The 137,771-nt window shown below is 47.4% G+C and overlaps 8 protein-coding genes across 15 annotated transcripts; 3 read left to right on the forward strand and 5 right to left on the reverse strand.

The window, feature by feature from the left end:
* Positions 1-3,826: 3,826 nt before the first annotated feature.
* Positions 3,827-8,544, reverse strand: TAS1R3 (taste 1 receptor member 3). Its single transcript, XM_065737971.1, has 6 exons — positions 8,015-8,544; positions 7,557-7,857; positions 6,420-7,199; positions 5,894-6,097; positions 5,498-5,618; positions 3,827-4,934 (listed from the first exon to the last, which is right to left on the reverse strand). Exons 1-6 carry the CDS (start codon positions 8,218-8,220, stop codon positions 4,009-4,011), a joined length of 2,538 nt encoding a protein of 845 aa, XP_065594043.1. The 5' UTR covers positions 8,221-8,544; the 3' UTR covers positions 3,827-4,008.
* Positions 8,545-10,917: 2,373 nt separating this feature from the next.
* CPTP (ceramide-1-phosphate transfer protein) lies at positions 10,918-11,641 on the reverse strand. The gene is made up of 2 exons (XM_065737793.1): positions 11,520-11,641; positions 10,918-11,440 (listed from the first exon to the last, which is right to left on the reverse strand). The coding sequence occupies exons 1-2, from the start codon at positions 11,639-11,641 to the stop codon at positions 10,918-10,920; spliced, it is 645 nt and encodes a 214-aa protein (XP_065593865.1).
* Positions 11,642-11,788: 147 nt separating this feature from the next.
* INTS11 (integrator complex subunit 11) lies at positions 11,789-21,007 on the forward strand. 4 transcript variants are annotated; one of them, XR_010622315.1, is made up of 17 exons: positions 11,789-11,817; positions 11,910-12,007; positions 12,617-12,690; positions 12,863-13,091; positions 13,206-13,304; positions 13,403-13,437; positions 14,112-14,250; positions 14,371-14,435; positions 15,073-15,262; positions 15,529-15,612; positions 16,133-16,222; positions 16,596-16,758; positions 17,222-17,329; positions 17,912-18,206; positions 18,462-18,591; positions 19,129-19,434; positions 20,921-21,007. XR_010622315.1 is itself a non-coding variant. In XM_065738005.1 (17 exons), the coding sequence occupies exons 1-17, from the start codon at positions 11,790-11,792 to the stop codon at positions 19,192-19,194; spliced, it is 1,803 nt and encodes a 600-aa protein (XP_065594077.1). In that variant the 5' UTR covers position 11,789; the 3' UTR covers positions 19,195-19,717. The 4 variants fall into 4 exon arrangements, 3 of the variants coding, with proteins under 3 accessions (XP_065594077.1, XP_065594076.1, XP_065594078.1); XM_065738005.1 differs by lacking the exon at positions 20,921-21,007 and having other exon boundaries at positions 17,912-17,973; positions 18,064-18,206; positions 19,129-19,717; XM_065738004.1 differs by lacking the exon at positions 20,921-21,007 and having other exon boundaries at positions 19,129-19,717.
* On the reverse strand, positions 19,818-21,927 carry LOC136049616 (lysophosphatidic acid receptor 6-like). Its single transcript, XM_065738012.1, has 2 exons — positions 20,874-21,927; positions 19,818-20,122 (listed from the first exon to the last, which is right to left on the reverse strand). Exon 1 carries the CDS (start codon positions 21,925-21,927, stop codon positions 20,884-20,886), a length of 1,044 nt encoding a protein of 347 aa, XP_065594084.1. The 3' UTR covers positions 19,818-20,122; positions 20,874-20,883.
* Positions 21,928-24,940: 3,013 nt separating this feature from the next.
* On the reverse strand, positions 24,941-47,320 carry PUSL1 (pseudouridine synthase like 1). Of its 2 annotated transcripts, none has more exons than XM_065738015.1 (8): positions 47,130-47,320; positions 45,049-45,106; positions 41,528-41,715; positions 36,371-36,520; positions 35,044-35,217; positions 28,070-28,124; positions 25,593-25,755; positions 24,941-25,081 (listed from the first exon to the last, which is right to left on the reverse strand). In XM_065738015.1, exons 2-8 carry the CDS (start codon positions 45,097-45,099, stop codon positions 25,053-25,055), a joined length of 810 nt encoding a protein of 269 aa, XP_065594087.1. In that variant the 5' UTR covers positions 45,100-45,106; positions 47,130-47,320; the 3' UTR covers positions 24,941-25,052. The 2 variants fall into 2 exon arrangements, with proteins under 2 accessions (XP_065594087.1, XP_065594085.1); XM_065738013.1 differs by lacking the exon at positions 47,130-47,320 and adding an exon at positions 45,899-46,119.
* Positions 47,321-47,358: 38 nt separating this feature from the next.
* On the forward strand, positions 47,359-108,816 carry ACAP3 (ArfGAP with coiled-coil, ankyrin repeat and PH domains 3). 4 transcript variants are annotated; one of them, XM_065737996.1, is made up of 24 exons: positions 47,359-47,495; positions 77,063-77,120; positions 79,192-79,311; positions 79,815-79,868; positions 86,195-86,253; positions 87,868-88,051; positions 89,720-89,764; positions 90,218-90,313; positions 90,635-90,709; positions 98,756-98,868; positions 101,452-101,503; positions 101,886-101,986; positions 102,362-102,473; positions 102,877-103,085; positions 103,668-103,737; positions 103,851-103,945; positions 104,298-104,512; positions 104,719-104,823; positions 105,301-105,402; positions 107,251-107,343; positions 107,508-107,728; positions 107,894-108,003; positions 108,157-108,267; positions 108,365-108,816. In XM_065737996.1, exons 1-24 carry the CDS (start codon positions 47,449-47,451, stop codon positions 108,510-108,512), a joined length of 2,595 nt encoding a protein of 864 aa, XP_065594068.1. In that variant the 5' UTR covers positions 47,359-47,448; the 3' UTR covers positions 108,513-108,816. The 4 variants fall into 4 exon arrangements, with proteins under 4 accessions (XP_065594068.1, XP_065594069.1, XP_065594070.1 ...); XM_065737997.1 differs by lacking the exon at positions 105,301-105,402 and having other exon boundaries at positions 47,360-47,495; positions 107,242-107,343; XM_065737998.1 differs by lacking the exon at positions 105,301-105,402 and having other exon boundaries at positions 47,360-47,495.
* Positions 108,817-115,253: 6,437 nt separating this feature from the next.
* On the reverse strand, positions 115,254-124,124 carry SCNN1D (sodium channel epithelial 1 subunit delta). The gene is made up of 13 exons (XM_065737831.1): positions 124,097-124,124; positions 119,983-120,317; positions 119,020-119,272; positions 118,687-118,880; positions 118,465-118,568; positions 118,101-118,264; positions 117,797-117,892; positions 117,521-117,638; positions 117,075-117,153; positions 116,810-116,867; positions 116,314-116,369; positions 115,893-115,968; positions 115,254-115,658 (listed from the first exon to the last, which is right to left on the reverse strand). The coding sequence occupies exons 2-13, from the start codon at positions 120,300-120,302 to the stop codon at positions 115,254-115,256; spliced, it is 1,923 nt and encodes a 640-aa protein (XP_065593903.1). The 5' UTR covers positions 120,303-120,317; positions 124,097-124,124.
* Positions 124,125-132,821: 8,697 nt separating this feature from the next.
* UBE2J2 (ubiquitin conjugating enzyme E2 J2) lies at positions 132,822-135,702 on the forward strand. Its single transcript, XM_065737972.1, has 6 exons — positions 132,822-132,984; positions 133,199-133,239; positions 134,015-134,117; positions 134,227-134,365; positions 134,823-134,903; positions 135,346-135,702. The coding sequence occupies exons 1-6, from the start codon at positions 132,854-132,856 to the stop codon at positions 135,628-135,630; spliced, it is 780 nt and encodes a 259-aa protein (XP_065594044.1). The 5' UTR covers positions 132,822-132,853; the 3' UTR covers positions 135,631-135,702.
* Positions 135,703-137,771: the final 2,069 nt, after the last annotated feature.

Consider the following 137,771-nt stretch of genomic DNA (forward strand, 5'->3'; position numbering starts at 1 on the left):
TATAGTGTATCTTTCGGGCTGATTCAAGGACTTAATTATTTCATGTGACTTCTGAATTTCCAGTAATGCATAGCAGCACTTTTATTTTCCTCTGCTTTTTCTCCTGCAAGGAAAAAACAACAACAACAACGAACGATTGTTGGCTCTTATCTGTGATACTGCCTCGAAATGCACCTGCAAGTACAGACAGCACGTGCCTGGAAAGGAGCAGACACAGAACAGTTCCCAGCAGAATTAAAGTTGTGGCTGCCTTCTCCTACCACCCAGGGAGGACAAATCCATCTTCCTTCTGCTGTTATCCTATCCAGGGAGTGGTGGAGTCTTGCTACTGTTTGTGCTCCTTGTGCAGAACTTGTAATGTTATTTTGTTCAGTTTCCTGACAGGGACTTCGTAGCTGCAGTCTTTTCCTGGGCATTTCAGTCACACTGCTGCTGGATGATGTCTGTATTTTTTTTTTCTGGCTATGATTTGCACTTGCTTACTAGTTTTAAAAGCTGTCTCTGCAGAACTAGAATGATGCTGCAGCTTTTCCCCTCTGGAGGGGAAATTTCCCCATTCAAGCAGAGCCGTAGGGAAATCCCTTTGGGGTCCCACGCTGCCTCAGTTAAACCCTCCTTTATGAGCATCCTGCTTCCACCAGGTTACAGGACAGGGGCTTTGAAGTCAGTCCTTCCTGTGTAGAAGCCTTTTCTTCACTGATGGGAAGCTTCTTTGTGTTATGCTCTGTACTTTACATGTGATGATCCAGCATGAGTGTCAGAAGTGAGCACATCTTTCTCACTAAACCCGTGCAGTTTGTGTTCCTTTGTCCCTGGAAAACTGCCCCTCAGACTCTGTTTCATACGTTGTTTGTTCTGATAGATCTTTTTACCACCACCTTTTCTTATGGCAGATCTGTGTGCAAACACATCCATCCTTTATGCAAAAGCCAAGTCACATTTTCAGACTTCTGTGTTAAGCAGGGAGGGAGGTCTCACTTTCCAAAGGGAGCGAGGCTTTTAGGAACTGATCACTCAGACTAGGAACCCAGGTTGGGTTGAGTCCAACTCACTTTTGGTCTGCTTCCTTGAGAGAACCTCCCAGAAGCTGTACAGCATCTTCACAGCAGTGCTTTCTTCTCAGTCCATCTGATGAGCTGCTGCTGGTGGCAGGCTTGGTGATGGCACTCCTAATGCCTGACTGTGCAGCAGTGTCCTTTCTTCCCTCCCCTCCTCCCAGAAATGCAGCAAAAGCACTCATGAAACAGAGTAAACCATTCTGAGAGACTGACGTTGGAAGCAACGAGATAAATCAGGGTGAAATAAAATGTAATGCTTTTGCTGTGTCTCCAGGAGAACACTGTTAAGGAGTCTGTGACATTACTGACAATCACTGGTGGTTCTGTGTATAAATTGAGTGTCACTTTTATGGGCTCTGACATCCTAGGATTTTTCTGGCCCACTTTGCCCAAAGGCAGAAGGTGCAGGGCTGGAAGAAAAGACTGTCATCTTAATGCTGCCGAAACAGAGAGGAGCTGGGGGCTGAGCTTTTGCCAATGGAAGAATTGTTTAATTTCCTCACGTTTTCCCAGGAGCTGCAGCTTACACACTTGATGGGTTTTGGTTTGTTTTTTTTCCTCTCGTCGTGCTGTTGGCCGATGCTGTTGTGTGTCTGGCTGCTCTTTGCTGCAGAGTTGAAATGACTGTGTTCTCTACTTCTGTGTGTGTGGGTCACTCTGGAATGGGGCTGGCAGTCCGTGGGAGAGCATTTTTCTGCTGTGAAACCTGGCCTGACAGCTTCACCCGTGGATCAGAACGGCTCTGAGCGTGCTGTTTGCTGCCTGGTTCCTAGCACACGGAGCCTGCTACGTACAGAGAGCAGCTGGGGAATGTCAGCAACCATTTTATCAGCAGTGCAATACATAATGGCCACTACATGGGAAAGCAAAAGCTGAGGTGCCTCCTCTTGTAGTGTACAGCTTGGAGACAAGGGGAGGGTTGGCCTGAAACGCTGCTAGCACTTGTTTTTCAGAAGTGATTGAAGACAGAAGGTTTCCCAAACCCATGGCTTTCAGTGCATGTGCATTTGTCTTTGCAATAGAGGGGGCTGGGGCCTTACTGTGCAAGTTTCTCCTGTTGGGTGCAGCACAACGTGCAGAAGGAAGTGCTGCTGGTGCCAATGAAGCTACGTGGGACAGAGGTGCTGTGCCAGGTGGAGGAAAGTTTGGAGTCCTGCAGAACTGTCTTTTATCAGGGAGTGAAATCTCATCTCTGATGTTAAAGTCACGTACCTGGCACTGGCTGAGCTCCAGAATGTACAACCTAAGCTCTCTGACTACAGTGAGAAGCGATGGGTTTGCTGCACAGGGCACTGAAACAGCCTCACAACAGGAGCCTTAAATAGTTGACACTTTTCCAGTTCTGGGATTGAGATCTTCATCGCCTGCCCGTGCCCTGCAGCCGGGCTCAGCGTTCACACGTACCTGGGGGCAGCATGGAACGAAGCCTGAGAGGTGTGTTTGGAAGATCATAGAAAGCTTTGAGGAAACAGTTTGGGATGACACCTCCTACCCAAAGGAGGCAGAATCTGAGGGGCAGTGTGCCCACACGATGTATTAACTCTAAGGAGTAAAGTGTTTTTTTTATTTTGGCAGATAGTCTTAAAAGCACTGCTATTGTCTTTTACCTCCCATTAATAAATTTCCTTTTCAAAGGTAACAGTCCCCTGGACACTTTATCCAAAGGTGTTAATGGATGGCAAGTGGTGATGCACAGACGTTGAGTTTTGGTATTATTTTTGTTCTGTTCAGTGGGCAGTCCCATCCTGAGACTTGACAGCTCATGAGTCGATGTAATTGTTTTTTGTTTTGCATTTAACTGGATTGTAATAAGATGGATTTAAAATTATTAATTCTAATCAGTGATTAGAAGTACATGTAAAGAATTTTATGTACAGTAGAGGAACAAAGTTACATGATTTTAAATAATGAAAACCCAGACTGTCAGCTCTTCTAGATTCGGTTCTACTCAAAGAGTGACCTCGTAATGGCATGGACTGCACTGTTCCTGTTAAATGTCTATTGCATAATTGAATTCTTTTTTGTAGATATTGTATTAAAACCCAAGTGTCTGTATAGTTAATATATAGCTGCTTATGTGTAAATGCTATTTTAAACACTAAAAAGCTTTTAATTTTATGTGATAACTGCAGCGTACGTCTTCAGTTCTTTGCACTACTGCACTACAACTCAAGAAGAATGAAAAAGTGGTGGAATTTGCCCTTTTTTTTTTAGTTACTTTTATTTCTCTCTGCACTCACTGAAGCTACAGCCTCTCTGCAGAAGAAGAAGTGTTGAGGAGCTGATGGCAGGCAGCTGGGAGCTCTGTGTTTTAGGGGTGCTTAGAAGCAATCCCAGCTCAGGGTGAGACAGGAGCCCTGGCTCTCTGTGGGGTTAGTGAAACCTGGCTGGAAACACGAAGCCCTGGCACTCAGCAGAAGTGCTGTAGCTTTGAGCTAGCAACGAGTAAGTTGGTGCAAAAATAGTACTGTCTCTGTAATTAGCAAGCTTTCCCCTCTCATGGTTTGACAGATGTATGCATACAGGTGATCTTCGTGTTCTGAGAGAGGAGAGACTTCTCACAGTGACTGTGGATAATGTGATTTGTACTTCATTTCCGTGTGTCCCGTCCTCATTTCCATGTTCTTTGCTCACATGTTAATGAAATACAAATGAGGGAATTGATATTTGAATGGGTCACACATACAGCTGCCCTTATACCTCAGAATGGTTCCTGTGGTTTTCATGTCACAATCAGGAAAACTCCGGAAGATTCTTCCCATGCAAAACATTGCTTAAAACAAAATTAAACGTTGGTTTTGGAAGGTTGAGCTTTTTTCTTCTGCACCAGTTACATGAAATTGGTGATCAAGTCTGTACCATAGCTTATAGAGTCATCCTGAACAGAGTCATCTTGCTGAAGCACAGCCAGCTTCTAATGAGGCTACAACAGCTCTGCTTTGTTCCCTGTTCACTGCGGGTCTCCCTCTGGCTCCTCCTTGGTGGAATACTGGAAATAGTCCTCTCTGTTCAAATCAGGCTTCAGCAAGAGGATGTAGCATTTGGGGATGTAGTAGGTCCCCACGATGCCCAGGCTGACCATCAGAATGGTGCTGATCTGAATCACAGTCCTGAGGACTGTCCTCAGAGTGGCAAAAACGACAACGAAGAAGATCCAGATGATGAAGTAGATGAGGATGGCGAACGTGATCCCCCTGGCGATGTTGTACTTCTTCCCAGAGCTCTGTACCATGAACGTGCACAGGAAGCAGACGAAGGCCAAGCACCCGTTGAAGCCATGCATCAAGGCAAAGGCAAGCCAGGACGCCGTGCTGCACGTGAGCAGGACCTCCGTGGGCAGCGAGCTGTAGTCAGGCAGCACGTAGTCGGGACCCAGGCGCAGGTAGCAGAAGCAGAAGAGGCACTCAGTGAGGAGGCACAGGGTGACGAGGAGCCAGGCCCTGCTTGATGTCACCCAGCGCAGGGCAGTGCGGGCACAGCGGGGGAACTCGGTGAGCAGGACGATCTCCAGGGACTTGGTGAAGAAGGTGGAGAAGCACGCGTTGAGGCACAGGGCGTAGACGACCTGCTGCATGGTGCAGAGGTTGTTACTGGGTTTCCCTACGAAGAGGCAGGAGCTGAGGCACATCAGCAGGAGTGCAGACAAGGCCAAGAGGTTCAGGTTGCCTCCCGAAGCCTGCACGAGGGGGGTCTGCAGGTTCTTAAAGAAGAGCACTGCTGTCAGACAGATGAGGGCCGTGATGATGGACATGGATATCAGCAGGCCGACCACGAGCGGCTCGTTCCAGCGGAGGTATCTCTCGCTGCGGTCGTAACACTGCGTGCTCCGGGCAGGGGACCACTGGTGCTCCAGGCAGGGAGTGCAGGTGGAGCTGTCTGCAAAGCAGCAGTGAGAAGAGCACGTTGCAGGGATGTGCTGCTGCCCCGGGGGGAAGGAGTTGTGGGCTGGTCTGGGTGCTGCTTTGCCTGCCTCCCTCACTCCCCAGCTGTGCTGGATTCCCAAAGCTCGTGATTTGTTTTATTTCCTTTCCACTACTTTCCCTCCAAGAGGTGTCATGAATTTTTTTAGTTTTCTTTCTCATCCCAGGAGGGATCACCAGCACCCACCGGATCCCAGAACTCCACTATGCACTTCTCTTCTAGCTAAGACCACAGAATTTCATCAGTCCTCCCCTCTCCTGCCTCAGAAATTGAGCATACACCTTGTCCTTACACATTCTACTTGGGATCAGCAGAGGAAAGTCCCACACTGAATACCTGTATGGCAAGATTGGGCACTGTGCTGCAGAACTGAATGGAGAGAAACTTCTTGCCCTGGCAATGCCTCCTGGAGGAGGAGCCCACAGCAGGTCCTTATCAGCTCTGTGCACCTGTGTCACTTAAAGGAGCAGGTAGATGCAGCACAGGCAGGTAAAGCCATTGCCTTTCTCAGACCTCACCTTTAGAGCTGCAGAAGGTGTTTTCTGGGCAGTCTGTGCAGTCATAGCAGCAGAGGTGGAATCCTTTGATTTGTCTGATCTGTCCTGGTTCACACTCTCTGAAGCATTCTGATGTAGGTTCCTGGGCAAAAAGGGAAAGAAGCGTCAGGTGAGCGCCCAACAAAAGAGTGCCTGTGCTGTGCTGGCATCACATCTGTCAGTGCTGAGAATACCTAATAGTACTTAATTCCAGTTTTATACAGTGGAGATGGATAACATGCTTACAGGAGAGTGCAAGCTCTCAGAAATCCCACAGGAGCAGCAAGTAGGTTGGGAGCTCTTCATGGACAGTTCTGATGAAGTGGCAAAAAATGTACTTAATCTCATATTGCTTATGCTTTTGCCCACCCTCTTTACCTTTTGATCTGCAGTGTGAAATTGAATCAGGGACTTGTTGAGGTTCAGGGACTCTTGATAGTCTCCCACGGGCACGTGTGTGAGGCTGCCATTTTCCCAGTACCAGAATATAAGCTTGTAGCCAGTGTTTGTGCTGTGGGATTCATCAAACTTGAAACTCTGGCCATTCACCGTGAACGGGACAGTATTCATGAAGTGCAGCAGCTGAGGAGAAAATGAGAATTAACAATGGGTGCCAGTACAGCCAGTGCTCTTGCTTGGAGGATGCTAATGCAGCAAGCTGAGTTGGGGCTGAAATCAGTTCCCCTGATGTGGGCTAAGACTGCAGCTAGCAGCCTCACTGCTGCGTTATCACTGCTCTGTCTGTTGTGCCACCCCAGGTTGTGGGCAGACCTGGAGAGGGGAATGCAGCGTGCTGGCACAGGGGACAACTGGAGGAGTTGTTTTATCACCCCCCTCCCCATGTGGCTGTGTGCAGCGTGGACTGAATGGAAGATGGCTGTTTGTCCCTCCGGCCTTTCCTCACCTGCCAAGATCTGATGGATGCTTTGGGGCACCCTCGGTGGGTGCACCCCAGTGCCCTGTGCAGTGCATAAGCCACGCTGTAGACTGCGATGTACACTGGTTGGATTTGGGAGTGGCTTAGGATGGAGGAGATGTCATGCAGAGAGATGTGGTCACACTGCTTGCATTGTGTGCCCAGCGTGTCAGAGCTCACGCGGTGATAGAGTTCTCTGGACTCCTGGCAAAATTCATCCTGCTGAACGGAGCTGAGGAGGTTGGCAACGTATTTCTGGAAGCCAGGGACTGTGCTTGCTTTCATAATAAAGCCTAAGACCGTCCCAATGCTCTGAATGTTTGGGATGGAGGTGGCTATGTCAGACAACAACCAGGCTTCAGTGCCAATCCAGACCTTCTTGCTTAGTCCCATCTTGATGCTCTGTTCCAGCAGGGCCTGGGCTGGCTGTTGAAAGGCAAAAAGGACAATAATGCTGACGTTGGTCTTGTTAATGTTCTCGATGGTCTCTTCCAATTGCTTCTTGGCCTTGGGGTCTGTGGGGTCTGAAGGAATTAGGCCCTCGTAAGCTATGCAGATGGGACCATTTCCAATGGTGCTTAAGAAGAACTCCTGAGCTCCTCGGCCGTATTCATCATCGCTTCCAATGGTGGCAATCCACTTCCATCCAAACTCATTCAGCAGGAGGACCACAGCTTCCACCAAGTTCTTGTCACTGGGAACAGTTCGGTAGAAGGATGGGTACAGCTCCTCGTTGCTGAGCTTCTCACTGCTGGCCCCGTAACTGACCTGTGGATTCAGTCACATCTCAGGGTTGCGTGACTTCCAGTCACACTGGAGATCCTCCCAGTTTCTGCTGTTAATTCCCATGTCACATGGATTGCAGAGCAGTGTGAGTTAGCCCTCTCCTCTCTGGGGAATTTACACACTGATGTGTGCTCCAGGAAATGCAACCACCTACTCAGGATCACACAGAAATCTATGGTGAGGACTGGAACCCACACTTCCAGTGTTCCCATCTCAAAGACCTGGAGCAGACACGGTGAACTAGAGGCCCCTTGAAGTTCCCTTCCACCTGAACTAAGCTATTCAAACCCTCCTCCCACCAAAAAGGAGAGGTCTTGCTTTCCCTGGGAATCTCTTTACCTGTGGAATCAGGAAGAAGCTGAATAGTTTGGCTGTCAGCAGGCAAAGATCTGACTTATGTGGTCCGATCACAGCGGTGACACGAGGCTGGTAGTCGGTGTAGTTGCACTCTACTCCGATGCCCATCGTGCCGTTTCGGGTCACAAATAGCAAGCTGGGCTGTAGGGCTGCCAGGGGCTCGAAGCACGTGTCATAGATGTCATAGCCCAGCTCCACTCCCGGGAGAAGTGACGTGGAGTTGTTGATCTCATCAATAGCAAACTTCATCCCCAGGGCCCATATCAGCCCATCTACAAATAACCTGCAGCGAGAGGGGGCAGGGAACGACGTGATCTGCCACTGTTACGGTGGTCAGTCCTGTGTTTGACACCTCAGCATCCTGTCTGTTGTCTGGCACTGTCAGCTGTGCCCAAGTGACCGTATTTAACACGTGCTAACGGAGCTAAGAGCCAGCTTACCTTTCACACACAATTAGCGTGGGCTCTGATCGCGCCGTCAGGTTGACAGTGTCCATCCCGAAAGGGAACAGTCCTCCAATGATGTAGTCACCAGGCCTCCTAAACTGAGCTGAGAGGCAGCTGGGCTCGAGGGCTGCTGCGTAGCCAAAGCTGAGGCACAGCAGCAGCTCAGGGGTCATGGTCTCCCTATTTGGGGGAGAAAACATTTCATGAAAGCGTTAAAATGCAGAAGAGCCAACGGGGGCAGGGGGTGCAGCCTGCAGGGTTTCTGGGACATCAGCTTAAATAGAACCCAGAGAGATGGAAATAACAGGGAGGAATTTGTTTAGCAATCTGCATGAAATGTGCAGCTCGACGTTCAGTGGGCAGCAGTCAAATAGGCAGCAGGACCCCGAGCGTGCTTGTTTGCAAACCTCTGCCTCATCCTGCTGTCCTGTAGGGGGGCACTGACTCAGTGACTGAGCTGCTTCAGGGCAGCCCCTCTGCCCTCCTCCTTCCTGGGGTGTTAGCCCACAACAGCTGTGGCTGGATGCTTGCTGTTGTTTGTTTTTAATTGAAAACAATCAGTCACCTCATCATGGAGATTGCCAAATTATCCCCAGGATGTGGCTGAGCAGACCCACCCGGCTGCAGGTTGGTGAGCTGTTACTTGTAGCTGTACTGAGATGACCCCTAAGTCCTTACTGGCCAGTGTAGCTTTTATCTCTCACAGTATAGCAATCTATCTCAGTATAGCAATTCTCTCTCACACTGAGCTGTGATGTTTTCATCTCAATGATGCCATTCCCCAGCACAGCAATAAGTTCCTTCGTGGCCTGCGTGTTTTTCTGTCAGGTCTGAGAGAAAGCAGGACAGCTCTCGACTGGAAAGCTTCAGGTTACTGCATTTCACTGTCTTGCATTTATCACAGAATGCTTGTGTACCCCCGAAGCGATACGCTGCTTTTCCTACAGGGCTGATTTTGTCATCTGTCTTAGAGAGTCGGGCTCTGTGATGAAAGCTGAGCGTGTGGGCTTCGAGTTGTACAGGAGGTGCAGTCCTGTGTACAGTGTATAGTGGCAGTGTACTGTGGGATGGTTCGTGTGACGCATTCTGTGCCACACGTGCAGACTCCCTCTGGTGAACCCGCGTGTTATTGCAGCTTTCAAGGCCAGAACTCGCTGCAGAAGAAGGGATTTTCTTTTTACTTCTGGATGTGTCTGCATCGGTGACAGCAGAAGGTCTGGACCTGCCCGGAGCCAAGTTTGGGGCCTGAGTTACACTGCGTGTCAGTGGGCTGGGGCTGCTCCAGAGGGTCCTGTCACTCAGAGGCAGGGACATTTCCAAGGGACCCCAGGAGAACGCAGTCTTCGTTAGGTGACGCCTCGTTCAAATGAGAAAATGCAGGCTGACAGAAAACTGTTGCACTTGAAGCACACGTCGCACTGAATTATTGGCAGTGAGCACACGACAGGGCTTTTCCCTGCAGAGGATGTTTGATTCTTTAATTGCAGAAGTTAATTTTCAACATTTTCCTAAGAGTAACAGCTGAGAATAAATGTGATGAGGAAGTAATTTTTCTACACACTCTGCCATCCCTGCATTAAATCCACGAGATCAAGTATACCTTCATTTGACACGCGTTATTTGACATAATTTAAGGCTTTTAATACACTTCAGCAATACCAGCACTATCTTTATCACAGATTGAGCACAGCAGGAGGTATTTTGTAGCTTATATCATGGAACTGCTCCATTTTATATATGGATTTATTCTATGAAACTGCATTTTCAAGTGGCTTTGGCAGAAAGAGTGTTTGTGTCTTCACAGCAGAGCAGCTCTACCCCCATTTAGGATGTACAGGGAAATTCTCAGCACTCCCCCTGTGTTACTCCTGACTTTGGTTTCACACCTGATCACTGGGACAGTGGAGAGACTGCTGGTAAAGGACAGAGCTGAACACAAGACACTGTAACTCATCTTTCTTCCAATGCCACAGAAAAGGAAAGCATTCCCAGAAGGGATACTGTCCAGCAGCATGTTAATCACGTAGTGTAGTGCCCAGCAGGCTGATCCCAGTGAGGTAACAGTGATTCCCTGAACCATGCAGTGTTACCTTTAGGCCAAAGTGATTCTTAGTTGAGAGGAAACCACAGTGTGGCTGCCTGTGGGATTCTCCCCCAGGTGCTCACGTCTTCCTGAAGTGACAGGGTTGTGCTTTTTCAGCTCTGAGAAAGCTAAGGAAACTCCATTTTACATACTTCATATACACAGACACTGGCTATTATATGCAGTGATTGTAGTTAGTAACTTTTGCAGGCATTTGACACACATTAAAAATAAATAACAAATCACAAGAATACTGTTTGGAAGCAAGACTGAAACACAGATAAGTACAGTCAGCTGCCTTAGCTGGGTAGATAGTGCTGTTCAGGACACAGGAAGAATTGGTCCACGCCCCAAGGTGCACAAAGGACAGAAGAAACAATGAGCAAAGTCCTGCCCAATGGATCCATACTGACCACAAGGAGAGGTGGATTTTTTGAGACACGTTACTCAGGATTTCGTTTTCAGGGCTAAAGCAGAAGGGGGGAAAGCAGCCGCAGATCAGAGGGAGCAGGCTGTAAACAAAGTGGCCAAGTGAGCTTAAGGGGAAGGTGCAGAGGTATCCTGTAAGGGAATTACCTACAGCCTTTGGTGCTGTCACATTGGTAGTGGTGTAAGTGTGCAGAAGGCGCAGTTTGGCTTAGCAGGAACCCCAAAGCCTCCCGCTGGAGCTGGACGGAGGGAAGCACTCCCTTGAGCCTTCTTGTGGATGCTTTTCCTCCCTGCAGAGCTGAGCTGATGATACACGCAGTAACGTGTGTATTTCTCAGTGCCTTTTCTTTCTGCTGCTGAGCTCCCCGCGGCCCCGGGGCAGCACTCAGGGCAGGTCGAGCAGGCAGTTCTGCTCGTACAGCTCCTGCGTGATGCCATACACCTCCTGGATGTGCGGCAGCGCCTCTCCCAGCATCTCCACGGCCTCCTCGGGGCCTCCCACGTTCATCACCCGCAGGAAGGCGTCTCTCGTGGGCAGGGCGCAGAAGGCCACGGTGGCGGCCTTGCGGACGATCCAGGGGTGGTAGGCGGCCAGCGAGGCGTTGTAGCTGTCCGTGCACACGGCCGACGTGCTGGCATCGCGCGGGGCGGTGCGCAGCCCCTCGAGGAACAGCTGCAGCCAACGCAGGGCGCGGTGCAGCCGCAGGACGGTCCTGCAGCCGGAGTCGGGGCGGCCCGAGCGGCTCTGCAGATCCACCAGCCCCCCGCTCAGCTCGTAGCGCACCATGGACTGCAGCGTGCGGTACTCGTCCCGCCGCTCCCCGCCGCAGTAGCTCTCCATGATCTGGATTTTGGCCACCGCGTCCTTGGAGATGAAGGAGAAGACGGCGCCCAGGCCGTTCAGGAAGCTGAAGGGATAGAAACGGAGCGCTGAGAGCGGGAGGCGGCCGCGACGAGAGGGCCCTCCCCTCCCGGCCCCGCACTCACCGCACGAGCCCCCGCCAGCCCCGCAGGTACGGGCCCAGCAGCACCTCCCGCCGCTCCGTCACGCACGCCTGGAAGGCGGACAGCACTTCCCTCAGGCTGAACGCGCCCGGCGCCGCCGCCATCTTGCCGGCGGGAGGACGGCCGCGCATGCGCGGGGCGCCGTGCGCGCGCGCGCGCGCGTCGCCGTTTCTGTGTGGAAACGCTGTGGGGAGCGGCCCCTCAATGCGGCGCCGCTTCGGAGAGGATCCACCCGCGCGTTGAGCGGTAAAAATGCCCGAAATCAAGGTGACGCCGCTGGGTAAGTCCCGCCGTCGCTTGCCGTCGCTGTCCCCGCTGCCGGGTGTCCGCGGAGTGGCCGTGACGTGCGGCCCTTCCTCGGGTTCGCTGCAGGCGCCGGGCAGGACGTGGGCCGCAGCTGTGTTCTCGTGTCCATCGCGGGGAAGAACGTGATGCTCGACTGCGGGATGCACATGGGCTACAACGACGACGTGAGTTTGTGTGTTTGGTTATGTAGAAATAGCGCGGCTTGGTTGGAAGGATCACCGGGTTCCTGCCCCTCTGCAACGGGCAGATCGGGCTGCCCAGGGCCCGGTGCAACCTGGGCTTGAGCACCTCCACGGATGGAGCATCCACAGCCTCTCTGGGCAGTCTGCCAGCACAGCACTGCTGCCTCCGTGAAGAGCTGCCCCCTGACATCCAGTCTAATCCTTCCCTCTGTGAGCTTAAAACCATTCCTCCTCTCCTGGAGCTATATCTACCCGAGTAAAAGGTTGACCCCCTTCCTTTTTATAATCCCCTTTTCAATACCAGAAGGCTTCAGTGAGTTCTCCCTGCAGCTTTCTCTTCTCTAGGCTGAACAAGCCCTGCTCCCTCAGCCCGTCTTCATGTGGATACTCATCCTTTTGACTCTTTCTGCATCAGTGGTGTTGCCTGCAGCTTTTACTGTGTTGCTGAGAGCACGTCAGCCTTGGGTTTGCCCTGAGTTTTGCCTTGGGTCCAGTGTAGCAGATGGTTTCTGCTGGTGCTCCCCACGGTTAGTGATGTAGCACGGTGTGGCTTTGTTCAGAGGTGGTAACCTGCTCCCCACATCTTTGCAGAGGCGTTTTCCTGACTTTTCCTACATTACTCAGAACGGAAGGCTGACTGACTTTCTGGACTGTGTGATCATCAGGTGAGAAAGCTTCCTTTCTGATCACAACTGAAACGGGGAAATGGGCGAGTTTTGTTTACAAAGGGAAAAAAAGAAAAGTTCCTCTGTTTTGTGGAGCACTAAAAGGGGTCGAAGAGAACGAGGCAATCTGAGTTGCTGTGTAATGTCTGTATCCTTTGTGTCTTTTTTGCAGCCACTTCCATTTGGACCATTGTGGAGCTCTCCCCTATTTCAGTGAGATGGTCGGCTACGATGGGCCCATTTATATGACACATCCTACCAAGGCCATCTGTCCTATCCTCCTCGAGGACTACAGGAAAATAACTGTAGATAAGAAAGGGGAAACAAACTTCTTCACGTCCCAAATGATTAAGGACTGTATGAAAAAAGTGGTTGCTGTGCATCTCCACCAGACAGTTCAGGTAACAGATCATTTCTGCATAGGCTCAGGTCGGACCTGCTGAGCTGTTGTGGAAGGCAGAGCAATTCTCTGCTTGTGAAGTGTTTGCACTACTGTGGTGTTTGCTCGTGTGCAGGTGGATGAGGAGCTGGAGATCAAGGCATACTATGCAGGCCACGTGCTAGGAGCAGCCATGTTCCAGATCAAGGTTGGGTGTGAGTCAGTTGTGTACACTGTGAGTATGCACAGCAGTAGTTACAGATGCCTGTGTCTCCTTTTAATTCCCTGTCCTGTTAGCTTGAGAAAATAAATGGATTTCTCTTCCTCCCTTAGGGTGATTATAACATGACACCAGACAGGCATCTAGGGTAAGTAGGAAGCTGGGTTTCTGTGAATTGTATCTGTTTCAGGCAGGGTGCTGTTACTGCAGCTTCTGTTAATGTGTAGGGACCTAACAGCATTGATTCTTTGTTCTCTGATGGGAGACTGGGGTGCTTGAGGATGTCTTTCCAGCAAAGATAAATGCAAGTGTGAATTATGAGGAGGATCAGAGTTAAATTGTGTCCTCAGGATAGGCCTTAGTGCAATCTTTTTCTCTGTACTCATATTGATCTGCTTTTAAGGCTGTGTGGTAATTGGATTTCAGTGAAATGCTTTATTGTCATAGCATCCTTCACAAGCGTTTACTTTTTAAGGGAGTGCCAGTCACCAACTCTTACACTGATACAAGAGATCTTTCATGCTCACGATGCTTAGAAAGCATTCAGGTATTATTCTAAACAAATAACAGACTGAAAAAAAAAAAGCCTAAAAAAGGCTTTTTAAAGTCCTGAGCTGGATTAACTCAAAGCACAGCCTACTTGGAGAGCCCTGGTGCTGGCACAGTGCTGCTGGGTGCTTTGTGCAACCCATGCACACCTGTGTTCCTCTGGTCCTGCCTCCACAGGGAGACAGTGACATTCTGCACCCGAGAGCTGCAGGTGAGAAGTGGTGGATCCTGGCTCTTAATTCAGTCGACTCTAAAAACTCCTTTTGTTTTCAGTGCTGCCTGGATTGATAAGTGTCGCCCAGATCTGTTAATAAGTGAATCCACCTATGCCACAACCATCAGGGACTCCAAACGCTGCAGAGAGAGAGACTTCCTGAAGAAGGTTCATGAGACTGTGGAACGAGGAGGAAAGGTACAGCACTCTGATGGTCTGAGTGATGTGGTTTTATTCTCTCTGTGAAGCTCCTGTTCAGGAATGGTAACGCTGCGGTGCTGTTCAGGTTTCACAGACTAAATGGTAGCTCTCTTGCAGGTCCTTATCCCAGTTTTTGCCCTTGGTCGTGCCCAGGAACTTTGCATTTTATTGGAAACATTCTGGTGAGTGCAGTCTCTGGTGTGTGTTCCTCCTCCTTGTCCTCTTCACATTGAGGTTCCCAAGCTTTCTCTGATTCTTTTCTATCTGTTTGGTGCAAATATTCTTAGTTTTCCTGTGCATGTTGGCCTGTGGTGCCAGGTGAGAAGTGCTTCTTTCCACGTGTCACTTAGTTACCAGTATTTCTGACTCTAAGCAGTAAAGTAGATGTGTTCCTCTCTAGAGTCATTCTCTGCTCCTTCCCCAGATGCTCAGTACCAGCTGCCCTTTAAATACTTTGATGGCATCTTCGTCACATTGTGACACTGCTTTTTTGTGGAAGAAAGAGGGATTGAAAAACAAGCCTTGAACGTTTTTAAAAGCTCTGTATAGAAATGTTTCTGGTGATTCCGATCAATAGTTTTCAATTGCTTCCTGTGGTGGAATGATTACAGCTTGTGAATCGATGGACTTTGGCTGCAGCACGTGAGGGAGAACTAGACTAAGGGTCTTCATAGCAAGTGAATGCATAGTGATATGGCATTACTGTAATATGTTGAGCCCAGGAATCTTTGGAGACCACGTAGGTTCATGGACATTGAGCACAGAGAGCCAAGATACTAATTTGGTCCTCACCTGTGTCTGGATCTCTTCTTCCTCCAGGGAAAGAATGAACTTGAAAGCTCCCATTTATTTTTCCACGGGACTGACGGAGAAGGCGAATCATTATTACAAGCTCTTCATCACGTGGACTAACCAGAAAATTCGGAAGACATTTGTGCAGAGAAACATGTTTGAGTTCAAACACATCAAAGCATTTGACCGAGCCTTTGCAGATAATCCAGGACCGATGGTAGGCTGGTGTTAACCAGGTGATGTGTAGTGTCAGGGAGCTGTTTTCCTGGTGCTCTGTTCCTGGTTTGGGCAAACAGGCAATCCCCAAAAACGGGGAGAATAAAACAGCAAGAAGCCCTGTTAGAGCCTTATTATAGCAAGCGTGCTGCAATGTGTGCTTGGTGGATTCCTTTCACAGTTTTAGGAAATGTATGCGAGTAATGATATTTAAAAGAACCAGAACTATTTTCTGTTCCTATTCTTGATATGTTTTTTGAACTCCAGGTTGTGTTTGCAACCCCTGGAATGCTTCATGCAGGACAGTCCCTTCAGATCTTCAGGAAATGGGCAGGGAATGAAAAGAACATGGTAAGAAATTGTGTTTCCTAAGTGATGTTTTGCATTGATGTGACAGTGTTACAGATACTGTTGTAAGAACAAAGGTTTTCCTGAGCATGTGGAGCTAAATGACACTGAGTCATCCAATGGGACAGCCCAGGGCAGAGCTTTTTCAAGCTCTAAGTTTTCTTTGCAACGTGTGGCAGGACAAGCTGCAGTGGTACAGGTTACAGAGATGTTATTTTCAAAAGCACTTTCATTAATTTGAAGCTGCTCAGAACACAGTTGCAACTAGCATTATTTTAGTGGTTTGCACACCTCATCAGGCAGCTTTCTAATTTCACTTTCATTCTGTGGTTGGGTGTTCACCACACAAGCTGCAAAGCAAATAGGAAACACAAAGCAAGCAGCTTTCCAGCGAGGGGTGGATATAAGATGGGGAAAACAGACCCTTCTATCAGCATCATGCACTTGTGGTTCATGTTATGTTAATAGTGATGCTGCACACAGTCCATGTGAAGAGAGTGGATTTTCCTGGGTTGTTTCTCAGGTCATCATGCCGGGCTATTGCGTGCAGGGAACAGTGGGCCATAAGATTCTGAGTGGGCAACGCAAGCTGGAAATGGAGGGAAGACAAATAGTAAGTTGTATTTTTAAAGACTGTTTTGGGGAAGCTTTTTGGGACTTCAGGTGGCAGTTAGAGACTGTATACTCTGTGTGTATATGAGAGAATTACAACACAGTAATTAGTACTTAGGTATTGATGTGTTTTGGCAAATGCGTGGAAGGAACTGTGCTCTGAAAATGCAATTTGAGTTATTGAGAGCTTTTTCAAATATCAGTGTATTTCTCCTACGCTGCCAAGCAGCTTTCTCTTCACCCTAATTTCCCAATCCAAGTGTTCTATGTCCTTCTTTAAAATAAACATGGAGAGGTCTCAGATTGTATGTGTTACACATGGCAAAGTGGCTCCTGATTCACAGCACCCGTGCTTCTCACCCCTCCTCTTGCAGCTGGAAGTAAAGATGCAGGTGGAGTACATGTCCTTCAGTGCCCATGCTGATGCCAAGGGAATCATGCAGCTGATTCGCCAGGCTGAGCCACGCAATGTCCTGCTGGTCCATGGGGAAGCAAAGAAAATGGAGTTTCTGAAGCAGAAAATAGAGCAGGAATTTCGTACGTACACTTTTGGTACTGAAAATGGTAGAAAGGAGGAGGAAAGCTTTATGTAATTAATCTACTGGTAGCCAGCTTAGAGGTAGGAGTAGTGTAATTTACAGAACTTGGCATCATCAAGAAATCAGTATCTATGGTGTATATTGCCATGTTAAGCCCATTTAATTTGAATGTCCATTAGGCTTCAAGTGATGGTACACTTTGATTGTGATGGTTCAGAATTTATTGCATTTGTATTTCTCCAGACTTAAAAGCAGCAGAGGCAGGTGCGTATCAGAAATTTTAATTTAGGAACATTAGTTACAGGGAATTAGGTCCACATGGGTGGGAAAAAATAATTTCTGACTTAAAAGATGAACAGAGAAAGCAGAGAATGCACACTGGGTAGTTGTCTACTTTGGAGTACTTTGTTATGGGCATCAGAGTGCTGCACCAGTCCTAATATTGCGTCTTTACATTGCAGATGTCAACTGTTACATGCCTGCAAATGGAGAGACCACAACAATATTTACCAATCCAAGCATTCCAGTGGACATATCCCTGGGACTCTTGAAGAGAGAAACAGCAATAGGTGATGTATTTTTCAACCAGGAGTTCCATATTTGTGGTCCTGCCCCACTATTGCACTTTTAGTACTTGAATTAGGTGAAAACAGCATTGCAGGGCTATCTGCAGCAGTGCTTCCTATGTAAGAACAGATTGTACAGTATCTGAGTGGTTGAGAAGGGCTTCTGTGCACTGAGGTAGTTACTGTGCTGGGGATGGATGCTCAACAGTGCTTAAAAACAAAAGACAGGCACAGAACTACCATGCTTGCTCTTCATTGCCCACAGTTGCTATGAAAACAAAGTCCACGTATGCTTTTTCTATTGAGGTCTGGAGTTAGTTAAAAGCCTCTCATCTCAGGAGGGAATACAGGAAGAGGGAGGCAGCTGATGTGTAGTACTGGCACCGTTTCTTATGTATCTGGAGCCCCAGCAGTGATTTAAGTGCTGCGTGCTTTGTTTTAAGGGATAGATGAACAAAGATGTCACAGTCTGTGGGCCTCAGCTGAGGCCTGGAAATCCACGGAGTCCTAGAGCAGTTGTCTTCCATGTGTAAAAAGTAAGCACTGTATCATTAAACCTACTGTCTTTCTGTTCCCTTGGCTTAGGTCTCTTACCAGATGCCAAGAAGCCAAAGCTTATGCACGGCACGCTAATTATGAAGGACAACGTAAGTAACACTTCAGGCCACAGGGGGGAAATAAAACCTCAGCCTCCACAAGGAAATAGTTTGCAATGCACTTGTACTCTTCCTCCGCAGAGCTTCCGCCTGGTTTCTCCTGAGCAGGCTCTGAAGGAGCTGGGCCTTGCAGAACACCAGCTGCGCTTCACCTGCCGTGTTCACATTCAGGACCCGCGGAAAGAGCACGAGACCGTGCTTCGTGTGTATAACCACCTCAAAGGGTAGGCCTGCTCTTGGCTGAGTGTATCATTCTTAATAGAGGCTGCCCTTCCAGACCAGTCACACAGGATTAAGAGAAAGTTTCCTGCGTCCCCAAAGGCAGTAACTGCTCTAGACTTCAGTCTGTTTAGCTACTATAACCAGAGGAGCAGTTATGCTTCCGTAGCAGGAGCTGCTTACCATCAGCTGCACTCATGGTCTTGGCCAAGCTAATGCAGTCCCCTCCAAAATAAATTACATACCTTCTGTCTCACCAGGGTCCTGAAGGATTACTCAGTGCAGCACCTCCCTGATGGTTCTATAACAGTCGAGTCCATTCTCATCCAAGCTACAGCACACTCCGAGGATCAAGGAACCAAAGTTCTGCTTGTATCCTGGACTTACCAGGTAGGAATACTTGAAAACATACATTTCAAGCAATTCTAATTGATCTTAACATCTTACAGTCCAGAACAGGCCTACAGGGCAGCAACAGAGGGTGGGGGTACTTTATAAAGCAGGAATAATGAGCAGTCTCACTACTAACTGAAGTTTTAAGACAGAGTGCTGCTGAGATTAGAGAGCTGTTTTCCTCAAGAATATACTTTGTACAGCTGCATTTTGAATGCTTCTTTTAGGAAGAACTGCCTTCTTGAAAGCAAAGCAAAAAAAACGCAAACAAAACAGATCTTCATTCTTTGCTTTCAAGAAAAAATTGTCATTTATTCTAAAAGAGAGAACTAGCAGACCCAGATACCTTATTTCACAAGCAGGAGTTTTAGACTGGTATTTTGAAAGAACACCTAGGAATACATTTGTGCTCACTGTATTCGTTTGAACACTTCTGCTGTTACATTCAAGAGTTATTTTAGTCTGTTTTTAGGTAGCAGAGATGGGAAGGAGTCGAGTGGACAATCGCTTTGATCCTGATATTCTTTTCTTTAGGATGAAGAATTAGGCAGCTATCTCACATCCCTGCTGAAAAAGGGACTGCCCCAGAGTACCTCTTGAGGTACAGAGCAGCAGGCACAGTTGGTGCTTCAGAGAAATACAGATCTTATTTTGTTTACATTATTAAAACAAAATTAGAAAAAACGTTTGGCAAAGGAGCTTCAGTGTCTGTCCATTAGCCACAGTGAGAGTGTTCAGCAGTACTGCAGTCTTCCTCTATTGGAGACCAGTCTAGGTTGTCACTGCAGCCTGTTTTTAAGAAGCCCCGAAGAACAAACTTCACATCACTTACACAGTAAGGTAAGAGAGATTCAGCATTCTTTTACTCCTACAGCTCATTTTCTTTAAAACCTCAGCAATGCCATTCTGGCATTTTCTTCACAAACGGAGAAACAACAGCCACGCAGTGAGCCTGGTCCTGCACTGACCTGAAGGCTTGGGCTCTGTGCATGGGGCAGAACAGCTCCCTGGGCTCTAACCATCAAGGGTGTCATTAAAGGTTATTATCAAGGAGTCTTCTTGCTGAGGGGCCAAAATAGGGAGCTTTCAGAGCTTCAAAATGAAAATGCAAAGCAGAAATATAATGCAGGCAGAAGTATGAAGCCCTAAGCATGCTGTTTACCCAGCAGCTTCACTTTCATTGAGGGAAGTATGAATAACAGCAGACAAACCTTAAAGAAAGCTGCACCTTCTTGATGTATTTTCCAGTAAATAAAAAATAATAAAAAAAAATCCTCCTCTGTCCACACCATAGCCTCTGTGGTCTGGTAAGGCAGATGGCATAGGAAGGAACAGAGCAGTGGGGCTGTTTAGCTGTTACCAAAATCTCATTCTCTCAAGTAAGCCTCTGGCTTTTAAAGCAAGTTGAGTCAGACCTGTGGCTTTCTGGTATCTGGTAACTGACGAATGATGTGTTCTTTCCTCTTGTGATGGTATAGTCTCACTTTGTGGGGTGGAAAACTCAGCAGTTCTCTGAAGCTGTGTGATCCTGTTAGCACAGGAGAAAGGGTGAAACAGGTCACACAAATGATTCCACTGTCACTTAACCAGTCACTTAAAAAAACACAACTTTGACAGTACAGCACAGTATAAGTTGTGCAATTTGTGTAGGAACAGTGACTTTGTGGAGAAGAGCTAGTTAACCCTGTGCAGTGATAACAATATTAGAAGATAAGAGCATTTATCTGTTTAAGAGATGGCCAGCTTGACTCTACAGGCATGTGATTCTACAATGCCTGTACCCAAGTGCTCCTCAGGAAACCAATTAACTGATTCATAAGAAGGGAAGAAGCAGCCCTTATTTGGCTGTGGAATGTAGGCAGTTTGTGAACACAGCTGACTACAGTGTACACCCAGGGAGAAAACACAGGATCCCTCCAAAAAAGGGAAAAGCCAAGCAGGACTGCAGGGATCCACTCAGCTTTCAGGGTTAGCATCAATAAGGAGGCTGGTTTGTTTTAAGTAACCCTTTCCTGTGCTGCTTTCCAGAAACAAGCTCTCCAAGCAACCCCAAAGGGGGACTCCAGAGAGGCCAGAACACCAACGTAGATGAATATGGTGTCTCAGCATATTTGATGTGGACTGTAGGCTCCCTCAAGTACTGCTGTAGTTGGCTAACTATAACATATAACCAGTAGCCACTCCTCCTTGACTTGATGTGATAACTACTGTATGAAAGAATGACGTGTTTCACAGGTTTAATTTCAAGCAACAGTTAGAAAGAAAACTAGTGTACTTACTCTGGTGAGCTCAGTTCATTCCATCTCTGTGTTTTTTATTTTCACAGCCCTGGTATAGTTTATAAACGTAGGAGTACTCTCCAAGCTTCTGGTCACAGATGGTGTACACCATTTTAGTCCTGAATCTGAGCCTGCAGTTGAAGTGCCACGTCCTGCTGGAAGAGGTGAAGTAGTACAGGAATGGGTTAAGGCAGCAGTTGAAACTCACCAGGGCTATGGTGATCCTTCGCATCTTGTAGATCACGTTAGTAAATGACTTGTTCTGGATGACCTGGCTTCTCATTAAAAAGTGGAGGAAGTGGGTGAGGTTGTATGGGAGAAAGCAGAAAGTACAAATGAGCAGGATGACGTAGATAGTAGTCAGAGCCTTCCTCTTGCGAATGCTGTGTTTGATCTGGGAGATCCTCCTCGCAATGAGAGGGTAGCAGATGAGAACGATGGTAAATGGGATGACAAAACCAAAAACTAAGGCCAGGATGTTGTAAGGGGCCATGCGAGAAATCCAGCTGCTCGTTGCAAAGTTCTCAAAACACATGGTTGTGTTCCTCAGCCCTTTGTTGTGGAGGGGACCACCAAGAACGAGGGCAACCATGATGGTTAGGGCAACCACCCAAAGGATCGTGGCCACCACCACATAGTGAGTGGCTCTGATCTGGATGTACTTGAAGGGGTGCAGCACTGCAATGTAACGATCGACACAAATGCAGGTGAAAAAGACAATGCTTAGATAGATGTTGATGTAGTACAAAGTCCCCGTTATCCTACAAGCCATGTCACCAAAGATCCAGTTGTTCTGATTCAGGTGGTAGTGAATTTTGAAAGGCAACACACAAACAAACAAGGTGTCTGCCAGAGCAAGGTTAATCATGTAGACGTTGGAAGGAGAAGTGTGCTTTGCTTTCTTAGACAGGAGATACAGAGTTAAGATGTTTTCTATCAGTCCCAGCACAAACACAATGCTGTAGATGACAGTAAACAAAGAATACTGGAAGTCTGCTTCCAACCTGACAGCTGTCTTGTTGGAGACACCTTCAGTCCAGGAAACATCTGCCATGATTTCTGTTGAAGTGCAGGGATATCCAACGGGATATAAGTTGTAAGCCACCCCTTACCTCATGAGGTTCTTGATTTTTGAAGTGCTATTTATTTTTCTCACATGGTTAAGAACTAAAGCTACACTTGTCAGCAGTGGTAGATCTGATGACACATGTTTCAGGCAGCCGTGCTTGGTCAAGCTAGGTGGAAAATGGCGTTGCTGTAAGAGGATAGATCATTTAAAACATGAGCATTTGAAGTTTACACAACAACTCGGTTATTTGCTGGCATTTAAAAAACAAACAACACAAGATAGCAGTACTGAGTTAACAGAAGGGAGCTCCTAAAAGAGGAGTTCATGTTTGAAATACAGAGAAAGAGGCATGATGCAGCTAGGATGCCTCTCATCTAGGTCACTCACATCACCTAAACCTGCTGGGGAAGAGAGCACTACTTATGTCAATCTGAGTAACTAATCAAAAGAGAGATGCCTTAACTGAAGTCCTTCAAGAGAATGGAAAAAATGAATCCTCATTTTAATGAAGTGTATCACACTGAGCACGAAAACACAAAGGTTGCTCGGTACTTTCCAAAGGAAATGCTGAAATTGCACTTCCTCCCAGTAGTTATTTATCCACTGCAGTCAAAAGCACTGAAGATTACAACTGGAAGTTGTAAGGAAGAAAAAAAAATAGTTTCACTTCAGGTAGGCAAAGGTACGTATCTGCTTACACCATTCTTTCACCAAACAGCAAAGTGTTTGCATGTACACAGGCAGAGGAAAATTAATTAGTACAAAGCCACAGTGTGAGGCACACTGAACTTGAACCAGCCTTTATCTCAGTTTTACCACTCTGTCTCAGTTTTGCCACATCTCTGTTCAGTGGAAACTGGGCAACTCTTGAGGCCTCAGCTGGGCAGTAAGAGGTGAAGCCTGTGTAAAAACAGACTGTTCTTTGGTGCAGCCCATCATGCACTCAAACCCACTGAAGCTTAACTACAGCAAAAGGAAGGAACAGGAAAAGATAGCCTTAAAAATAAAATCAGACATCCAGTGTTTCACATGCTGGTCTTTCAACTATTTCAGAACAGTTAGACATGCACTGTGTGACACTGCCACGTATTGATCTGTTTGAAAATGTTTTAATTCTCCGTGAGAGAGGTAATGGAAGTGATGCAGGCTGGGAGTAAACTATTTTCCAGGCATGTAGCCAAATTCATCTCTTACAGTGATGTACCATTTCCTTACCTACCACTTTAAAACAAGGAGTCTGACCAAATCCCACAGCCAGCTTTGTTTCCCCAGAGGTAATTTTCTTTGAGGAGGAGTGGAGAAGGGCAGGAGATATGCCTGTTTTCCTTCAGGTATTTCCTATGAACAGCTGGAAAACACCATTGTAGTTCTGTGCAAATTACTTGACTTACAAAACTGCAGAAAATCATACATCAAAGTTCAGAGCGGATTTTGAATTCATTAAATTAGCAGAATTATTTTCATGCAAAGCCAAGCTTTTCTCTTTGAACCCTGAGTCAAGCAGGAGGTTTTTCTGGTTGTGCCTTCAAAGCATCACTGTCAAGCACTCAGAAAGACAGAATACACCTGTGTATGCTCAATACTTGAGCCTGCAGTAGCTAGCTTGTCTAACGCCTCAGGATTACAGCTTCCTGCCCAGCACAGCTACCTAATCAATTAATCAGAAAGCTCACTTACCAGAGCTCAGGCCATCACCTCTCACAAACACTGCAGACCTTCTGCAGGGTCCACACTCACAGCCACGAGGTCACTGTGTGGAGTGAACACCAGAGCAAGCTGCACTGCGAGACCCACAGCAGAGCTCTCCCACACTGCTCTGCAGAGAAACCACAGGAAGTGAATAAGAAAGAAAAGCTGTCACTGCCATGCAGGCACTGCACTTGCCCCGCCAGAAAAACGTTCCCTTACAGGACCAGGGTGAGGATGGAGCTTGTGGCCAGCACCAGTGTGAGCTGTGGTTCTCTGCACCCGTCTGCTACGTGGGACAGGCACGCTGCTCCCACCCACAGCCACCCTGAGCCTGCCTGTCAGCCCCAGGAGAGCACAGCTCATCTCCAGGCTCTGGTGCCACTGTTTCAGCCCTGCTCTCACTTCCCTTCAAGGAAAAGATATAACTGCTGTTCCCTGTCTGAAAAACGAACAGGCGTTCAGGTTTGGAACACAAATGGACAAGTGCCATTGCTTGCCCTGCAAAGCACATTACAACACCTCGTACCTCTAGGCACTTCAACAGCAAGACCCTCCCAGGAAAAGCACAAACACATACCACGTTGGCACTGCTTCAGTTCTCTTATGGTGGTAGGACTCCCCCAAAGTTCTGTCTCCTTTGGAAACTGGTCCCCAAGCAAATGTGAGCCAGAGTTTTCCTGCCTCTCCTCATGTTGTCAAAGGTTGGTCTCTGGGAAGAGCGAGGGGACATGCAACACTTGGCAACACTCAGAGATGGGGCTGTCCTGTCCTGCAGCACAACCAGCCATTGAACTCAACCCCTGCTGCTGAAGGCCTTTAGTGGGGTCAGGGAGGTGCTGCACTCCTCCTCTGTTACCTGAATGCAGTGGTCAGCATCACTTTGAATTGCCACACAGCAAAGGACACCCCCTCGCCAGGTCAGCTATGACAAACCATGAGATGAACTTAATTCTTCTCTCACAGACAAAAGGGAGATTAATGATGATGGTACCAGACATCAGAGCTGCACGTGGCTTCCACTGCAGGGAAGAAGTCACAGCTTTCATCCTCTTTCCCGTAACTCAGCATTCCAAGAACTGTTTTGTAACCCAAACAGTGATTCTGGTGTCATTCATGATTAAAAATAGTAATAATAATAATACAACAACAACCCACACACATTACCCAAAGCATGTGCTGTTGCTTGGGCAAGCAGGCACAACTAAAACGAAGCAAAAGACATGAGAAAACCCATCAGGAAAAGAAAAAAGCACTGATCTGAAAGCAGCATCGTTCTTCAGTTCCCCTTAGCAAACAAACGATGGGAAGGTGCCTACAGTCAGTGATGTTTATTGAGACAAGAGCATGTATTGCGTAGACCTCTGCAGACCTCCATCCCACATCCACTACAAGAGTCCTTTCAGACACAGCTCACGGAGCTGCTATTCTCCCAGGGCTGGTGTTTCCAAATCTGAGAGGGGAAAAAGAGAAAAAAAAAAGGAAGAAAACAGATTGAGGGGAAAATACAGCACTGAAAGCTCTTAAAGTCTGTGCTCTTCATTTCCTGCCTGGGATCCCTCCCCACTGGCACAGGCAGATCCACAGCCAGCGTTCTTAGGAAATGCACCACCACTGGAGAGGGCCCAAACCCACAGAGCTGCCTCTCCAAGGCCAGGCCAAGTGCCCAGCAATATATTCCAGCTCGCTGCACTGCTCTGTTGCTTCCCATCCATGGGCACCAGGTATCACAGGAGATTTGGTTACCATACATGGTCAGGGACAAAATAAGGCTCAAAGTCAACATGATTTCTCTTTCACTACCCTGCATGTAAGAGGAAGAAACCTACCAGGGAAAAAACTAGCACTCATTTTCCATAGCAACGGCTGTACATGGCACAAAAAAGGACTGTGGGGGCTTCTGTTCCTTTCAGTATGAGGCCTGGCTACCACAGACAGAAAGTCACTGCCTGCCACTCCCTTACCTGCTTCGTCATATTCCACTGATTTTAGGAAGAGTCCAGATGATGGAGCCATTGCAAACGGTGGAAGAGCCCGTGCATCCTTCATCTCCAGTAACTCTTCTATATGATGAGGTGCCAACTTTCCCTGGCCAACTGCAACTAGAGCTCCGACCATTCTTCGGACCTGAAAATACAGCACACAGCTTAGGAACCACCCCAGTTAACATTTAAGTGGTTAACAAAGTGTCAGGAGTCCTGAACTTTGTATCAGCAGTGTTTCCTGTGCTGAGCAGCCCACTTCCCTCCCTACAGCTGTAGGCACTAGGAAAATCAAGATGAGGACCTGTAACAATGACCAGTTCCACTGCCTTGGAGCAAGGTTGTGCTCAACATAGGTGTGAACAGAGCTGAGCAGACCATGGTTTCTATTTCAGAAGCAGCAGCAGCCACACGCTGCCTGTGGCAGGAAGCTCTCTTGCTGCTGGGTGAGCTAGACTCACATTTTCAGTGCACAAACAACAATTTCCAGGTGGGAGCTATGTGGGGGCCTGCTTCTCTCTCAGAGGGCCAAAAGCAAAAGGAGAAAAAACACCACCACACCAAGTGAGAACAGCCCAGCAGCCAACTAAGTCATCAAATTGGCATTTTGAACACCTCCGCGTGTCACAGCTTCCCTCCCCTCCACACTGAGCAGTTCCAAATCAAGTGGGTTAGCACATCACCTACTATCACACAATACAGTGCTTAAAATAACATTTATAAAAGAATGAACCAAAGTCTACTCACAACCTTATTATGTTTATCCCTGTTAAAGAGCAAAGATACATTTATCCAAAGGCAGGCACTATCTTCACCTACCTTCCTGGAGCTCACTCTGCACTGGTGGTGCCCATAGCCTGGAGAAGCAGCACAGATCCTTTGTGTATGTTATGTTATCTGTCCCTCACTAGAGGTCATTGCATGCTGTGACTTCAGCTTTGATGTCTCCATGCTTGGAGTTAGCTGGTGAGAATCCAAACTAATGGGAGGCATCTGAAACAGCCTCGTGCTGGCTGTCTCCCCGCTGCTCCACGTCAATCAGGGAGAAGATTACACATACAGATTTAACCCTATTCTCTAATAAAAACATCCAGATGGTAAAACTTGACATAGCAGCCATATGAGATGAAATCAGAGGTCCATTTGGCCCAGTAACCTCTCTGTGATGGAGTGCAGAAGCAGATGCTCAGGCACAGGAGTGCAAGTTCACCACATACACTCTGTTCCTGCTGCCCTGGCCTGGCTGGCTCAGGCTGCTGCTGAAAGCCCCACTCACAGAGGGCACAGGGCTCAGCATTGCTGCTAGCTCCCTCTTTCTGCACACTTAGTTCTGTGAAGAACTAAGCAGCATTTCCAGTCTAATGCGTTAAATGGGTTAGGAGCATTTTCTCCTTGTCACAAGAGCATATGATGAAGAAGATCCCTGCTATGGATCAAGCCTTCTCAAGCATGTTATCGTCCTTCCCCTGCTCATATCCAGACACCCACTGTCAGAGAGCTTACAGAGCACTGCTTGGCACAGGATAAAAACAAATCTAGTTTGTCAAAACAGAATGAAAAATAACTGCTCGCTGTTCCCACAAAACACCCCCTCTCTCTTCCAAAACAAGCCTTCTCATGCCTATTCTGTCTCCAGAGTGTGACTGTGCCCGGGGTAGGCAGACAGAACAGCCAATTGTTTCCTAATGAGGTGATCCATTAAGTTGTGGAGAGAGCCACTGTCTCCCAGAGGACAGTGGCAAAAACCCCACTGGACTTACTTCAAAGAAACCCAGGCAGAGCCTAGGCAGCACGACAGAGGGAACAATCCTGCCTAGCTGAATCAGGTCTTCCCATCTCTCCTTCATGCGACACTGAGAATTACCTCACGCTCCAAAGCCAGAAAGTAAAATTCCAGGCAGCCTTCACTGGGCCCAGTGCCATTCAGCAGAGCAAGAACACATGTCTCTTGGTTTTTACCACTCAGACTGCAAGGACAAAAAGACTGGGGAAAACAAAACTTTCCATCCTCCCACATGATTCTGTGACTTTGGTCGTTCATTTTAGACACAAACTGTACGGCAGCTGCTGAGTCACGGCCTGAACCACAGACTGAGCACCTGGAGAAAAGACCTGGTGAGCCCTGGGAGCACAGGAGAAGGCTGCACTCCTCTTACACCTCATTTAAGGGCTGACTGCCACTGAGGAAGGTTCTCTTGTTGGAGATCCCTCCTTTGTGCAGCCTAGATCCTCAGAGATGGGTGAGCATCCTTTGTCTTCTTTCTTTGTAACACCATCTCATTGTGTTGGTCTCTTGCCATTACCCAAACATACAAAATTCTGGTTCTGCTGGATCAAACAAGGAACACAGAGCCTCACTTCACAGAGGCAGCATCCCTGTGTGTGTCATGAAGCTGTAGGACCTGCAACAGGGATGGCACTACATGAGGAGACAAAGGGTGCACCGAGCTGAACAGTACCTGGCGGTAAAGAAATGATCTGCTCTTGAACTTCAGCTCCCAAAACTCCAGTCCCCTAAAGAGACAAAGGGGAAAAAAAGGGTTAAAAAAATCACATCTCAAATGTCAGGACTTACAGAGTCACTGAAGTTCACCGACTAAAACTACAGCCAGCCAACAATCCTAGCTCAAACACTATTCTAGCTTCATTGCTGCTGTTACCTTTGTTGAGAACAGCTGCATAGGTCAAGTTATGGCTAAAGTGAAATAATTCATACACCTATAAGGATGAAGTAAAATTAATGAGAAATAAAGGACGCAGAAACCTTTGTCAGAAAAGGAATGATGCAAGTGTATGAGAAAAGCAGATTTGTTGTGTTCTGAGTGAACAGGGCCACGTGAAGCATGCACTGCACAAAGCCAGAGGCAATCATTTATTTATAGCTGGGATGGCACAGGAGTCAGCTGCTGGAAGCAGAGCTGCCTGCCAGGGACAGGAGAGGACACCACAGCCCACACCATAATGCCCAAAAGCTCCAACTCCCAGAAGTCCTTGCATAAAACAAGGGCCCAACAAAAGCAGGGTGGCACAGCAGCTAGATGTGAAAACACCCAGAGCTGGGGCAGGGACTCTGTAGGTGAGCCCAGCTGTTTGGGTAAATGCTGCTCTACATGGGAAGAGATGCTTTGACAGAAGCATGGCAACAGATTCAGACTCTCAGTTGCTTTGCCATTTTTTTTCTGGGCACGAATAACATTTCCTTCACCCAAATTTCAAGCATTTTAAAGGGAAATTTTACAGCAGAAACTGGTGGCTCAGTGCCACTGCTGAGCAGCACTGAAGCATCAGCCTTCACCTCCCTGTGATAAAAAATAATCAGTGTAAACTAACAGGGTTTGAAATAGAAGAAGACTTATCAATAAGAACACCTCCAGGACAGTTAAAGGAGATTAAGAAGCAACAATTCAGCTACAAATCTAAAGCCTTCAGATGAAGAAGACATTAGTAAGCACAAGTTCTGTTTCAGCACTTCAAGGCCCAGCTTGCCAGATGGATCCCTGGGCTGTTGTAAAACACCATCCTGCATCTAGAGCCTATACCAGGGCTGCTGGTTCAACAGGAGGGGCAGATGCTTGCTGAGATGTAAGCTACTTTGAGTCACTGACTGCCTCAGAGCCAACAAGCTGCTCTTTTAGAAGTGCAAACTGCAGAAAGAACAGAGAATCAATCTTTTTCTGGGCACCATCGGGGTGCCCCATACACCACCTCTGTTTAGGCAGAAGATATACCTGTTGTGCTAAAAGAAAGCAAAGAGTTGAAATACCTGCAGATCTGTCTGACCTAACAGGAGGAGGTAACTCCAAGAAGGAGGTACAAACTGCAAGAATCCTTACAAGACAAAACAGCCCTTAATTGTGGTGTTATTTTTTTAACAGCAGAGGTTTCAGTGCTTAAGAATGGCTTTACTCCAGTGTGGGGTAAATAACTCCAAAGGATGGTACTTCACAACAAAATAGTATAGATGATAGTATATTTTGAGTAGTTCTATATAGATGGGATGCAAATAATACAAAAGATGGCTCACCTTCAGGATGTCAAGGCTCACAGGGGACTCCACGTGGGAGGGATCTCCAAGAAGAGATCCTTCCCTGGTGGTGGTCAGCCCTTAAATGGGGTTTGGGAGAGGTGGAGCCAGGCTCCACCCCTTCCAATCACACAGGTATATCACCTCCACCTGTGGCCCCATGGCTGACTCAGTGCTCACCTCAGGTCACCAATCAGTGGTTCAGGCCGTGATTCAGCAGTTCCCATACACTCCAGACACTTCTAAGCAAGAAGCAAAACAAAAACGCTTAGGGTGGCTGAGAATGCTACCACAAAGCCAGGCAGCTCCCAGAGCTCAAATGCCAGTCTCTGTTCTGGACAGAGGATGGTTTTACTTAGCAAACATAAAGCAAGGTGGCAGCTCCACAGGCATCCATGTGCTCTGCTGCACTCCAGGAGGAATGAATCAAAAGGGAAGCGATGAAGGTATGGTGAAGAAAGGATGGGAGAGGACCTGCTGATGAGTGCTGGGTAAATCTGTCCTGGGTCAGGGGCAAAGGGGCACTCAAAGTACTGTTAAGTTGGCAACTTCCAACCTGAAAACCGATTTCTCCTCTTCTTGCAACAAACTCTCATCTGCCGGATGTTTTCTCCCAGAAAAACAGCTGATAGAATTCCAGGACAGATCAAATCCTGATGTGGACAACAGAGCAGCAAATGTATAAAAACCTGCTGCCAAAGTGGAGCTCTGCAATGTCAGCATTGCATCTCACCCAAGAGAAGAGCTTACCTCATGTCAGCCTGAACTAAATGATTTGCTCTCAACAGCATTTCTGCCATTCCATATATCACTCTGGACGTGACTGAACATTTCTAGCTCTGATAAAAGCTTTTTCACTTGTCAAGTCACAAACAACACTTGTAAAAGCTCTGATTCCACCATGTGCACAGCCTGACAAAGATTATCCCACCATAATAGCTTCAGCCTTTTCCCATGGCATTTTTTCAGGCCAAAACCCCAGTACATTCATAACAGCATCCTTTAAGGAGAGGGGAGCACTGAGGCACAGGAAGCACACAGCCCTGTACGAGCACCTCTCCACCCTGCAGCTCTTCTAGCTGCAGAAACATGGAGGGCTGCAAAGGAAAAGTTCACAGGAACTGTAATTCAGTGCCATGATGGGGTGCAAGCACAGGAGCAGGGCTTGTGGGGAGTGCCTCAGAGGTGTTACATTTCATATTGAGAAAGGACTGAATTTTGTGCACTGCTCAGATAGAGGCAACAAGGAGAATTCAAAGCCATCAGGATTGAGCAGGAGCAGCGGGTATCTCGTGGCAGGGGGAAACAGCACAGACAAAACAAGCCTCTCCTGACCAACTGCAGCAGCATCCATCATTCCACATCAGGGATGCCTGCAGCAAGGCTGCACTGATTGCCTCTGATCCACATTTCACAACAGACTGGTCTCCTTTTCCACTGCTCTCCCCACACTGCCTCTTCCTTCTCTATTGCCCACAGCAGGTTCAGGAGCTCAAATCCAGACAGGCAAAATACACTTTTGAGGAAGCCAGCTGCCCTGCAAAGAATTCAGAATGTAAACCACTCCACTGCTCTCAGCTACAGTTCTGGAGCAGCTGCAGGCTGAGGGTAAGCAGAGCAGGAAGAGGCAGAGGAATATTTAGGGATGGATGGATGGATGGATAGATATCACCAGATGAAAATATATCTTTTTTCCTCTCTCCACATCTGTTGATATGGATACCATAGTCCAGCAAGTATTAAGGTGGAAAACCAGTGTTCCTTACAAGGACTCTCCTGTGTGCTAACACTTGACTTACATTTGCATCCTCTGCTCCATCTCTGTGGGCAGTTTTCTTTATAACTGTGGTTTTGCTGATGGCCTGCTACCAGCTCTAGATCTAAACCCCATGCAACTCCATTCTCCAGAGTAGTCCTGCATGGAAGAAACTGCATGCACACTGCCTTCCTTCAAATAAAAAAAAATATTCCAGTATGCACAATAGATAGATAAATAAGAGCATATAGACACTGTATATCAGATACACCAACAGAGCACAAATAAAAAGCAGATATTCACTTTAGAAGTTAAATAACCAAGCTTCCATGCTCTCAAACAGTACTAAAAGTCTCTGCACACAGATCCCCTCCTTTCCCTTGCCAGGAGCTCAGTTGTGTGGGGCTCTGAAGATGCTAGTCAGCTGTGGGAAAAGCACAGCTGCAACATTTGTCAGAGGGGTTCAGGACAGGCTGGGTTTGCTGGAAACACCTGAGCATCCAGGAGGGAGCTGCCCATGGCCTGGAAGACAGCTCTTGTAAATGGTGGAAAAAGATGAAGCAGGGACAATGTGATTGTCAGCCTGCGTGGGGCATCAGGGCAGGGTGAGCAGGAAGAGAGATTGTGAAATTATCACCCCAGGGAGCAGCTGCAAGCTGTTTTCTCACAGGATTCACAGATAAGTTACTGCTTTTAGCCCTCCCTGTTGTGTATGTTGGTAAATGCAAAGGCAGCTCCTACCCCCAGATTCCTCTTTATGTCAAGAAATGACAGTCTTTCCATCACTTACATATGGTTTGCTCTCCCTGAAGCAAGGACGACGTGGCATACAGGCATGTGCAGCACTGGGCACGTGCACAAATACCCTCCACACTGTGGCCACGAGTTTGCTCAACTGCAGCAACAGTAAGAGACAGCTTTTCCCAACAGGGGAAAATCCCCCTCTCCAAATTGCACACATCATCTCTAGGCAGGCTCCTCCTGCCTTGGGCGTCTACAGAAGACACACTAAGCTACAAAACATAGCTTGAGATACAAAGAAAAAATATCTTGTACATCAAAAGAGAGCAAAATATTTTTCTTTAAGTGGGAAACTTTCTTGTCAATCTCACAAGTAATTTTGCTTACCAGCAAGAATTCTGCTTGACTTTTCCACTTGGCAACAGCAGGCAGCACCTTGCAATGAATAATACATATTCAGCTAGAAAACAGGTGACAGAGCAATCCCTCCCCAGGAACAGGGCTGAGGCTCTAAGCACATCCTCAGCATTTAAAAGCATTTTGGATGGATGGGACACTAACTCCACTTCCAGTGTTGCTGAGCAACCGAGTTTGATGGAAGGAATCATTTAAAAAGACAAGCAGTCAATTCAGAAGATTGCTTTAAGTTCAGAAAGGAAAGGAAGAATGTGAATGAAAAGCTGCATTATTTGACTAAGAAACCTTGGTTTATCATTCTACAGATTCCTCCCTCTGAAGCAAAAAATAAAGCTCTTTAGACTTAAAAATAATAATAATAAGTCTATTTATAAGCTTTTAATGCTCTCACAGCCCTTTCATTGCAGGGACAGTGCATTCTGCCACTGCAGGGAAGAACACACAGGCACTTGAGGCTCTTGCTGTCTTACTTGCAGAGTGGGCAAAAGCAAACACCAAGCTCCGTGGCTGCATCTGTCCCCCTAGGGTGTGTTTTGCAGATTAGAACTAGGACACTGTAATAAAGCCAGATCAGCCAAACAGAAACACCCACTCAGCCTGCCACAAACACACTAACCCCAGAACTTCTTTTTCTCTAGATCAGAAAAACTCACCATTTTGGTTAAGGCTTTAAGGACTAAGGAAGCACTGTCAGGGAGTTAGGTGCCATTTAAATGCATCGAAACAAGGCTTCTCAAAGCCACCTAGACATTCTGTAAATCAATCCATACCAGCATGTTATAAAAACGACTTGTTACAAAACACAAGTTTGGCTGCATGCGTCACCAAGCAAGAAAAATGCTATCAGCCACAAGCTTGATGCCTTTCATCCCATTTTTCAGTTCGCTCTCTCCTGTGAGCTGTTTTTGGCCTTGTGTGGGATGGGTTTATGCTGCAAGTTATGCAAGGAATGGATAATTCCTTTTTTTATTTTTATTTTTTAACATTAACAATGTAAAAGAGCTGATCTCTATCAAATCTCAGAGACAGGACAAACAACAACAGCAGGTCTGGATTTTGAAGGTAACACGACCTGCATGCACTCCCAGGTGATCTTCTTTTCTTCTTTTCTTATTTTCAGGTTAGCTCAGTGGTGAAGCACTTCGCTCACTCGTGTGGTGGTTGAGCTCTCCAGCCAGCAATGGCAGCCCAACAGCAAACAGCAGGAATGCAGCCAGGTAGGAGCACCCATCTTCCTCTCCATCCTTCCTTTTCCAATGCAGGCAGTGTTTCAGCTGCAAATAAGCAGGAAGGAAGCGTCCCATCTGGCACTCACTGCCCATGTCCTTGTACAGCAGAGAGCTTCAGTGAATATGCCATACCCAATGAGGTGGCTTTTTGTAATGCAGCTGTGCATTCACAGCATCAACACTGAGAGAGAAACCATGGATCACACAAAATGCCTTTTTCCTCCTGACCCTGAATGGGGAGACTGAGAGGAACTGAAAGACCAAGGCTACTCAGAGCTTACAGATCTCTCTCTGTTTTTGCAAGCTCTCCTTTGGCTTTTGTCCTGTGCTACTGCTGGCAAAACACACCATCCTAGGACAAGGGGGGAAAGAAAGAGCAAGCTATTTGCAAACTGCAGCGAGGCTCAGCTGAAGCTTGAAGCAGGGGCCTTACTGTTCCAGACAGCTCAGTAAATATTCAAACCTAATGGAGAATCCATTGGGGGAAACTACAATAAAAAGAGTTTTCTATTATTTGGAAACAAGGCAAACGTGGTTTGGAGACAGACAATAGCAGTGTTTGCTTTCAAGCTGGGACACAGTGGCCATGTTTCCCTGAAAGAAACCAGCATGAAAGCATGGGCCATGCTCAGATGATAAATACATGTGATCTTTCTGGGAAAAAAAAAAAGCATCAGTTTCTGCTAGAGAGAGACAATACACCCAGCCACTTCATTTCAATACTTGCAAGACCTGGTCCTGAAAGAACCTGACACACAACAATCTTTTGTTTATGTATTGACTGAGGAATATTGAATTTTCCTTTATCAGCATCCCCTGGGAAGGCAGCAGGAGTTACTGGTGTGAACTGAGAGGATGTACAGCAGTGCCCTAGGTGCTGGGTGAGTTTTTTTTCCCCTCCTATTTGCAGCCTTTAGGCAAAGCTCAGACAGAAGCAGGAAAGAAAATAAAAATCCCCTCCCCTTGCAGGGCTGATCTTCAGCACCACATCGGAATTGCTGTGCCAGACTCCATACATCAGTTCATAACATTCTGCCTTACTGCATAAACAACAGGGCCAGCTTCCATGCCCTCTGCCTTGCTCATCTTTCTCCCCTGAGGTCGTTGGTCTCCAAACCATCACTAGTCACAGCCCTGCTGAGATTGTGAAGACACTGACAGGGAGGAGGAGGTCAGTGCTCAGCATAGCACTGGAAAACAGCTTTTCTGACAAAGCAAGTGCTGGATGACCATGGCAGCTCCTCAGCTGAGTACCTCTGCTCTCACCTGTGCTCGTAGTGGTGGGACAGGAAACCAGAAGAGGGTTGGATGTCTGCCTGGAGGATGGTTTTGACTGGAGATCGAAATGGTGTTTCAGAGTTGAGAGAACAAAAAGTGCTGAAGTCGTGCGTTCCCAGCAGGAACTGTGCAGCATCCTGCATGGCAGGCACATTGAGGTAGCTGAAATCAAACAAGGAAAGGAGCATTAGGTGGGGCCAAGTATGTTAACGTGAGTCAAATTCCAATTAATTGATGACAGGCTTAACCTGAGCATGCAGATATAACTCGGCAGCATTGTGGAAGGAAGAGTTTTTCCTGTAACAGCCCAAACCACAAACCAAGATGCCAAATGAGCTGAGGTCTGAAGGTGCTCAAGGCCCCAGGCTAGGAGAGGGGTTGGCAGGCACAGGTTTTTGGGTTTTTTTGCAAAGCCTTATCCTGCTGTGCTGCTTAATATGGTTGAATTCCAAATAGCTTTATGCAAACTGTTAGCTAAAGTGGAGGAGAAGAGAAAAAAGCCTCTGCAGTACCTTGTAAACTCAAAAAGCTGTCATCAGGTAAGAAAATATCGAGCACCAGGATGGTTTTCCAACTTTAGTTTTATCTCTAATGTGAAAAACTCCACTGCTCTTGAATGTATATTTATCACAGTACAACCTTGTCTAAAGGGCAATAACTGATTTTCTTCTGGGCTTTGTTTGTTATTTCCTTACTCACTGTTTATCATGTCTTGAGAGTTTTTAAATGGCACTGGATTTGTTTTTCATCCTTTCTTTACATAAGCACTGATTTGTTAAGAGCCAATGGCTGCTCCAAGAATACACATGAACGCTGAGCTAAGTGCACTAGTTAGTTACTGTTGGGTTGCTCAGAGTCATTGGCTCTCACTTATTATTCAAACATACAAGCATCCAGACAGGGAATGAGTGAAGATTTACATGCAGCCATCACGAGAAACAGGATGAGAAGAAGAAAAAAATGCCAGCCTTCATTGTATGGTCACACCTAAAGCTGTGGCATCTGCCATGTGATGCATTTCTGCCTGTCTGCATCGTATCGCAGCACGGTCCCTTCAGCCAGCTGTCAGAATGGGTTTGCTGTATGAACTGGCAAGGTTATCTGAGGAAATGCTCCTTGCTTTGTGCAGGGCTCAGAGTTGTTCATGGATGTGGCCCAGAGCCACAGGACTCAGGATGTAACTCAGTGCAGCTCCAATGATTTCAATATCTCCAATACGACCTGGGAATCTGGTTTCACATGTGGAAATTACCACATTACTCCCCCAGATACCAAATCCTTGCAGAGCTGCCCAGGGTTTATGGAAGACACTCACCCACCAGTGGGAGCCCAGCACAGATCCCTCTCGAACACTGGGATTTCTGAATGGTGAGTGCACCCCATCAGCAGCCGATAAATGTAGGTTCTTGACCGTGCAGAGAAGCGTGCATGGAAACTGTTGGTCACTCGACAGGCACTCAAAATGCTGTTATGACAGAAGAGAATGTGAGAGACAGAAATGCCACACACTAAGTCAAAAACCTGTGCTGGTCTCCATACAGGTGGAATTAAAACGTGCAGTGGGTTCTTAACACTGCATTCTAAACCCACACGCTTCCTAGCAGGAACTCGTAGCATCCTGAACCAAACTTCCAGCCAATAATCAACTTTGGCTGCTGTCACTTTTCTCCGAAGCTTCAGCTAAACACTGTGTTCTGGTTCCTGCTCTCAGGGATGGCACCAACAAAGAGCCCGTGCTGTTCCCTCACGTGTACGTACACGTTCTTTGAAATATTCATGTGCATGTACAAATATGAATCACTTGAGGGAAAGTTTTGCAAAAAACAAACAAGCAAGACAATGTTTGAGGTTTCCTGAGATCCTCAGGATGAAATGTATCTCACATATGGAGAATATTATGCTGTGCTAGCTCGTGACCCACTTTTCAGTGGCTGTTGCAAATGTCAAGTGTGTTTTTCACAAAAACTCTTACCAGTTCTTTTGTGGTATCCCTACTATGCTAGGAGAATGGAGAAAACAGCAATTATTCCTCCCTTTACCAAAGCAGCTGGAGAAATAATTCCCTTTGGACTTTTCATTCACTACGCTCTTTAGTAGGAAAACCAAAAGGAGAGGGCTGTCTCCTTTTGAGCCCTGTAAGAAAACATCTCCTTGCCTATGGCTCTTACCCAGACATGCTCATGGCCAAGGTAACATTTTTTCAGAGATCTAACTGTCTTAATGCACAGCCCTAAAGGGACTTTCTACAGAGTCTGACAGGCACACAAATACTTACTCCATCCCTGCTCTAGGCTTGCCAACAAGAAACTAGTTATTGCAGCATCATTCCCAAGTTCTTCCAGACTATTCACTTGGCTCACAACTGCCCTAATGCAACGCTGACTCAAAGGACAGAGTGTGTTTGTGCTTGCCTTCAAAGGCATACTGGCCGTACCCAGAGCCCTCAAGTCTGCAGGACAGCATCAACCGAGCTGGAAGAGATGCAATGTGGATGATAAAACCAGATGTCCCAACCTCAACAACCATCAAAAAAGGCTTTCAGTGCACTGTTTTCACGGTGATTTTTTCAGGTTTTGTCACCTTGTATATTAAGCAACAGGAAACAGCCACCTTCCTGTTTTGTCTGTCAAACTTGTCACAAAGGCAGGTAAGTGGCATGGCTTTTACTGGTAATTGCTCCAGTTCTAATAGATAAAGTGATCAGAAGAGGCATGAAATGCAGCAGCTTCAATGAGCCTGTAAGAGAGGGCTCGTAACCTGGACCTTCTTATTTTTCCTCACACATCAATCTTTCTTGATCCCATGTCTACCTGCACACACTGGAATACAATCAGACATCCTGAGGTTTCCTATCCATTTCACCTTAGCCTTGCTGCGTCCACAAGAAGGGCTGACATCACTCTGTGTGTGTAGATAGACAGAACTTAGCACTAAAAACCATTTCTTTTTACAAGAATAAGCCCAAGATCTCCTGCCTTGCAAAGCCATGGCCTCAGATAAGAACATGCACTTATGAATGACAGATACCTGCATACCCAAAGCAGCACTCTTTGCTCACTCTTAAAGGCAGCTATGCAGCTCATTGTAGCAGATGGAAATAGTTGAAAGTAGGTCACTTCCCTACCACCTCCCCCCACCATCTCCAAGACTTTGCCACAGCAATGAAAATAAAGGAGCATCCCACCTAGACTGCTTCTGTCTGGATCCAGCAGAACAGAGTCCCCCACATTTCACATGTGCAGATGATGGCTTTGGGGAATGGCTATGCCCACTCATCTTCTACTGGCACTGGTCAGTTAACTCAAGAAGCAGCTTGCTAGGCTGCTGAATGCCCCTACTGACTTCTATAAGCAACTGGGAAGAAATGCCTTGTGTCCCTAAGCCAGAGTCACCATCACCATCAAACAGACAGGAGGAGGCTGCAAAGGCTGGCAGAGGGGAAGCAAACTTCTCTCCGGCAAAGGAAAAAGCAGAGCTTCCCTGTATTTCTGCACATCCCCAGAGCACTACAGCTGATTCGAAGGTAGTGGATTTTGCTGGATTTTATTCTCCCTTAGTCCAGAGCTGTGGCTTGCCATCATCCTGCTGGGAACATGCAGCAATGAAGCATCATCTCACAGTTATCATCTCCCTGCAGACACTGCTTTAGAGGATGCCTCTCATTAGAAAGAAGTTTTCCTTCTGTCATGTGCCCCACTGGTATAACATACAGAGGAGAAGGGATCCAAAGCAGCAAAAAAATTTGATACTGTTTGGGTTCAAGTAATAGATAAAGCTATTTATTTATTTTTAAAGGGTTGCTGCTGTAGGTGGTTTTTTCACCCTAAGCACCTCTGGGTCACACCGCTGCAAATGTCCAGACCACAGAAGAAGAAATCAAAGCTGAGCCACAGGCCTCTGCTAAGATTTGCAGTAACAAGCCCAGAAGACTGCTTCACTGCTATAAATTCCCATCAGAAATGGAAACTACATCCTCCAGGCCTGCAATGGAGTTTGAACCTAGGACCTCCAGCATCTTCTAAACACAGTAATATAATTAAGTCTTCCATTTATTTTCCTCTGTCTAAATGTCTCCACAAGCATTTCATCTCCCCTGAGCTTCTCTTGTTAACGCTTAAGTGATTTTTATTAAATAACCATCCTTTTGTAACCTCTGATAAAGTGATTCTTTCAGAAAAGCCCATTTATACTCACATGATTCTTCACTGCAGACATTTCTTGCCTCTCCAGGTAGATGCAATTGCTACCTTGAACTCTTTCTATCTGGGAGTCTCTTTCCAGCACTTACTCCACAAGTTCTTCAAACATACTGCATTTCAAGCCTGATTAACATCCCAATTTTAACAAGACTGCTGGTAAATAAAGTCTCAGAGCATTTTTTCAGCTTTTCAAGAGAGTAACCTTGAGAAGAGTTTGAAGGAAAATAAGCCCAAAGACATCTAATTAGAAACACCAATGTATTAAATACAAAAGTGTCCTCCAGAAGTACATCTTTCTCTCTCCACTGACAACAGAAGGTGAAAGCCAGTTTGCAGGAGGTGGGATGAACCCGAGCTCTGACTTGCTGCCACCCAGACAGCTTTTATGGTGTACTTACCAAACTGAAACCACAAATAGAAGGCATGACTCTACTCTGTCCCTACTTATATGACAGCAGTGCCCTCCTCAAGTTACCCATCTGCAGAATACACTCTGATCTTTGCGGACAAGATCCTGTCAGAAATGCTTTGCAAATGTAAAGGACAGATCAGTTCCTAGAAGAGACCCATCATGCAGCAAAGCTACAAAGAGGATCGTTGTTGCTAAGGATATACCCAGCCAGTTTGGAGTCTGGTCTCCCTTTCAAGCTCTTTCAGCAACAAGTTCTCACAAAGATATCTCTCTCCATCACCCCCTGCTTGCAACCACATGAAAGTGCTGGGTTTTCTATCCAGCATTAGGAGAGAATTCTTGGCAAAGTAATATTTACAGAGGGAGGGGTTGGCTGCTGATCCATTTAGACTCATGCCTGTCACCAAGCTCCTTAATGGAAAGCAGCTGAGCCATTTGTAAAAGGTTCAGACCAAGCGAGGAGGGAGAAGAAGAGCTGACTTCATCCGGGTAAACTCAAAGTGTGTAATGAGAACTGTTTTGGATTCTATCAGAAGAAACCACCTCCTGATATGTACCTGACAGGTGCTGGCTTTCCCACCTGTGAGATCCCACTGCTGTTGCAAGAGGTCACAGAGGGACTCACAGTCCCTCTTCACTTTAATAGCATCTGGGACCTGCAGAAAGGACCTCCTGAGAGAAAAGAAATGTCACCATACAGATCTCCCTCCTCAGCCACCAAACTATTTGGGTGCCTGCCCATCTAGAGCTGGGTTCAGTGTTCCCCAGGCCATGGAGAACTGGAGTTCTCCCTTGCAAATTGAAGGGCAGATGCAAGCATGATGTCAGCCCTCAAATCCCAGGCCTTCCTGCATCAGCATTTGGGTCAGGCCCTGTTTCACAAAGAGGAGATTAGAAAATAAAGCAGACTGGGTGAAGAGGGAAGGGGGAGGATGCTTCATAGTCAGGCTGCTATTCTTACAAAAATCCCTTCATTGGGTGGGGAGGGATTTGCTTTTTTGTCCTGGGTTCTTGCTCTGGCATGGGGAATTTGCCTCCATAATCTTCCTTTATGCTCATGCCACCAGGCTGCAGTAACATGAAGCAGAGCAACTGGGTCCTCTGAGTCATTACCAGCTGGCATCTTGCATTGAACTTCTGCTGATGACCCAAACTGTTCCTACAAATCAGCAGCCTTCTTGCACAACATCCTGACGTGCTCTGGCACACTGCTCGTTAGGGTACCACCCAGAGAGCCACGTCTTACTGCAACTAATGCTGCACAGACACGGGCAGTCTGCACCTCCAACTGCTTCTACATCATACAAAGTAACACAAGGAGAGTTGTGAGAGCAGCTCCCTCTCATTTACAACTGGATAGGATAAAAAGGACAGTTTATCTATCACATGGAGCAAAATCAATCCAATTTTGTTACAGCAGTGTTAGACTGGAGCTTGGTCTAGCTGGGAAGGTGACAGTGGACTCTGCATCCTTTTGCACAAAGACACATCAGATGGAATGCTGCAGCCAAGCTGTTGTGAAGTGCTAGTTCAACAAGCAAAGAAAACTGGGGGAGTAAAACGTAACTGAAAGTTAACATATGTGGCTCGTGTGAAATTAGTGTCGTCCAAGCGGGTTCACCACTACCACAGTCACCCAAATGTCACAAGATTTTGTGTCTTGTTGGTACCAGCATAGATAATCTGCTAACAGCAACAGTGGAAGGAGTCTGGAAGGAGCAAGAGAAAAACATGAGTGGTTTGCTTGCACACGAAACAGGGCAAAAATCCTTCTTGTGGGTGAAGATGGGAGATCATTGCTACATTTTCCCCCCTTCCGAAGGAGAACAAAATCAAGGATTTTGACTCGCCACCAACTCACCGGATTGGCTCAGGCTTCAAGTGGTGATTCAGACAACCAACGAGCTCCCTCTCTTGAAAAGCTGGCTTCCCTGGAGCCCTCTGGATGTCCAGGTGAGCAGAGTTGCAGAGCGCGTGGACACCGCTGTCTGTGCGGCTGGAGATGTGGAACTTGATGGGGACAGCAGGTTTTAGGTTCTGTGCTGCCTTCTGCAATCCAACATGAGACAGAACCGTGAGCAGGAGTCTCAGAGCTACGTAGGAAGCAACACCCTCCCTCCTCCCTGCTAACCACATCACGCCTCCTTACTGCTCCCAGAGAAGTAATAGGGAGTTTTAGTGTGAGCTGCAGAAAGGGATGGAGATGGACTTCTGTTAGTACTACTTGGCTTCTCACCTTGTGTCCCAGAATCATGTTAGAGAGAACATCCAATATGCCACATCAGCTTCCTTACATGTCTAACAAAGAGAAAAATATTTACCTCCCCATCCTTTGCTTTTATGTAATTGGGCAGAAGTAAAGAGAACAGAGAATCACTCATTTAAATCCAGACACAACTCCTGCACCTGACTGCTAAGAACTGCACTCAACCTGCATCAGCAGCACAGTGCATGCTCTTAGAGGCTTTAACGAGACAGAAACAGCACACAGTGATGTCAGAGTGACGTTACAGCTGAGAGGCCTGATGGCTGCAGCCTTCTGATCCACTGCAGGCCAAAATAGTGTAAAATACAGCAGCTTATTACTGCTGGCACCATTTCTTTCCCATCCGCAACAGGAGCAGGGCTACAGAGGGCAACGTGCTTCCATCAGATGTTCAGAGCAGAGGAGGAGTCAAGGGAGCAGATGAGAAGTAGCACAGCACTGATGAAATGCATTTATTGGTCCCACTGAGAAATACAAATAGATCAGAGAATCAAGGCATAGCTCTAATAACACACAGCAGTGGAGGAGCTGATGCTGAGCCATCCCAGCAGGTATAAATAACCAGCAGGGAGGGAGAATGATGCTAACACAGACAATTAGGTGCTGTATATTTAAGGGTCTCAGGTCAGTCCATGTTTAGCAAAGTGAGGGTGGACTTTGGTGAGGAGCAGAGCCAAACTCTGCTTGGGATTCCAGTAACGTACTACAGCAATGCTGAAACCACAGCAGGTCTTCCATGCAGTAAGGTTTAAAAGTAGGTTAGTGCACCTGCAAAATACAGTTTTCATCTTTGTGAGAACATGCCCTTAGATAAGAAAAAATCCAATTTAATTTATTATGGTGCATGAATGAAACATAAAAGCAGGAAACCAGATGAACGACTGGAAATTTCCTTCTCTCTCTCATCTTCCCTCCTGAGTAGTGAACCCAGCAGTGGTCTTTATTACATTTCAGTTTGGTACCAAGAGTCAATAAAGCTCAAATTGCTGACTCACAAATGCCTTCCAGATTCCTACAACTTGAGCAGACATGATTTGGGCTCCCAGAAACATATCATTATGAAGCAGAGGGAGACAAATAAAAATGTAACTGAACTGCAGGGGAAGGCTTGGGAAACAGAACAGAAATGACCCCAGAATTTTTCCCTTCCTAATCTTTCTATTTGGAGTTCACATATGGTTACAATTAACAATAAAAATCTTTATTTATCACCCTTAACCAGAGAGAAGCAGACAGAAATTACGTTTCATGCAGCAGACCACGTCTCATGCCTCCACACTTTGTCTTTAAGCAGAAGCTGTGTTTACAGAGGAAAAAAAAAAAGCTGGAGAATAGGAACACTGAAAAGTTTGGGTCTCTCGTGTGCCAAAAGGGTTAAGCCATTCTGGAGAGCAGACAGAAGAGGAAGAGAAGGTCGAAGGCTCAAGGCAAACCTGATTGTTTCCCTGCTCAAGTCACTGAATCCACAGAAGTAAAACAGCAAATGACAGGTCCACCAAAAGTGTATTTTCACAGCTGCCTTTCTCCAGCACGCTTACCTCCCAGGCACAGCTCTCTGGAGAAATATTTGTGCTGGGCATGCAAGGAGAAATGTAATCACCATCGACAATAAATCTCAGTCTGTGAATGCTGAAAGCTTCATTTGGGGGCTCTCCCCCCCCCAGCCCAGCAGGCTGGAAGTTGATAATAGAGTCCACTACCAACTGCTGCCCCCATTTAAATATTTAAATTACATATTCCATTTAAAGCCTCCCCTAATTAATCTCCTTGCAGAGAGAATTTCTGAACTGCTGAACTTCTTCACGGTCAATTCTCTAATGACCCCTTCACCTGTGCATATGTCTCATATCTGCACCATCCAGATGGCCTTTGAGCCTATAGACATCTGTCACCTTCCTCCACTGGTTCCTATGTACTCTAATCCATTAATACAACCCATGCTGATCTGCAAAAAAAGATGCATTATTTACATTTAGTAATTGCTTGAATGGCAACCTGCTCTTTCAGAAGGAGGAAGAAAAGCTCCTACAACTAGCAGGCCTTTCATCCCAGGAACTCCCAAGGTTTTACTGCTCTTAATCCTGACCCTTACACTGCTGGTTATCATCTATGGATTCCAATGGGGAAAACTGAGACAGAAGCCAATCAATTTACCCATGGGTGCCAGCTAAAAAGCAGTAGAGGGGGTAAAGGAATGGAGGAGCTGTGTTCTCTCATGTCCTCAAAGTTCACAGGTCTCTGCTCCCTTCTTTAGGCCACACAGCGTGCAGGCATTCTCCTTGGAGGGTTACAAACACTGGGACCCTGACTTGACACATGCTAGATGAGCGTTATGAAGTTCAAGGCTGCACAGAAACAGAGGAAGGAAGAGAAATTCCTACAGGCCTCAGAAGTTTTCTATTAAATTTGCTTTAAGACATCCCATGTGGTTCTAATAGATGCAGCCCTGCTCAGCAGTGCCCAGCATCAATACCACCACATGAAAGCAAAGCACATATCCCAGAACTGGCCAGCGAAATGCTGATACTGTGAAAAGACAACACCAAATAAGTTTATCTTTTTCCCTTTTATTTATTTTTTCCCTTTAATCACCCATCCTACCCCTTCCCTTGTTATAACGAAGTTCCTCAGATAATGCAAAACAACTGCTGGGCTCACCCAAAGTCCGGCGCCTGGGGCTGGGACACTGGATGGTTCAGAGGATTAGATAAATGAGATAGAAAGTCCTCTGGGGCTCTTCTTTCAAGATTTGCACAATATTTATACACTTTCTCCACAACGGTCTCAGGCAAGAAGCCATGCAAACACATCCTGAAAACTCCTCTTCAAACCATAATTCATCACACTTTCCATCTGCAGGCTGCGGACAAAGCAAGAATCATCACCCTCACTCAGTTAAACACAGCCATGGCTGGAAATGTCTTGGCCACGGTCAGAGCTTTTGGGTGGGATATCTCAGCCCATTTCTTCCACCTGCCTGCACTCAGACACTCAGTGAGACACTTGTATTACTGCTCAACAGTCGTGTTCACAACAACCCGTATAAGAATATCCATAGCTGACAACGTGAGCACAGAAGTTTCGTTTCAACGTCACCGTGATTAGCAAGGACGTACCTCCAAATAATTCTGCACTCCAACCCCTGACTGGTCAGCTGAGGTTTGCATGACCCCACTGCAGAGGAAAACAGATCCAACAGTTATTGATACGTATCCAGACTGTGTTTTCTACCCAGTATCTTGACACAGACACAGTGGTTGCATGCAAGAAACAAAAATCATCTCTCCAGTGCTACTCTGTGCACCAGGCCTTCAGATGGGGGCTGGTGGGGTGGGAAGATGAGGCAAACTGCCACGGATGGGAGTTTGTAGGTAAAAGCAGGAGCCTTTCTTGCAGGCAGCTTTCCTGCAGGTGCCACGGATGCGATAGCTGCAAAGACCCAAACTTCCAGGAGTCACAGCCATTCACAACCAGCACAGTAGTGCCCAGAGATGTCCTGAGGCCAAACCCGGCCCACTCACAACCACATGGGATGATCGAGGCCGGCGCCAAGGAAACAAACCGTACCCTACAAAGCAAGCGTGGGTTCTGGCATGCAGTGGTATTATTCCGCGTGTAGATAGGCATACCGTGGCTGCACAAGCTCTCCCACAGTCTCTTTTTTTACATAAACAAGCACAGCCACCTATGTGGGATCTTTACGGCGTGGGGAAAGCGGTACCACGCAGCACTTCGCCTCTTCCTCCAGGGCAGCGATAGCATCCGAGCCACTCAGAACCCAGAGCAGCAATACCACCGCTCCTCCCCCCCCCTCTGTGCTTTCCTGCCCTCCCTTTGCCCATTTCCACGCTTCCCGTCCCACCCAACAGCAGAAGCACAGCCCACGTCCTGCCCGCTCTGCCTCCTCCCTGCAGTGCCCCCCATCCCCGATCCTAACAGCGCAGGGCCCAATTCTGACGCACCTACCTATATTTAGTGCCACAGTACTGAAAGAACACTAAATATCGGGTTTTGGGAGAAACCATCTTTGCTGCACTATAGGACACGCTCAGGCCGGGCCCGGCACGGAGGAGGAGCCGGGCTGCCTTCCCTCCCAGTACCGCCCAGTACCGCCCAGTACCGCCCAGTACCGCCCACCGCACGGCCATCACAGCCCTGCGGATCCGAGGGCTGGAGCACGGCCTGGAGGAGGGGTCTTATCCGCAGTCAGTGTGGGAATGGCTCTGAGCATCTTTCTCCCTCTCGGTTCGTCCTGGTTGTGCCCGATGCTGCTTTGATGTGACACGCCGTGATGGGCTCAGTCCCCCTGGCCCCGGTGCTGTTATGAGCTGTGTTTTTAATTCAGGTGCTTGTGAGACAAGAGTGCATTTTCCTCCACGTGGAGATTTACACTCAGGGCACTTTTCAGGCTTAAATTCAGAGTCACACAGAATCGGTCCGTGCAGGCGTGGGATGGGTGGACGATCCAAACTAAGCTCGTTGTAATTAGTCTCATTTATCCGTGCCACATCACACTGCTGTGTCCGGCAGCAAAATGTGATCTGTTCCCATGGACCCGTGGGCCCAGATGTCATCCTTCCTTGAGTGATTACATCGGCTTTGGTGGAGTTTCTGCAGATTGACTGCATGGCTGACAGCAGCAGCAAATCCACTGTGTACGGAAAATTAAAAACTAGATTAAGCAGTAACAGGATTGATGCCAATCCTTTTGACACTAATGGCAGGGAATTGCTGCGTGCCTCCTCTACAAGTCGATTTTTTTTCTCAACGGTGGCCACGACCCCGTGGCAACCCCAAGGATGGGCTGAGCTTCCAGCTGAATTAGCACAGTGACCCAAAGGGATGGCCAGGATGGAGATCACAGAATCACAGCATGGTTGGGGTCGGAAGGGACCTTACAGCCCACCCACTCCCAATCCCTGCCGTGGGCTGGGTGCCCCCCACCACACCATGCTGCACAGGGCCCCATCTGGGTGCCTCTCCTCTTTTAGTTGACAGCCATTCCCCCTTGTCCTGTCTCCATCACACCGTGCACAGCGTGGTCTGCTCCCCGTTTATAAGCTCCCATCGAGCAACTGGAAGATGCAGTGAGATCTCAGAGCCTCAACATCCCCAGCCCCAAAAAGAGAAGCTCCGGAACTGCCCCAATTCAATCAGACACAAGCTTTAAATACTATCCGCTCCCGCGAGGAACCACGAATCGCTTCCTTACGGATCCTTAACAACGTGACATCCTCTGCGGGAAAAACCGGAGCCACTCTGCCGTCCTATGGCAACCGAGGGCATCCTCCGCTGAGCAGCCGCTCCCCGCCCCGCTCCTCCAGCCGGTCCCTGCCCGGCCCGGCCCGGCCCTGCCCGTCGGGCGGTGGTGGGGGCGGGCGCAGAGCAGCCGTGCCGCGCCGTGCCGCGCCGTGCCGTGCCGTGCCGTGCCGTGCCGCGCCGTGCCGTGCCGTGCCGTGCCTCTCCGCGCCGCCGCCGGGCGCTGCGCTTCCTCCGCTGAGCGCAGAGCCGCGAGGATGACGGTGGAGTTTGAGGAGTGCATCAAGGACTCGCCCCGGTTCCGGTAAGAGCCTTTTGCTTTTTATTGATTATTATTATTATTATTATTATTATTTGAAGTCGTGAAAATAATAAAAGGTGAAGCGGAGGGGCCGCGTGAAAGGGGAGCGGTGGGAAGCAGTCCCCACGCGGCGCCGCAGCCCACTCGGGACGCTCTCCACGCCGTACGGAGAGCCGGCATCGCTCCCCGGAGCGGCTGGACGTGCTGCCGCCGTACCCGGAGCCCGTGTCCCGAAACACGGCGTTTTCCACGCGCTCACATCGGAGGGTGGATTGGTTTTGGATTTTTTATTTAGCAGTCTTGAAGGAATCCGGGCTCTGACAACAAAGACTCCGTCGTGGCTGCGCTGCGTGGAATCGGGCGGTCCGAGCTCTGCCCGGGGCTGGAGGGGTACCCCAGAGCCCGGTGTGGATGCTCGTTGTGCCCGCAGCACCCTGGCTGGGTGTCCGGGTGCTGTGGGATGTCCTGGTGCTAGAATGGGAGGATCGGAGCTTCCACAGCTGGCGATCGCCGGCTGCATTCACACTGTGCTTGGATGGGGACAGAAGGAAGCAGACAATAGCCTGCAGGAGCAAGTTGGCTGGAAATACGTGTGGGGGACAGACACCCAGGAGCTCTCCCTGCCAGCAGGCATTTCTCATTGCTCCTCAAACGCTTTTGTTCATTAAATGGGACACTTTGCGTTTTCCTCTGCTCGCGTTTAGAAGGATTTTCTCGAAACAGAAGCTCGGTACAAAAGGCTGCAGTGGTCTGCTGCCGTGGCTGCACTGAACGGTGGTCATTCTGTGTATGCATTCATTCACGTGGCTGCGTACAGCTGCAGGTAACACAAAAACCCCGGGCGGGTGCACCCTGTGGGTGCTGCACCCCAGGTCTGGGGACCCGCAGGGCTGCTGGGAGGGCCCTCCCCCGCCCCCTGTGGCTGTAAGTGCGCGGTGAGATCCTGCTCCGACTTGTTTCAGGGCTGTTTCGTGGAGTGGCACGGGCAGCACCCTGCGAGACGATGGGCTGCTCCCATCTGTGTGCCTGCTTGGCGCTGGAGTCACGGGAGTTGTTTGACCAGGTAAAGTTAGGCTTGCGGGAGGTACAAAGCTCCGTCCTTACACCTCTGCTCACTCAGCATCCGTAAGAATTTCATCTTTATTTATTTATTTATTAACTGTCATTTTTATCCTACGGTGCTGCAGAGCATGTGAACTGCTCGGTGGCATCCATCCAGAGCAGTGACCTCACTGTCCAGATGTCTGGTTCCACATGGCAGTGACCCTTTTTTTTTTTCTTTTTTTCTTTTTTTTTCCCGGTGACGTCAAGATTGATGGATGTGTTTATTTATTTATTTTGCCTTTGGTGTGCGTGGGCTCCGGGCCAAGTTTCTTAGTATGCAGGCAGCATCGTTCTGCTCTGTCTGCTCCATCTGTAAAAACAAAACAGCCCTCAGAGTACCGTGCTGGAGCTGTATCAAAAGCCAGTTATTTAAGCAAAGAGCGATGAACTGTTTCCCCCATGGCTAGACCCAGCCTAGAACAAGAGGTGAGGTGAGAGAAGGAAGCGTGGACGGCTCGGGAGGGCTGATAAGTGTACATAAGGGGAGCTTGTAAACCACTGCTGCCTTAAGCAGTGATGGGGCACTAACATCTGCAGGGTTATGAGGAAACCAAAACTGGATGCTGTGTCATAAGTTCAGCACTGAGCCTTGGAGGAAACCAAATCGTTTTCTGTCTGATATACAGAAGGAGAAAAACCAAAAACAATTGCATAGACATGAAGGCACGCTGCACCGGGCGTTCCGTAGTAAGGCTACCAAACTAGTCTACTTAGCAATCAAATCCAATTACATGTCAAGGCACTCCAGATCAATACTCAATACTCAGTCAACCCATCATTGCTTCCTGCCTCATAGGGACCAGTTGCTAACCCTATTTTTCCTCCTTTTGATTTTCATTACTTGTGTACCTACAGACTGGCAGATAAACCTTATTTCTGTTGGGCATCCTGTAGAGACATGTATATTCTGCTTCGGTAAACAAATGTTAATTACCTTGTGAGACCAGTTTTAGCACATTTGAATGCAACCCCAGTGGATGTTGTGGCTTTCATCTCCCTCCTTGACATGGGAGCCTTCTTTTTGGCCAGCAGCAGCCTGGGAAATCTAGGAATGCATTTCTGCCTGATCCTACCCAGGGATCTGGGTGCACTTGGCACTAAGGGACAGATGGGGACATGGTCACCTCTCCTGGGTGTGAGGAGCTGTCAGGAGGACACGGGTATTGGAGGAACAAATTGCAGGGGCTGGATCTGGCCGCAGCACTTTGTGAGTCGTAGAAAACCCCAAATGCCTCTGTGGTAATTCCCACGAGGGAGGGAAATAAGTGGTTATTTCCTTAACTAGCACTGCCGTTGCTCTTAACTAACCTTGTTAATCAGGCTTGCTGAAGGCCAGGGTTCCCAGCAGGCTGCTTATCAGGGCTCAGCCTCCCCCAGTGCTCGTGGCTCTCGTGCCCAGGGAAACTCAGGCATGGAACTGTAGCTCCATGAGAGATGCAAGAAAGAAAGCTGTCATCTGCTGGAGGAAAAGGAAGTGAGAAGACAAGCACGTCTAGGAAGTATTTTCTCCCTCTCAGTAGGGCGTTTCAAACAGAATGGGAAGAAATAAAAACACTTACTCCAAGTGATCCTGCTAAGTCTGGCAACAGACTGAATTAGACAAGTTTAAAGCGAGCATAACCAGTTTAGATGGTGCATGAGCACGTGTTAGAGAAGGCTCTGAAGAAATGTCTTCAGTGGCTTGTGTGACTTCTGGCTGTTGTCAGCTGACACCACGCACCGTTGACATGCAGTCTGATGTAAGCCAAACTTATTAGCTTGAGTTACTTAAAAGCAAATGTAAATTATACCCAGAACGGCAAAAGCAAGGCTGTTCATCTGTTTAACTAAAACCATTTAACAAAAAGAGCACTTGCATTGATCTGGAATTGTTTTTTGTTACACAAGGCTTCTTATGTAAGCAAAATCCTCGCTACTGCTCCTGCTTGCAGGAAGATACACCCACACAGAGAGCTTCTCTTTGAATCAGAGCCTAATGAGTACCATTAGCATCTCTTGTTGGTTTAGTTGCACGAGTGAGATGATGCTATCACAAAAGCAGCTCGATGCTATCTAGATCAATCATAATTCTTGCCTTTATTTATTCTATTTCTCATCTCTTTATCACTGCACTTCTAAAGTCACAGGGGCTGAGGTATGTAAAGGAGGAGTCAAAGCAGAGGTGTCACAGTGAGTTTCTTCCTCTCACCCCAGCTGTGAGATGCTCTCCCTGCTGCAGCAGTCCGTCCTGTCCGTCCAGCTCCAAGGTACCTGTACCTTGCACTGGTGCTTTACACATGCACTGAGACTTCCTTTCCTCTCCTTGCTCACAGAGCAAGGCTGTGTTGCATTTCAGCTGCTCTCGTGTCAGGGTTACAGCAGAGCATAGCAGGACCCTCGCACAGTGCAGGCTTTTTTGCTCCATGGGTGGTAACACAGAAACATATGGAATGAGCATTCCTTTAATTGCATTTCTCTGTCATCAGAGGTGCCACGGGAATCCTGAAATATGATTCTATGATTCAAAATACTTAGGAAAAGCTGCAGTCCAGCTTGTGTTAGAGTGGGCACATCTGAAGGTATTTCTTCAATGGAAGTCAGGGAAAATCCCCTGATGTTAGAGACTGCCTGGGTGAGAACTCATCTGAGATCTCTGGCTTGGCATTGGTGGTGGTGTTTGATGCCAGATTTTTGGCAAGTGGCATCCTGAGTAATTCTGAACTGTGAACTGCATGAGCAGAGTCTCCCAAGGAGCTGAGGATCTGAAGCTAAAGCCCCACAAAGCCATCTCCGTGCTCCAAGTCAGGAAGGGATTTTTTGTTGTGGTTGCCAGGATAAAACTGGCCAGATATAGAAGCTGTGAGTTTGCAGTGGATGGTATTAAACTCAGAAATGCAATCTCTCAGGCTGCTTGTGGGAGAGAAAGCTCTTAAATTCCATGATGTAGTGCAGTGACAGGGGTAATTTTGTTGTTTCACAATTTGGCCCATTGACTTTGTTACCATAAGAGTGCTCTTGTAGCATTACTTTGTTGTGTAACTGCATGTACCTTGCAAGAACATTGGCAAACTGAAGTGTTTCTGGTTGTCTGACAGATCAGTATGGGAGCTGGAGGTTGCTCTCCTGTTCAGCAGATGTTCCTCTCCATGTCCTTTGCTGGCTGGGATGCACGTGGCTCCAGGGACATGGAAGTCACCCGTGCAGGCAGTGACAGACTTCTGGCATGTTTCCTTCTCCCTACTTCAGTTGCCTTGAGATTAAGTGTAAGGATAAAGCTCTTCAGTCCTAATGATTTTGCAGGGGGTAAGCTCTGGATCTCACTAGGTGTGAGCAGGGACTGTGTTTCCTCAGAGTCTTCCAGAGGGCAACCACGAGGAACCCTAGTCCTTGTCCTTTCAGAAAGGCCAAAAGCCACTGAGAAAGCCAGGATCAGGGTTTTGTGAGTTGCTAGTTTTCTAGCTATAATAAGGAATGTAAGAGGGTTGCAAGTTAGTTGACCGAGCTTGCTAAAAGGAGAAAACACAAAAGAGCAATAAGTCTGTGGTAGAAGAGGATAATTAGACCCAGAGGTAATGTGGCAGAGAGATGCTGATGCTGGCTTTTCTGCACTATTGAAATGTTCTGTGGAAGAGTCACCCATTTTCCCTTGGGCTGTGCCACATGCCGTGGAAATGGTGCTTTGCTGGTTGTCCTGGCACCGTGTGGTGTCCCTGGATTTCAGTCCTGGTCCACGAAGGACTGCTGCTGGGCCAAGTGAGCACATGCTCTGTGTCACCAGGGTCACAGCCACCATCAGCCCAGTGCTTTTGCACTGTCAGTTGGGCAGTGCAGCTTTGAGCTATAAGCACTGGATGAGGAATAAAGCACTGTCGTATCTGCTAATGCACTGATCAGGGCACTGTCAATTCTACTGCAACTCCTCAGTTAGTTATATCCTTGCTGGGGGATCTTGCAAGTCTGTTTCCTCACTTAAAGAGTGTTTTCTGATTTGTGAGGTGCATATTCTGGGGTGCATCTCTACTGTTCCCCATAGCTTGTCAGGACAAGCGTGCTGAAATGGCCATCCACATAAAGCCTCAACTCTGAGCCTCCTAACTGCCCTGTCTCTTTAAAACTTGGTTTCACAACACTGAAATTTCAGCTAAAGTATTAATTTTTGCAGCAGCAGCAAAGCCAGTGCAACCATGAGGTTTTCTGGCTTCCTAAGCACTGGCTTTGCTGCAAAAAGCAGAGAACTGCTCGCTTTGTAACTCTGCTTATCCGGGATAAAGAAAAGAACTCTAAAAACAGAACTCCAGTCCAAGTTCAGCTGAATTTTGGGGACAGGTCATCAGGTTTCCTTGGAGCCAGGAGTGCCTGCTGGCTTGCAGTTCTCCTCTACATCACAGGTCTCTATTCTGATTTCAGACACTGCCGTTTCCCAAGTGTTTTCTACACACACAGCTCCTCCTCTTTGTGTTCTGTAAAGCTTGCTTTAAAAATGGGGGTGGAGGGAAGGAAGGGAAAAAGGAAGGCAAAAAAGAAGGCAGATTCAGCTCTGTGCTAACACAACGCAGTGCAGACTTTTCCTGTGTGAAAAGGAAGAGGAAGCAAGAGCAGAATTTGCTTCCTCTTTGGCCAGCAGTTGCTGACTTGGAGAGGGAGGAGCTGGCATCCTGGCCAGCACAGAAGGTTGGGGTTTGTGCCTGCCAGGAGCTTTCTAATCACTTCTTCCTCTTCTCTGGGGCACTGTTCAGTCTGCCCTGTTAAGATTTTGGAAGCAAGGCAGGGAACTGGAGCTACAGCACTGTGTGTGTGTTGGAGCTCCAGGGAGCTTGGTGTCTCAGGCCCAGGCCAAGGGGTTGGAGGCTGTGGCTGCATCCCAGCTTTGGGAGCTGTGTGTACCTGCTAGGCTGCATGGAGATGCATTGCATTCCTACCCCACAGGACAGGGAGCAGGGCTGGGTTCCTGGATAGTTAATCCTGTGCAAAGAGTCTTCCTGTTTGTTTCTGAACCTGAAAGCTGCCTGGAACTGATAACCCCAAACCTATTTTGCAATGGAAGGTGCTGGGTGGTGGGGCAACTGGCTCTGCCACTCATCCCACATGTATGCACAGAGCCTGGGCGTGCATGCATCTGCCCCAGCAAAAACCAAGTGAGCCAGCACCAGCACAGGTCACAGCAGCAGTGAGTAAGTGACACGTGTTGCTGCAGGAACGACTGAAGGTTGTATGTGTTCTCAGCAGCTCATGTCAACCCACTGGACACAAGGCTAGCCAAACTAAGTAGGGCCCGTTCACAGCAGTGTGCCCACACACATACTGCATTCTTGTCTTGCTTTTGTTATCTACAAAGCTGTTCACTGGGGAACTTTGCTCCTGTACGAGGTCTCTTTAGGGGCAGAGAGTGTTCTGTTGCTCTGATAGAGTTAAGCATCACTTATTTCTGGGGAGTAATGCACACATACAGTCTTTGGGATTCATGTTCTAGTGCAGAAATGTGCTGGATATAGCATGGGCCACGTGGTGGGGAATGGCTCAGGAGGGAAGCAGTGCATTCATTGCAGCAGATTAAAGCAGCGATGTCAGAATTCATGGGTGGTGCATCACAGAGTGAAGTGCTCATTCATTCCTTAAATAAGCAGAAAGTGGCACAGCCTAAACAGATTATATAATATCAGAGTGAGATAATCCCTCCCCTGCATACCCAGTCTGCTTCATCACACTGTAGTGAGGCTTAATGGTTTCCATACTGCTTATTAATAGAAACAGCATGTGTGAACATGTGTGTAAACGTATATGTGCACGTGCAGCTCTTCCAGGGGCTGGATACATCTGTCTTTTGATAAGAAAAGGAGATGCTTTGTGGGAATAAAATGCATGACCTGCATGCACATGCGTTCAGATCCACGTAGATACAAATGTGTATCTTGTAGTCCTTTCTCAGCATCCGAGCAGCTGTGCCAGTCTTTATTTAACACAGGGGACTGACATGTGTCTCTGTCTGCTCAGTGTCAGGCTGACAATGCAGTATACTGCATGTGGACATTTTACAGATATATATAGCTCCACTAAAGCAGATCTCCATGGGCACAGGGAGCAGCTGAAGGAGATGCATCAGTTCTCCCATGACAAAGCAAGGTTGGGTTGTGCACGTATACAGACTTGTGGCTTGCTCTGAGGCCATTTTTTGCCCATACACATGAGAAGAATACCAGCTTAACATCACCACGGTCCCACTGCACTAAGTGGTGATGCAGGAGTCCTGATAACCACGTGGAGAACGTGGCCATCTGAGCCTGGCAGCTGTTCCTGCTCCATTCCAGCATCAGTGAAACAATGCTGTTTCCCACAGCTTGGTTTCTTCCCAGAATATCACCCCTTTGTCCTCTCTGCTAAACCCAGTTTTTGGCAGGAAGGCTGAATTTGTCCCCACCCTGTGACCTCGCCCCGGGATGTAGGAAATGGCCACAAAGATAGACATAGCAGGAGGCCCCTTCCCCTTTCCTGTCCCATTCCTCTTCCCACCCCCTTCCCTGCTTTCCCTGCTTGCAGAGCTGGCCCTTCAGATGGGGCACTTGAATGTGCAGGGAAGCAGCTTCCTGAGGGCTGGAGGATGAGGAGGAAGCAAGCTGACGTTTGTAGGAAGACAGATGCCTTCAGAGTTCTGTGAGCAAAATGAAACAGGTTCAGCTGGATGGAGTTAAGGAGCTGGGAGTAATGGAAACTCTTGATGTGCCACTGACTCATCTGGATTCAGAGATGATGCAGGAAACTGTGGGCCAATGGCAGGCTGGTTGACAGGGCTGCACAGCTCCAAGCTGATAGAGCCTATGTGATGATGGATGGGAAGTGACTTCTCTCAGAACTCAAGCTGCTATTGTCTCTGGGCTCATCCTTAATCTTTACTTGTATTTACTGCAATTATCCCTGGTTTAACATTGCCTGGGTTAGAGGCACCAGTGCAGCTGGGACATATGGAGATGGGGGGGAAACAAAACCTTACAGTTAATGGTGAGTGTTCTGCATTCTGGCACTGGAATTGTCTGCAGTAAAGTAAACTGATGTTTTCCTGGTTGATAACACAGACAGTACTGTTTTTCCTCAAGACAGTGGGAAAAAAACGTACTTCCTTGTGATGCACTGTTTCAGGCTTGCAGGTGAAAGGAAAAGGTGATTGTATTTCAGTGCAGAAAACAGCATCCCAGAGCTGAAAGAAGGTTTTAAAAATGAACTGGAAAAGTGACAGTAAAATGGCAGTTCCTGTTTGGCACATTGAAGACAGGAGTTATTTGAAAAGGTGCCTGACCTCTCCCCATACTTCTTGCACTCTGTGCTTCTCTTTTACCTGCACTTCTGAACTCTGTGGGATGAGGTGTGCAAGATGCCAAGAAATGAAGAAGAGCCTGAGGTTTCTAGTTACTTTAACCACAGTGGGAAAGGATGGAGGATGCATATCTGGGAGTCCCACAGGGTTACACGCTGTTGTTCTGACCTTGACTTAGCGCTTCAATTCATTTTCTGCTGCTGAGGCTTGGGTGCTACAATGCCAACTTTGTTCTCCCTTGCTTGGACCACATCAGCCAGCACAGAGAACCTATTAATTTTTGCTCTGAGCATCACTGGTTCCTATTTCCTGCCCAGTGATTCCCTCCACCCCCAGCATTTTGGCTTTTTGTGTGGGCTTGGGAATTTCCTCCTTGACCCAAGGCTAACTATCCCATCCCCAGGACATGGCCCAAGAAAATATTAGGGATGACCAGCACAGCAAGGCTCTTTCTACAGGGATGATTTACTGGCTGAAATGTGATGGACATGTGATTGTCCATCATATGGGACAACAGAGAGAAGATAAGTGATCTGAAGCTGGTAAAAGTCATGCTACCAAGAGATATCTGGCAACTCTGGGAGAGCAAAAGCAGCACCCAAATCTTTGAGGGGTGAGGGCCCTCCTGTGTTGCCCCAGTTGGTCAGCACTTCCAGTGCTGCTGCAGCCAGAGGGCAAGACCTTGCTCTGCTTTTGGCAGGCAGCAGCACAGGAAAAGCCTTTCAGACAAGAGACAAAAGGAGCAGTTGGGGAGCTCCATCCTGAGCCAAGGCCCAGGGAGGGTGGGGAGGGGAGGGGGGAAGAAACAAGGAGCATTCAGTGCTGAAAGATGACTGCTGGAGGAGGGTGGATTGAGCTAAACTGTGGATGAGGGGAAGTCTCAACAAAGCCTTCTGGATCTCCTCCAGCCCTGTTGGTAAACGGATGCTGCTGGGTTCACTTAGGGGAAAGAAAGAATTGTTTGATACTAGATTCTTGATAAATCCATTTTGCTTTTAAAAGAAAGCTAACACACTGTCTGAGGAGAGGTGTGCCCACATAATATTTCCTTTTTCAGCTGAGGAAAGAATACTCCTGTATGTGGTCATAGCTTTGCAGTTTCCATTTTGCTGCTGCAAAGCCTTCATCCATTGAATTGAGCCCTGCAGCTGTGTCACATTCTGCAAAACAAGTATTCAGATCAGAAAGAAAGGTGAAGATCCATTCAGTTTGACAATACAAATTATTAGCTATCAGCGTGAATAGTGCTTGCTCTGATGAGCAAGAATAACAAAGCTTCAAAACAAAGACCATCTGGTAGCTGCCACAGAGCAATTTCCATCTTCAGATTCTACTGTGGCTGGGGTACTCCTCATCACATTCATGCATGCTGGGGACTCTTTAATGGCTAAGAGTGAGGGAGGATGCTGCAGAATGAGTTTGAAGTGGCCACTGAAAAAGCCCTATCCCTCTACTTGGCCACCTCTCACACACAGCTTTCCAGTCCTAATCCTCTTTGGGATTTGCACCTGTCATGCATGGTGGAAACTGGCCAAGGAGTGCTCAGGTCCTTTGAAGATGAACAGAATGTTGTAGTGAGAGCTTAATGTAGTTTGGATGCCTTGCTGGAAAATGAAAGCTGACAAGCTGTGCAACAGAGTCTGCTGGGCCTGAGCTGGGAGTCATTTTTTGGTTTGTTTTGCACGAGGGTGGGAGGAACATGCTTACCTGTTTTGATGCATAACCTCCTTTGTAACCTACACAGGTTCGGGATGGAAGTGTGCAGTAATTAAGTGATCGAGCCGCCGTGGCAGCCAGATGTTCTCTCCTACTGAATATGTCATTGTCAGTTGCTGTGCTAATTCATCAGCACTAGTGCACATGGCTGCTCCGTGCAACGTTCCACATGGGGACCCCATCACTGCAGTGCTCAGCTCAGCATTAGCTGGGAGATGGCTTCTGCTGAACTGCACAGGACAAGGACAGTGCTGAGCAGGGAACGTCCTGGCTGCTTTGGCAAGCGGAGGTGCCCTTAGGATGATAGCTTTTTAAAGTCAGCTGTGGGATATACTGTCAGTCAGAGTGTGGGAGATGTTCCTCCTGCACAGACGTCTGCCCACTGCTGACCTGAAGCCACCAAGAGGGCATGCAGACATGCCTTGTGTATCTGTTCTCATCTACAGGCCAGACAGGGTCGGACAGCGAGCATCCAGATGCTCCAGGGAGAGGTCCAGATGCTGAAGGTGCTGTCTCCTTGAACATTTGGCTGTGGGTTACCAAAGAGAAGCCGAGGGGGAAACCTGTTATGAGATACATTACATAAGGAGTGCATTAAGGGAGCTAAGGAAAGATTTCATCTTTAAGCCATTAAATCCTAGAGTAATTTAGGTTGGAAGAGACCTCTGGAGGTCACCTAATCTAATGCCCTTCTCAGAGCAAGACCAACTGGATCGTGTTGCTTAGTGCCTTGATTCTAGAGGAGCTCAGCCTATAGCTGCCAGAGAGCAGGGAGGGAGAATTCGCCGAATGGAAGACTGCTCAATAATCTCAAATACCTCACTGCATTCTAATGGGCCTTTTAATCATTTGAACGTGAACAGGAATAGCAGAAGAAGCCTGTGCTCATGTATATATAGTGCATGAAAGCAGTACCCAGCATGGCATGCCTCTGGAAGAGAGGTGTCAGCTTTTGCTCAGCATTTTTGTACTAATTTGAAGTCAGCGGAGCACTGTGCAACCAAAGCTTGAAGCTGTATTCATCTCGCTTCAGAGCTGTCTAAACATACACCTCCAGCCACTCTGCTGAGGGAGAAGAGCCATAAACTGACATCTAGCATGTTTCAAAGAATGGGGTATTTCTGTAGCTGTGCAGAACGTGTGCAAAACATTATGAACACTATTACCAAACTAGAGCTGGGCTATGTTCAGGCCCATCACCTCTTCACCCATGAGACACACTAGAAGCTGTGGTAGGGATTGTGTTTCCACATCTAGCCAAACAGAACAGCAAATACCACAAAGGCATCTTGCATAAATGGAAGTCAAAAGAGGGCTTCAACAACAGAAGGTTGGCAACAGAACTGCAGTAAAACAAGGCAGTCATCATGTTGCTGGCATATTTGCATGTCAGTGATTGGATTCAGTGCTTTGTGTTGGGTAATGACACACTGCCATTCTTTAACATCCCGATTAAACAGATCCACACCACTGAATACTCGTCCTGTGAAGTAATTAAGGTACAATTTCTCCTTTTTTTTTTTTTAATAAATGAAGACACAGTTTGAAAGACAGTTTTACAATGCTTATTCAGCGTGAGCGATTCCTGTTACTGGGGACAGCTGTTTATACTGCTGAGAATAAATGTGTTATCCTCAGGTCCTTTACAACCTGCCCGAGTTCATGGAGAGCCACACTGCATCAAGTCATCCCATTTCCCACTCTATAATGAAGCCATTCTCTGCTACAGTTGCACTGAACATAGGAATGCATGAAGGGTCGTGACTTAGTATTGTTTAAATTTGATGTTACCAGAGAACTACACAGAGGACTGTACAAGTAAGTTTAGATTAATACCAAAAACGTTCAGTGAGGGCTCAGCTCTGTGTTTATCTGGAAGTAAGATTTATGTTCAGCAGCTAGCAAAATCAGGAATTTGGGACTGTATGGTTTTCAAGTGCAGGGCTGCAAAAAGCAAACAGGGAACTGTTGCTGTCTGTGCTTCCCATCTGACTCTGATGGGATGTGCCTCCCTGATGCTGCCTGCTCCCACATCCCCCAGCACCCAGACACCGAGTTCTGTTCACGTTGAGGTGAAAAGAGAACTGAGTGATTGGGTTTTTATGTCTCAGTGTACTTGATCTGCTCGGAGGTTCTTGTAGCATTAGAAACCTGTGCTGAGACCACTTGCTCTCACCTGCGGAGCTGGAAGCTGATGGCACGTGCTGGCTGTGCTGTGTAATCCAAACCCCATCCTGCAATCCCTCCCTGCACTGCCCAGCGGGACTCAGAGGAGTGTGGAGCTGAGCTGGCTGGCTGCTTGTAGCTCTTCAGCAGGAAAGGAGCCCAAGCTAATAGCTCTGATGACAAGTTCAAGTGGTTAAGCAGACGATGGGCTCAAAAAAGGAAAATAATTTTTTCAGTGGAGACTTTGAAAAAAAAAACCAAACAACAAATTAAAATTGAAAAAGGAGAGACAGGAGGACCCTGCATCTCATGGTCAGTTTGGTTTTAGCTATATCAGCAGAGCTTCTGCTTCCTCACCTCTGTTTTTTACTGCAGAAAACTCTCTCCTGCTACCAGGAGCAAAAAGCATTGGCGTGACCTTTCACATCCGCATCGTGCTTATTGCCATCTGCAGAGAGATTTTAGTCAAGATTAGAAATACAGCTTATTCCATTATCCTGGAACAAAAATAGGAGACTCAAGCCACTAAAAACAGCTCTTCTATTGCCATTTTCTCCATTAAGCAATTGGTACTGTTTATCCCAAAGATATTCGTTTTAATGATGAGCAAAATCCCCTCTACACTCCTTAGTTCACATGAGCGACAGAAAATGAATTGCTATTTACAAAAGCTTGCATGAACCCCAGATAAGGCAATAAAAGCAATTCAGTTCAAGTTACTTCAATGTGAGTGGCTTGTATAATGTGTTTTCACCTCGTTTTTTCTCACTTGTTCAAGACACAGCTTAGATCTCAGTCTGAGCCAGCAGTTTCCCCAGGGAGGGGATCTGCAGGGCTCATACAGTGTGTGAGTATGGGGTGCTCTGTGGTTCACCAAAAGGGAAACACCTTGTGTATAGCATGGGCTGGGGATGTGGGAGCAGAATGGCTGCTGGCTGCGAGGGAATAGTTAAAAAGAACAGGTAGCAGAAAGCATTGCTGCTCCAGTGAGCAGAAGTGGATCAGGCTGGAGCACGGAATTAGCATCACACTTACTATAAATAGATTTATCTGGGCCAGAGCAAATCTCAGCCGTTTTGACCAGAACCACGAGTCACCTTTAAAGGAGGCAGATCCTTGCTGCATTCAGCCTGCAAAATGCTGCTACAGGCTGAACCACAACCAAGGCCTGGTGGGAAGAAAACAGAGCAGGTCCTATCACAAAGCCAGGGACACCTTCCAGGCCGTTCCCTTCCCATGACCTGGCTGCACACCGGGTTGATGGCAGTGAGGGTGCAGAGCTGCAGCAGTCTCCCTGCAATGCCAAACTGAACCAACCTCAGCTTCCTGCGTTGTCCAAACTCCCACATTTGGTGCTAATTTTTTAATTTTTGTTTCTATTTTTTTACTTTTATTATTGTTATTTAATTACAGAGGAGGCAATGGAGGGGCTGGAAAGAAAGGAAGAGAATATAGATCAATATGTATGCGTGTATCCCCTGAAAAGGAAGAGCTTTAGATGCTGCAACCCAAACTTGCCCCCCAGTCTCATGCCTCAGAACAAGACCTCTCCCAGCCAGGTGGAGCTGTGGGTTAGTGCTTGTCTTGTGGCTGCTTTGACAGGTTCCCCACTCCCTTTCCCCAGCCCCTCAGCCCATCCTGGTGTTTGTCCTTTTGCAAGTTCTCTCTGGATGTTATGCTTTTCTTCTGATTTATGGTTTCCTGTGGGCTCGGAGGAATGTGAGGCAGAAGCAGTGTTCTGCTTTGTCACTTCTGAGCAGAAAGGGAAACAGAGATTAGCAGCAACAGCTCTCGGGTTTTGTGGAGGTTTGCAGGCTGACAGCAATGCTTTCAGGAGGAGCAGAGCTGCCCTATGATGAGCCAGGAGCTGGCTGCCTTGCTTGGTCACTGGGAGCACACAGAGCTGGCTGGAATCATTGCAGCCATTGTCCCCACTGAGCAAGAGCACAGACCCACGTCTATGCTATCAAACACAATAGTCTGAACGTGCAAAAACCCTCCTCAAAACAGAGCAAAGGCCTCAGTTAAGACTTGGCAAGCAAGCAATGTGAACCTTCCCTTCTGCAGCAGAACTGAGAGTAAACTACTCATTGCACAGAGGGAGCCTTAGAAATGCAAAGATAAAGAACACAGAAACCAGGATACTGAGTGTTATTACTGCATATCCTCTAGGAACATGTGGTGTTTTTGCAGTGCATTTGGATCATCCCAGTGTCTGGGGTGGAGACACAGCCCTGTTCGAGCGTGAGCTGGGAGATGGGCTGGGTTGGGATACAAACTGCCCAGTTAGAGCCCCTCAGGTTCAGGGCTGGGATGGAGTTGGTTGGTTGGTTGGTGTGTCACAGTCACCAGGTTTCAGGAGGTTTCTCTCCGTTGTTTTCCAAGTCAGGCTTGTGTGATCTCAGTGATTGAGAATCCAGGGCTGTGGCTTGGCCTTGACTCAGCCTCAAATGAAAGCCAGGCACTCCTCCCCATGTGAACTCCATCTCCTTGGCCTGTTTCTGGCCACGACAGCTTGCTCAGAACCCTACATTCCTCCCAATGCACCTTCCCATCTGTCAGACCTGTTGGGCTCCCTGCCTTTGGGGCTGGTGGGGGGATCCTGTTAGACTCCTCAGCAAGTTGTCCATGGGCCAGGGTCATTAAACACAGCCTTCCTGCTGTCAGAGGCCACAAACTCTTCCCTTGCTAACACACTCCATGCAAAGTACTGCCCCAAAGGGTGCCAGATCACTGTGGCTGTTGGAACAGCATCCTTGGCCTGGCAGATGGTTAGCCCGTGGGTCACTGTTGGATGCCCATGACAGCTGGTTAGTGCTACAGGTGGGACTGACAGTTCTTCCCATCTTTTCTCTTGTTGTCTTGTATTCTTACTTAAAGGCCAAAATCCAGAGCTACAAGGCACAATGTAGACGAGGACTGGGCTTCTTCCCAGCATTGTCTGAACCATTTCACCACCCTGTGTGTGCACGCTTATTGCTGGGTCCATTACATACCAGATGCAGGCTTGAGAACTTCTGTCTTTCTTCCCAAATTCCAGTCTGGTGGCAATACATACGACTTCCAGCTTGCTTTTGTTGATTACTTTTCATTTTTTAATGGAGGTTTGGGGTATATGTCTGTGTCAGACAGCACGGAGTACAGAGGGATTAGGAGGATCAACTCTGTTCTTGGCTTTTGTGTTGACTTCATTGGGTCACATTACTTCTCCCATGCCTCACTTTCATTCCCTTGCTATTTTCCTGCCTCATCTACTTAAACTCACTGGAGGTACAACAGTCTCCCTCTGTAAGAGTGTATAATTTCAAGTTCACAGGGGTCTCGATATAGACAAAGAATGCAGTTGCTGCAGCAAGTAGTGCCAGCAGTAGCATCCTTTTCTTTTCTCACTTTTCCATGGGTGTGTGATCTGTGTGTATTTTGTAAGCATCAACTAGTAGCCAAAACGAGTACAGAAAAACATAGCCCTTGGCTTGACTAGTCATGTAAAGATATTAATAACCACGAACACAAAGGAAACGATTAAGGAATAGGCAGTGCTCCTAATTGAATGCTTCTTCCCCATTCATGGGAGGAAGGGTGTGAAATCTTTCTTATGCTTGCCAGCTCTTATTACAGGAATCAGTCATTAGCCCCATTTGTGCGACAAGTGAGTTGGCAGTGCCCTGCCAACTCACAGGGCAGAGCTGGGCTTCCTTTGGAGCTGGCAGTGCAGATTTGCAGGAGTTTCTGGAGTTTCTGCCATTTTTTAAATTTTTTTTTTCAGTGTTTCGTTTCAGAAATAGAATGGTCTGAAAAATTGATCCAAGCCGTTCCCGTGAGATGAAATTTCAAAATATTTTTTAAACTTTTTAATTATTTTTTTTTCCATTTGAAAACTGTTGTTTCATTTCCAGTGCTTTGCAGTGCCGAGATGGGTTTGGGTTTCTTTTATTCAGAAGATGTTTTTTTTACTCCAGAAAATTCCCAGGCAACACTGCCTTCAAGTCAGAGAGGGAATTAATATCATTCTGAACTTTACTAGCCTGTCCAGTCTTTAAAAATCCCTTCAGCTTTAGCACGTGGTGGAGACAGGCTGAAGTATATAAGGTCTTATGATAATGGTGTCAAAGGATCCTGCACTGGAGGAGAGTAAAACCCTCTGCCCATGTGGTGCAGAGCATTATATCTCGCTGGTTGTCCTTTCAGAACATGGGGTTTCTGGTCATGTCGGTCTTTCTGACACAAAGGTTGGTGCTTTTAAAGAATGCAAGAAGTTAAACCGAATTAAACAGCGTGGGACCAAAAGAGAACAGGTTAAAATTCACCCTGGTATATTGGTGTAAGTCCCAAGGGTTTCTGCAGTGGTAATTAAACACCAGGCCAGATGTTGGTTGTGGAAATGTGCTGAGTTAATGTATCGGGCTGGTATAAATGAGAGGATTTAGGCTGGTGGGGGTGGAAGTGAATGCCCGAAAAGAAAGCCAGAACATTCACAAAAACAAGTCTCATTCAGTCCTGAGTTTACTTTGTGATTTCCTTGTGAATCAGGGAAGAAAAAGAGAGTGGGAGGAGGGGAGAGAAAAGATATTCAGAGCCCAGTCCAAAAGCAACCCCACACCCCCAGGCAATATCTCTTATTTAAGACATTTGTTTCTTCTGGCAATGGGAGGAAACCTTTCCAGACATTGTCCTCTGAGAACTGTTCAGTATTTGCAGTTAAAAGGGCAGTGTGTGTGTAAATATGTATGTGCTGAGAAGGAGAAGGAAGAAAAAATAACTGTTATTGTAACACAGAGGACAGATTTTTACTTTCTGGACCCACGAGTTCACACTGAACCACGTAAAAGATTTCATTTCATGGATCCCTCAGTGATCTGCAGTGCTTTAACTGCGTGGAGCACCTCCAGCTCATCCCTGCAGTCACCCTGATTCCTCTGGAGATGGAGAGGGCTCAGTTCTTATTGCCTTATACATTAATAGTATGTGTATCCCCAAGTCCCCAGAAGATTGGATAAGAAAAGCAGTCGTTATCCATCTTCATGCATCAGTAACAACATTTCTTCCTGTTCTACTGGGAGAGGCCAAGGGAACTGCTTTGTCTCCACTGCACTTCTTTGACCTGGAGAAGGAGGGCTGAGCTGCTTGCGTATAGAAATGCTTTGCCTTGCAAAGCGTGCTGGCTGCAAGCTGCTCTTGGGTGCCAGCTTGGAAGACATCCAGCGAGCACCGTGAGCCAGCCAGGCCGTGCATTGTGTTCGTGCAGAGACCGTTGCAGTTATGGGGAGACTGAGCTAATCCAATTGTTCTGAGCACCAGGGTGGGGAGGTGCTGGGGGCTGAGAGGATGCAGCCTGGGCTTGTGCCCCAGCAAAGCATGGCACTGGTAATACATTGTTTTTAATGGCATACGTGGTCTTCCAGTGGAGTCCAAAGGCCTTGTTGGCCTTTAAATCCAGTGTGCTATAACATTGAGCAAAGGCCCATTAGTGCTGTGTAAAGATGGGGGGCTGGGGCACAACCTGCTTTAGCAGATGTGAAAGGAAGCTAATCAGCTAATACAAAGGCACCCAAGAATGACATGCTGTCCATTACCCTGGGATCTGTGGCACGGCTTGTTTTAAACTGTGCTGTGTGTGCAAACCGCTCAGTGGGATTAGTTTGGAGGCTGTGCTAATTAAGGGATTATCCAATGAAAGTGGTAGGTGCTCTCTCTGCCTTAGATAACGGGACACTGCTTCTTCTGGAGCTGAGGTGGGGATTCAAGGGGTGCCAGAGACACACCAGAGTTTATTCCCAGGCTGATGTCATTCAGAAGATTGCTGTCCTTGGGGTCAAAGCAGCTCCTTCCCTGTGGAGGTACAGAAACATTTGACAGTAGCAGGTGTTGGTGAGGTGGAATCCACGGATGGGATCAGCACCGTGTGCTTTGGGGCTGAGGATGAGGTGCCCCACTCCCACCCCATGTGGCAGTCGTTTGTGTGAGATGTGAGTGAGCTCGAGCTGCTCTTGGCGTGACTGCCTGAGAGCTACTGGCTCGGTGATGCAAGTCAGGCCAGATGGTCCCAACCAGCCCTGCTGCTGGCAGGCTGTGAATCTGTGAATTCCCACTTTATTTTGCCATCGATTCGGATGATGATGTTTCTGCTAGCAGCTTTCATCCGTTCTCCCGCAGCACGGCACTTCCCCACGCACAGGAGGGTTGGGGCAGCGAGGCCATGGGAGATCCAGACCTTTTGAGGCACCCACCAATTGCCTTCAGCACCGAGTGCTCCCAAAAAGCTGGCTGCAGCTCAGTGTGGGATGGGGACATCTCGCCGAGCAGGGAGAACTGGGGACAGCCAGACCTGGGGGACAGCTCCAGTGTGGGCACGCAGCGGGGCTGCTGTGGCAGAGGCCACAAGGGAGAGCCTTGTCCGTGGCCTCAAGAGAGTTGGTGGGTGCCATGCCCACAGAATGGGCCCTGTGTGCTCCTCTGCTCTGCACTGAGGGGAACAAGGGCTGGAGTGTGTGCGGGCACTTGTGCTCGGAGGTTGGGCTGATATTTGTCACTGCCACTGCGCCGAAGGGACACCTGCCCTTGGCAGTTTCGAATGTTGGCGTTTGTCTGTGCGGCTTTCCTGCCACAGTCCCTCTTTCTCTCTCGCTTGGCACTTCAGAGGCTGCTGAGGGACAAGGGGGCTTCAGAGCAAGGCCAGGTGCACGCTCAGCTCATGCTGTGGGGCAGGAGGGGGGCAGGGAGTGATGCCCAAGCCAGGACAGCCCGGGGCTGGCTCTGCAGAACTGGAGGGTGTGTGTTCAGTGCTTCCCTGGAGACAGCAGAGCTTCCCATCAGCTGGGATTCAATCCATGAGAGGCCAAAAGCCCTTCTCTGCTCCTTTCTCGCCCTCCCCCTGGCTAGCCTGCCCTTGCTGTCATTTTCCAGCACCAGGTTTCAAGCACACAGGCTCAGCATCTGCAGCCAGAGTGCGTGTGTGTGCATGCAGCTCTGCATGCGTGGGGGAGAGTGGTAATTTAGGAGTAAAAGATTGCTCTGCAGCAATAACCATGGTAGACTAAACAAAATCTTGCACACATCTGCAGTCCAGCCACTTCTGGTTCGAGGCAGAAGCTCATGAGTCCACCTCACATCTGACAGTAGTGCTTTTTGTTTCCCCCCAAACAGTTTTTCTATAGAATCCTATTGTGTCATAGGCCCCGAGTCTGCCTGCCATCCCAGAAACCAGTGAAGTGTGAGGCTGCATTATTTTGAATAGAAAAATCTCTTGTCTAACCAGAGCCTTGCTGAGACCCTACTGATGTAGGATGCTTTTTCTGTATGGTCTTACGTTGTGGATATATCACATAGATTGGTGATGAAGTACACAGCCTTCCTTTTAATGGTCTAATTGATCACTTGTCTCATTGGCTAAATTCACCTCTTATGCCACAGCACTCAATCCATTACATTGCTGAGGGTCAGGAGTTGATCATTAATTAGTGATATTTCATTTTTTTGGAGTTGTAGTTCCTGGTATCATATGATTGCATGGGATTCAAAGAAACTGAGGACCTGTTGGTTCCAGAGGAAAACGCAGTAGCAACAGGCAAAGAAGAAGGATTTTGTTTCTTGATTTAAGTTACATGTTTGAAGCAGTGTCTTTTGGAGTCACAGAGCAATGTATCTCCACAGACAAGGACATCTGTGGTGTCTTTGCATTAGGCAATACCTAGAATGAAAGACATGCAGTGGTGATGCAGACATCCGAAATACTTCACCCTTAGTTTCCTGCCTGGCTTTCCTCTTTTTTCGTTTGTATAAAAGCATAGTAAACATATTTCTATTTAGAGGAGTTTGGCAACCTGCAGCCCGACCTACTGTGACCTGGGAAACAACCCTTTTCCTCACTTTGTCCAGACTAGCCTGGGATGCTCAGCTGTGATGGATACCCTTGCTTAGTGCCTGTTTTTTTTCTATTGAGCTTCAGTTAGTTGATGTGCACACCTCCAATGCCCTGCACCAAGCAGTGCAGGTGGAGCCAGCCTACAAAAACTATGCATACTGCACATACCTGGCTTAGCAAGAGGCACTCCAGGTCTTTCATCACACGTGTTTGGGACAGCAAGGCACACAGGGGTTCAAGCATAGCTGCTTGTAGCATTATCTCCACAGTTTACTCCTGGTACATCTCTGGATCTTGTTCATCCTACTGGCTATACCAGTGCAACTGGTTTTACCAAGATATTTCTTCATTCTGATTCCTGTTCAGCAAACTGTTCCAACTTAGCAAGTTAGGTAAAACATATTCTTAGCAATAGGCATATTCATGAAATCCTATTGAATTTTGTGGGAGTGAGCTTTAAAATCACTTATCTGCTTGAGGTCTTTGCCTATGCATGGCTCTGCTGGCTCAGGGTCTTTTTTCTCTGAGCCTTTGTCAGTGAAGGCCTTGATGCTAACCCTGGTAGCTTTCTTGGTGAGTGGTAATTGCCACCAGGGCAATCTCCATCTAATGGCAGCTTTGTCTCCATCCGTCTCTGTTCAGCATTGTTCTTCCAGTTGCCACATTTCTCTCCCAGCTTGGAGCTCTGAATGGGATGAACATAACATAGCCCCTTTCAACACTCTGTTTCTACCCTTTCAACACTACTGTTTCTCATGTATAGGACTGAGGGTATCCCATAGGGGCATCTCAGAGATCCTCCCTGACATCAGTACAGTCTTTTGACTCCTTTGCAGAGCAGACAAGAACTGTGAACTCTGGTGTCTCAGGTGCTGTGGAACAAGGACAAGCATGTAAGAGAGGCAGCTATATTCACAAACCAACTAGTCAGTGAGTCCAGGCACTGAATCTCACCTCCCTGACACTTGCTGTGATTCCCTCAAGGCATGATTCCTGCTCTGAAGGCAGCTCTTGCCTTTTAAAGCAAAGAAGAAAGGTTTTTTTTTAAGAACTAAAACCACAATAAGATCATTTGTGCAAAGCCTTTAATTAGTTAGTTAGACTGGAGGGAGATGCTTCCATCTTTTTGACCTTTCTATTCCTTCTGCCTTATTCCCTGCCCTGTCTTGGAGGTCTACATGTATGTCAACCTGATGTCAGGATGATCAAGTCTCAGTGTGTCTTTGTATACAAGGACCCCAGGGGATTCTTATTTAAGAGAACACTGTGAAACACTGAGTGGGTGAAGGAAAGGGACAGCTCTGAAACTAAAAGTAGCTATATATTCTGTACTTATCTGAATGCTGCTGACTTGAAAGCCAGAGTGCAAAAGCATCACGTGTGCCTGTATCCAGCATAATTACTCAAAATCTAGGTCAGTGTTTGCACTGTGTCGAGCATTTATGCTTGGGAAGGCTATTGACTTGTCGTCACTGGGAGTGTGCTAATAAATCTCTGGCAAGTATTACCAGTAATCTGTTCACAGTATCTTTGGACTGAAGATATTTCAGCGTGTTGCAGTTGTCATTAATTGGAGTTCATGGTACAGCTTTGTGAAAGCAGCTCCATTTTACAGGTGGGGAAACCAAGGCAGGGAGTGAGCATGAGCTGTTTCTGATGGGAGGGCTGTGTCATTGCCAGAGGTAAGGATACCACCCAGGAGCACCAGCTCCCAGGCTCCTACTCCCAGTCAGACAGCACTCTCCCCAGCCTCGTCAGACCCACCCTTGAATTATGATATTCCAAGGCATGTAACTCCAGCTGCAGGAAGTCTTCACTGCTGAGCTGTAAAGGGCTGTGGTGATACACATACCAAAGAACCAGATAAACACTGACTTGTCCTTTGTGTGAGTGCTGCAGCCAGCAGGGATTGCAGGAGCTCCCTTCCCACTGCACACAGGCAAAAGGCACAGGGGTAAATAACAAGGGGAACAGGGAACTGCACTGTGCAAGCTGCACTGCTCACGCTATTTGAAACCCACAAGGAAGCAAATGAACTCACTCAGAAGCTTCATGAGGATGGGTGAGAGCATGAAGAAGCTGGCTCTGGGGCTAATGGAAGGGCATCTCCCCTAATTTTGCTTTCTCCTGATCCAAACCAGTATCAATAAAAGCAGAAACCCTCATGAGGGTAAGGAAGATGGGATATGCACTGCCTTCATTCTGCTACTGAATGCAGCTTTGCCAATGGTTCAGGTTGGATATTATGAAAGATTTCTTCTCTGATAGAAGTAGTCATGCACTGGCACAGGCTGCCTAGGGAGGTGGTGGGGTCACCATCCCTGAAGGTGTTCAAGAACCAAGGAGATGTGGCACTGAGAGATATGGTCAGTGGGCACGGTGGGGGTGGGTTGGGCTTGGACTTGAATGTAGAGGTCTTTTCTCTGATTGTATGATAATAATAGACTACAGTCTACTACTCCCCTCTGGGGCTCCCCCCCAGCCACGTGGAGAACCAGGTGTTTTGAAGAGGAACTTTTGAACAGAGGTACAGAAGAGCAAAGGATAAGTATTAGCACGCCCAAGAGTGATGGAAATGCAATGAGGTTTGATTAGAAATTGTTATGCAACGGAGCTTAAAAGCTGTGGTGGCTGCTAATTTTTCAACCAACACAGTGAGGCTGTGCCTGCCCAACATGTGGTACTTGGGGTGAAGGGTTTGTTTGGAGAGCTAGTAGAGAAGAAGCAAAGGAGAAGCAGAGCCACTACAGCCTCAGGTGCAGCTTAATCCCAAATTAATGCTCTATGGCTCCAGGCATCCCACTGCTGTGTGTGTAATTGAGGGAGGGCAGAGTCCTTTGTCTAGCAGAGATGGGTAGAGCTTGTAAGTGACCACACTTACTACAGCAACAGGATTTAGAGGGCTGGGGAGTTTTCCTGTGTGTTCCTCCTGTCTCCTGCTGGGCTTTGCTTCCCTACACTCCTCTCCCCACCATCACTCTCCCCAGGTCTAGATAGACTCTCCTAGGACTGTCTCACCCTGAGGATGCATCTCACTCAGACTTTCTTCCCTTCCCAGCCCACGCTCCAGCTGAGGTGGGATGCTGAGTTGATATGTAATGACACTGTCCAGCTTCAGTGCTCCGTAGGCCTCACATCTCCCACGTATCCTGCGTGTCCTGCTCATTATCCTCAAACCTCTGGCCCATAACTATCTCACAACTGTTTGCAGGCTGTTTCCACCAAGCCAGGCAAATGCTGGCGTTGGGAACTGGAAGCAGTGGCAGTTGCAGGACCTGGTTGTCAGGGATATTGTCACCATGGAGCTGTTGCCATGGTGCTGCCTGCTCACACTGATGGAGAGATGCAAAGTATGCTTAATTTTTTGAAGAAAAGCAGAAGAGCAGTAAGGACTAGAGGGCAAGAAGGTTTTGGATGAGTATTCAAAGAGGCTAATAATAACTTGGCTTTAGAGCGTGCCTGGCTCTGCTGCCTGTCTGTGTCAGGTTCCTTCTTTCTCTTTTATTTTTTGCATCTTACAGCCAACAAAAGGAGGTGAGACTAATGTACTTGCTGTAGGGTTACCCACAGTGCATGCAGTGAAGGCAGCACTTTCCCCTCTTGAAAAAATATCTATCTATCTATCTATCTATCTATCTATCTATCTATCTATCTATCTATCTATCTATCTATCTATCATCTATGTATCTATCCAAAGAGTGCTACTAGTAATGAGTGCTTGGCTTTTACCTCATCTCAGTTTTAACCTCTGACAACAAAGCATCTCACAAAAGACAAAGATATGGAGGGAGGGGGATGTAAAATCCCATCTCCCCCTGCAGGCCCCTTTCCTTGGAGGCACACCCGCTGCTTGTTTGAAATTCTAGAGAACTCTGTGCTGCTCTGGAAGGAGGTTTGGCAGCTGCTGCTGACTTTGTCAGGCTGCTGATGGTTCTGGAAGGAGTCGAATGAGAAGCAGTTTGTGTCTGTGCCAGCCTGTGTTTGGGCAGGGCTCATCAAGGCAAATGTGGGTTTTGCTCCATCTCAAACAGAACCTGGTTGCATTTAATAAATAACAGCAACTACGCTTTGCTCACCTCCAGCTCGTGGCACTGAGTGTTTTGGCACTGCTATGTAAGGGATCCTCCAAACACTGCTGCAAAGGAGGGAAAGATTCATTTCTTGTTTTTTTTTTAATAGTGATAATGGGACATAGAGTCACAGTAAGCATCCTCCCTCCCATCGATGCTGTGGCCATCAGGAGTAGCACTGAATGTTCCTGTTCCCAGTCCTGACCCCTGGGAAGCTCACGTTGAACATCACTGCAGTAGCACATAGTGTAGGCCCCACAGCAGCCTAATTTGGGACTCTCTGAGCAATTTTCTCAAAACTGAGAGTCCTCTTTGTATCACACACACACGCACACAGCTATTCCTGGTGCAAGGTGGGTTCCTAGGAACTACTGAGCCATTCTTGCCCACTCAACACACTGGTCAGATTCAGTGCAGGGTTTAAAAGCACCGCTTTGCATGTGGGGCTGCAGTTCCATGTGGGACTCATCCCAGTAGCAGAGCTTTGGAGATGAACGAGCCTGCATGCACCCAAGCAGCAGCAGCTGGCCTGCAGACCAGCTCTGCTCGAGGTCAGCTTCCCTCCAGAGCTTTATTTACAGGGCTTGTAAGGGGGGTGACATCCTTAGCACATGTATGAGTTACAAATCAGCCTGGGCTGGAGCTGGCACCAGAGGGAGGGAGGCTCTGGGGGAGCATCCCTGCTCCTGCTGTGTCAAGGGGCTTGGACACAATGTGTCCTGCTGGCATCACTTGAGCAGACTCTGTCCACTGCGTGCACTGCGTTTCTGAACTTCAGTACTGGAAAAAAAATTAGTCTCTTTTTCCTTTGTGCCTCGGTTTCCCTGCTAGAAAAGTGAGGAAAAAACAGAGGCATCTCCCAGGGGAAAAGAAGGGGATGTAATGAGCTTTGTGAGAGGCTTTGAGAGCTGCAAGTGGAAGTGTTGCTATTATAGCAGCTAATAATTTGGAATTATGTTTTATTATCCTTTGGATCTCTTCTTCACATAGTTGCCAGAGGAAACCAAGAGTGTTTAAGTCATTTTATTACTTCATAATACCCCGTTTGGTGCTGGATTTCTGCTGCATGTGTCTTCCTTAGAGCACACATGTGTTTGTGTCCAACATAACAAAAATCACCAACAACACCATGCCCACCATCCCCCCATGGAGAAAAAGAGATGTGAGAAATGCAGCCAGGCCTCTCTGAGAAACATATGTTGATCACTTCCTGCCGAAGCTCGTTACTAATACGATATTACTTAATCATGGAGTTTATTCACCTGATACTTGGCTGTTCGTTGCAGTAGTCAGCTTATCACCTGGGGATCCCCCCTGAGGTTTCCAATCATGGGTTAATCATGGTATCACTGTGCAGTGGGGAAGTCGAGAGATGCCTTCCGTGGCAGCTGGTAACCATGGATGCATGGGATGTAAAAACACTTCAGGGAAGATATTTGCCCCACAGAAATCACACTTCTGAGTGGCTTCTTTAAGGCACAAATCCAAATTCCCACTGCAGACCCCTCAGGACTGTGGGGAATTTCTCTGATGAAGGAAACCTGAGCCTCATCGCTGTGGTTGGAAGGGCTCCGCTTTGTGCAGAACAGCTAGCAGATGAGGCTGGGGATTGCTTTCTCTTCCCTCATGATGGAAATAGCCCAAGGCCTGGAAAAGCATTAGCAGGAAGAACACAGCATCAGGAAGCACGAAGGGCACCCAGCCAGGAGATGACAGCACGGCTTTTAGCTGCCCAGAAATCGGGATGTTGCTTTTTTGGGGTATGGGTGAAGGGATTCCATTCCCTCTGTTAGAACCCCTTGGTTTCCTAGCCAGATGCCTCCAGCTGTGAGCATTTAGGATGTGAGCCCTAAGTGCTGAGCACCCCTGTGTACACACTGCAGCTGCAGTGCCTCTCGCTGTGCTGCTTTCTCCTGCTCCTTTGGGATGGAGCAGTGAAGGAGGATGCTGAGGTGGCATTACTCATCCCCGTGGAGTTATTCCAGGTTGTCAGCTTGCTTGTATAAGTGGAAAGCTTTTTATCTGTGACATGCTGGTGGAAGTGGGAGAACTGGAGTTTGGAAATGATATTGGCAGAGAATTGAGCCCAATGTCTGTGTTCTGCAGTGAGCAGTTGTGCTGAAACCTATTGTTTCTCTAGGAGAGTGTCCAGTGGACTCTGGTGCCATATCTGTAAGCAGGAAAAAGGCATTCTGAACCCCAGAAATCCAAGGGAGGACTTAATGCATATTGTAACCTCAAAGGATTGGAAATAAGGTGTTCAAGAATCTGGAACTGTGGCTTTGCTCAAGCTTCTTCTTCCAGGGAGAAACCCTCCCTGGAGCATTGTGCTGAGCTTGCCCAGAAGGATCTCAGCTACTTCTGCCTTAGCTCCTTACCAGCTTGTTTGCAGTACACTGGAGCAGCACAGACCACGATGAAGTTTTCTGGCACTGATGTGCTTGCTTCAGGAGAGGGACTAGAGTGAGTCTGTGTGCAAGCACTTAGATGGCTTTCTAAGGAGCAAAAGGCTGAGCTGCACAAAGAAGAGTCCCCAGGCATAAAGGAAAAGGCTCTGCAGGGTGGGAATTGGGCACTTGGCTGAGGACTGAGGTCCTTTTGTCCTGCACTTACCTCCTATCTGGGTTGACTGCACAGCTGCACTGTACCTAACCACATTTCTGCCTCACAGTGCATCTCTCTGAGGTCTTCGTTCGCTGGAAGGGATGGCTGAATGTTCACCCTGGCTTCCTGTGGTGTATCTGGAGTTCTGCCAGAGTCCTGATACTGGAAAGCTCCCTGAGACACTGTCCTTGTAATCAAACACTTGGGATCCTTTATATCAAGTCTGTTCAGCAAATGTAAAGCTCAGGTTTCACACTGCCCCAGCCATAGCCAATTGTATTCATACCTTACTGGATTCCAGACCCAAAATGCCTTCCTCCTCCACAGAGAGTCCAAATATATCAACTCCTTTTCTCAGGGCATGATAAAAATGGGGAGTAAATTATAGATGCTCTCTCCACCTTCTGGCAGGAGACACACTGCTAGACTGCCTTGCTATATTAGCTTCTAGCTGATGTCGGCAGATTAAGCAACGGCTGCTGTTGCTTTCCTGGAAAGAAAAGCAACCCCAGAAATACTGTCTTTCTCTTCTTTTTTTTTAGCTGGTTATTATGTCCAGCTATAAGAAGCAAGAAGAAACCAAGTGGAAAAATTGAATCTGGCAGTAAGAGGGCGATGCGTGAAGGCACACGACTTCCAAACCCAGAGAACAAAAATAGCTAAAAGAGAAAAAAATCAACGGCCTGAAAGAAGCTCTTTAATTATTCCATTTCTTTCAAATGCTTTGCCCCTGGCACAGCCAGGCTGCCATTCCTATAGGGCAACCATATGTGCTGCAATAAAGCTCGAGCACTGCTGCATTATTAGAGAGAAAGAAGCTTCTTTTTTGGCTGCATTTTCAAAGAGCTGGTAGCTGATTGATTGTGGCCAGAGCCCTGGGCGTGTTGAGGGCACAAGGGAGGCTGCACTTGCATAATGAATCACCAGGGCCTCGTCTGCAGTCCTACTGATGGACTGTGGTGAGCTCAGATTGCTGCCTGGCTCCTGGAGAGCTGCTTGGGGAGGAGCTGGGATGGCTTGTAGGAGCAGGCAGGAAAGCAGAAGCCCAGTGTGTCTTCAGAAGGTCTTTGGATAGCAGGACCTAAGCCCCTCCTAGCATCAGCAATACAGCTTCACATTGCAGGAGCCCTTGAATCAGGCCAGAGCTTGGATGCTGAGAGCAGTGCTGTGGGATGGAGGTGGATCTGCTTTAGTGATTTGCCATAATGTCATTGGGTGCCTCTGGTGGAACAGAGGATTTTGTAGAAAGCAAAGGCTGGTGGTACAGTGTCATCCCAAGATAGAGCTTGTTCATAAAAAACTGAAGTGCCAAAACAGCAAACTGCAGTTTTGAGGAGCTGCTGTTGAAAAGAGCCATGTTAAACCCTGTGTTTTTTGCTGCCTCACCTGCTTTGTCCTGGTTCTCAGCAGCTTCCCTTGAGGTACAGGAAAGGTCAGGGACCAGGGCCACTCCTGGGCAGCCACGCTCTGTTGCTGCACCTTTGTGAGTGGGGTTGGGGAGTAGATTTTAGATTCCCCCTCCTTGTGACCTCCTGGGCTTTCTTCTTACATTTATTGTCATTTGTCTTGGAAGCACATCTCTTAGTGAAGGCAGTCACTATCTTCTGATTGAAAACACCAAGAGCCTTGGAGGCATAGAGTTCCTATGTGCCCAAATGGTTCCTCCAGGACTTCTGCTGTTCCCTTTGGTTTGTGAGCGTCCTTCCCTTCTTGCTGTCATAGGAATATTGATTCCTGTGGCTCTAAATCACATCTCTCCCCTACTGTTCTTTCACTTGGCACATGTTCAGTGCTGTTGTTTTTTTTTTAAAGCCCGAGTGTAATATTTCAGGAACCAACATTTTAACTCATGAGCCCACGGGTTTAAGAAGCTGTTTGCAGTGGAATTTAGCTCGTATATCCTCGGTGCATAGGGATGGTGTGAGGCTTCCTCTATTTCCAGGTGTGTGGTTAAAGAATGAGCTGTGCAAGCAGGGGATAGCAGGAGGAGGCTTTTGGATCTGCAGTGAGTGCTGCTGGATGCTGGCCTTGAAAAAAGTCATTGCACACCTCCCAGCTCAGCCTGGGAATGCCTCTTGCACATGGCTGATGTCGTGTTGATATTTCACTTGGTGAGAGAGGCCCGGTGACCTTTGCAGCTGGATCCCACATGTCACATCTGTCCACTGATGTGGAGAGAAAACAGATCCAATAACTGCAGAGCAGATTTATCTGTATGCAACCGAAGGGCCACGTGCGTGGGGGAGAATTAAGGTTTTCAATGACAGAAGGACCGAGATGTGTTTCTGCTTGAGTGGTGGTTCCTAAGGCTCAGAGGACATTACTCACTGTGTGGCTGCTCTTCAGGCACAATTGCAGCTTAGGAAATCAGTTTTGGTGGTAGGGAAGCACGCAGTTTGTGAGTGGATGGCTGAGGTGTCTGCACCACTCTGTGTGCTACCCATTAGCAATGCCTGCAGAGTCAGAACAAGGCCACGCCAGGAGTTGGCTCTGTGTGACTGTCACGGTACAGCTGAATGCCTCCATGACACTGATGGAAGATGGCATAATCTCCATCCCTTTTGCCAGCCCTATGGAATTCATTCCTGAACAGGTGGGATTCTTCCCCCTGAAGGTAAGACCTGAGCTTACACAGGAACTGTGAATCTTTCCTTCCCATCCCCCAGCAGCACTCATACTTGAGTCTCTCTGATCTTTACGTGTCTGGGACTTCTCAATCATCATAATCAACCAATTAATGATGACTTTGCTGTTCTCATTTCAGGGCAACCATTGATGAAGTGGAAACAGATGTGGTGGAGATAGAAGCAAAGCTTGACAAGGTAAGATGGAGCAGCTTAGTGTGTTGGTTTGAAGAGGGACAGATGGCTTCCTGCTGAGGAATATGGCCTACCAGCCTCTAAAAAGAGGGCCCATCACAGGCAACTGATGCGCAATAATGGACTGGGTCTGTCTACAGGACCATGTCTCCCTCTACTGACAGGCACCTGTCAGGGCTCCTGTGCTATATCCAAAACTGTTGGGGCCAGAGGTCCTGACTTGGTCTCCTAACACTGCATGGCAGCCTTCTTGTCTTCTCCTGGACCTCAGAGGACTGCCTTCCTGCTGTGCTGAAATATTGCAGTGCCGTCCTTTTCCCCTCTCTACCATCACAACTCTGACATTTGGAGCTCTTGCACAGCCCTGCTGGGTGCTGCAGGGAGCTGGGCAGGGTGTCCATCACTTCTGAGGCTTTGTGAAGGGTGAAGGGACTGCGGTGTGGGAGTGCTGAGGTGGCTTGGGTCTGAGTCAGAGGCTTTATGCTTGAAGGCGCCTCCTCCACCCCCACTCCTCCTGAAGTCTGAGACATCAGCCAAGTTGTTTCTCAATGAGAACAGAGAAGTGAAGAGGAGGAGCCAGAAGAGCTGTTGGCAAAGCTAGCAAGGAAGAAAAAAAATCCTATGTCTGATGGAAAAATGGCTTTGCTGAAGTCAGCTCTAGGCAAACCTGTGCCCACAAAACCTGTTTGGTGTTCAGGCTGCTAGAAATGGACATCTGCACAAGCTAACTAGTCTCACCAGTGAAAGCTGCAGAGGGATTTAGGCTGTCTGTCCTCCTCTGGGGACAAGCCCGAGGCACTGAAGATGAAGCATGGGGTACAACTTGCTTTGACTGAAGCACTGCTGCTGTCAGTGCTCCTAAAGGTAGACAGCTTGGTGTGCCAAGGAACAAGCCTGGGGCGAGCAGGGGAGGCTGCAAGTACAAGAGCTGTGCAGGGCTCTCAGCTCTGCACGGTTCAGTGCAAAGTGATTTGATCTCCTTTGGGTGAGGACTTGCAGTAAAGCAACAGACATATGCAGTTTTGTTCTTCTCCTGGCAGCAGTTACAGTGATATTCTGATAGTGCAGAGTGACCTCAGGTTTTCCTCCAGCTGTCACAGATATGCTTCCTACCAATGGTGTCTGAGCCCTCTGATGTTTCAGGACTTTTTTTAAAGAACTAGGAAATGTGATTTCAAAGTGTGCTTGTGCTGAATGGCCTTCAGCTACTAGTAAGACAGCTTTGGCCACAAATGTTTGCACAGAGGTATGCTAGAAACTGCCACGTTGCAGAATAGGCTACGTTTCCTTTCCAGAGGATCTGTCCAAACCCTAGTGTCCATCTGGGCTCCAGATGTGACAGGAGCTGCATCGATTTGCTCTCCTTCTCTGGGCTTGGATGGAATAGCACAGATCTGTTGGCTCCCAGTGCTGCTCTGCTAGATTGTGTAGGCTGGGGAGGAGGTGAGTGTGAAAGAGTGAGGACTGTATGTAAAGTGTATATAGGACTGTATATACAGATACACCGTGTGTGACTGCATCTATATTTATGTATTGCTGTATTCTTACAATACTACAGACTGAGGCAAGCATAAGTCTGTCCTGCAATGCATGCATGCAGATCATGGCTCAGCACAGACCCCAGAGCCTATGACTGCACAAACGGAGCACTCTCTGGAGATGTATGCCCATGCTGCAGCAAACCTGTTCCCAGGGTAGGAAGCTGCAAGATCCAGGGAGCTCCACTGGAGTTCCATCAAGGCTGATGATTGGGATGGCACATTTTAACACGCATGTGAGGAATGCCTAAGCATCTGGGAAACAGTGGAAGCCTACAGGAGAAGATGGGCTGCCCTGGTTCACCTGTCCCGAGGGGTGAGCTTGCAGTTATTCATCCTAAGGGACAAATGCTGACAGCATGACGTGCTCTGAGAAGAGAGGTGTGTGGCCCTGAATCTGCTGGGTGCAGCCACAGTTGCTCATTTAGCATCCTGTCCTGAAGGACTTGTGCTGTGATGGTGATGCACATGAAGACCAGCCTAGTTGCATTTCAGTTCAGTGTGATCAGCTGCCCATTTTCTCTCTCCTCGTGCAGCTGGTGAAGCTATGCAGTGGGATGATTGAAGCAGGAAAAGCCTACATCACCACAAACAAGCACTTTGTCAGCGGAGTCAGGGACTTGTCACAGCAGTGCAAGAAAGATGAAATGATTTCGGTAAGTCATCCTGCAAAGTGGGTGAGGGCTGGGGAGGAGTGGTAGAGTTCCTGGTGCTGTGTGGACAGTATGTCCAAGTCCTTTTTTACTACTTAAATATCTCTTTAGTATTAGATTTTCTATTTGGAGGAATATAGAGACTGTCTGATAACACAGTGTTGAAAGATTGCATCCAGATTCATCAGTAGCAGGAAGAACTGCACTTTTAAGAAGCCACAGTGCTGGCAAGGTTACTGCAATCTAGGTCAGTGAGCATCAGTGATTTAGGAAGCACGGGTAAGCAGCCTACAGAAAAAAACAGCTGGCATGGTGATTCCAGCACTAACCTGGAAAGGATGGGGAGCCTGTGACTTCCATGCCAGGTGTTTGTTGACTATCTTCTTGCCAAGTGATGGAGTGGCCCTTCAGTGATTAACAAGAGTCCCTCTTAGACCACTGAACCCCTGGGGATGAAGGGCAGCTGCTTTTATTTGCTGCTAGATTTCTTTATCTTTCTTTTGCAGGAGTGCCTCGACAAATTTGGGGACAGTCTGCAGGAAATGATCAACTATCACATGGTAAGTCCCCAACATCAGTAAGCCTTATAGAAGAGGAAGGTGCTTTATCCACCATGGTGGCTCCGTGCCAGGACCACAGTTTTTAAGTCTGGAACTCAGCTGGAGTTTAAAGCACGAGTGCTTTAAAGTGGAGGAAGCTTTGGGGTGTCAGCACTGGGCTGACCCACTTTTGTACTACGATGGCCCTGTCACAGTGCATTAGGCATGCTGCTTGCATTTGGGATGCAAGTTAGCTGTGTGCAGCTGGAGAAAAAGCTGCATCAAATCTGTGTAATTATTTCAGGAAGCAAGTGGGTAGATGGTCTTCTAGTGAAAAGTGACAAGGAAAAAAAAGAGGTGCGGCTCTCCTAGAGCCATCAGAATTCAGGAGCAAACAGTGGTGTTGGTGGTGAGGAGGGGCTGAACAAACCAGTGTGAGCACCAGCAAAAAGGTGTGCTCGTGTCCACGCAGAGAACATCAAACCCTGATTCTCTGATGCTGAATCTCCCTCTGACAACATGTCCTGTCTGCCAAGGAGGATATGAGGCCCCAGGAGTTACTCCTCTGTTCCCAGAGATCACATCACAGCTGCACTGCTGGCTGCTGGCTGCAGGCTCCCCAAGCCAGCTGTGCAGCTTCCCCTGGATCCCTGCTCTCTGCCAAAAGTGGCACTTCTGGGATTGCTCTGGCCTCAGCCAACTAATAAGCAGAAGATCCCTTCCCAATGCTGCCAAATTCCCAGCTGAGGTGGTGTAACTCTTCCCATACACCCCACCCTGGTCCACAAGGGTGAGTTCCCACTAAAAGTGACTCAGGGGCTATCAGCAGCTGCATGCATAAGGGAAAACGTGCTGAAATCCTTGGCCTTTGGAGAGCATCCCTCTCCCCTGGCTGCTCAGCAGTGTCAGTCCTTCTTCAGGAAATGGCTTTGGAGTGACTGCTGCATCTTCCACCCTCTTGGACGGCGGCTGTTCAATTAGTGGAGTTATTTTTAGTGCTTTCTGCCATCTCCTTTGTGTGTGTGCTTGCGTGTGTGTGGATGTGTATCTTGGCTCATCCACGTCTGAGGAGCTCAGCTATGAAGCAGTTGTCAGTGCTTAATCTAGGCTTCTGGCCAGGACAGTATGTACAACTGGAACAAGTTAAAAAGAAGGGAAAATGTCCCAAAAAATTGGTTGAAAAAGCTTGTTCTATAACTTTATTGCTAGAGCACTCAGCCAGGAGATATCCAGCTCCTAGTTCAGTGAAATCCAAGAGTAAAACTCTCTCAAATGTAGCAGCTGAACACACTGAGCTCCAGAGCATTTCCACCTTTGTCTTAATGGGCCAAGAGCAGAAATCATCACAGCATCCTTTGGGAGATGACAGAAGAGAATTCAGTTCAGAGGAGCTGAGTCCGTGTTCAGTGCCTTTTTGTGCTCTTAGCCACCTGCACTCAGGCTAACTCCTTCCTCCTTGTCAAAGCATGCACAGAAGTTGGAAAGCTCAGCAGCCCAGCACCCTGCAGCACTCGTGGGGGAACGGTTTGCAGCCTCCTCCATGAGATGCTTGTGCAGTGGGTGGCAGACTGGGATGCCAGACCCTTGCAGCAACTTTCCTGCACAGCTCGCCAGCAGGAGCCATTCATTTCCTTTCTCATGAGCTGAGTGGCATGAGCTGGAATTTTGCTGGAGGGCCTGAGGTCTGCCCTGTGAGCCCTCCTCCTCACTACATACCACACTGCAGTCAATAAATTTTGACTGTGGCTTGCCAAGCTCTTCTGCACTGGGAAAGATCCTTGTCTATAGACAGATGCTTGCCATCAGCTCTAGAACCTATTTATTTGTTTGCTCACCTCCTTCCTTCCTCCTTCTCCACCTCCCCAAAGCACAAAATGAGTTGAAAGGCATTCGCATTCTGCCAGACTGCACATGAGAACACGACTTTTCTCTTTTTTTATGCAATGTATTGTGGAACTAATTAAGTATAACAAGCTATCCCTGTAGCCAAAGCAGAATAAAGTTGCCTATCAGCTCCAGAAAGATAGCTTATAATTGTTTGCCACTGTGAGACAAGGCAGTGGTGCTTGGAATTACAGCAGTGCAGAAACTTGTGGTTTTGTTTTCACCCCAGTGCCAAAAATCACCTGGTAAACCACAGACTTGAAGTGGATCTTTTTGCTCCCAAAACTTCAGGTTAGGTTGGAGTTCACTGCAGTGCTGCCTGCTGCTGTTCTTTCCATTGTATGGGAGGTGAAATCAGTTGTGAAATGGGATGGCACTGAAGTATTTATTATTAATATTACATGGAGTAAGGTTTAGGGAGCTGTGAGCTGGAGAGATGGGAAGATTGCCTATTCACATGCTTGGGATGAAAGCACTTGAGGTCAGGAAGGAACTCTGCAGCTTTCTCTGGGTATTGCTTTGCCTTCCTTTTGGGGGCACATTTCCTTCCTGAGGGTCACCTGGATATTCACAGTGGAAAAATTCCTTGCTATTTCAGGGACTTGGGTTTCCAGTGATGCCATCGGTTCCTTCTCTTCTTTTGTGGAGTCCTTTGTACTCAAGGCAGCCCTCTGTGGCATGTGGAGAAGGGAGTAGATGTTCTCTGGATTCCTCTGGACAAGCTTGACCCAGGGAATTCCTAACAGCAACCCAGACCCAGGGGAAAGGCTTGAGTCACAAGAAACAGTGCAAAAGATTTACTGAATGAATCAGCACCAAAACCAAACGCAGCTCCCAGCTACAAAGTCTCCCTTTCATTTATCTGCCAGTCTGCCTGCACACTTGCTTTCTGACATCCTTATCTGCACTTTTTTTATGCTCTTTCCCATGCAGCTCCTTCTCTCTATCTAATCAGAAAGATAAGGAAAGCAAGGGGATGAGAAAGTGCTGCTGAGATAAGGTTACTCTGTCTGAGCCCCCTTAGTGCATGAGCAGAAGCACCAGGTATTTTCCAGCTCGTGTGAGCTACACCAAGTCTCCCCTGCCTGCCACAGTCACTGCAGCTACACTGAGGATCCTCTAGCAGGAGCTGGAGCAGCTCACAGGGGAGATTTGGCTGTGCTGAGTGAGCCAGGAAGCGTTTCCTGCTGACAAGAAGAAAAGCCACCCAAGCTGCAGTGAGTCAGTGAGGCAGATGGCAGATGTCATGGGTGGAGGACAGTGGTGGAGTTCAGGGGAGGATGATGGAGATGAGAGCTGAGTGCTTCCAAGCTGCCTGCTCTCCCTGGTGCTGGGTGGACCACCTTCAAGTTCTGCAAGCTCTGGGAAGGGTCCAGGTGCACCCAGCTACTCCAGTGAGGTGTATCAGTTTAGGATGCAGAACTGCCATCTGAAGGGGATGTTTTCTCATCTCCTGGTGTCACAGATGCTGCCATCGTGTCCCAGTGCAGTGACATGACACTGAACTTGGATGAGCTGCTACTGCTTGAGATTTTTTAGGTTTCAGAAAGTTGAGATTTTTGCACATTTCTACAATATCTTAAGATGTCTGCTTTTGTTTTCAAGGGAGGGAGAGACAGCTTCAATAATATGTGAGGGGCAGGACCAAGCATCCCATGAACTGCAGCACAAACTGGAGCTCTCAAACTGTTTGTGAGAGAGACTCTGCTTCAACTTGGATCAGAAATTGAGCTTAGATGTGTTGACATCCCAAAGGTGTAATCAAAGTAGTGTTATTGGCTTCTTTTCCAGTGAGCTGTATTACAGAGGCACTGCGGATAGAGAACTCTTTTTGGGTGGCATTTATCTGCTGTGCCATCGCTTGGGAGAGGTAGGGCCAAACCATACAGCCCAACCAGACAGGAATGAAAGCTGTGTTAACTCCTCTCTTCCATGCTGACCCTCCTCAACACAGATGTGTGTGAGTCATGGGCTGGACTTCCCATGTCTTGGTGGAAGCTGACAGAGGGTGGGGTGATATTTGGTCTGGAAAATCTTATCCCAAATGATTTGTTCCAAGTAAGTCTGAGAAAAGAGAATAAGCCAAAGCATGATTTTATAGTTGAAATTCTGGGTCTGAAAACACCATTTATTTTGCATTGAAAATTAGATGGGACCTACTTGTGTATGTTTTCTTGATGATCGTGCCTGGCAAAATTTAAGAAGAAATAAAGAGTAATGTGGATATTGTAGGTTGTTTCTGAGCAGAGATGCTGCTGGCAGGAAAGGCATGTTCATTCTCCGGTGTCCTCTCACTGTCTGCCTGGCAGCCCCTGCACCATGGGAAGCCTGGGATGGAGGGCACTGTCACTGTGATGTGGGCCTCAGTGAGTGGGTAATAGGAGCAGGGGAGAGGACCACGAGCATATGGTTGTGTGTGCCTTCTTTTCCTGATATGTATAGTTCTCCTGTTCTGATGTCGATGTATCAGATGTATTTAAATGAAAATTCCACTTCAAAATGCTCACCTGCACCACAGGCTCAGGAGCACCCTCCTTTCCCTGAACTTATCACCCCAGTGGAAACCAGTGATGGAAGCTTTCCAGATGGAGGTGCAGGTGGATGCCAGGAGGCTTTTTTGCCATCTGCATATCCCTGCCATGGTGCTGTGGGTAGAGGGAAGCATCGCCAGTGCACAAACAGCATCTGGGGAAGCTGCTCCATGGGAAAAGTTGCAGACCAATAGTTCTTGGAGTGCTCTCTGGGAGGGCAAGTGGATGCCTAGAGCAGTGAATAATTTACATTGATTACAAATGCAAAACCAGGTGGTCTTGGGGTTTCTTTCTTTCTCCCTTGCTTTGCACCTGCTCATATTTACAGCTACTCCTGGCAGGTTTCTTGCTTTGACCTTGGCTGCAGCAATACATGTAATGAGTGTGGGGCTCTGTAGCCAGTGCTGCTGCTAAGACATACTCAGAGTGTTTTGCCTTCTGTTGGGGTAGTACATTAGGGCAGCATTAAGAACATGATTTGTCTCCTAATGGGAGATGTTAAGAATGGCATCTGTATGTGTATGAAGCTGTTGGCTGTGGAGAGAAATCCTCTGAGAGGATGGAGAGCACTGGGTCTGGGGCTGAGAACATAGTAGTGTTCATTTGAATTCCCAGACTGCTCATATCCACACAGCAAGCTGCTGGTAAGTGGTCTGATGTAAGAGAACCACTCCTGCCTCTTGGAAAAAGCCAGGAGACCCAGAGATGCTCACCACTTCGGGGTCTTAGCTGAGCAGTGTAGCAAAGCAGGGAAAAGCTCCAGAAAAGAAAAGAGGATGGGTGGGGTTTCGGGGGAACCTGCTTTAAAACCTCCCACTGGGAACCTTAAGCTTGCTTCCAAGAGAAAGGAAAAAGGAGCAAACTCACCCTGTGGCTCAGTGCTGAAAGGGCTTTGGTCATTTAAGGAGAGAAAGCAAGGCCAAATGTGGGAAACACTGTTTCTCCTTTTAGGAGGAAAGGCCCAATTATTGCTGTGTGATCTAGATTCAACTGGCTGCCCAGGACACAATGTTAAGTTGGAGCAAACAAGCCAAGGCTCCACGTGCCAAACAGCTGTAGTGATGCCAGACTCCAGCACTGATGTTTCAGGGCTTCATTAAGGCTTGGGCCAGCACCCAGGTCTTGTGCTCCTGGAATGAGATGGGGTCCCTGTCCATTGCACGTGGGTCACTCTTGCTAGCTGCAGCCTGGCCAAAGGCTTCTCTGTGTAACCCCAGGATGGTGTGTCCTCCCTGCTGCAGCAGCTGTGTGGTCTGGGAGCCTCTCTCCATCTGGCCCCAATTATCCAAGATCCTGTGCATCCCAAGCCCAGTCTGAAATACAGAGTTCTGTTTAATTATGCCCAGCAGAGGGATGGATGGGAGGGAACCGAGTATCCCTGAAGGAAAGGAGGGGAGAGCTGGGGATGAGATGGGCAGGAGTAGAGAAATGGTCCTGTATTTTTTCTGAGAGATAGATGGGAGTGTAATATTTGAAAGATCTGTAGGACCTCTATACCTCCATTCTGGGACTTGTGCTCGTCAGCATGTGGGTCTGGTGGACCTTCAGACAATGCTCCTCTCTACTTCCCAGGACACAGTAGTGTTGAGGTGACAGTGCCCTCCTCTGGCAAAAGGAGAAATGTGAGGCTCTGGGAAAGATGGTTCAAAATTGACTGTGAAGATGGTTGTTCCTGTGAACATTCCCTATAAGAAACTATGTTGGTGGCTCGGGTCTCACGTGCTTTGAGAGCTGCAGTGCAGGAACTCTTCACTGGTAGGGAGCTACTTCAGCCACGGGGCAAAAATAAGCCATTATCCATTGCATAGTTGTTGAGCAGTGGGCATGAGCAAGCCCAGGAGTAATGCTAAGGTCCTAGATGGCATCTGTTTGCTAACTCCTAAATGCTTGCATGTTGCAACCACATTTGATATCCTTTTCCTTTTCTTTCAGATCCTGTTTGACCAGGCTCAGAGGTCTGTTCGGCAGCAGCTGCACAATTTTGTGAAAGAGTGAGTGTTTGTCTTATCAGCTTGGTTTTCAGCTTCTTCCACTTCCACTGTTACATTTAGGATTTCCTCTATGGTTTAAACTGGTGCATGTTTGCAGTAAACTAATGCGTGCTTGCAGAAGGGGGGAACTTCCATGCCCAATAACTTCAAGGCCCATCCAGATTAGTGTATTCTTGGCTCCCTGCATGGCATGCTCAGTCACCCAGGGCTGAAGTGGCCCAGGAAGCCAGTTGGATGGGGGCAGTAGCTTTGATGAAATCTCAGCAGTCTCTCTCTGCTGTCGCTGCATCGACAGCTTCCTCCAAGAGCATCTTTTCCCCAGGGCAGGTACCACGTGCAGTGTGGGATCCCAAATCGGCTGAATGTAGGTCAGAGGCATCCCAGGCCTCCAGCTAAGCATGAGCTGGTTGCCATGGGAACCAGTGACTGAATCCCTCAGCAGCTGTGTGGTTTGGTGTAGGGGGCCCCTGCTGACCCCCCCCCCCCATTCCCCAGCCTCCTGCCTGGCACTCACCCTACCCCCACTTCCTCTATAATCATTTCTCTGATGAGTTCAGATTTAATCTGCTTAAAGCTGGCAGCGGGGAAGTGAATTTCACCTTCACTTTGGGTCTGCCATCCTTTTAGCATCTTTGCAGTTTACTTTTCACGTTCACGCATGCAGGTCCCGTTGGGTGGATCTTTGCACTGCTCCTGCCCTTGACTGGGGAAGTCATTTGTACACCTGGGACCATCTTGAGAATGGGAATAAAGAACTAATGTCAACTATTCCCTTGCATGGTGATTCATATATGAGGGCAATATTAACCCTCTAGCTGAGTGTCATTGGCTGTTGTGCTCACCTTCATCTGCCCTAGGACAGAAAGTGGGTGCTAGTTATTTTCTGGCAGTTTTCAACTGCTTTGTTATTATAGCAATTTGTAATTGAGGTAAGCAGAAGTCCCATGAGCAGAAAGTAGAGGTAAGTTCTGTATCAGTTCACTACCATCATCCGTGACTCACGAGGCACAAATAAAGCATAGAAAGTTGATGTTGTGGATTGGGTATTTCCCAGTGTGAAAATCAGTGTGCCTACTGTACAAGGGGAAAAAGCAGAATGTCTGGAGTTGAATCAGTGAGGACAGAATCAGCTGGAGATGCACATGGCCTGGCTGCTCTGATTGAAGGCCCTGACCTGAATGTGAAAAGCACCTGGTTTTGTTCCTTCTCACAGGGTGAGATAGGAGACATGCTTTTACAGACAGGATCTGACATTTTCTACTCAATGCCTCTTCTGAGGGCAGTTGTGGTGTGTACATAGGGCTGGATGTGGTCTTGCTTGGCTTTCTGGATGCTGTCCTTGGAGGATTTCCTTAAGGCTTTGAAGGCACTGTGTAAGATGCAGCATCTTTCCTCGCCAAGTTTCTCTGAAGACAATCTAATGCCAGCCTGGAGCCAGTCCAGCTGGACACAGTGACACTTTGTGGGGTGGGTTAGGATGCCAGTGACATCTGGAGCACGATCTGAGTGATCACAGTGCACCTGGTTCCATCCCTCCCTGCCCTGCTGTTATCAGCAGTATTCTGTTCGTGGTGTAACGGTGCTTCCCACCATCTCAACTTCTTTGGGTTCCAGTGATGTCCGGAAGTTCAAGGAAACCAAGAAACAGTTTGACAAAGTGCGAGAGGACATGGAGATCTCACTGGTGAAGAATGCACAGGCACCTCGACACAAACCCCATGAGGTGGAGGAGGCAACAGGAACCCTGACCATAACCAGAAAGTGTTTTCGGCATCTGGCCCTCGACTACGTGTTGCAGGTTGGTGTCTGCTCCCTGTGCTGTGTCTCCCAGAACACAGCATCACTAAATTGCTAAATCTGCTGTAGAGGTTGATGGGTGAGAGGAAGCAAATAGGGTTCAGGTGTGCTTTGGTTTGCCAATTCGTGGAACGTTTTGGCCCTTTGTCCTCAGGGCATCGTTGGGATTGGTGTGTGAAAGCAGCAAGGTTTGCTCTAGTTCCTGGCATGGTTGTGCCATCACAACCCCGTATAGGTGCACTATAGCAGGTCCCAGGATTCTTTGAGCTGCCTTTTGTCATAATCTCTATGAAATAGTCACAGGATGAGGGTGTAAGTGCTAGAAGAGTGACTCTTCCCCAAGCCTTGAGCTTCTTTCATTGCTCTTACACATATCTGTCTTTGCATGGCACTGACATGACCCTGCATGTGTACATGTTCTCCTTTCTAAAAATGTTACAGCAAAGATCTCAATCACTTTTCAATAAGAAATGAAATGCTTCCTTAGATGGAATTTCTCTTCCCAGTGGGAGATTTCTTGCAGGAACACTCATTGGTTGCACCCAGAAAGGTGAAGGATTTTTCCTTCAGTCACTCATAGGCTTCAGGTCTGTCCTTCAGAGCACTGGGTATATGAAGCAAACTGTGTTTATTGATCCATGTGTGGCTCCACTGGCTGTCACTCCTGCAGCACCAAACGGAGACCATCTGCCAACATGCTCTGTCTGATCCTGGGGTAGTCCCTGCTGTCACATGCTGGGGCTTGCAGCTGGAAAGGCAATGCTTTCCCCTGACTGTATAAATGATGCATGTCTTCACTCCTCTAGGACTACAAGTTTTTGCATCTAGGATGTAGAAATGATTGAAACAGTGCTTGCTGTTCAGGTCACACTCTAGTAAGCTTCTCTGTCAAATTCCATTTCTCCTACTGATGAAGAGGAAGAATTCCTTTAATGTGCTGATCCAAAACTGGGGAAATTTCCCTGTTGGCTCACTGCAAGGTACCAGTCTAAATCCATTAGTTCTCAGAAGCATAGATGTGAAGCTGCCCAGGCATCCTTTAGTGTTTAATTAAGGATATGGCAAGGAGAGTTATAATTGTATTCCTGTGTAGTTGTGTCAAGATTTTTTTTCCTGACCCTGAGTGCCAACACAACTGAAAAGCAATTCCTTTCAATTGATTAAAACTATACCCAAATTGCAGCAAGATCACCCAACACAAATCCCATCTTAAATATGTGGGAAAAGGAATGGCTTGGCTCACAGCAACGATCAAGCTACTGCAAGCCTAATGCTTTTGAGATGAGTTATTAACACTGGAATTGACTGTCATGGGAACATATTGTCTGTGACACAGCTGAAACGCCATGGTCAGTCAGCCAGGCACTTTTCTCTGAAAAAAGCATGCAGATATTCTGCACACTGAGAGCACAGGCCCACTGCAGGTACAGTTTCATGACTGGCTCCACTGTGCTTCCTAAAAAAGCCCGTGATGCTGCGTTGGTTCCTTTCAGACTGCAAAGGGAAATCAAAGCAGTGACCTGATGGACTGGACATATCCTTCATGTGATGCCAAATGGGACTCTGTTTTGCTGCTAGGGGCATTGCAACAAGTTGTTCCTACTTAAATCCCCATGTTGGATGGCCTAATGCTGCTGATGCTGAGAGTCTTATCTTGATCCCTTCACAGATCAATGTCCTGCAGGCCAAGAAGAAGTTTGAAATACTGGATGCGGTAAGGGCTCTGTGTTTTCTGTGGCTGCTCTCAGTGACTCAATGAAAGGCAGCCCTCTCCATTTCAGGTTGCATGGGTCAGCATACCAACTCCTCGGTCTGCCCTGGAGATACTGTCTGTCTGGGACTGCTCGGGGGCTGCAGGTATGCCAACGAGAGGGGAGAATGAAGGCCCAGTGCAGCACTTCACAACCCCGACCCGGAGGGTACTTGAAGGGGTGAAGGATGCTGCTCTCAGTGCTGTGCTCAAGACAGGGGTTACCTGGCAGTATGTAAGGATTTGTGAGAGGAAGAAAGAAGAGATGAGGGAGAAGCACCTAGTGAATAGGTTGATTTGGGAAAGGAAAGTGTTAAAGCTGTGCCTCGAGGGGATGTTTTTGTGGGAAATAGGGGATAAGAACTCTTCTCACTGTCCCAGAGCCTCTTCTGACCTTGCTTTTATTTCTCTCCCCAGATGCTGTCTTTCATGCATGCCCAGTACACCTTCTTCCAGCAGGGCTACAGTCTTCTGCATGAACTGGATCCCTACATGAAGAAGCTTGCCACAGAGGTGAGGGATAGAGAATTTGTCTGATTCCATCTGCCCATTTACAGCCCTGAAAGGATGTCCTTGATCCCATTCAGCTACTTGGTAATCAGGGAGTGGACAGAGCACCATGCTGAGCTGCATGCTGGATGCACTGTGCTACGCTATGGGGTGGCAGCCAGGAGTCACAGTAACTTCTGGTATCCAGCCAAGCAAACACAGTCCATGACCCTTTTCTCCTCTTTTTGGTGTCTACAGTTCTGAGGAGGGTGGGTGTAGCCCTAGAGCAGCACTGTAGAGATGGACTCATAAGCTCATAATTCTTTCTGACCTCCCCCACTGTAGCTGGACCAGCTGGTGATTGATTCTGCAGTGGAGAAGAGGGAGATGGAGCATAAGCATGCAATGATACAGCAGAGGGTGAGTTCTGGTGCTGCAGCTTGATGTGAGCAAGCATTGTCTGGCAAGACCTATGAATGCCAGCTACTGCCACACTAGCACATCCCTTCTGACACTTCTCTGCTCACATGTGTCCAGTTCAGTTCCCTGTCACAGCCCTGTGCCCCATGGTTAGGAAGCACTGTGGCAACGTGTCTGAGTGCCCAGCCCAGATGACCAGAATCTTTATTAAGTCACCCAGCAAACAAATTCATGGATGCTCTTCTTTGGTGCCTGCAGACACGAGCCATGGTAACCCTCTGTGTGTGCTCCCACCTGCTGTAATTGGGAAGAACCACCACGATTAGGCAAGCTACTGGGATTTATTATGAAGCAAATTTGAGCCTTCAGTAGGGAAGTGGCTTTGGTTAATGTAGGCTCTGATTTTCCAGACCTTCATTTGGGCAAGGATCCAAAATCCCAGTAATAAATGACTAACTTCTTCTTTCTTCTTTTCCTTTTCTTTCATGGGTTACTGACCTGCCCCCTGCAGACCCTCTTGCAGGTGAGTACATTTCCTTCTTTCAGCACCTTCATTTCTCAGTCTTAGCACTTTGCTGCTCTGGATATTTACAAAATCCTTCCTTTGAAAGTAAAACAATGAAACTTTGCAACAGCTTAATGCTATAACATGAACATGGGAGATGTAATTTTAAAGCCCAGTTTCAAATGAGTTTGGTTTAATTCTCATCAAAGTTGTTTTCAGTTCCTTTAATAGTGGAATAAGAGTTAAAGAGGTAGACCTAATAAGAATGGAGAAAGAATAAGGCTGTGTAGACAGCTAGCAGTGTGAATTAAACCTGGCTTGTTTCTGGACATTAGATCCAAGCTTTGGAGCTGCCCATCACTAGGGCCATTGTCAAACCTTTTGCTTTTCCTGGCTGCTAGAGGAAAGCATGCCACAGGTGGCTTATGCAAATTGTACTCTTGTGTCCTGGGCACTCTGGATTGTGAGATCAAGTGCAGGAGTCTCCCCCTGCCTTCCTCTGTTTCTGTGCCTTACATCTCCATGCACTATGGCACAGGACGAGGGAATTTCAGAGAGCCCTGAGAAATGTTTGTGAGCCCAACCCTGAGCAGGAATCATTCAGGAATTTGTATCTGGGAGGCATCTTGTGGATCAATATTTTGCAACAAAACAAAACTAAGCACCCCTCGTTCTCCTTCTAATGCTCTCTCAAAAATGTCATAACCCATTAAATGGAAACGTAACTGGATTTGAAAGCTAATGACAGACGTCCCCTGTGAATCATCTTGTGCATGTGCTCCCCGTGGGTCAGGGTTCTGAGGGAGGGGCAAACCCATCTGTGAACTCTTCATCCCCCTGGGGACTCTGCTGGAATGATGACTTCATTCAGGGGACTGTAGAAGGTCTCTCTAGTGCAACACATTTCAGTTTAATCTCTTTATACTGCGTGGCTTTGAATGGACTAGCAGGGAATGAGGCAGGGGTCAGGCTCTGAGAAGGAGGACAAGCACTTATTTTTCACTAGGGTGCACATGCATGGAGCTGTGGCTCCCTGTGTGCATAAGCTTGCAAGAGAACCAAACATCCCTACTGCAATTTAGAGTTTAAGGCTTCCTGCCTGGCAGTGTGATGTGCTGCTTTTTGGCTGCTCTGATTTGCTCCTGCAGCAGAGGAACATGGCACTCCACGTCTGGTGAGCATCTCACCACCTCCATAGAGAGCACAGCACGTGTCTGGATGCGTGCCTTCATGCTCAGCCCAGCCAAACCCAGGAGTATCCTCTGCTCTCTGGAAGAATTTGGAGATTTGCTTGCACTTTACTAGAGAGGAGTGGGAGAAGCATCTTTTTTCCCTTGTCTTTCTTAGCAGCCTGACAAGGTGCAACGGGAGGGAGGACATGCAGTGTAAAAAATGCTTTTTGACACGTTCCTTGGGATGGGAGAGCTGTGCAGATTCTGAAGGCAGAGCCTTTTGCACTGAATTCTCTTTGGGCAGCTGTGTGAGGGCAGCCTCCTTACAGCCGAGCTCCTGAGAATGCAGTCGTTTTATTTCCTTGTTTTAATTAAAATCATTTTGATAGGAAAGAAACACAGCATGAATCTCAGCTATTTTCTTTGACACTGGAATTCAGGTGCCTTTTCTTATGCCTCCCTTTCCCCATTTTCCTGCATGAGCATCTGTCACCTTTTGTGTAGATTCCCAGAGCAGCTATCATTTCCAGCTGTCATCTTAACCACTGCCCTCTCTGCCTTCCCAGCCCTAAAACCTTAGAGCTCCATTTGCAGCCTCACACTGCATATGAAAATAATGCTCACGTCTGCTAAAAGGGTGCCAATAAAATCAGCTAGAGGAAAGGATGGATCTATATTTAAGGGCTACAATAAGTTTTCTCTTTGTACCACAGGAGAATGAGTATTAATGGGAAGGGTGGGGATGCTTCTTGTGAACGTATGGCATGCACGTGTGGAAGGGCTGTTTTATAGGAGACATTTGTGCAAAAGCTGGGGAGATAACCTTGTTGCTTCCTGTATCTTTTATGTGTTGGAGTAAACCCTCTTAAACCACGCACAGAATGAATTTGCACGTGGGCTCGGTCATTTCAGGTGGACACACAAAAGCACACGGGCTGCTGCAGGATCACTGAGGAGGAAAACTTGGGACTCACCGCTGGAACTGAAGTTTAGGAAACATTTGCAATGGGAAAAGGGATGAAATTGTAACACTTAAGCAAAAGTGGCAGGCCAGTCTAAAGAAGCAAAAGAATACGATGATGCACAGAAGCTCCTCTGTAGGCTCGTGCCAGTTCCCTGGTCCAAAGAAGCAGAGGAAGCAATTGTGCTTCTGTTGCTGGTTTGCCTGGGAAGGGAAGGAGTGCCAAGGCAGAGCTCTCTGCCTCATTTAGCCCAGCTGGTAGATAACAAACCAGAGGCCATATGGTGCTTCACCACCCAGGTTTCTGTGGCTGCAGAAGGAGCAGGGGTGGAATTGCTGGCCAAAGGGTGGCCCTGCTCCGAGAGCTGGGGGAAGCAGACCCTGCTGAGAGCAGATGAGGCTGTTAAGGTCAGGGGACATTTGGTGAGCATCTTTCTGTCAGCCTTGCTCTGTGCTGCTTGGCTTCTCCCGCTCCCTTCTGTGCCTCCCTGACAGCTGTATGGTAATTAGCCCTTGCTCTAAGCTGATTGACTGTGAATGGGAGGCATGGAGGGGGGGGGTGGTGCAGGCAGGTGGTCCCTAGAGGCCAGCAGACTTCCTTTGCCTGGTGCCCTTTGCTTTGACGGGAGCCAACGGCAAAGCTTGCTGCTTCCCAAAAAGGAGTAGGAGGGGTAAAGGATAAGGGGCTGAAAAAGAAATCCCTCCTTTTCTGCCAGCCCACGGTGCTTAGCAGAGATGCTGCTCTAGAGAGCGAGCAGAGAGAGGACACAGCTGCTCCCTGCAGTGCCTCCCTTGCAGCTGGCATCATGAAGATTTTCGGCAGGCTTGAATACCTCCTGGTAAGGAGATTCCTGCAGCGTTGGTTGGACTTGGGGAGAAAGTTTAGGGGGCACTTTTCCCTGGGGGCTGTAAAAAGTGTGCCTGTAGGGCTGTGTGTGATGCGACCTGAGTGTGAGTGCAGCTTTATTACTGCAGGAGAGAGCAAATATGCTTGGTTCTGTCTGTGGGGTGGAGAAGGCTAGGGCAGGGTACAGAGCTCTAAGCATCATCTGCTGGCAAGCTGCAGAGCAGGGGGTTTGTTTGGTATTAGGAAATTCAAGAAACAAAAGGTCTGTAAATGGGATTTGGCTGTAACGAGTGAAAACTGACTGTGCAGAATGGGAATATGTGTGGGGGAGCTCTCCTCCAAATTCCATCTGCTTTGGAGGATGCCTTGGGTCGTGCACAGTATATACACAAGGTAAAAATAGCCAGATAGAGAAAGGCTTGAAATATATTCAGGCATCAGAAGAGAACAGAATGTGCGTGCACCAGTGTTTGTGTACAAGGGGGGGTGTGAATCCTTAGGGGCTGTGAGTGTTCCTCTCAGTTGTGCTATCCTTGGATTCAGAGAGCTGAGCAGTCACCCAGCTTCTCATTTAGCTCAGGAGAAGTTCTTCTTTGTGCACGGATGTACATAATGTAATTATTAATTAGTGAGCATCCTTTCTTACTTAACCAATAAATAAATAAATAAAAAGGTGCTTTTGGATGAAACCTTTATTTTCTGTGAAGGTGGGCATTTGTCACGTGCTGTTATTTTATTTCCCTCAATACCATTTAAGATATTATCAGGTGGGCAGAAATGAGACCTTCCTCTTACAGGGAGTAGCTCATAGGCAGGGCTGCTTTACCTAGGAAACTTTCCCCTGCCAAAAGCATCCAAGGAGGTGGGGGGACATCTTTGCTCTTCACATGAAATCTGTGATGCTGGAGGTGTATTGAATTTCAGCTGTTTCCCCTGCATGAAGTGCTGGTCTCGTGGGAGAGAGTGGAAGAGCTTGGTGGGGTTTGCAGCACCAGCAGTCCCTCTGCACGCTGCCTGCAGATGGATGGGGGTGTTGGTAGCGGAGGAGGCCAAGAGGCAACCTTTAAATAGGGTTATTTTCTTTCCCTGGTCTCCCTGTGTCTGTGCCTGCATGTGTTGGGGTTTTTGCTTTCCATTTACTGGTGCCCTCAGTGATGTCCTTTCTCACATCCCTCTGGATGTGTCCCTTGGAATTTGTTGTTTCAGCAGTGGTCGGCATGCTCCCATGGAAACCAGCATGGCATCACTTCTAAAATATCAGTTCCCAAGCAGCCTTGCTTGTAAGCTTGAGCTGAGGGGCTGGGGAGGGGATATTGGGCTGTTGAGATTCACTGAAAGTGGCTGAAAGAAAGGGAAGCAGATGATGGCAGAGATCTGGCTTCTTATTTTGGAAAACAATGGATTTGTTTTACCAGTGTGTGATCCAATGTGTCCCTGCTGTTTCTGATCGTGATTGCATTGCAGTTGCAGTTCAATCCTAGGAAGCCTTTCTATGCTGGGCATTTTTTTTTCGTGTTGCAGAGACAATGAGGTCCTCAATGCAGACTTAATAAATCATCCTGAAGTCATTCAGAGCAGCCTTGCCTCTTCTATGTGTGTAGCAACCACGGGAAGAAATTGGGAAAAAGTTGTTTATGACAGTCATGCATTAACATCTCATATACAGCAGGAAATGGGAAAGAGAGCCCAGGTGAAGGCATACCTGTGTGCTCTTACTCTGCTTTGTCAGGCCTTCTAAAGTGAAAGCAAGCTACTTTAGGTGTTGTGTAATGGGGAATGTATTTCTTTTCCACCAGCAGCTCCCAGACACAGCTCACGAGGCTCCAAAGGTCCTATTCCCTCATTCCACCTGGAGCCAGGCAGCCCTTGCCGTGCTTGTCCCTTGCAGGAAGGGCTAACAGATTTTCTGATGTGCTTGGCATCAGCTCAGCCAGGACTCTGACTTATTTCCCAGAACTAACAGGATTAAAATCTCTTTGTGTCGATGAATGGAACAGACTTTGGGCCATTTAATGGCAGGCCTGCCTGTTAAGGAGATTCATTGTCACATCTGTCTGTGTTCAGCTACAGCCACACCACCATGCTGCTTCAACACCACTGGGAGGATGATCTTAGCTTTCTAAGCTGGCTTCCAGCTGGAATCCACATGTGTGCACGTGAGGTATCGACAGATGTTCTGCTAACTCCTTATCAGAAATTTGTCCTCTTTTCAATGGCCGTGGTAAGGAAGTTCTCTGTGTGAGCTTCTGCCTGGGGTTGTGTTGTTGGAGCCCATAGTTTAAGTGCATTACAGATGAGCTGAGTGATGGGTACCTGAAACCATGTAAGTCCAGCCATGATTTTTACTTTTTGGCTCCATGAGCCGTGTCTATATCTTTTCCTTTCTCTCCTTTGAAAAGGAGAAATGCAATCAATCAGGGGATAAACTCTGGATTATTTATTTTTCCCCTCCCTTCTGCATTTAGGCTGTCTTTCGATGCAGCATTATAGCAAAGACCTCAGGTATTTCCCAGCAGAGTGTGATGCAGTGAAGCAAGCTGCCCCTGAGGATCAGATTGGGAGGTGCCCAGTGTAAGAGGCTGATTGCTCCTTACCCCTCAGCTCCCCCCTGGTTTTAGCCTGCTTTTAGAAATCCAGCTTAGGGTCCGGTGAGCACATCCTATTGACAACAGTGGCACCACTCTGGAATTAGGCCAGCAGAAATATGAGCAGGATTTGGCCCGAGGATGTTCCCTTGCCAATGAGAGAACAAGGAAAATGATCTAATTAATGCAAGCAGAAGTCACTCCTCATAGCAGTGTGTTTGGAAACCACCCAGGCAGCTCTGAGTCCTGTCAGCTTTACGTGCCCTTAGTGTTTTGTGTATAATTTTTCCTAAAACTGGGTTTGCTGCAGGTCAGAGGCAAATCAGACAACCCCACGTGCCTTCAGCTGTTCCACGTCAGCCATGGGGTCTGCAGGGAGGTGTAACACAGCCCAGGCTCAGCGAGGTTAAAGTCACACCTGGCTCAGCTCCCCTGACTTCCAATGGATTTACTCTGACGCACGTGGCCCATCTGTTCCTCCAGCAGCACATCCTCCTTACCCTCATACCCTGTGATTATGTGAGGACAGCTGAAATCACGTGGTTACATTCAGATCCTTCCCTCTATTTTGTACAAAGTGACATTTCTGAGGTGCCCTTGGAAGGGTTTTATCTTCTGTTTGTTGTGTCCAGGAACTTGTCAAGAGGAACATCTGCATGCTTTGTTATAGAGCAGATCCTCATCGAATGCATAGAGGTCTTACCTGGGAGCAGCTCTTCAAAAATCACATGTTCAAATGGCTGCAAGAGGAGAATTTCCTCCAGCCTTTGTTTGCATCTGCAGAAGAGAACCCCCCCAATGGTTTTTACCCTCTTATGGCAAGAAAATTTGGGGCTGAGCAGACCTCATTTAATTGTGTGCCCTATAGCAGAGTTTCTAGTGTGTAATTGGGCATCATGCTGTTTTTCCAAGGAATGACTCAGTCCTGTCCCATTATATCTCCTCCTTCTGTATCAGTATTATTCTTATTGTGACACCTCCCAGGCAAGCTGGCATCTCTGAACATGAAAATAACTCATCTTAATGAGAGTGAAGTGCACGTTGCCTGGCAACGCAGCATCACCAGGGTCTTAGTGTGCTGAGCTGGGGAAGGCACTGAAGTTAATGGGATGCTTTTCCCTGTGCTGCTGGGTCTTTGAACCAGGATGCAGGGAAGGATGTTTGCTCTCAAGAGAGATGTGTGGGTGGAATGCATCGTTAGAGTGCAAAGAGAGATGTGCCTCAGTTTCTCAGGTTGGGGGAAGCGGTTTAGGTTTCCTGACCTAGATTCTCTGGAGAAGGAGGCAGATGTTGCCCAGGGAGAAGAATCCCATGCTCTGCAGGAGCAGCTGCTATTCTCCCTGCTCTGTGTCTTGCTCACCAGCTGTCAGAATCCATGAGATCTATCTGGTGAATCAGTGCCAAGCCTGACAAATTAGCTCTGACTGATAGCATAGCAAAGAGAATCGCGTGAGTGCAAATTGAAGATGGCGTATGATGATAGGTAATGAAAATGGAATTGATAAAGTCTTGCTTCCCCTCTGGAAGCCTTCATGCCTGTTTTCCTGTGCGAGAAGGGCTGGGCTATGCTCTGTTCCTGGCCCCTTGCAGGAGAGTCAGTGCTGCTGACGTGTGTGGCCACTGAAAGGCACCTCCAGCTCTGTGCTCCGCACTGCAGGCTGCCCCAGACATTGGCAGCTTGGAATTCTCCCAGTAATGAGCTACCTGCCTTTCTCCTTACCAGCTACCAGAGTGGGAAACATGTACAGCACATTCTCCACCAATGGGGATGGGTGAGCTTACTGCAGTGAGGATAGTTCCTGGCTGCTATTCATGGCTGCAGCCCACTCCAGCAAAGGAATGCGCTGTGAGAGAGAGCTCTGCCTGAACCTCAGAATCTTGGCATAGGTGCTTTCTTCCTCTTTATGCTTTTAATAGGCTCATCTCCATTTGGGGAGTGCAGCCTTGTTAGAGTCTCAGTCTCCTTCTATCTGCAGGACTTCTCCTACGATGACTCAAAGGTGGAGTTTAATGTCGATGCCCCAAATGGCGTGGTGATGGAAGGCTACCTCTTCAAGAGAGCCAGCAATGCTTTCAAAACATGGAATCGGTGAGTAACAGCTCATGCTGCATTTTGATATCTGAGCCAAGACTCTGGACGCAGCTAATACCATAGGAAAGTTGTAAATTAATAGCAATGAAGAACAATACCTAACGCAGCAAGGCGTGCTTGGTTTTAAAGAGCCACAGTGTGTAACCTGTCTGCTGTGGGAGGGGGAGTGGGCAGGAGCAGGGCTATCAGCTCTACTGCTGGGAGCTGAGGGGTGGCTGTCTGTGTGCTGACCCTGCTCTTATTGCTCATGAATGTTTCAGATGATAGATCAGCAGGAATGCCGGGCTCATATGGTGCCTGTAGCAGTCAGAAGCTGCCAGAGACCTTGGGAAAGTGGAAGCGAAGGTTTCATGTTCTAGCCTTGCTCGATATTTGTGTGTTTAGCTTCCCTTGAGATTGTTAATGGGTTTCATAGATGGCTGTGCAGGAGTATTCAAACCCTTTCAATTAGTTTCTAATGCAAGAGATCAATGCTTTTTTGACCCACGTTTCCTCCTCTCACTTAACAGGGAAATGATGTCATATTATGAGATCCTGCACTTTGCTATGGGATACACTCTATGCCACAGCAGGGTTGAAATATGCTGTCATTAGATCTTGGAATAAACAAACACTGAGTGATTCAGTGGACAGTCTATGAGATCACAGAAACTGCACGTGTTTGTGTGGAGAGGAGATCTGAAATTACTGTGGATCTTGGAATTGGTTGGGTCAGTTGGAATGGATTGAATCCTCTCTGTAGCTTGTCTTAGTACTAAAAAGATTCCAGTCAAATTTAGCAGAACATTTTTACCCCTCGGGCTGTCTCATCCTCTGACATTTAAGCACTAAGTGTGCAACTGAAGGAACCAGAAACCACAGCAGCAGCTACGACCCAGCACATTAGTTGTTTGATTTCAGTGCTCAAGAGGAATGTGTTGTAGCTGAAATCTTAACAGCCTTTTAGGAGTTCCTGCTTGGAGTCAAGGGCTTGTGTCAAGGGCTCTGAGTTCTCCAAATCCCCCAAATCCCAGCTGTCCCCCCTGCCCCACGTCCTCCTGCATCCCAGTCATATGCAGTTGGTATCTTCCCTGCAGTTATCTCAGCCTCTTCAATCCCACCCACTCTTCCCCATATCTGCATCTCAGCAGCTCACAGCTCCTGTCACCTGCCTACTCACCACCCTCCTGCTGTCACCCTGCTGCTCACTGGTGGTGCCTCCCCCTCGTGAGTGGGGGTCAGGCAGAGAAAGAAGCAAAACCCCCTGTTTGTTTTAGGTCAGGAGCCAGCAGCAGGCAGCAATGGGCTCCTTGGGGTGGCAGAGCAGGAGAATGCAGCTGCAGGGAGCAGGAGTGGAGACCAGGACCTGAGAGAGAGAAAGCTGACAGCAGCAGAGCTCATTGAGCACAGACTGTGACTGTCACAGCAGCTCAGAGATGCAGAAGCAGATGAGCTCAGCACAAGGGGCTCCCACGTAGGTGGGATGGCCTCCAGTTACCTGTGCTTTCCCATTTCTTCACAGGCCTGTCAGATCCTTTATTACTGATGTCTTTTATCTCGCTCTTTAATGTTTCAGCGGTGACGGAGGAAAGAGAAAACCCTGTCTCATCTCATTTTCCCAGGGAACCTAATTCCTTTGCAAAACAAGTATGATATGTTCTCAAACTCCAGCCTGCTGCAGCCTCTGACTATTTATGCTTGCATGTTTCAGTGCCTTCTTCCAGAAAGATGATCAGGTTGCTAAATCTTCAGCTGTATCTTGGGCTGAGGAAGCGACTTGGGAGGGCTGGATTTAGCAATGCAGATTAAGACACCAGGGAATTACCTCTAATATCAGCATCATTTGGACCTTCTGTCACTTGTATTTTAATGGAAAGCTGGCAGCTGGTGGTCCTCTAAGAAGGCAGATTCCCTTCCCACACACGTGTCCTTACTGGAGCCGTAGCAAACAGGAGCTTTGGGGTTCTGTGTGGCATCCTGTTGGGTATAGTGGCTCTCAGAGCTCAGCCAGGTAGGTAGCTTATTCTGTACAAACAGCAGTGTGTGCTGTTTGTAATACTTCCAGTTAGCAGGGTTTTCCAATCTGTTTTTTTTTCTTTTTGCCACTTGGAAATTCTTCATGATGTCCAAATATTTCTGGCTTTCCCTATGACAGCTTGGAGAGGCAGGAGGTGCACTGCCTGTGGCATGTGCAAGCATGCCATCCTTCCCAGTAAACACCAATTTACCTACTGTGTGGGTCCAACCAGCCCTAACCAGTGCAGTATGTCCCACTGGCTGTTACCTGCACTGGGGCCAGTGTGCACACAGACTTCTGCTCCAGAAATCCGAGGTAGCAATATGAACTGCCCAACTCAATTCTTCCCCTCCTTCTTCCTTTGTACACATCGATGTACCTCAGACAGTTGCTACCACAGCGTCTTAATGCCAATAGCCATTCCCTAAGGCTGTAAATCCTTTGGTTCTCTGGAGAAATGTGAGTTTGACAATTGTTTTCAGCTTCATTAAATGAATTACACTATTTAAATACAGAGAGCAAACCACCTGTCTAGAGGTGTGCTGTTCACTTGTTCTGATGTCTGTCTGTCTGTCTTCCCCCAGGAGGTGGTTCTCCATACAGAACAGCCAGCTGGTGTACCAGAAAAAACTAAAGGTCAGTGAGGCTTCCCCAGGTGACACTGGGCAGGTTGGCCAACCTGTCTGGTGTTCTGCTTTGCTGGGCACTTCTGCACCTAGATGAGGAGGGTTGGATTGGATCAGAGGGGGAACGAGCCCACTCGGGCACTGTTGTGCTCCAGAGTGAGGTGGTGCTGAGAACTAAGCAGCAGCAGATGGTTTTTGTGGGGACCTAAATACTCATCTTCAACAGAAGAAGTCAGTGACATCCCCAATAAGCTGTCCACAGCTCCTGCTGTGGTGGGCTGGCTTGTTTTTTTTTTCTTGACCTAACCAGCAAAGTTGGAGAGGAGGTTTCTGAGAAGCAGATTATGACACATTTGGAGAGCTGACAAAGCCACCTGCTCCCCCTCTTTCAGGATGTCCTCACGGTGGTGGTGGAAGACCTACGGCTCTGTACTGTCAAGCCATGTGAAGACATAGAGAGGAGATTCTGCTTTGAGGTCGTCTCACCTACTAAGTAAGTTTGGAGGCTTCCCTGTGTCATCCTCGTGGTTGGTGGATTGTATGTAGAACTGCTACAAATGTGATTCGAGCAGATGCTGCCCTGGTGTATTCATTGATGACTGGGAGATAGCTCTGCCTGTGTTCCAGAGTCTCCAGGAAGTTCATCAGATGTCAGCATAAGCTGATATCTAGGCTGTGCAGACCTAGTGTACGTACAGACTGCGAAACTGGCAGCAGTCATCTCTCCAAAATAGCTGGATTCATTTTTGTCCCACGCCTGGCAAATCAAGGAGCTGCCCCCATTGAAAAGGCTACACTGAGGACAGAGTGGGACAGCTCGGACCATCCTGTCCTTTTACTCTTTCCAACTCTGTGCTTTCCCTCACAGGAGCTGCATGCTGCAGGCTGACTCAGAGAAGCTGCGTCAGGCCTGGATTCAGGCTGTCCAAGCCAGCATTGCTTCTGCATACCGGGAGAGTCCTGACAGCTACTATATTGAAGTGAGTGAGGGTGTGAGGAAGGTCCCTAGTGGTATCTCAGAGCCCTGGCAGTGGGCTTCTGAGCTGTGACGTGTCCAGTGTGGCTGGGTAGACCATTTGGAAGTAATCCTTGTGCCCTTGAGGTGGCAAACTGGTGGCTGTGCTAACTCAAAGGCAACAATGATAACGAGCTGCATGCAAGGGAATGGTCTGCCTGCTGCTGCCCTTCCAGAGCTGGGAGGGATGAAGCACAATCCTGTGGCAGTAACAGAGTCATGAGAATTTACCCTTTGCCTTCCTGGACTTGCAGTGTCTCATTCCTCTTTGGGTATTGCTCCCTGTGAGTGCCTCTCCAGTGTGAAAATCTGATGTGGATCCTTCCACAGTGCTTTGTGAATTCTAGATCCCTTTTTGTTCTCTGCAGAGGCTGGATCGAACTGCTTCCCCATCAACCAGCAGCATTGATTCAGCTACTGACTCACGGGACCGCAACGTGAAAGGGGAGACCATCTTGCAAAGAGTGCAGAGCATCCCTGGGAATGACCAGTGCTGTGACTGTGGTCAGCCAGATCCCCGGTGGGCCAGCATCAACCTGGGCATTCTGCTATGCATTGAGTGCTCTGGTATCCACAGGTACTCTATGTTTTGCCAGCCAGGGGCTTAGAGAGCAAGCTTCTAGAAAAAGGCAGAGCTTGGGTTACAAGAGTATAGTGTATAACATTTGTACAGGTTCCAAAGTAGCTGCCTGCTACAGCACATGTGTGTAGGAACATCTGTGTGTATGCAGTGCTGCTTCCCTCCTGGCTGCACTTAGATTATGCACTTAGCAGCATAATCTAGATCAAAGGACACCAGGAAGCAGCCTGAATAATAATATTTTGGCTGCACTGATGATATTTAGCACTTTTTGTTTACAGACTTTTTACAGGCTTGTTTTACCCATATATAACTTGCACCTCTGAGCATTGCCTCTGCTAGCAAACTGAACTGAATCCTCATTAGGGATGTAGAGAGAAGGAAAGTAGAATGGAAGGATTCAAAGACAAGTAATACAGAATAGCTTTCAATGTGAATAACATAGCAGGATTGATATATATCAACTTAAGCATTTCTACAGTAGCTGTGTCTGTGTAGATAAAAACCTAAGGACTGGATTGACCTTAGGATGCACGACTGCTTCTGCTTTTGAGGTGTAACCATTTCTTCCTTTTGAAGGAGTCTGGGTGTTCACTGCTCCAAAGTACGCTCTCTCACGTTGGACTCCTGGGAGCCAGAGTTGCTGAAGGTGAGTATTGGCTTTTAACACCAAAATCTGGAAAATGGTGGGCAGGGAGGGCAGACTGGTAGCAGAAGCAACTCCTCACCTGAGTATTTCACTCACTCCTGCTTGTGTTGCAGCTGATGTGCGAGCTGGGGAACAGCACCATGAATCAGATCTACGAGGCACAGTGTGAAGAACTGGGACTTAAGAAGCCAACAGCAGGGAGCTCCAGGTGAGTCTGAGTGCATGCAGTGCTGCTGCCAGCACTGGGGGAAGTTATACACCCACACCAACCCTCAGCATTACCCTGAGCAATCTGGAAAGCCAGGCAGTGGGGCTGGCATTCACTGAAGCCCGTGCTGTGGCTTGGGCTGTCCCTTTCTATTCTCAGCACTCCTCTTTGAAATGGGGAATATTTTTAGGTTTGAGAAACTCTGCTTTTTCCATCCAGGCCTCGGTGGCTTTTAGAGCTCAAAACCAGGTTGAGAAGCTGAGCCAGAGCAGCCTCATCTTAGAGCAAGCAGCTGAAAGAAGGAGGTGAATGGTGTGACCCTTTGCAGAGCTTTACTCTGTCCTTCTCTTAGGCAGGACAAGGAAGCCTGGATCAAGGTGAAATACGTGGAGAAGAAATTCCTGAAGAAGCTACCGAGTGGGGATGCTCTGGCAGAAAATGAGAGGAAACCTCGACGTTGGTGTGTGAAGAAGTGCCAGAGGCACAACAGCACCACGAAAGCACCCACAGCTCGGAGGAAGTACCGCCACGAAGCAGGCAACGCATCACCAGCCATGCTGTCATCAGGTGGGCACCTCTCTGCTTAAGAAGGAGCTCTGGCTGCTCGCAGTGCTCTGGGATGACAGCTGAGGTCTGCTCCTTGTGTTTTTGATGGTGTGTGTGTGTGGGTCTGAGACGCACGAAGCTCAGCGTGTTTAATTACAGTTGCAGAACTGTTGCATTTGCTCATCTGTGTGTTATTAACTGTGCCTGTCTGAATCTCTCTAAAACAGCAGCCACGCTGGAGAGGAAGTTCCGTCGAGATTCCCTCTTTTGCCCTGATGAACTGGACTCCCTCTTCTCCTACTTCGACACTGGTGCTGGCTCTGGCCCACGCAGTAAGTACAAAGAAAGAAAGAAGGGATCTCTGTTCTCCCAACTCTTCTAAGGCATGTGCATCGCACCAGACTTAAGGCAAGGTATTGGCCTCGCTGGAGAGGCATTCAGCTGACCAAATCACAGACATCTTGGGTAAATATATGGGAAGAGTGATGGGGGAATTACTTCTTACGACTCCACCCCATCGCTCTTTTTATTGCTCTTAATATTTTAATATCCTATCCAGTCAGTCCGTGGCACTTGCATTCTGGTGGATGGGATTTTTTTTCCCCCCACGTTTTTACTTCCAGCCTATGCATCCCATCATTTTTTTTTTCTTCTGGTTTTAGTTTTGGCTTTTAATTTTTTTCTGTGCTGTGTTTTTTGGTGGTATTTTTTTTTTAAAGCAAGTCTTACTGCGGACAATTTTTTCTTTTTTCTTTTTTTTTTTTTGTGTTTGTGACCAACTCCCCTCATATTCGTCCACCTTCCTCTAGGTGCCAGCCACATCTCTATGCAGCATCCGCTAGCAGGTGGCCCATGGAGTGGCAGTGGCATTGGTCCCGGTGGGAGCGGTATGCCGTTCCTCCTGGACGGAGGTAAGGTGACGCTCTGGCAGCTAGCAGCAAAAGAGACACCCAAATTTTCCTTGTTCCAAACCAAGCATCAGAGGCAGTTGTGTATTTTCTTGCAGCCAAACGACTGGAGCCCATCTGTGACCTGGGTGTCATGGCTTTACTGTATTTGAGCCAGCTTTCTTCTGAATAGTGGCTGAGCATCGTTGAGACGTGTCCTTGTCCTGGCTGTGCTGGCAGACAGCTGTTAGAGTGCCTGGCTTCAGAGTGAGGTGCTGTGTGATGGCTTTCAGAGGCTTGCTTTCTCAGTCACTGAAATTGAGAAGGGTCTAAAATGCCCAGCTCAGATTCTTCTGTGGATCAGGACGCCGCAGAGTTTGGTGTCAGTCTGTATCTTCCATAGGTGATATCACTGCCAAGGGAGGACAGCCCACACGCCTCTTTTTTCCAGCATCCTCAGTTGATGCACTTCTCTTCTGGCTCAGTTAGTGAGCGTCACAGTCCCAAGCTTGAGCTCCTTGGAAGCACTGAATGAAGCCCAGTACTGGTAGTTTGTCAGCGTGGCACAAATACAATAGTGCAGCTGGACCACATCTGCACGTAGGTCTATTTCCTTCTGTGTTATCTTTGTTCCCAGCCACAGCTGGGGAAGCATTACCTGTGAGCTGTGCTGTCAGGAGCATTTATTTAGGCACTCTTCTTGACTTTAGTACCTAGATGTGGCTGCTTTGAAGGTTTCTCTGGGCAGCCCTGAAGTTGAGTTTTCTTGTTCTGCTTTGTTTTTTGAGGCTTTTGCTTCAGTTCTTGCAGTCTTCTTACTCTTTGCCATGACTGCTTAGCTCATGTTTTTGAAATGCTTTGCCAGCTGCAGCCTGGCTTATTTTTCATTCTAAACAGTGTTTTGAGCAGAGGTAAATGTAAATCACAGGCACTTAACATCTTGAGTTCTGGGATGAATAAAAGATAGATGCCCCCAAACCTGACAGTCACTGGGAAGCTAAATGCAGCAGGACACAGAACCCAGCCAGCACTTCTAAGGAGCAGGGCAAAGGTGATGTCCCATCCCTGTTCTGCAGTGGCAATCCCTGCACTGATTCTTCCTTCCCTTCAGTCATTCTCTTGACTGCTTTTGGATCTGAGTTGGAGAAGGTTCAAAGTTGCTGAGCCACCCGCTGACGTGCTGCTTGGACAAGTTGCCTCTTCTCTTTGGGACACCACCTACTGCATGTAATCCAGCTGCCTTATAGCTTTCACCAGTCAGGCAGGGAAGGTGTGAAGCTCCACGGGGAGACAGAAGGGTGAATAATCAAGAGCCAATGGACGATGCCTTAAGGGACAGATTTGAGATACGCTCTGCTGATATTATTTGGCCCAGTCGTGGTGAATAATCAAGAGCAACGAATTGGCAAACGACTCAGTGAGAGCTGAAGAGCTCTGGAGAAATCACTGAGTGAAACTGATGTGATTAACAGCAAAAGCAGAGCGGTGTCTTTATTTACTTCTGACACTGGGTAACCTGCTGCAAAGTTGTCTCTGCTGCTGCTCTGCTCCAGTCTACGTCACAGCGTCCCTCATGGATTGCAGCAAGTGCTGTCCTCGCCAGTCCAGAGTGCCATGGCAATGTTGGAGCATCCCTGCATGAAGGGCAGCGTGGGGATGTGGACACCATAAGGCTTTGCAGTTTTTCCTGGGGCAGTTTTACTGAGTGGGGCTCCGTGGGGTTGCAGTCCCCCTCTCCCTTGCCAGCAGTGCCTGGTGCAATGTGTTTGTGATGCTCTGCGCAGCCCTTTTCCCCTCTGGTTTCAGCTTTGACAGGTACAGGAGTGCCTGGGTATTAAAATGGCCTTGGTTTTTCTTCTGTTGGCCCTGCAGGTCTGAGCAGTGACAGCGGGCTTGGAGGGAGCACAGATGGCAGCACTGATATCCTGGTGTTTGGCTCTGTGGTGGACAGCGTGACAGAGGAAGGTGGGTGTCACACACAGGTTGGTGATGGGAGTAGGGTGGGGAGCAGGTAAGGTAAGAAAGGAGGGATGATTGTTATTATTTGGTGCCCAAATCACCAGGGGACGGAACAAATCAGAAATGCCAAGCTTTTGAGTCGTGTCTCTCCATTTCTTTCTGCCCATCAGAGTGTGAGGTGTCGGAGGAGTCGAGTGGAGAAGCAGAGATTGAACAGGAGGCATCAGATCTGGAGGACCTGAGGGAGCTGCACCCTGGCTTGTTGATCTACAAGGCAGCACAGGCCCGGAACCTGCCACTCATGGCTGAAGCCCTGGCACACGGTGCTGAGGTCAACTGGGTGAATGATGAAGATGAAAACAAAACCCCTCTGGTTCAAGCTGTGATGGGGGTACGTTGTGCTGGTGCTTGGGAGGCTGAGTTTGGGAACGTGAGGTCTTGGCTCCGGTTTGGAGTTGACTGACAACGGGCAACATACAGTGTGGTGTGTGCTCCTGCATCCTCTCAGTACTGCTGGCAGAATTTCTTTAGACATTCCCTTTTACCCTTTTGCCAGGGCTCCCTCATAGCCTGTGAATTCCTGCTGCAGAATGGGGCAGATGTTAACCAAAAAGATAGCAGAGGCCGGGCTCCCTTGCATCATGCCACGTATCTGGGACACACCGGGTGAGTCCTTTGCACGCTGCTCTGATTTGCTCCATCACCGTGGGGTGGGCAGAGGAGCTTGGGGTGGATTTTCCACCCAAGTGGTGGTCGAGAGAGGAATCTGCCCTGTGAAGGTGGGATTTCTGTTGATCCTCTTTCCTTTCTCTCATGCAGCCAGGTCTGCTTGTTCCTCAAGCGAGGGGCGAACCAGCATGCAGTGGACAGTGACGGGCAGGACCCGCTCAGCATTGCAGTCCAGGCAGCCAACGCAGACATCGTTACCTTGTAAGTGCTTCCCTGTAGGTGGAAATGCTGCCTGTAAACAGCAAGCAGGAAGAGGTAACTCAGCTTTTCTCCCTTTGCTTTCTCTGTTTCGTTCTAGGCTGCGTCTGGCTCGAATGAATGAGGAAATGCGAGAAGCAGAGGGCCCCTTTGGACAACCAGGTCAATATCCCAGCAACAGCCCCACTGAGCTCCAGTACAAGAAGTGTATACAGGAGTTCATCAGCCTTAATATAGATGAGTGTTAGTGACAACTCCCCCACCTCCCCTTTGCTGTCTTGAAGTGGGGCTGGATTTCTGGAAGCCCCAAGAGCCCCATCCTTGGTATATTGGTGTTTCTTGCAGATTGGTCTGTTTTTGATGCCTGAGCACGTGGGTTGAAATGCACGCAGGAAGGAATGGGGTCTTTCCTCTTAGTGTGAAGTTCTCATACTTGACTACTGGATGGTTGATTTTGTGTAGGAGACTCTTGGGGCATAACCACAGACCATGACGTGTGGATTTGAGTGTGTGAAAAGCATGGGAGATGAGTTTAGCATTAAATAAACAAAAACCACAAAACGAAACAAACAAAAAAAAAAAAAGGAAAGAAGAAAAGGAAACCCTCTATCACCAGGAGAAGCCCTCCAACAATACGATCAGATGAACCTGTCATGTCTCTCCTTCAGTGTAGTCACCGTGCACTGAATTCTTGCCTGAACAATTGGTTTAGGGGGGATTTTGATGGGAGCCCTCTCCTGGTGGTGTGCCCAGCAGCCTGCTTTCTCCTGGATGTCTGCAGCATCTGCGAGCTGCTGGGGCCAGTTTAGACAACTCAGATGTGACCTCTAAGTTGGGAACGTGCTGTTTCTTGGGGTAGATACTTCGCTCCAGAAGGCAAAACAGAAAGGGTAGAATTGAGAGCGATGACTGCCCACCTTAGTTGCTCTCAGGACTATTACTAGCCACGCTTCCCTTTTTTTGGCCTTGGTGGTTAGCTGGTCAAAGCCATAGCTCACCTGCTTCCTGGGCCCAAGATGCAGTCTGCACAGTGGTATGGAAGCAGCAATGCTAATCTTTTAAGGCTGGGAGAAGCTTGTCGCTGGCGATGGGCTTTTGTGTCAGGGAAGAAAAGCCAAGTCCAACTCCCAGTGCCGAAACAGCTGGCTGCACGATGCCATCGGCTTCGGTTTGATTCCTAGTCACCGGATTTCTGACTTTGCATCTCTGTGAAGGAGACTTCTACCTGCATGTGTATCCTTCTGTGCTCACCCCGCATGCTGAAGCATGTGAGTAGGGCATCTCAGCAGCTGGCCCAGGGACTTCTGTGTTTCCCAGTTCCAGTGGCCAGCGCAATCTTTTGATTTCTTTCCTTGCTGGTGTTATTCTTTGCTGGAGTGGGGGGAATGTGTTTTGACTCGGAGCACTTTGTTGCTAATGTTTCTGGTCCACGTTATGGGGATCATGCTGTGTTAGCTGTGCAGAGGTGCTGCTGCATGTGGTGCTGTCTCAGGTGGGCATACAGAACGTGTACCACCAGTAGATTATCCTCTGGCTGGGAATTTGGATGCCAAGCTGAGATGTGCTCCTGTAAGAGCCACTTCAGCACGCCCTCAAACTGCTGTGGGCATCAGTGTGTTTCAGGACTTGTGGGTGGCCACCCACAAATGACATTTAGCCTGCCTGGGCACCTAGGCTGCTAGGTGTTGGGCCATAGTGCCTTACAGATTACACTGGGATCCTGAGGGAGTCAGGATCTCACGAGGAACACGAAATACCAGGCAGAGTTCCCCATCCTCCTGCATTACATCCGCAGTGATACACAATCATGCTATTTTTCATCCGATACCTTTGACTTCTTTCCTTTCTTTGCAAGCTGGCTGCTGTCTTGCTGCAGCCCTCAATGGGTTCAATCCTTCCAGGTTTATTTCTACGGGCACAGGTCTGTCCTCACATAGGGGGAACAACCAGCCCTTCTCTTGAGACAGTGCCCTCAGAGACTGAACCAGCTGCACGTTGAGTCCACCCATTGTCTGAAGGTGGAGAAATCAAGAAGCTCAGGCTCTGGTCTTCTCAGTTCAAGGGGGAGTCCTTGCTTCCTTAGGAAAGTGCTGCCCCACATTCAGTTTCAGACAGACCACAGTTTTCTGTCTGTGTGATCTGTGGCTTGAAGTTCATCTTTCTCTCGGGGCTTTCTCATTCCTGTTCCCTTTGGAGCTGTGAGATGCCCAATGCCACAGCTCCATCTGTGTTGTGAACATGAAACAGTCCTAGTGAACACGTTGAGCCTGCTGCCAAGTGGTGGCAAGGGGGAATCTGGCCCCAGGGCCTTTCTTCCTTCCCTAAATAATACAATTCATGAGCTCCATCTGCTTCCATCACTCCACCTCTTCTGCCCCAGGGGACCTATGCTTTGTACTCAGCCCTCTGCTGCTGAACTTGGGCCCCATAGGGTGCTGTCCTTGTGAGCAGGACCTGCTTGCTCTGCAGCCAGCCTTCAGTAGGACCATGCCCTGCTCACAGTGAGGTCCTGCAGATCTCCCATCCCCCATCAGCACTTAAATGTTTGGAGCAGGACAGGAACCAGTGTGCAGCCACAAACTGCCTTTGCTGCCTGGGTTAGGAACTGAGAGACCTTCTGTGATTAATTCTCTCTGATGATCCCATCCCATCCTGTGCTAATCTGCATCAGTTTAGGCATTAAAGCTGATGTGGTCTCCCCAAGTTGTGCTCTTTTCTTGAAGAAGAGGACCACACTGAATCAAAGCTGGCTTCTTTCAGGGTACTTCGGAGGTGGTAAAAGTGAAATCCACATTTCACTGCCTCCATGGTCCTGCTCTGTTAATGAATTTCAGCACAGTTATCATCTAGCAACGTCGTTCACATGCACAACGACTTAAAACACCCCCAAATTTTTTAAGAGAAGATAGAAATAGGACTGACCTTTCTGTAAGCCAACAAGGACTGGAGACGTGGCTTCCACTTTTGGGTCATTTTATTTCACAGTCAGCATTAGTGACTCATAAGAACAATACAGAAATCATGTACAGGTAGGTCCGACGAAGCTCAGACTCACTGCTGAAGTACATGAAGTTAAAGCATATGTAAATACTGATGCAAAAAGCAGTGTCTTGCAAGACAATTTATTTAACATGTATTGGTACTTTATTTAGATTCAATGTATAAAGCGACTTCGTGCACTTTTCCTACATACAGTATTGGGGGGGTTTTATGTTCTTTTGTTATGGGTTTTGTGCTGTCTTTTTTTAATCAGTGGAATTGTTAAGTATTTAATTTATTATTGATGTGCCCAGAGGACTAGTGCAATTTTTATTCAATACAGTTTTGTCTGTATTTAATGTCAGGATTATTTTTTTTTTTGTAGCAGTGTTAGGGAATACTTTTCAAACCCTGCCTTTTTTCCCAACCCTTTTCCTTTCTCTCCCTCTCTCCCCCCCCCTCCTTTCTCTTCTATTTTCATTATACAGATTGTGAGGCATGAAATGCCTCTAGTTTGTAATATAATCAAAACACTTTAGTCCTGCAGTTTCTAAAGCAAAAACAAAACAGGTTCTCCAGGAAAATAATGCTAAGGAGGCACTTCTCCATGTTTTCTGTGTTTCTTTGATTTCTTGGATTGGGGTGTGTGTGTGTGCGTGCCCAGATGTTTGGAGTGGGGAAGTTGAACAAGAAGTTTGTTCTCAGCAAAACGAATGGCCAACCAGGCTCCAGGGAGGGGTAGACACAAACTCATTTTCTTTAAATCCAAATACAGCTGTGTTTGTGTTGTACAATCACATTTGGAATACTTAATGCCAAAAAATTCCTGCTCATCTCGTGCTTCCTTTCTTTACACGAGGAGCTTTGCCTTTGTCTAGAAAGCAACGTGCCAGGCCTTCTCCAACCACAGATGGACCCAAACCTGCACATTTTGTCATCTCCTGTGTTTCTATGAGCTGTGTGAATCTTTTTATTCCTGCACCAGCTTTTGAGTTGACCCAAACCCATAGCCTAAGTTTCAATCTTAGGGGCCTGGCACATCTCTGATTCCACATGGGACAACTCTGAGGTGCTGGCAAGTTGAAATGATTCCCCCCAACTGTGGTCTCACTCTGTGTGGCATCTGGGGTTGCCTCGGGTGTTTCTGATACCGTGATCTTTGCAGTGTGCAATTCCTCAAGGCAAAAGGTGAAACTGGAGGAAGGAAAGGAAAGGGAAAAAGAAACATTTGGTAAGCTGAGACTGCCATCAGCATAAAGCAGATCCGTAATATCTCAGAATAGCCCACGGGGCTGTTGTTATGAAGAAGTATAACAGCACCTCGTGCAGTAGTGCACTGATATGGGGCTGCCCTGTGCTTACACAGCTCTGCTGGGCTGCCTTCGTCCCACCTCATCCCCCCCCTGCCCGAGCATCATTGCTTTCAACCAAAGACAAACCCTGAGGAACAGGCTCCATGTGCTACTTAAGCCATACGTTTGCTGATGACAAACGTGCACGTGTGTGTGAGTGAGAGCACGGGCTGCTGCTGCACGGAGAAGGGATGGGGAAGGAGGGATGGAGCAGGAGAACTGGAGCTGGGAAGACTCCGACCTTCAGCCCCTCAGCACCAGGGCTGCTGCCTGCTGTAAATACGCACCCCCTGCCGCCCTCTCCTGCTTCCAGTACCACTTTGGACCACGTTTTTTAACCCCCCTTCCTCCACACAGCCCGTAGGGACTGTAACTATGGAACCAGACACTGTATCCCGCTGTCTTTGTACAGTTTTCAAGCTGTTGCTGTGCTGTCTGCCTTTTATTTTTATTCTTTCCCCCCGCTCCTTTCTCTTCTATCGTCTCTTGAAACACTGTTAATAAAAGCCTAGATGAACTCCCGCCCTCCTCTCTCTCTGGCCTGCTTTATTCGCCTGGCTTTCCTTCCTCAGCGTGAAAAGCCTTAAACCCCAACAAAAGCAAACATTTTAAACCTTAAAACCCTCTCTGTCCGCTCCCACTATGGCTGACTCAAGTTGATGACGCCACACCCAATATGGCCGCCACCGGAAATCCGGCCTCCGTGACCCGCCGCCGCGGGGCGGCGCCTGCAGTACCGCGCGGCATCCAGCGGGGGGCAGCAGAGGGCGCGGGAGCACCCGAGGTCACGCGCGCCAAATCCCGAGGACCCGGGGTCGCCCTAGGACGCGCTGGAGGCCCCCAGTGATCATCACAACCCCCCCCCCGAGCTACCCATGAAGGCGAGGGGACAGCAACGTACGCCCAGAGCTTGTCCCCTCTCTCTAGGGCACCCTCGAGCCCACCCAGGATGCGCCTACTGTACCGTGGAGCGCCCTAGAGCTCCTCAGGGTGCCTCAGAGGCTTCCCAGATTGGCTTGAGGCATCCCAGTGTGCCCTGGGGTACCCTAAAAGCCCCCAAGGACCCCTCAGTGTACTCTAGGGCATCCTAGCGTGCTCCCAGAGCTCATCAGCCCTCCTGGTCGCTCCCCAGGACAAGCAGAGGGCTCAGAGCACCCGTGAGAGCCTCAGGGCAGCTGCACCTCTGCAGGTGAATGCCTGCGATCTCTCCCTTATCTCTTCCCCGGTGGCTACGTGGGTTCATCTTCAGGTGAAAACGAGCTCAGTCTGCACAGAAGTTGTCCTGGAACACTGAGCAGTGAACGTAGAGCACAGAGGGGATGAGGGTGCCCCATTAGCTCTGGAATTACAGCGTAACTCTGAAACCTTTCCTGCACCGAGGGAGGTTCTGTCCCCGAACCCTTTGCCTTCAGCCGGGCCCTAAGAGGGCAGGTAGCCCAGGAGTGACATCGCAGCACCAGGGTATGACCCTAACGAAGAATCTGTACGGCTGATTGCTCAACTGCAGCAGACGATGGGAATGTTCTGTAGTACAGAGGTGGCTTCAGGCTGGAGGCTGCTGCTTCTGCTACCTCTGACCCATTGTTCGGTTCTCTTAAGGCAGCACAAGCAGATGGGGAGCAGATTTTCCTCCCATGGTGAACCCCCCAGCCTTGGCTGTGCTGGCCTTACGGCTCATCACCCTTCTTTCCCACTTGCACACCGTGTGCAGCTCTCTCCTGCCTTGCAACACTGCTTGTTCTGCGTCTGCACGTGCACGGCCCGAGCACGCACCCCTGCTGACATATCCCTGCCCCACATTATTGCCACAGCCCTCTGGCTCTAAGGCTGACACCCAGGCAATGCAATCCCACGTCCTGTCCCATGCCCAAAATGACTTTTCCAGAGCCTGAATTGAGGAGGAACCATTCGTTTCCCTTCCAGTGTCTCTACAGTAATAAATCCAAAAGTCAGGTGGAAGCAAAACAAAATCAAACTCAATTTGCAGCCACGGTCTGTGTTCAGAGCATTTTATTATTACAAAAATAAGTTAGAAAACGAAGCTTGGTGATTCCTTCACAATTCTTCTGCAGAAATTCACAGTTATAACAGAGTGAAACCAATGGCGACACTGTCATCAAAAATAAATACCTTATTTTATGTACACATAAGTTACTGTCAAATATTAACATTAAAACATCTCTACAAATGGGCTGCAGTAAAAACGCAGTGCTGTTTCAATCTCAATAGCTCAGGCACGTCTCCCGTGGCAGAGAAAAGTGATCGACCCCATTTCTCCTCACTCCTCTTCTCCAAGACAGCGAATCCCACTCGAAATAACCTGGGGTGAAGCATTCTGTGAGTGGCTGTCTGTGTGCAGCAGCAGTCAGCTGAGGACAGAGCTGTGATCAGAGCTGCTCACGGCAAGTTGTCATCCCTGACAATGGGGAACTCACACACTCCTTTGCCCTCGTTTAAAACTAAAAGCTGTGAATAGGCTTTTAGGAGGTCAGGAGGGCTGCAGGGAGTTTTCTCCTCCCCAGATTCTCGTTAGGAACAGAAGGACATCGTGTGATGCTCAGGACACAGGAGTGGTTTGATGTGAACGTGCAAGAGGATTCCTGAGCTCATGGACTGCATTTGCAGCCCTTCTGATGACTCTGTGCTACAGACACATTCCTAACGAGTTAGTTCTCCTCCCGAAGAGCTGTCCTTCACGTATCTAAACCCATTCAGCACCACGTCTGGGCAGCGCCCTGGTACTGCATTGCTGGAGAGCCGGGTGGGATGCGGGTCTCTGCTGCTGGCCCCGGCCATAGCTGCCCCCATAGGGTGGCCATGGGCAGGAGCAGCTCCTTTTCCTGCCTCCTGCACAGCACGGTAGCTTTCCAAGGTCAGGCTGACGCTAGGGATGGAGGGGGTGCGAGCTACTTTTAGTGTCTTCGATCTGAACCTTTGGTAGCAGAAGAGAAGAGACAGCACCAACGTATCTATGAGGAGCTCTAACATTTCAACTACAGACAGCACCGAGGACCCAAACCAGAGGCTCCATTGGCTTCCCATGCTGGACAGAAGCAGATTATCCTGCGAAACAAATCAAAGGACCACGTTTACCAAGCATGAAATCATCGCATGTTACCAACAACTCAGTTAGCTGTTTGTCACCTGGGAACTAATTGTGTGTGCCTTTGTAAACTATGGCATTTAGAAGCCTACCCCCTCAGGGAGAATCATTCCAGCCCACCCTGGGGGCTCGTCCTCTCTCTGACCACACAAAGCACGCTGTAATTAATGAGAGCTGATGCAGAGCAACCTTACCGAGAGCAAAGGAGACTCATTCAGGGACTGGTAGTTCAGCTGCTTGTAGTAGATGGTCACCTTGGCAATGTCCTTCCTGCATTGGAGCAAAGGAGCAGTCAGAGAGGTGCCAGCATGTCTACACCTGCAGGAAGGCACTGCTGGCCTTCCTGCCTTCGTTTTACGTGCTGATTTCTCAGCAATAGGGCCCCCATTCACTGATGTTTTCCTCCTGAACGTGTTTAACACGAGCTTGGAAAATTAAGTCAGGAAAAAGCTTCAGAAGACCCCACCTCACAGTGTTCTGAGGAAAGATGGGATGTTTATTGCATGACTCTATACATTTTTCTCTTGCCCTCCATTTCTAGGGTAGCATTCACAAGTTCTACAAAGACAAAGTCAATCCATAGTTGGAGAACTATAAAAAATCTCAGTAACTAACCTGTTGCTCGTAGAATTATATCCATTCTGGTGCCTTAGAGCTTGGCGGATCCAGTCCTGTAGCAGAGGTGTGCATGTTATTGACAGTCCTGTCTTTGAATTTCAGTACATTTAATATTTTATAGAGATCATCTCTTTACTCTCAGAGCTTCCATTGCAGGACCTCAGACACAGTGACATGTGAGTTACTACACCACAACACCCTCTGGAAGCAGAGTTATTAATGCCATTTTGTAGGTGGGAACCCAGGCAGTGACTTGCATTGTTTTGGGTCACAAGGAGCTTTGGATGAGAGCTGGAACAGAATGTGCCTCTCCAGAATCTCAGTCTGGCATCTCAGCTATGGAGTCCTTCCCCTGTGCTCAGGTTTGGGACCAATTTGCTTTATCTGCCTCTACCATTGCTGTTGCCTGAGTCTCTGTTTTTATTTTCAGTGTTCCCATAGCCACATGGATGCAGTTCCACCTCCAAACCCTGCAGTTGTCTGTGTGGACTACCTGAGACTTCCTCGATGGCCATTGGGCTGTCCCAGCAGACACCTTGTACAGAGACTCCCTGTGAGGACAGAAATGGAGACTACAATCACTATGACTCTTGGCATCGTGTTCAGAAGCAAAATCTATTGCAGGGGCATTAGAATAGATGACCTTTAAAGGTCCTTCCCAACACAATCCACTCCATGATTCTATGGTACTTTGCTTTAAAAGTGTCTCTTTCCATTTTGAAAGCCAGCATTGATCACGCTCTACTTCTGTGACCTACCTGCAAGGCTTGGGGCACTGGTCAAAGCAATTCAGGTGGTGGTTCCTGAGCCTGCTGTACAGCTGGTAAAAGCAGTGGCCTGGTGGGAGAGATGAGAGAAACGCACTCAGGGAAAGGAAGAGGAGCAAACAGAATGCCCCCCAAACCTCTGCACTCTCTCTCCCATCCCAGGCACACAGCATCTCCTCAGAGAGACCCTCAGTGTCCCTTTGGAATGGTTGCAATGTCTTTAAGAACGTGGTGATGCTTGGTAGCATCACAATTTTTCATGCTCTAACTTGGTGTCTGTGCAAACACGCAGACAGACACCTGCCAGTCCGGATGGATGCAGTGATGTGAGCACAAAGCAGAGGGGCAGAGGTCTAAGGAGGCACATATACATCCAGTGTCTGTCCTAGGAAGGTGCTCCCCCACTGACAAGGACAGGACAGCATGTTTTCCCTTACCCCAAGCAGGCTGCTTGTTGTAGTTGCAGTACTCAGCCCCAGGAGGCAGTGGGTAGTAGTAATACCCACAGCCACATTTTCGAACCATGATGTGCTGAAAGCAGGAATGTAGGCAAGCCTGGAAAAAAATAAGACACAAAAGAATGGATAAGCTAATTCTCCAGTGCTCAGATCTTCAGTCAAAGCTCTCAGATCTTCAGTCAAAGCTCTCTGGAGTGTAAGGTAGGAATTGTTTGCTGAATAAGTGGGGACCTCGGCCAGCCACAGTGACAATACCTGCAGGGTGTAGGAGTTGTAGAGGAGTTTAACATTCACATCACTGCCATCTGTTGTGCATTTCCCATAATTGCCACCCAGGCGATTCACCTTGTCCTGAGGACACAGAAGAAAGGCCTGAGTGATTAGAAGCTTTAATTGATGGCCCTAGCCACTGCCATCTAAACTCCTCTGGATGGAGCACCACGTAAAAGTCAGGAAGGGCAGAAATTATATATACGCTTCGCTAGCAGAATGCAGAGTTCTGCTCTTCTCAGTTTTCTGCTGTCAGAAGGAAAAGACTGCTCTCGAGACAGAGTCCAACCTGCTGGATGCCAATGGTGGTGGCAATGCCTGGCCGGATGTCAAAGCCCTCATGCTCGAGGAACGGTGTCTGGTTGTGGTTGTGAATCATCACTTTCACTCCTGCTACTGTAGACAGGAGTGGGATGTGATCCTTCTGCTCTGCTCTCAGGATAAGGGAAAGTCCTGCAAGAAAAAGAAACGGGGAACCTTAACACAGCTCATTTGGGGTCAAAATAAGAACTTCATTGTGTCTTGAATTCTCAGCACTGATGGCTCACACACTCTCCTAGCTCACAGAAGAGGCACTGGTGTTCCTTAGATTCCTGTGGAATGGTCAGGTAGCTATTGCTCACCTTCTTCCCAGCCTTTGCCAAATAACATACCGTAAGTAATTCCTGGTTTTGTTGCTGTCCAAAAGGAGTCTGTTCCCTTGCTGTTAAAAGTATAGCAGCTCCCAAAGACTGGGTGGTGAAAGTGAACATAGTCACTGAAACAAAGAGAGATTCCGATCAGCTCTGCAATGCCTCATCTGAAGGCTCAACTTCAGTCTCCCAAGTCCTCAGGATTTGCTGAAATCACCATCAGTATCTGAGGCAGCAGCATACCTGGGCCTGCAGGGCTCCCCGTCGTACTGACAGGAGTAGACCATGTCTTCTATCTTCTCCTCGTGGTCAGAAATGTTGATTATAACTGGCTGCTGGGACATGATGTTCATGTAGTGAAACCTGTACCACTCAAGAATTGCATCCATCCCAGATGAATAGGTCTTGTAGAAGCAGTTCCCACCCGTGGCATTGCACTGGGAGAGAAGAAGAGAGGGAGGCATTCAGCACAGCCATGATTCTATGATGCTGTGAGAACTCCTTGCTCAGGCAGTGTGTGATGAGGCCTTAGCTCCAGAGGGACTGGTTCACAAGTCCAAGAGGACTCACACTTACCAGCCTGAATCCCACGAGAGACTGTCTCTTTCCTGTCCTGTTATTGAGCTCTGTTGTTCTCAGTAGAGAGAAGTTTTGGCTGAGTTTGAAGTTGGATCTGCTGTGGTTGCCTGTGCTTGGTGAGTCTCTCATGTGGATGCTCTCCTCGTTGACGTGGAATAAGCTGGCAGACGTGTTGATGCCATAGAGAAAGGTAACAGATCGCTCTGCCATGCGATCCAGTTGAACCAAGTGCTCACTAACCAGATCAAATCTGTAAGGACAAGAGATATTGGCTCGTTGTGAATATCCATGTGTGCCTTAGGCAAGCCAGCAGCACCAACAGGCCTTTCTGTCAGCCAATTGCATAGTACAAATACATAATTATTCTGAGGAAATTACATAATTCCTTCATGATGTAATTTAAAACCACTTGATAAGCCACCACAACTGTGCGAGCTGTGTTTGGTGAGCACAGCCATGCAGACTTCAGTGGAAGTTTTATTGCTTCCTGAAAGCCATTTATCTGAACAAAAGAGGAGGCTGAATCGTAGCATGCATCACTCCAGAGAGTTGTGTGTTTCAGGAAAAGGCTGTTTTTACCACAGGACAAAATCAGGGAGCACTCAAACCAGGAGGCAACACTGATCCTGAATCAGTGCATGAGATAAGCTGTTGCACAATTACAAAAAGGATCTGGTCTGAAAACCAGTTTGGAAGTAGAATTGCATCGCAGAATGGCTTAGGTTGGAGGGGGATCACTGAGCTCCAGCCCCCTGCCATGCACAGGGCTGCCAACCACCAGATCAGGCTGCCCAGGGCCTCATCCAACCTGGCCTCGAACAACAAGCCCTCTCCATCTCATCAGCTCTTCCTGCTGCCCACCCAATTCATGTCAACCTCCACCAGTTTCAGTCAGCTGAGACCACCTCTGGGCCCTCGTAGCTATGGACATGGCTACAGCCAAGGGGAAGCCTGGGTTACCTGTAGGGGTCCAGATTGCAGATGGTAATTGCTGGGAACATCTTGGGCTCCGAATGCATGGACATGGTCAGGACAACAGGGTAGGCCCAGTACTGGCTGAACATGAGTGCAAACTGCCAGTACAGCATGCCAAAACTGGCAAGTAAGAGCAGTGTCCAGAAAGCTGTCTTCATCTTATTGCTGCCCGAGCACACGAGGCGGATGGTGCCGTGGATGGTGGTGTTCTTACAGAAGAACTCAAACATGTCCTTGAAGGAATCGTAGAACTCTATCAAGCCCTCTTTTCTCTCTTCCTCCTCTCCTGATGCTTCTTGCTCCATCCTTTAAGTCTCTTTCTGTTCAATAAAAAGGACAAAAAAAAAAGAATATTTTATTAGCTTGTCAGAAAGACCACTGCTGATCTGTGGATGCTTACCAACGGGGTGACAATGAGTTTGTTGTTGGCAAAAGCTGAAAGCAGCAGTGAACTCGCCTGCATCCCTCTTCCCAGAGCTTGGACAGCAGAGAGCAGAAAAGAAACCGAATGTTCTGCATGCCACTGCCTGAGTGATTTCAGGTGACTGTATTGCTCACACTGTGACATCTCTGTTAGCGTGGATACGCAAAGTTAATGTGACTAATCCCCAGGCTGCTGAGAAGTCTGCAGCCCAAGGGGTGTGCAGCTTCCTTCTTTCTAAGAATACTAAGGACCACATCTGCTGTCCCTCAAATACACCGTGAGCATAAATATACAGAGAGGATGATCAGGGATTTGGGAAAGGAAGTGGAGAACTTCACCACCTCAGCTGAAACCACAGAGGGAATTAACCAAATGGGGAGGTGGATTAAGCACTGAAGGCCCTACTTAAAATGAAATGCCTTTGGGTTGTTTCTGGAGACCACAGTAACATGAATTACTGCGATCAGAAATTTTACCACGCATCTCTTACATAAACCATTTCTTCCAAGCATCTACAAATCTTTTCATGAAGATTTATCTCTATTTTACAGAAGTGAAAAGGAAGAACAGAGACTGAGCATCATCCAGGAGTGGCAAAACTGGAAATCAAGATTCATCTCCCCTTCGTCACGGTAAGTAAACAGGCTGCTATGCTGCTCTCAATTACCCCTGAATTGTGCTGATGGAAATGTGAACATTATTTATGCTCGTGCTTTAGTCAGCATGGACTGATGGCATCTTCCCACTTTTCAGTGTCAGCTTGCACATGGGATTTATGCCATCATGTTCACTAAGTGGAAGTGTGCCATCAAGTCGTGCAATATGTGAGTTTCCAACATGACAGCACTCTGTGAATCACTGCAACTATGATGCTATTAGGAGAAGTTTGCTGAGCGTAACACTTCAACCCTAACTCCAAATATCATTCAGTAGCAGTGTTTGAAGCGAGGAAATGAGTGCACAAAGAACCAAAGCATTGTTCAAGTGAACAACCAGAGTTCCCCAGCACAGCTGGTCCATGAAGTGTCCTGACCTCCAGTGCCTTCCCCCTCAGCTTGACATCCCCATGTTGAAACATGGCTTTATATCAAAGGCTCTTGGACCAGAATGCTCCAAGTATATCTTAGGGATATATTCAATGGGTCTTAAAGAGTTCCAAGCAGTTAAGACAGCTTATTCATTGCACCTTTTCATGTCATTCATTAAGAACAATTCTTAGAGAGTGCATAGTGCCCACAAAGCTGTACATTGGATCAACTTTATGACAAATAATTACTTTATCTGACAAGGAAACCCAGCCTCGTGTTGGCTATTTTCCTCAAGGACCATAGCACATCCATGTTTGTGTTTTGAGATATCATTTAACAGTAACACAAAATTAACTCAAGTTCCCCTGCAACTCCTATATACTTTTATAATTAAACATGACAAACACTTCTTCAATTTTCTTAAAAGAGTTAATCTGTAGCACGTACAGAAAGTCCAAATAGAGTGGAATGTATAAGTGAAAAAAAAAGCATGACCAAATAAAACATGTGAAAAAGAGCTGAAGTGGGAGAAGAGCAGTTCCACTTTCTCTGGAAGAAAGATTGTGCTGAAATAGTAAATTCATGGATCAGAGAATGATAGGATGACTTGGGTTGGAAGGCACCTCGACAGTCACCAGGATCCAACCCCCAGACCACAGAGACACAGTTTTCTGAAGCACTGGCTACAGATCCACTTGGCTAGCCTTAAGGTTTCCATCTGAGTGCTTTGGTCAAAAGGATTATCCCTGGCAAACTGGAAATGAGTCCCCAGATCACACATTTTTGGTTAGATTCAACTTTTATGCTGAACTGCATCCAACCCTTATCTTACTCAACGCTTTCTTGTTTAGATAAAAGAAAAGCCTGGAGTGTGTTTTAAGAAACACATTGAATTGAATGAGTCCTTAAATGGGTATAGAAGTTTAAAGATGGAAATGAAAACTGCAAGACCAAAATAGGAAAAGGCAGGGCAGCAATGCAGGATAACAGGAAGTCCTTCAGAACACACGTGCAGGCAATGAGATATCCTCTGTCACCCATCTCCCCGGTCAGCCTGTCCCTAACTCCCTTAGCACAGGGCTTGCAGCAATGAGCAGTGCTCCATCTCATTGGTGCTAGATGCCCAGAGAGAGGCTGCAGGTTAAAGAATCATAGAATCACAGACTCATAGAATCATAGCATGGCTTGGGTTGGGTAAGAAGGGACCTCAAGGATCATCACATTGCAACCCCCAGACAGGTGTATGCTCATCTATCATCACAGCAACTCCATGCTCAACTTATTAAACACAAGAGCACAAACGTCATACAGGCAGATATTGAAGAGTGTATAGACCTAGAGCTACAAATCAGTAGTGTATAGATCCAGAAAGACACAGCAAAACAACAGAGACCAAATTGCAAATCCCTACCGTACCTTGGCAGAAAATTTGGACTCTTAGAGCAGGCACTGAGCTTCAGCTCTGGACAGAAGACAATCTTGGTGCCACACTTTTGGGCTGCCTGTTCTAACTGGAGATAGGCTGGAGAGCTCCAGCCTATATGGATTGAATTGATGACATCAAAAGGGGCAGGTCTTATTAAGAAACAAATCATGGAAATTATTCAAAGCATGATCCAGGGAATAATAGGAAGTGAATGAACTGGACAAACAAGTTGACATGAAGGTTACACTTGGGTTAAGGTTGGTTTGACTGAGGGGGGGGGGGGGTGCTCCTTTTGTTTTTTCCGATGGCCTGAATGGGTTTGTAGCTGTATTTCATAAATACCTAGTGAGTTAGCCACGGATCCTGGAAGGTCCTTCCTGCTCTGAGCTTCCCTATCACAGAATTAGCTTTCTGCCTTCTCTCCATGGTTTTCATGACTTGCATGATCACTGGTAATTGAAGCCATTAAGGTGTGCTTCAGGAATTACATCCTTCATTGTAATCTGAAATGATCAACTACTTGGTCAGTGCAAGGTACACACAGCAGTGGATTTCTTCCTGCTTCTCCAAAACTATTGCTCATCTGTAGTGGATCTTCTCATAGCCATTAATAATTTGGCTCTTCAGACTGTGGGACTTGAATGGGTTCGATCTGAGCTATCAATTGTGATTTAAACCAGGGCATCCTGCTTTTGTTACACTGCTTGAGAAGTTTGTTATAACACGATAGATCTATATATGCAATAATATATCTACATGTTGATGATGTTTAGAGCTCCAGATCTGACCAGTGTTACAGTTGCCTTTTAAAATCAGCTAGGAAATGTTCTAAAATATTTAAACAGGCTGTTTAATCTCTGTCCTTGGAAGTATTCAAGAAAAGTGTAAATGTGGCTCATGGGGATGTGGTCAGTGGGCACGGTTGGTTGGACTTGGGGATCTTAGTGGTCTTTCCTAACCTGAATGATTCTGTGATTCCATGAAATTTTAAATTAAAAAATACAATCCCTTTGGCTCTTGAATCAACAGCGACAGCAGAGCGACTTGTCCCTGATGGTCACAGCAGTCAAATTCTCATTAGAAACCTCAGAACACTGTGAAAACCTAATTCTGTCATTTGTGTGTCCCCCACCCTTCTTTCTCTCTTCATTCGATATTGTGCAATAGCAAATGACAACAATAAATCCTTGACAATGAAATTGTTGCACAATGAACACTCACACGGCAAATTCTGTTGCTTCATTATGGCTGCAGGCCTCAGTGTAGAGATTGGCTCAGAAAGCATTGTTCTGATGTGCTGCCAGACAGCCAGGAGATTTTCCTGCAGGAAATGGAGAAGAACTGGATATGCAGACAGTGCTGTCCCCCAAGCAAGATGCCATCTCTGTCAGCCCTTGCTCATTTGTCATCCCATGTCCTGAGCTGGGAGGAGAAAGGAAGAAAACTCTTTGGCTAGTTACAGATTGGTGTTAAAGATTCTGCAAATAACAGATTGACCTTTTGTGCTGCAGAAAAGGGCTCTACACTGGCTTTCATTGCTGTGGTTGATAACTCGATTCTCTCCCATCTGACAGATTGATGAAAACAGGAATGGAAGTGATTCAGCACTCAGAACAAACCTTTATATCCCTTTGCATACACGCCTATCTCATATCAGCACCAGCTCAGTGTGATGCAGGAGGCACAAAACATCCTGCAGGCAGAGAGCAGTGACTGCAGCACATGGCAGTTACTCCAGGAACTGATGCTCCTTGTCTTAGGCACCCAGGGAAACCCATGACAGAATGCAACACTGAACTGTGCTCTGATCTGGGGGAACCCAAACTGAAGAAGGAAACCCAACCCCCTGCTCCCAGCAGCTCACCTTGCAGCACACCATGCCATAATTTGCTGCCCACTAACTGCACCAACTGTCTTTCAGTTATTAACTTTCTTCCTTGTTGCATTTGTTTGATGTTATTGCACGCTCTCACGCTTGTCCCATTACTTTCCATCCTTACTCCTGACCATGCCTGCACCTTCCAGAGGTTCCTGTTCCTCCAGCAGCCTTCATACGTCTAATGTTAATCTTGACTTTCAGAAAATCAGGCTCTACTCACGTCACTTTGTCCTGGGTGGTTGGAGCTGGTTCTCCTGGGCTGATCCAGGTACTCCCCAAAGCCATCTTCCCACACTATCCCTCACGGCAGAGGACACCACATCCCAACCCAGCTTTCCCCAGCCTGGCATTGGCGTGCCTTGCCTCCTCCTGTTTGGTGGGAACTCCCTCACAGGGCTTTCTTTATGGCCACTGGATGAGCCAGTCTATTCCTCCTCCCACTCAAAGGCAGACAAACTCCTGTGGGTGAGTACAGAAATAGGCAACTCCCAGCATTTCTCCTTGCATGCCACGGTTGGCTGTGCAGCATGGGCTTGAGCTGGCATGCACAGTGCTCTGACTCTTCCAGCTTTTGTTACTCAGAACTGCCCTGCCTTCCTTCCAGAGAAAGGGACAAAACTGCTTTCTGCTGTCCATGGCTGTAGCCATGTGATGCTCAGGGCTGTGGCTGAGGGGATCTGTATCTTGAAACCACAATGAGCACTGCCTGCAGGAGCAGGGGAGAATTGGGTTGGCCTCCTGAGCTGGCTTGCTGCTAGCCAAAGCAGCCCCGAGCACCGCAGGACTGCCAAACCTGCTCACAGCTGTGCTGAGCTCCCCAGTGCTTGGGCTTATCCCAAGCTAGGCTGAAGCTGGAGCATCACTACACAGCCCAGAAATCACAGCAACGAGCACATGCACATTCTGCTAGTCACTGGCATTTAAATATTCCCTAATTACACCCCTGTTTCTGAAGAGGCCCCAGGTAACCCCTGCTCTTCGTTACACCTCCACCAGAGGCGCTTACAGCCGAAATGCAGCAGCAGCAGCAAAATCCTGCTGGCTCCACTATGACCAAGCATTCATTTCCACTCACTCACCTTCCTGAATAAGACGTGTGTCGCTGCTCCTGTCATCCCTCTGGGATAACACCTCCTCCTTTTTCTCTTCCTGTTCTCTGCTCCCCGTGCTTCTGTTGTCACAGGCCTTCAAGAGGCACTCCACCTGCTCAGACTCACCTCGGCCATTTCAAAGGCTGACAAAGTGGTGAAGTCCTCCTTCCAGTGGACTTTTCTCCCTCCCCCAGCTCAGATGCAGGATCTGTAGGAATGCTGACACAATCGGGACTGGCAGAGGTTGGAGAGCATCAGAGAGAACCTCTTCTGTGGACACGTGCAATGAGGCCACCTTGGCATCACAGATCTCACAGCTCCATCACGCCTGATCCCCAAATCTCCCCTGAGCAGTTGGCCAAACTCCTGGAGGAAGTGGCAGATGGTATCCCTGGCTCCTTTCTTCTCTTCTCCTGTGGCAGTTGCTGCTCTCCCTGGTACCCAGCAGAGAGATGGCAATGCGACGTAGGCCAGCGGTGTGCTGGGGTTATTCAGTCCACCACATCCAGGCTTTCCTATGGGAGCAGGAAGAGATGTCAACAAGAGGAAGAGGCACTACAGTATGGCAGCTAGGAAGGAGGGGAATGAAGAAACCGGGAACAAACTGCGCAAGGGCAAAACAGTCATTAGCAAATCAGTAACTGAAACTAGCTATTACATAAATGGCTGTGGCAGCTGTCATACCTCTGTAGCTGGATGCTTTTCAGTTAAATTCACCTGCAATGCTGTATTTTCCACCAGTTGCCCCTGAAGGATGCTTTCCTCCTCCATCTGTCTGTGTCTGAGAGTTATAGCAATGTCATAGAATCCTTAAGGTTGGAAAAGAGCACTAAGATCATCTAGGCCAACCGTGTCACAGAGCTGGTGCCTTGATGGTAAACGTACAGACAGCTCAGCACTGAAAAGCTTCACAGATGTAGCAGTAATTCTCCAAATTCAGGCTGATCCTTGGGAGACACTGTGGATGGAAAGACTGCCCAGGGAAGTGGGGGAGTCACTGTCTCAGGAGGTGTTCCTGAAGGGTGGAGATGTGGGACATGGTCATTGGGCATGGTGGGATGGGTTGGGGTCGGACCTGAGGATCTTAGTGGTATAGTAATTTTCCAACCTTAAGGATAAAATTTGGCTTTAAAAAAACAGATCAAGTTCTAACCTTAAAATGATGTCAAAGGCTACACAAAAAGCTAGCCACGTGATTTATTTTTGACTCATTCAGACACAGATACTGGGAGGTCTATAACTACCTGTGCACCTTAGGTCTGTTTGAGATGTGCTTATTCGTACAGAAAGTGCTGCATTGAAATGGTAAGCCCTAAGATTTGCCTTTAATCATATGTTTTTCATTTTTTCCATGTTCAGGACAACTTTATCATCCAGTTAAAGAGTGGAAATGCTGCCGCATGGCTTCCACAACCCGTATGTAACCATGAGTAATGTTAAATGAATAGTCCACTGTAACAGCCTGGTCTGACCTGTGTGATCAGCACTAAGGGAAATCCTCCACAAAAAGTCCCCAAGCAGCCCCCAGAAATTAGACCAGGAATGGTCTGCAACCAAAACCCACCCAGAGGCAGAAATGTCCAAACTCTTCACATACAAAGACTATGTGTTTGTATGGAGGATCTACGCTGGCCAAGAGTGGCACATTTTCCAAAACAATAAACAAATGCAACATGAAGATTTCATTTTTTGCTCCATCTACAAGTCCACGAAGATGACACTCCACCCACAGACAAGGGCAGAGTCTGCCACAACACGTGCAAGGAAACACCAATCTGAAAGCCTTCAACTCTTGAACTTCTCTCTTCTCTTGCTATGCAATCTTGGGCAAATCTTTGTGCCTCTCTCTGTTGCTTCATCTCTGAAACAGGTGTAATGACACTTGGCAGCATTATTGAGAGGGTTAATTGGTGTTTGTATAAAGCTTTGGTGATGTAAGCTGCCATGTAAGCATGATGATGACTATTGCTTTGATACTGCTTGTTAATTGCAACAGGATGGGTAGTAGTCATGCTGTAGTATTTAAACATGTTTTTAAGACATATTCCTAGATCTCACCGGATATTTTAAGATGGTCCATACTACTCCTCCATTAGACAAACAGAATTCTTCGTGCATTTAACAACACTGCAGGTATTTTCCAGCAAAGTGCAACAGGACCTCACGCATCAGACCCCATATCTTTGGGCCTTTAGCTTCCAGCCTCGTTGAATGAGCTCCTTGCAACACACATTGCTTAACATAACAGACTTTCTTACCACTTCATCAGCATGAGAGGATAAGATCCAGAGATTATTTTCACTTCTAGATCCATTTGTAGTGCAGATGTCTACAGATAAAGAACAGAAGTGAATGTACGCCATGAAGGCTCTCTCCTTTACGTAATATATTTTTTTCTCTTCTCAAATTCTCTCTTCCTTCTGGCAGAACACATCTGTTCACTCATCACACGAGGGCTGATGGTGAGGCCAACAATGTAAGTAATGCATTTTTTTTTATTACTGAACTTTGAAAAGTGCCTTAACATAAAACACCCTGATTCTCCTCTCCACCTCTGGCACTTCTCACTGGAGTCTTCCGGAAGGTTTTGGCAGCAAATACGAACAGCCTGAACACTGACTTGATGGATCAGCAGCAATTACCTGTGAAACTCCATTCAAGACATCCTCTGCTTCCCATGCCCTGCTTTGCCCCTGTGGCTAGGTTTGTTCTTTGTTCAAGTATGTCACCTGCTGTATCTATCTGTTACATATTAAGAACAATATTGGAGTACAAATAGAGTAAGATTGTGTTTTCTTGCTGTTGTGATGAACAAGAGCAGGTTCACTTTGATCTGCCACAGACTGCAGAATACGCCCCGAGCACCCCTCAAGGGAAGATTCTTTGGGACATGTTGTCATGAATATTCAGTATAAACAGTGAGATGGGATGTCATGCTGTTATTCAGGGTGCTATTGGAAACCATGCTGCCTTGCTGTCTTATTTCTCATAATTTCTTACATATATTTGTTTTTCAAGTTGCCCAGAGTCCGTGCTGGCAGACAGAAATCCTGAAGTTGTCTGTGTTGTTTAGTAACCTCTATAGGGCAGAAAGTACTTCATCATTGAAAGGCCCAGATGTGCTGGGGGCAATTCCTCTAGCTCAAGGCGGAGGAATGTTGTCAAAAAGAAATGAGCAAAGCAGACCATCCAGTGAGGCTCACTTTGTGTCTCAGAGGAGGAAAACAAATTGCTGCTTCATCCAGCCTCAATCTGACTGCAGGACTAAATTGTCCTTTTAAAGAAGTAAGGAAAAAAATGTTTAGACACAAAAACGTGCTTTGAAATTCCAAATGATTGCTGTGAAGAATGATTAACTGTAAGGATTACCTTTCTTTAAAGGGACTTTGACAGCAACAAAACCACAGCCTTCATAATGGCTTCTGAAGGCATACATCCATCTTGCAAAGTAATAGCTTAATAACATTCTAATACCACGCATGCTGCACTTTGGATATAAAGGGCAATCACACAAATCTCAGATGCCAAAGCAGTGAAAGGCTCCGAGTGAAAGTGATGAACAATAAGGAGAGCTTGGTATGTCACAGCTCGTCTCCAGGTGATGTCATTAGGTCACTCATGGCCACTGATAGCTGTCTGCCAATTATCCTTTGGGAAGGACAGGATTGGAGGGGTGAATGGGAGCAGAATCCTGGTGATGGAGTTTGTTATCTAGTATCAGGGGAATAAACCAGGAAGAGGAGTGACCTTTACTCTTTCTGACTCAGAAACATGCCAGAATTAATTTGTAAGTACTAATAGCTCCATGTCAATCATCACAAAGGAGGTCATCCTGCCCTTCACCAGGCAGGAGAGGAAATAAAAAGGAAAAAAAGCTCTGGGTTCAGCAGGTTTATTGAGAATTCCACATGTGGTGTTCAGGCTAAATTGCCTGTCCTTTTATTTGGGTCACCTAAGTCCAGCAGATTGACTGCTGCCCCTCCAATTTAGTCTGCAGAAAATGAGGTAAAACCCAACAGAAGTATGATGCCTGGAAATATTCACCTGACCTATAAATGAACAACATTGATCATTATCATAACAGCAGTGATTATGGAAAACACGGATTATGATTCATGTTTGGCATTTGCTGCCGCAGAACCTTTGATCCAGAGAGCTCGGAATGGGTGACGCTCACCAAATGATTAAGCACACATACTCCCACTAAAGGCAGATTAACAATGTTTGCCTTTCTTTGGAGCAGAAAAAACGGAGATTCGAAGCAACAGAATGACTGCTTCATGATCCTCAACGAATCACTGAGACTTGGGAGCCATCACAGCCCTTACGTGAAACTTGAGATAATTATCCAGGTTGGAGTTGTTTATGAGCAAGTTATCTGTTCCCTATCAAAACAAAATGATGGGGAACAGTTTCCTAGGAAATCAAAACAGCCTGGCTTCTTCAAGATGGCATAATGTGCTGGATAACGTTGCATTCATAGTTAACAAACATTCACCGGAGGGAAATTACTCATTTTTAAGTGAGGAATTACCCCTAGCTGAAATGTATAGGGCAGCTTCATTCAGTAAATGCTAGTATGGCAGTTAAAGCAATAAAACCCCTCGTCAGGAGAAAGAACCATCTGTCAATGAAATGGAACCACGTTTAGATGGAAGGCAGCAAGGTGTTCTGATACAAATGGCATCCGTTGGTCATAGGCAGGCCTGGAAGTGAGGCACCTCACACGCACTTGAAATTAGAGGGGAATTCAGGAAGACAGAACATAATTACTTGAACAGAACCTATCCAAGACATTAGCATTAACGTCCTGTGCTCTTACAAAAAGGAATCTTGGTCAGGGATATCTCTAGGTCTGAATACACACTCAGACCATGGGAAACGGGATCAGTCAATGTGCTGTTACCAGCACGACCCTGACCTGTTTAGTTCCTATCTCAGCTCCCGTCCGTACACAGGGAGCTGCAGCCCATGGGGGGATGTAGAACCACTTCAAATTAGAAATATTCTTCTCCTTTTAATGGGGGCTCAGATTTCCAAATCTCTTCCGTGAAATCAGAAGAAGAAAAAGACCTGTCAACGTTTTGCGTTCCTCGGGATGAAGAAAGACACTTTAAAAAAGTGGAGCATCAACACAAACCCAACAAGATTTATTGATGCTTAAGCAGCACGAAACCCAAACTCTGAGCTCCTCCAGGTACAGCGTCCCGGAGCAGACATCACCCAGTGTAAATCGTGCAGAAGCAGCACGGTAATTTTCCTTCGGGCCGCCCGGGATTAATTAGGCACAACGAGGCTGCAGCGGAGAGAGCCGAGATCATGCGGTCTCATGCTGCCCTCTATTGGGCACTGAGAAGCGCCCGCCGCTGAGGGAACGGCGGAAGTCAGCTGACCCAGAAACTGCCGCGCCCCGGAAGCGGGCTCCTTTCCGGAAGTAGACGCCCGCGCCGGCTCCGCCTCACCGGGCCGCCATCTTGGCTCCGCGCTGCAGCGGACGGCGCCGGGGGCTGGGCCTTGACCTGCCCCGCGCAGCGCGGTTCCCTCTCGGTGCTTCTTCTCTCTCTGCTTCCCTCGCTTGGCCGCGGGCCGGTGGAGCGTCCCGGCGGTGAGTGGGGCCTGTGGGGAGAGCTCGGCGAGCGGGAGCGTCCTCCGCCTGAGGGGCCCGGAGCCGGGCTGAGGGCAGGCCTCGGGCTTGAGGTTTGCTTCCTGTCCGCTCACCTGGGAGCTGCCTTCTCGCAGGACTCGCGTTTGGGTCGTTGGGAAGGTTTCAATGTATTTTTGGTGTCTGTAGCGAAGGGCACTATTGCAAAGCATATTTTAAAAAAAAACCCACAAGTATGGCTTAATCTGTCCTTCAAAAGTTGAAGCTGATTTTTTAAGGAAATAATTATTTTTTAGGGATTTGAAGGGATGTATTTGAAAAACGTGCTAGTTCTTTCAAAAGAAAAAAGAAACCCCCCAAAAAACTCAACAGCACCGTGTGTTTAAATGGTTTACAATACTTCTGAGAAAAGCCAGGTTAAATGTGTTCGTTTTGAGGAGGGTTTTGTGTATTTGGCCTTCTTATTTGTTGTTAGTAGTATAAATATTCTCAAAAAAAAAAAAAAAAAAAAACTTCACTGACTGTATTGAATGAGTGGGAAGCTTTAGGGCATTTGATGTACTTCTGTTGTCCAGCATTGCTGTCACAAGTGAACATCATCTTAGATCTTTATAGAAAGTGCTCATAAAACCTTTCCTATTTTCCCTCTGATTTTCTAAAGCTCTGATAGAAGCTGACTTGCTGAGTAACTTGTTATACTTCTGAGGGAAAGTGAGCCAAGTGGCAGTTACTTAATGGTGTGTGCTCTGCAGATGCATTGCAAAGGCTAATGCTTTCTTTGTCTTGAAAGCAGCGTGGATTTTCCATTCTGCACACTGACTTGCCACGTTTCGGATGAAGCTCTTTGTCTGGAAGAGAATAATCTGGCTCAGAAGTTCTCTAAGCTTAGCTGAACCCTAAGCAGGCAGCAAATGGAACTTAAAATTCCTCCCCCCAAAGTCAGTAGAATGATTACTACTATATTTTTTTTGCTTGTGATAAAAAGAGCAAATGAATTTAATTCATGGGCGAATATGCATCATAGATTTTCTGACTAATTTGGGAAGTGAATTACTGGAAAGGATGAGCCCTTTATAACGTTATGGCCATGGTTTGTGCCCAGCCTAAGCACAGGAATGGCTGTTAACAGTTTAATTGGGTGCTGTAGCGCAGCTCATTTTGTGATAGCAGTTCTCTGTGTATCTACTTATGCAGCAGTGTTCTGGAAGGAGCATTTTTCCCATTTGGGTGATGTATGGAGTCTCTTTTGACTGTGTTGGTTAAGACTGTGTATGGTTCTTACAGTAACTGTATTCTTAAAAAGATACTGTGTCTAGTAGGTGCTGCCAAAATCTGTAGCTGTTCAGGGAAGCATAATAGCTCTGCATCTATTGAGATTGTGTTTGTATATATTTTTTGAAAACTAGATGAGCAGCAACAGTAATAAGAGAGCACCAACGACAGCAACACAGAGACTTAAACAAGACTACCTTCGAATTAAGAAAGATCCAGTGCCTTATATCTGTGCAGAACCCCTCCCATCTAATATCCTTGAATGGTAAGACTTGGAACAAACTGTTCATGCACTTGTGGAGAGAACAAGACTTTCCAGGTCATCAAGTCTGACTCCCTCCCCCCTACAGATTGTATGGGAGTTTTGGTTTTGGGAGGTGGCATGTGAATCTTCTTAAAGTGATGCTAGTCTTCATTTTTTCTAGAGAAGCTGATGTGAAATGGCTTTCACACTGTTTACATTTTCTTCTTTGTTTTAGGCACTATGTTGTCCGGGGACCTGAAACAACTCCCTATGAAGGTAAAAGCATGAAGTGAAAGCATGCATGTATTTTGCATTGTGGTTGGCATGGCTGTTTGAATGGGCAGAGCACAGCTATGGTAAATAGCTCTCAAAAAAATTCAATTTCAAAGCAGTCTGTGACTAGTGTGGGGGCTTATTGAAAAGTGTTAGGGTTTCTGTTTTCAAGGACATTAGAGGAACAACATTTATTAAAAAGTGTCCTCAATTTAACATAAGTAACTTAGGTAACTCACTTTAGGAGAGTCAAAATAACTTCAAAAGCTCATTTTGTTAATGTTATATCTCTGAGGGATTTTTAGGGTGCTTTACTTATGCTGTACTGCATAAGCATCTCTCACTGAACTGAGAGCTGTATTCTCTTCACGAACTTGGAGAAATTCAGAACCAAAAAAGCTGTGTTAATTTGCTGTGCTTCATAGTTCACAGTGTCTTCTGGAGCCTTTCACAAAATGCTTTTGAAATATGGGCTCTTCATTTGCAGATAATTGTGCCTGTGAAAGACTAAAGCATTTGCGTTGTATTAAATATGCTTTGGCCGATGTTCCTTAAGTGTATTACAGACTGGAAAACAGAAAATGGTGTTTGTAATGCTGATGTGGGGGAATTATCTCCAGAGTAAATCTGCTGCAGGTTGTTTTAGATATGCAAAATGTTTCATCTCTAGAGTGAGGAGGGGAGGGAAACAAATGGAGGGTTTTATTTAGACCAATCTGAGTAGCTTAGGACTTCATCTTAATGCAAACTAAGTAATTAATTTCTTTATGTAATGCAGGTGGCTATTATCATGGGAAACTAATATTCCCCAGAGAATTTCCATTTAAACCTCCTAGTATTTATATGATTACACCTAATGGAAGGTTTAAGTGCAATACAAGGTAAGGATTTTCTTCTAAATTAAAGCAATTAACACCGTTTTTGCAATATGTAAAATGTGTAGTAGTTCTAATGGCAAAAATGAAACACTTTTGTCTTATCTTTTTGAAGGTTATGTCTTTCTATCACTGACTTCCACCCTGATACATGGAATCCAGCTTGGTCAGTCTCCACGATCTTGACGGGCCTCCTTAGTTTTATGGTGGAAAAGGGCCCCACCCTGGGCAGCATAGAGACTTCAGAGTTTGCAGTAAGCTCCAGATTGCATAATGTACCCTTTGCCAGTTTAGGGACTACTGAATGTGACCTCCAGGTCAACGCAGCAGCAGTAGTGGATGTTTTGATATCTTATCTGCTGTATGTGATGAGCAGGAGAATTGGGGCAGTTTGGGGCGGTGTGGGGACGGAGGATTTCCAAGAACAATGTGAGATCTTTTTCTGGTATCTGTGTGGTTAGGACCTTTTCTGCTTGAGCTGTCTGGCAAGCAGGCACACCACTACAGCACACTAATCCCCTGAAATGAAGGATTGGGAGTGTAGGGTGAGTTTAGGAGGATCTGATGTGTAGAATAACATTGGCTGTGCAGCTGTAGGTGGTGTAAACTGCTAAGTACCTGGTTTCTGCCATTTGTGTGGGAAGGAACCAGAGGCAGCGTTGAGCTATATTAATATTGTTTGTATGCTGATTATTTTTGTTTCCTCCACAGAAACGGCAACTCGCTGCACAAAGCTTAGGATTCAATTTGAAAGACAAAGTCTTCTGTGAGCTCTTCCCTGAAGTGGTGGAGGTAGGAGCATTCATTCATGTATTAGCTTGAATTACCTAGTTTTCTGTAGCTTTTCACTTTCTCTGTGTATGTCTGTGAGCTTGTTGTTTGGGACTTTTCCAAGATCTGTCTACTTTTAGAACCTTAGAAGCCTCTTAAAAGGCACTTCTGCAGAGTGAAAGAATTAGAGGCTTGAATCTTGAACTGTCTGTTACACAAAGATCCCATGTTTAGGGAACCAAGCATGCTTGGGATTGTTATTATAACCTTGACTGCTGCTTGTGCAGCAGATGTGTCTGTGGTCCCAATATTTTAGGGCTGTGTACTCTTGAGTTGGAGTAGGACTAATACTGTTACGTCTGCCCTTGTAAGAACTGAAGTTCTGGAATCTGTCAAACACACAAAAGCTTCACCGCTTTCAGTTGCAGGTATTCCCCTTTTTTTTTTTCCTTTTTTTCTCCAGGAGATTAAACAAAAACAGAAAGCACAAGAAGAACTCAACAGCAGACCTCCATCCCTCCCTTTGCCAGATGTTGTCCCAGATGGGGAAGCACACTACGGTCAGAATGGAATCCCCCTTCTTAATGGGCATGTTCCATTGGCACCTGCCAACCATCCTGGCCTCCAGCAAGCCAACCGTAACCATGGACTCTTAGGTGGAGCTCTGGCGAACTTGTTTGTCATAGTTGGCTTTGCAGCCTTTGCCTACACAGTCAAGTATGTACTGAGAAGCATAGCTCAAGAATGAGGAGAGTAAAAGAAACCCAAGACCAAATTAGAGGTAGTTGCTGAGTGAGTGGGACTCTCTGGGCATCTGACTTCTGACTTGTGTTACTGACGGGCGAAATCTTGGTTGGCTCACGTCTGTGTTTGGGGAACAGTCTGTTCAGTTAGTCAGAAAACCAAACCAAGTTCTGCTCACAGTTGTCAAGTCAAAGCATTAGTGATGAAATGCCAACATTTCTAGTGCTTTGATTTTTATAGCACTTCTCCATCTGTTATTTCAGATTTGGGAATCTCGAGCAAATAAAGCTTTTTACTTCATTGAACAGTTTTTAAAAGCTCACACTTGGTGCATATCGTTTTAGTTTCGTTAGGGAAGAGTCTGTACCCAATTTGGAAATGAGTCGAGTGGAGAAAATGTGGACTTCATAAGGCTTTGGTTAACGTGAACGTTGATGCTCCAGAAGATAGGTGTTTTCATTTTTATAATAAAACAGACATTGCATATCTAGTCAGTAGTGATTAGATGAGTGGGAAAATAACACCATGTGTGTTAAATGTGTTGTCTAAACTGTCACTGTGTAATTGAAGGTTTTATTTGGGCTACAGGGGGTGTGCTTGTCAGCCTTTAGGAATGATTAGCCAGAGAAAGTGTTGGAATCACTCTTTAGTGGGAATACAGGTAGCCAGCGTTGTTTTGGATTCGTTCATTTAGGGATTTCCATTCTGGGAGATGTTCTGTTTGAAAACTGTAATACTTCGTTGTGATCACAAGGTGCCACTGTTGAAAACAATAAAAGTTCACAGATGAATGGAGGGTGGATTACCTGTTGAGAAAATCTCTGGAGTTGTTGGGTTTTGGACACTGAAGTAAACCCAGCCCCCGTGAAGTCATAAAGTCAATCTTGTCTGAGTAACAAATGAGCTTCTTCAGTGTCAACCGAATCTGAAATGTCACAAGGCAAAGGAAGTGAACCCCTGGCATTAGCTCTGCTTGCTTACTTGAGAATGGGCCAAAAAAATCCCAAAGCAAAACAAGCCAACCCACAAAGCCCCAACTGCTAATTGATCTAGGTTTCTAGAAGCTTTTGGCTTTGAGTTCTGAGTTTGTCTCTGTTCCTCTTTGTGACAGCAGCACTGGTGTTGGTGAGATGACAGGATTGTGAATAAAACAGCGAAGCTGCGAGCATAGTTCAAAAGTCTGAAGTTACTTCTTCAACTCATCGTGCTCTTTATTTTTTTTTTCCTGCTTAGTTTTATCCAAATGCTTTTTCAGAGGCAAACATACTGTGCCTTTCAAAACTGGCAGTGATGTCTGTGTCATCTGGGGAGGGTGCTCTTGCTGTCAGTGGTACAACAGGCTGCTGAAGGTGATGGCAGGGTAAGGAGCTCTGCCTCCAACCACTTTGTCTTTTAGCTGTTGTGAAGAGCCCAATAAGTATTACCTCATGTACTTTAAGGATTTTTTTTAAACTGATTTATTTTCCCTTTCAGATTTCTTCTCTCTCTGCTTCTTGGTGTCTTGAATTGTAAGCAGGTCTCTATGATAAACCCATGAGCTTCAATAAATGTGACCAATTCTCTGCACTAGGTAGGAATTATCAAAGCTAGCACAGCAGCTCTGTACTAAAGAAATCTTAAAGCAGATCTTACTGAGATAAGGGAGAGAGGGGATGGAATGTTGATTTTAAAATGTATTTATAGATCTTTGATTATTTTTTTTTTATTTTGTGATTTTACCAAATCTTATTTATAACTAATTTGCCTCTTGTATGTGCTTAATCAGCTCTTGTAAAAAGGAGAAGCACCAATTCTGTGTGTATGTAGAAATGATAAGTTCTGTCAGTGTGGAGGTACTGTGAAGGGAGGAGGGGTGTCGTGTCTTCCTGCAGTGATAGGATTTTCCAGGTGGCTTCTCAGTGATTTTTTGTTACTGTTTTTATTTCTTTTCCTCAAAGCAGATGGACCTGTAGCTGAGGCTGTTCTGCCTCGTAGATCTTCCTACCATTCAAACGTGTTTATGTTCTCACAATGCCTTTTTATTTTTAACCATTGACATCTCCTGCAGACCAAAGCTTGCAGATGGTTGTCTGTGTTTATCTAATGGAAAATCTTTTGTCCACTTAAGACAAAGGCAAGGAGACCTTGGGCATGGTGTGAAATGCA

The sequence above is a fragment of the Cyrtonyx montezumae genome, unplaced genomic scaffold (assembly GCF_038088225.1).
Source record: "Cyrtonyx montezumae isolate F1298 unplaced genomic scaffold, pur_monq_1.0 scaffold_21, whole genome shotgun sequence".
NCBI classification, from domain to species: Eukaryota; Metazoa; Chordata; class Aves; order Galliformes; family Odontophoridae; genus Cyrtonyx; species Cyrtonyx montezumae.

What these genes read in the sequence shown, in the direction of transcription:
- TAS1R3 (XM_065737971.1), bottom strand. Translation starts at nt 8,220, where the DNA reads ATGTTTTCTCCCCCAAATAGGGAGACCATGACCCCTGAGCTGCTGCTG. An exon ending in GCTTCTTCCTGATTCCACAG is followed by an intron (nt 7,200 to 7,556) that starts GTAAAGAGATTC and finishes CTGAATCCACAG; the next exon opens with GTCAGTTACGGGGCCAGCAG. An exon ending in CATCCATCAGATCTTGGCAG is followed by an intron (nt 6,098 to 6,419) that starts GTGAGGAAAGGC and finishes TTTTCTCCTCAG; the next exon opens with CTGCTGCACTTCATGAATAC.
- SCNN1D (XM_065737831.1), bottom strand. Translation starts at nt 120,302, where the DNA reads ATGGAGCAAGAAGCATCAGGAGAGGAGGAAGAGAGAAAAGAGGGCTTG. An exon ending in CAGTGCCCCAAGCCTTGCAG is followed by an intron (nt 116,868 to 117,074) that starts GTAGGTCACAGA and finishes CTGTCCTCACAG; the next exon opens with GGAGTCTCTGTACAAGGTGT. An exon ending in ATGAGTCTCCTTTGCTCTCG is followed by an intron (nt 115,659 to 115,892) that starts GTAAGGTTGCTC and finishes TTTGTTTCGCAG; the next exon opens with GATAATCTGCTTCTGTCCAG.
- PUSL1 (XM_065738013.1), bottom strand. Translation starts at nt 46,080, where the DNA reads ATGGCCGTGCGGTGGGCGGTACTGGGCGGTACTGGGCGGTACTGGGCG. An exon ending in TACTGTGGCACTAAATATAG is followed by an intron (nt 45,107 to 45,898) that starts GTAGGTGCGTCA and finishes TTTCCTCTGCAG; the next exon opens with TGGGGTCATGCAAACCTCAG. An exon ending in TGCTGGGCTCCCACTGGTGG is followed by an intron (nt 35,218 to 36,370) that starts GTGAGTGTCTTC and finishes GTTTGATTTCAG; the next exon opens with CTACCTCAATGTGCCTGCCA.
- UBE2J2 (XM_065737972.1), top strand. Translation starts at nt 132,854, where the DNA reads ATGAGCAGCAACAGTAATAAGAGAGCACCAACGACAGCAACACAGAGA. An exon ending in AGGTTTAAGTGCAATACAAG is followed by an intron (nt 134,118 to 134,226) that starts GTAAGGATTTTC and finishes ATCTTTTTGAAG; the next exon opens with GTTATGTCTTTCTATCACTG. An exon ending in TAGAGACTTCAGAGTTTGCA is followed by an intron (nt 134,366 to 134,822) that starts GTAAGCTCCAGA and finishes TTTCCTCCACAG; the next exon opens with AAACGGCAACTCGCTGCACA.
- LOC136049616 (XM_065738012.1), bottom strand. Translation starts at nt 21,927, where the DNA reads ATGGCAGATGTTTCCTGGACTGAAGGTGTCTCCAACAAGACAGCTGTC.
- ACAP3 (XM_065737996.1), top strand. Translation starts at nt 47,449, where the DNA reads ATGACGGTGGAGTTTGAGGAGTGCATCAAGGACTCGCCCCGGTTCCG. An exon ending in AAATGATCAACTATCACATG is followed by an intron (nt 79,869 to 86,194) that starts GTAAGTCCCCAA and finishes CTTTTCTTTCAG; the next exon opens with ATCCTGTTTGACCAGGCTCA. An exon ending in AGTTTGAAATACTGGATGCG is followed by an intron (nt 89,765 to 90,217) that starts GTAAGGGCTCTG and finishes TTCTCTCCCCAG; the next exon opens with ATGCTGTCTTTCATGCATGC.
- CPTP (XM_065737793.1), bottom strand. Translation starts at nt 11,641, where the DNA reads ATGGCGGCGGCGCCGGGCGCGTTCAGCCTGAGGGAAGTGCTGTCCGCC. An exon ending in GGCTGGCGGGGGCTCGTGCG is followed by an intron (nt 11,441 to 11,519) that starts GTGAGTGCGGGG and finishes CTATCCCTTCAG; the next exon opens with CTTCCTGAACGGCCTGGGCG.
- INTS11 (XM_065738004.1), top strand. Translation starts at nt 11,790, where the DNA reads ATGCCCGAAATCAAGGTGACGCCGCTGG. An exon ending in ACACCAGACAGGCATCTAGG is followed by an intron (nt 13,438 to 14,111) that starts GTAAGTAGGAAG and finishes TTTTGTTTTCAG; the next exon opens with TGCTGCCTGGATTGATAAGT. An exon ending in GAAGAGAGAAACAGCAATAG is followed by an intron (nt 17,330 to 17,911) that starts GTGATGTATTTT and finishes CCCTTGGCTTAG; the next exon opens with GTCTCTTACCAGATGCCAAG.